General features: G+C 38.2%; 8 protein-coding genes and 1 pseudogene across 19 annotated transcripts in view; 5 read left to right on the forward strand and 4 right to left on the reverse strand.

The window, feature by feature from the left end:
• Window positions 1-10,508: 10,508 nt before the first annotated feature.
• LOC122016073 (heavy metal-associated isoprenylated plant protein 39-like) lies at window positions 10,509-11,742 on the reverse strand. 3 transcript variants are annotated; one of them, XM_042573244.1, is made up of 3 exons: window positions 11,489-11,742; window positions 11,300-11,375; window positions 10,509-11,226 (listed from the first exon to the last, which is right to left on the reverse strand). In XM_042573244.1, the coding sequence occupies exons 1-3, from the start codon at window positions 11,492-11,494 to the stop codon at window positions 10,775-10,777; spliced, it is 534 nt and encodes a 177-aa protein (XP_042429178.1). In that variant the 5' UTR covers window positions 11,495-11,742; the 3' UTR covers window positions 10,509-10,774. The 3 variants fall into 3 exon arrangements, with proteins under 3 accessions (XP_042429178.1, XP_042429177.1, XP_042429176.1); XM_042573243.1 differs by having other exon boundaries at window positions 11,471-11,742; XM_042573242.1 differs by having other exon boundaries at window positions 11,300-11,551.
• Window positions 11,743-11,928: 186 nt separating this feature from the next.
• On the reverse strand, window positions 11,929-20,164 carry LOC122016072. Of its 7 annotated transcripts, XM_042573239.1 has the most exons (7): window positions 19,717-20,157; window positions 19,001-19,071; window positions 18,650-18,720; window positions 14,296-14,820; window positions 14,127-14,217; window positions 12,576-12,684; window positions 11,957-12,403 (listed from the first exon to the last, which is right to left on the reverse strand). In XM_042573239.1, exons 1-6 carry the CDS (start codon window positions 19,859-19,861, stop codon window positions 12,613-12,615), a joined length of 975 nt encoding a protein of 324 aa, XP_042429173.1. In that variant the 5' UTR covers window positions 19,862-20,157; the 3' UTR covers window positions 11,957-12,403; window positions 12,576-12,612. The 7 variants fall into 7 exon arrangements, 4 of the variants coding, with proteins under 4 accessions (XP_042429173.1, XP_042429172.1, XP_042429174.1 ...); XR_006121038.1 differs by lacking the exon at window positions 12,576-12,684 and having other exon boundaries at window positions 11,929-12,403; window positions 14,321-14,820; window positions 19,717-20,163; XM_042573238.1 differs by lacking the exon at window positions 12,576-12,684 and having other exon boundaries at window positions 11,968-12,403; window positions 19,717-20,153.
• Window positions 20,165-56,632: 36,468 nt separating this feature from the next.
• LOC122014515 lies at window positions 56,633-58,896 on the reverse strand (annotated as a pseudogene).
• A 15,066-nt stretch (window positions 58,897-73,962) lies between these two features.
• LOC122017974 (40S ribosomal protein S17-like) lies at window positions 73,963-74,718 on the forward strand. The gene has a single exon (XM_042575705.1). The coding sequence runs from the start codon at window positions 74,072-74,074 to the stop codon at window positions 74,495-74,497; it is 426 nt and encodes a 141-aa protein (XP_042431639.1). The 5' UTR covers window positions 73,963-74,071; the 3' UTR covers window positions 74,498-74,718.
• A 1,330-nt stretch (window positions 74,719-76,048) lies between these two features.
• LOC122014409 lies at window positions 76,049-79,973 on the forward strand. The gene is made up of 2 exons (XM_042570637.1): window positions 76,049-79,157; window positions 79,239-79,973. The coding sequence occupies exons 1-2, from the start codon at window positions 78,890-78,892 to the stop codon at window positions 79,823-79,825; spliced, it is 855 nt and encodes a 284-aa protein (XP_042426571.1). The 5' UTR covers window positions 76,049-78,889; the 3' UTR covers window positions 79,826-79,973.
• Window positions 79,974-89,986: 10,013 nt separating this feature from the next.
• On the forward strand, window positions 89,987-91,588 carry LOC122017774 (60S ribosomal protein L9-like). The gene is made up of 3 exons (XM_042575465.1): window positions 89,987-90,409; window positions 90,938-91,060; window positions 91,283-91,588. The coding sequence occupies exons 1-3, from the start codon at window positions 90,047-90,049 to the stop codon at window positions 91,367-91,369; spliced, it is 573 nt and encodes a 190-aa protein (XP_042431399.1). The 5' UTR covers window positions 89,987-90,046; the 3' UTR covers window positions 91,370-91,588.
• A 597-nt stretch (window positions 91,589-92,185) lies between these two features.
• On the reverse strand, window positions 92,186-93,989 carry LOC122014393. 2 transcript variants are annotated; one of them, XM_042570622.1, is made up of 4 exons: window positions 93,730-93,989; window positions 93,530-93,663; window positions 92,526-93,459; window positions 92,186-92,445 (listed from the first exon to the last, which is right to left on the reverse strand). In XM_042570622.1, exons 1-4 carry the CDS (start codon window positions 93,814-93,816, stop codon window positions 92,368-92,370), a joined length of 1,233 nt encoding a protein of 410 aa, XP_042426556.1. In that variant the 5' UTR covers window positions 93,817-93,989; the 3' UTR covers window positions 92,186-92,367. The 2 variants fall into 2 exon arrangements, with proteins under 2 accessions (XP_042426556.1, XP_042426557.1); XM_042570623.1 differs by having other exon boundaries at window positions 92,186-92,455; window positions 93,730-93,987.
• A 36,699-nt stretch (window positions 93,990-130,688) lies between these two features.
• The window catches only part of LOC122016085 (CLIP-associated protein-like), a 20,043-nt gene continuing 6,552 nt past the window's right edge, over window positions 130,689-144,179 (forward strand). The window contains exons 1-7 of one of the 2 annotated variants that reach the window (XR_006121043.1): window positions 130,689-131,224; window positions 131,874-132,029; window positions 132,145-132,207; window positions 133,063-133,131; window positions 133,301-133,466; window positions 134,503-134,664; window positions 136,589-136,749. Coding sequence is in view for 1 of the 2 variants with exons in the window: in XM_042573271.1 (XP_042429205.1) it covers window positions 130,892-131,224; window positions 131,874-132,029; window positions 132,145-132,207; window positions 133,063-133,131; window positions 133,301-133,466; window positions 134,503-134,664 (949 nt within the window). In the remaining variant the exon portion in view is untranslated. The remainder of the gene's footprint in view (window positions 131,225-131,873; window positions 132,030-132,144; window positions 132,208-133,062; window positions 133,132-133,300; window positions 133,467-134,502; window positions 134,665-136,588; window positions 136,750-144,179) is intronic. The other variant, XM_042573271.1, reaches the window with a different exon arrangement.
• LOC122016084 lies at window positions 138,099-141,532 on the forward strand. Of its 2 annotated transcripts, XM_042573270.1 has the most exons (4): window positions 138,099-138,840; window positions 138,941-140,515; window positions 140,602-140,998; window positions 141,082-141,532. In XM_042573270.1, the coding sequence occupies exons 2-4, from the start codon at window positions 139,830-139,832 to the stop codon at window positions 141,427-141,429; spliced, it is 1,431 nt and encodes a 476-aa protein (XP_042429204.1). In that variant the 5' UTR covers window positions 138,099-138,840; window positions 138,941-139,829; the 3' UTR covers window positions 141,430-141,532. The 2 variants fall into 2 exon arrangements, with proteins under 2 accessions (XP_042429204.1, XP_042429202.1); XM_042573268.1 differs by having other exon boundaries at window positions 138,099-140,515.

The following is a 144,179-nucleotide window of genomic DNA, read 5'->3' on the forward strand; positions in this document are numbered from 1 at the left end:
TTTGACAATTAAGGAAACTTATTAAAAATAATATCAATAGCTTTCCTTAATATGAATTAATGAGGAATTAATAAAATAAAAACTCCCCATTAACTTCATATGGCCGGCCACAATTTAAAGAGAAGAAAAAAATTTCCAATCAACAAAAATTTCCTTATTTGTTCTTGTAAATTTAATTTCTCTTCAAAATCCCTTCATGGTTGATAAAAAGGAAATTTCTATAATTTTAATTTTATCAACATGTGGATAATATTTAAAGAGAAAATAAAACATCTCTCCAATCTACAAATAAGGAAAGAGATCTAATCTTTTTCTTTAATCTTTTGTAGATCTATTACAAGAAAGATATTTTAATTTTAATTCTCTTTAAATTATATCTTCCACATAAAAATTAAAATTAAATTTCTTTTTTAATTTAGTTTGGCCGGCCCTACTAGCTTGGGTTCAAGCTAGGGCCGGCCACCCAATTTTATACCTAGGCCGGCCCTAGCTTGTTCCCAAGCTAGCTTGGCCGACCCCTATTGGGTAGGTTTAGAAGGTGGGTATAGGTGGGTATAGAACTTTATAAATAAGAGGCTACGATAGGGACCGAGAGGAGGAATTGGTTTTGGTCTTCCGATAAAATTAAGCATCCCGTGTTCGCCCCGAACACACAACTTAATTTTATCAATGATAATTCATTCCACTAGAGAACTATCATTGAACTACCGCACCAATCCCAAATTACATTTTTGGGCTCCTTCTTATTATGAGTGTGTTAGTCTCCCTGTGTTTAAGATATCGAATGTCCACTAATTAAGTGAGTTACTGACAACTCATTTAATTAATATCTAAGTCCAAGAGTAGTACCACTCAACCTTATTATCATGTCGGACTAAGTCCACCTGCAGGGTTTAACATGACAATCTTTATGAGCTCCTCTTGAGGACATTATCAACCTAGTATCTCTAGGACACAGTTTCCTTCTATAATCAACAACACACACTATAAGTAATACCATTTCTCAACTTATCGGGTTTATTGATTCAACGAACTAAATCTCACTCATTGATAAATTAAAGAAATAAATATCAAATATATGTGCTTGTTATTATATTAGGATTAAGAGCACACACTTCCATAATAACCGAGGTCTTTGTTTCTTTATAAAGTCAGTATAAAAGAAACGACCTCAAATGGTCCTACTCAATACACTCTGAGTGTACTAGTGTAATTATATAGTCAAGATAAACTAATACCTATTTACACTACGACCTTCCAATGGTTTGTTCCTTTCCATCATGGTCGTGAGCTACTGTTTATAATTTATAAGGTACTGATAACATGATCTTCTGTGTGTGACACCACACACCATGTCATCTACAATATAAATTAATTTGAACAACTACATTTATCATAAATGTAGATATTTGACCAATGTGATTCTTATTTCTAGATAAATGTTTATACCAAAAGCTAGGCTTTTAGTATACACTCCAACATATTGCACCAACAATCTCCCCTTTTTTGATGTTTTACAATACTTTCTTTAAGTTAGGCTAGTCCCATAGCCTCAACCTTCTTCATGCCACTAGGTAATGAAAGCGTAAGTTAAACCCTACATTCTCCCCTTAAGAGGGCAAACTCCCTCTTAGATAATGAAGGCCTAACTTAAACCCTTCATTCTCTCCCTATTGGCACACATCAAAAAGAAACTCTCCTCCTGAAGAGTTACTCATCGTTGTTCACAACTTCACTCATTGTGCACAACACAATTTAAATAAAGGTCTCATACCCTTTATTTTTATCAAATGCTCATCCTTGAGCATATACTACTAAACAATGAAGATATCCACTCTCCATTATATTCTAATACCCAACCTTGAGCATTTTCACTAAAGAAGGTAAAACCACCTTCCAAGGTGTATGAAAATAATTTTTCATGTCCTTAAAGAGTAACTCCCCCTAAAGACATGCACGTAACTTCTGTCATTGCACCAACAATGACTTGGAATCCCTAAACCTTTAAGAAACCCAAAATTAGAAGTTTTGAGGTTCAACAATTCAATATTGAAACCAAACCTCAACCTAAACTTCTACTTAGTCTTCCCTAACCAATCCGTCCTTGTTTTCATCATGAAAACTCCCCCTAATTGTATATAAATGTGTTTTGAGGGGTTATGAATGGTTACCTAGACTAAAAATGGTCCAAGATGCTGAAATCAGCTTTACCAGTCAAAATCAGCATTCTCAATCGATTGGAGTTGGGTCCCAATCGATTGAACCTTCTTGAATCGATCCACTGATCGATTCAGGAGGGTTGGATCGATCGGTGGATCGATCCAGGAAGCTTCTGTTCGCGAGAAGCTTACTCTCAATCGATCGCCCGATCGATTGAGACCCTTCAATCGATCGCCCGATCGATTGAGACCCTTCAATCGATCGCCCGATCGATTGAGACCCCTCAATTGATTGAGTGATCGATTGAAGCTCTGAAAAGACTGAAATTCCATTTCAGTCAATTTCAAAAACCCCTAGAAAAATCTACAAAATTTTAAAAATCATAAAAATCGTTGTAGACACTATTTAGGGCATATAGTATCATGGAAAAATAGTTTTCTAAGAAAATACTTCATATTTTTAAAAATTGACACAAACTTGAAAACTTGTAAAAACTTTAGTGTTTTCTTCAAGTTTATGCTCAACTATTCAATGATGATTACTATCAAAAGATAGCCTTCACCAAGGTTTTCCAAAAGCATTTTAAAACCATTTTCAAAACCAATATCCAACCATGTTCCTTGGGCTCAATGCACATGACTTGTACATTAGCTTTCCCAATGATTGGAAAACACATAACTATGTGTTTTGATAAACTTAAAACTCACAAGAATGCACTAAATCAACATCTTGAGTTTTGTTCATCATCCTAATATCTCACTTGTATTTAATGTGTACAAAACCACATACAAGTCACCTTATAGTTCTTTTGTGAGATGAAAAGTTTGGTTTTTGTCCTAATCTAGGGATCATGCACATCTACCTCGACATTTTGAGGTTATGAACATCCACCAAGGATGTTATTTGTTAATAAATGGCATTTGTCCTTAAATTGCAAGGAATTAAATTAATGCATGATAATGTTATGGCATACATCAAAAAGAAATAATTTTCAAAAGAAAATATCCTATAACTACATGATGTATGTATGACATGACATGGTATTTTTGTGATTTTCATAATAAAATGTGAATGCAAAAATAAATATGATGTCATGACATATGATGGGCAAACAATCATGGCAAGTTTTAACATAAATAAAATACCTAGATTACCTATCTAAGTATCCTAAAACCTTAGCTCAATTAAAAATAAACCTAGATTGCCCACTATTTCCCAAGAAAATGCCAAAAACCAATTTTGACATTTCTTTTTCTTTTCCTAATTTTGTGTCAATTCAAATTAAGCATATTCCTCAAATTTTGGCACAAATTACTCTTTCAAAGAGTAACCATTAAAATAAGGCTTAGACTTGCCTTTAACTTCCCAATAAAATGCCAACATCCCAACTTAGCATTCCTTTAGACTTGATTTCTTGTGCCAATAAAAATTATATCCAAAAACTCAAATTTTTGGCACATCTTACTCTTTCCAAGTGTAATCTATTAATCCTTATCATTTTCAAAGGTTAACAATAACCTTGAAAATGCACTTAGAGTGCCAACTTTATCATGATTGGGTTAACTACCCTTTCAATTAGAGTTGACACTCTCTAACCCATCTATGGGGTAGAGAAAATGCTCCTAGGAACCCAAAACCTATTGGTGCTCCTTGGATGCTCTAGGTACTCACTAGGGATAACTTCCCTAGATACCTTCCTAGTGACCTTGTTAGGCTTCTTAGAAGTCTTGGTCACACTTTCTAGGTCAACCCTAGGGATTTCTTCCCTTGTGACCTTTTTAGTGACTTTCTTGGACTTCTTAGAAGTCTTAGTCACATTTGTTGTAAAAATACTCTTAGAGATGACTTCCCTAGTATTTTTGACTTGACCATTTGACGTAAGGTTGATTCCATAACTATATGGAACCCTGTGGTAAGAAATTATATCCTTCTTAGCCTTAGGTTTGTATCCCAAACCTCTATGACCATTGGATGGCTTTTGTACTCCTAGACCTAGGCTATGCTCATTTTCCCCTTTTAGGATATTTTCCATCCTTTTTAGGGTCTTTTCTAATTTATCAAGTCTTGATCTCAAGACTTGATTTTCCACCATTAAGTCCTTAGTTTTAGGTTTTTCAATGAATTCATGAACATTTTTATTTCTAGACCTATAACTAAAATTCTTAGTTTCCTTGTCTAGAACCTTCCTAAACCTAGGCGTGGTAGTTTTAGCATGTAGAGCCACATGTTTTCCTTTAAAGCTCTCATGCTTCCTATTTCTATGGTAAATAGCATTAAAATGATATAACTTAGAACTATCATGATTTTTACCATTATTCAAGGGAGTAGGCTCAATAAATGATACCTTCCTTTTTACCTTGGAGGCTCCCCCTTGAGTTGCGTTTTCTCCATGAGCCTTGACCGCTTTTTTTCCCTTGGGACATTGGCTCCTATAATGTCCCTTTTGATTGCAAGAGAAGCACACAATGTGCTCCTTGCTCTTCTTTGTTGTGGGGACGGTCTCCTTGGGCTTCTCCTTGCCCTTTGGTGCCATTTGGCTCTTTTTCTTGACCAATTTAGGGCATCTGCTCTTATAATGCTCATGCTCCCTACACTCAAAACATATGATATGATTTTTATTTTTAATTGAATTAGTTATACCTTCATGTGTAGGGATGACATCTTCTCCTTTTGATCCGGATGTAGAGGCTTCCTCTTGATCCGATAATGATGCTCCTCCAATAAATTCGACTTGACTTGTGGAGGTGGAAGCTTCTTCATACTCTTCTTCTCTTGACCCGGATGTGGAGACTTCTCCTTCTTCTTGATCCGGTGTCATCGAAGATTGCTCCCCCTCAATCCTAGAGGTGGAGGCTTCTTCATCTTTGTCTTGTGTATGGAACAAGGAGTATGCCCTCTCCTTGCCCTCTTCATTGCATTCCTTTGAAGATGAGGCTTCTTGGACTTCTTCTTCGTCGGAAGTTGAGCATCTCTCAACCTCGGAGTTCTCTTCCTCTTGGTCTTGATCCAATGAGTCACCCTCTTTGGATTCTTCTTGATCTTGTACAGTGGAGGAGATCTCATGAATCTTTGCCAACTTGCTCCATAGCTCTTGGACATCCTTGAATTCTCCAACTTGAGCCAAAATATTGCTTGGCAATAAATTAACCAAGAGCTTGGTCACTTTATCATTTGCTTTGCTCCTTTGAACTTGCTCTTGACTCCATTTGCTTTTCTTAAGAGGCTTGCCCTTGGAGTTTGTTGGAGCGTCAAAACCTTCCATAAGAGCAAACCATTGCTCTATCTCCATCATCAAGAAATTCTCAATCTTTGATTTTCAAAGATCGAAGCTTGTTGAAGTAAATGATGGAGGCACCCTTGTATCGAATCCAAGTCCGTCTTGGAATTCCATTGAAGTTGAGCTTGATAAAATCTTTGACTTGAAGAATTTTGCTCTAACTTCTTCACCCTCTAGCTCTTTTCCCTTTCCGGCGATGATTCCGGTGAAGAGCAACCTTGCTCTGATACCACTTGTTGGGACCGATTATGTAGCTAGAGGGGGGGGTGAATAGCTCGGTGCACTCGTCTTGCTCTTCCTTGCTTGTTTCTTCAAGATATGCAGTGGAAAATACAAAGAAACAAAATACACAACGCTAACAAGAGGATTTACTTGGTATCCACCTCACAAGAGGTGACTAATCCAAGGATCCACACACTCACGCACCCTCCACTATGAAAAACACTCTTTTATGGTAACTACCAAAGGCAGAGAAGCCCTACAATACTCTCAGCACAAGAAGAAGACAAGGGGAAAACAAATACAAGAATTCTTACAGGTTTGACAACTGAAAACCCTAACCCTAGTTTCTCCTTCTTGCTTCTGATCCTCCTCTTAACTTGGAAAGCTTCCAAGAGCCTTCAAGAACTGGCGATCTAAACTTCAGAGAGATATTGTGGAGTCATTGGTGAAGATCGAAGCTGAACAGTGTAAGGGTTGGCGAAGAAAGAGCTTGACAACGGCTTTAATCGACGCCAACGGTCGGATCCCGATCGATCGGATTGCTCCCAATCGATCGGGGAGGCTTTGGATCGATCGGTTGATCGATCCAGAGCGCCTCTGTGCTCTCGGGAATTGCATGGATCGATCCAGCCTTTATCGCACGAAATCACACCTCCCAATCGATCCACTGATCGATTAGGGGCTCTGGATCGATCAACCAATCGATTCAGCGCCGTTCTGTGCGATCGCGCACTTGTCCCAATTGATCCACTGATCGATTGGGAGGAGGCTTGTCGCGAAGACTCGCCCAATCGATCGGCCGATCGATTGGGCATGAGCCAATCGATCGGCTGATCGATCCAGCTCATGATTTCTCCTTAAACTCAAGTCTAAAGCCTCCTAAACCAACATCCGGTCACCTATGATATGTTGGTATATTATGCCTAGAATTCGGTCACCCTTGACCTGCTAGAACTCGCTCACCAAGTGTCCGGTCAACCTTGACCCACTTGGACTTATCTTCACCAGGTGTCCGATCAACCTTGATCCACCTGGATTTCCCGTGCCAAGTATTCGGTCAATCCCTTTGACCTACTTGGGCTTCCCAACACCAAATGTCTGATCATCCTTGATCCATCTGGATTTTCTTTGTGCCAAGTATCCGGTCAATCCCTTTGATCTACTTGGACTTCCCTTCTGCCTAGCTTCACTCACTAGGACTTCATGTCTGCCTGGCTTCACTCACCAGGACTTCATGTCTGCTGGCTTCACTCACCAGGACTTCCCTTCTGCCTAGCTTCACTCACTAGGTCTTTCACTTGGCTTCACTCACCAGGATTTCCCTTCTGCTTACTCACTAGGTCTTTCACCTGGCTTCACTCACCAGGATTTCTCTTCTGCCTAGCTTCACTCACTAGGTCTTTCACCTGGCTTCACTCACCAGGATTTATCTTCTGTCTAGCTTCACTCACTAGGACTTTCACCTGGCTTCACTCACCAGGATTTCCAGTCAAGTATCCAGTCAATCTTGACCTACTTGACTCTCTTTCACATATGAACAATTGCACCTGCAATCTTCATGTATTGACTACATGTATTGTCAAACATCGAAACCACAACATCAACACAACATCAAGACTCGAGCTTGACTCAATTCAAGCTCAGTCAACACGGTCAACCTTGACCTGGGGAATATTGCACCAACAATAAAGTCCAAACAGGTTTAGAGGACTAAATGTTTAGTAGGTGAGTGAGGTAAGTCACTAGAGGAGAGTGATCCAGTGAGAACGGGTCTTAATTAGAGACTTTAGGCGTTGATCCAACTTAGATCAATTTTGAAAGTTTAAACTGAGACCAAGACTAGCTAGATCATGGTCTGCAAGATAGGATCTAATTAATAATTACTTTATCTTAACTATGCTAACACTATTTTGTATGGTATATTTTATTTTATAGATTAACACTTTTTGCAGGGGTGAAATGCATTTTAAGCCACAGATGAACAGTTCTGTAGGCGCCCTCGCACGTTGGTTGAAGGCGCTCACACACGTTGGTTAAAGGTGCCCTTGTGAACGAGTTGGAGACTCCCTAGATCCAAAGGAGGCACCCTCGCGCGAATGAACTTTGAGAATAAAGTTCTCATGGCAGGGAGATGCCCTGGAGTGTGCTAGAAGAGCCTCAGAGTGCTTCGGAGGCACCTCAGAGCGCTTGGAAGGTGCCCTCGAGTTGATAGAAGTTGTGGTTCACACAACTTATTGCGATTGAAGTTTACGAGATCAGTTTTGAAGTTGGAGGCACCTCGGATGAGGATGGAGGTGCTCTCAACACTCAATAAAAGAGTTATTTGACCAGCAAAACATACACAACTTATACACATTCTACAACCTCGCATTGCTGCCGCATTCAAGTTTCAATGACGCAAGAATGACATGATGCCACTACATGCTCAAACAAGCCTAAACTTTGGTAACGTGTAGTTATTACGTAATATTTCAATCACCTTTTTCTTGCATATTAAATTCTAAGGTTGGTAGTTTTGTTACCAACCTAATTTGTTGTAAAGAAGTGATTTGATAGTGAATTACTCATCGATAGGTTCAATGAAACCTGGGTATTGGAGTATGAATCGCTAAAGGCTCCGAACCAAATAAAAACTAATTGAGTCTCCTATTCTACTTCTCGTGTTTTTGTTTCTTTCTTTCTGCTGCACTTTGTTTTAAATTATTAAAATTCTCTGGTTTTAAAAGACATGTGATTCACCCTTTCCCCTCATGTGCATCGATCCTACAATCACAGTCCAGTCAGTCAAATTACGCCTCTTTCGACTAAACTTGAAAGGGTAGACTTGTGATGCAACAAAGTTTTGCAGTCCTACGTGTCCAGTATGATAGAAAGTCATGTTGAACTATTAGTCAAAGTGAAGATGAAATAGATGCGCTTATGGAAGGTTAAACTCATCAGAGAAGGAACTCAAGCTGAGTCCAGTAAGCCCAATACCCTCATTCCAGAGATACAAAGTCAGCCAAGGGCAAATCAATTACCATGGCCCCGATCTCGGCTTAAATCTTGACACCCCTTTTGGCTCAATCTTAGGTCCTTGCCCCATCTCTCAGTCTTGACAATAAACTACCTCTCAGTCCCCGCTGACATCATCTCTATCTCATCTAGGGCTGTAAACAAGCCAAGCCGAGCCGAGCTTTGGGGTGTTCAAGCTTGTTTGATAAGATAACCGAGCCGAGCCGAGCCGAGCTTAAAATGAACCAAGCTTTTGAAATGAGTGTTCAAGCTTGGCTTGGTTTATTTTTTATGAGCTTGAGCTTGTTTAAAGCTTGGCTTGAGCTTGGTTCGTTTAGATGTTATCAAGCTCTCAATTCAAGCTTGGCTTGAGCTTGGTTCGAGCTTGGCTTGAGCTTGGTTTGAGCTTGGTTCGTTTAGATGTTATCAAGCTCTCAATTCAAGCTTGTTTGATTGTTTGAAACTTTTAATTGTTTGATTGGTTATTAAGATTGATCGTTTAAATTTATTTATTTATTTTATTATTTATTTAGCATATTGAAAAGAATTTTATTAATAAATATGGTTCGTGAACATTGTTCACGAACGCTGTTCACGAACATTGTTCACGAACGTTGTTCACGAACATTGTTCACGAACGTTAACGAGCTGAACACATATGTGTTCAAGCTTGTTTGTTTAGCTTAACGAGCTGTTCAAGCTTGTTTGTTTAATCAATCTTATGTATAATGAACGAACATAAACAAGCTCTTATCAAGCCGAACACCAAGCTTGTTCACGAACATTTGGTTCATTTACAGCCCTAATCTCATCCCCATTCATGGACGCCCTCTCTCTGCATTGTATCCCGACATTGTTTCAGTCTCAGTCTCGGTTTCATATCCTAATTTTGTCTATTCTTAAGGTCACTCCACATTGACCTCATATTTTTTCGTCCTCAAGACAGGCCTACGCCCCATACGGGCTCGTTGATAATAACTATAAACATAACAGGACGCATGCCATCCTGAGAATGAGGGAGTAGTTACGAGGTTGTCAGATCTGGTCTTCTTGATGTTCCCCTACAAACACATGGCGTTGGATGAACGGAGCGACAACTAATAGTTGTCGGATATGATCCCCTCATCGCTCCCACAATGATCATATTTCGGCTGACGTGAAGATGCTCTCCAGACAACCATTTATAGACTCACGAAGGTAATAATGAGATTTCGCCTTTTTTGCCACACCAAGGTAATGACGAGGGAGCCTCAATTGCTTGAAACCCTAGATAAAGTTCTACCCTTCTTCTCCATCTTCTTTTTCTCGCATATCACCTCAAGTAAGCCCTATCTTGAGTGTCAAAGTGGCATCGGGATTCGTCCCACGCCTAGTTTAACTCTTTTTTGAAGTGCATTTCAAGCACTTTCATCTCAGTCATCGACGAACGTCAGAGAAAGCGTGCATCAGCAAGTTCATTGACTGGTGGCTTGACAATCCATGGTATTTGACCGGAATACATATCATCATCACTTGAGATCCAACAATAAGGTCCTTAGTTGTAGACACAAACTCATGTAGACCTTCATCTTCTCTTGTTGGCTTTGATCACATGATGTTGCATAGACTCTAGACCTCTATGAGCACTTTCCGAGTTATCATAATGGTCGATGAAAAATTTTTATAGGGTAAGATCGATCACCTGTAGAATTAGTCGATTTGAAGAACGGGATACATAGATTAATAAAAAAAATTGAGACTAAAGATACAAAGACAGGTAATAAAACATTGCCCACACTTCATACAAACGAACTATCGACTTTTCCTACACTCCTCCCTCGACATCGGTAAAGAAAACAATCGATCACCTCTAACATTCTCCAACATTAAAAGTGATTTCCAAGGAGAAAGTCTCTCTACAACATAGTCGCGCATAAGGTCATAGTAGTCGTAAATCCCAAAACATCATCTAGGCTTCGGAAAGCAATTAACCATTTACAACTAAATTCAGAAATCTCACTGGGTCATTCACCAAAACAAGCTTGAATTTCTGTATGTCATCATCACTTGGGATCCAACAACATAGTCCTTAGTTTCAGACACAAATTCATGCAGAACTTCATCTTCTCTTGCTGGCTTTGATCACATGATGTTGCACAAGTTTGGATTCTCCTGAGCACTGGGCACATAGTAGTATTGTGTGGTTGTGTGAGGATTGTAGTAGTGCATTGGTGGATTGTAGTAGATTTTGTAAGGATTCACAGTCTCTGGTGCCATTTCTTCATGGTGTTCCTTCTTGGCGATCACCTTCTTGGGCTCCTCTTGCTTAGTCTCCTTGTTCCTTTCCTTTTGGGGTTTCTCCTTGGCCTCCTCTTTCTTCTCTTCCTTGGCTTCTTCCTTCTTTGTTTCCTCTTTCTTTGGTTCCTCCTGCTTTGGCTCTTCCTTCTTCTCCTCCTCCTCCTCCTTGGCTGGCCCAATTGAGACCACATCCGTGTGCCAAAATTTTCTCAGTTTGGTAACAACACTCACGGGATCGACCGATCCTATCACTGTCATTGTTTGCGCTTTCATATCGATTCCGATCGAATCGATTCCTGTTTAAAAAAATGTAACAAAATTACTAGAAAGTGATCAAAGAGGGGAAAGAAAGAGGGAGATGTGGAGTGCCTTGATGGATTGAAACAGCCTTCATGGCCTTCTGCTTATCCTTGATATCATTCAACTCCAATTTAAGCACCATTTTCTGCAAATAAAGATTAGAACTTGGCAGAAAATTTTTCATTTTAACTAAAGAGAAGTTAGTAATGTTCTAAAGCACCAAAAATAAAATAATCTTACAAAAAGAGCTACACCAACCTTCATCGCTTGAACGAGAGGAGTAAATAGAATGGAATCTGAATGAACGAAACCAATTATATAGAGAGGGTGTCGTTTTGCCCCAGTTTAGTGAGAAAAAGATGGTGGGTGTTTCGTCAATTTGGCAGTCATTTTGTCCACGAAAGAAGAAAACTGATACACTGTCCAAAGTACAGATTGGAGGTGTTTCCTTTTCATCGTCCTCTGAACTTTATTCGCTTCTGTGTATTTGTCCAATTTCTCTCACTGGGCACATCGCCGAGTCGTTTCAAGTATAAATCATTAATCAAATATGTTTGCAATTTTTCAGTTTGCGTGCCAGAGGGTTGTCCTTAGTGAAGTGCTTTTATAAAAATTTAATAACAATAAGAAACATCCAGATTCCACTCAGAGAAGAAAACTGGACATACAGAGAATATGAAATATCCAACGTTCACTGAAACACGTATTATGTATATGCAATTAGCTTGAATTAACTAGGAGAATTTTGGGCAAGTTTCCAACTCCAGCTCCTGCAATAGGGTTTATGAGCCAAGAAACTAAATTAGCTTCCACTATAAGTGTTCAAGTCACAGGTTATCTTCTGTCAGCACCGTTAAATTAGTTAAGCAACAGAAAACTAGATAAGCAAACCAATTTTGGTTATTGCAGAGTCGCGAGTCATGAGTGGCCATGCGGTATATAACCAGACATGTAGTTCATGAATACCATTTGACACAAACTGCTCTGATACAGGGAAGTGGACCAGGCAATATGATGCTTCAGTGGTATAGTTAGCAAAGTCCCCTTTATTTAAAAAGCCAGTACTGGATCAGAAGTATGTTAGAATCAAGCTCCATATTTAGGTGCTTTCCAAAGCTTAAACGCCACCTCATAGAGAAAGCGATCAGCAAGTATTGCGAGGTTACCACCATGCTGAATGGCAAAATGAAAGCAAATGTCAAGTTACACATCGTTTAGACGATAGATATTGCATAGAAAATCAAGGGATACAATGCAATTTGCAGCTTCTTTTTGCATGAACTAGAGACAGACTAAATCGCCCATAGATGACGTTCAGAACAAAGAAATTCATCTGGTTTATTACCTGAAATCAGTCTTGTACTCATGTTTGAAAGTAATAGTCACAGGCAAATGTGAAACATGCATTCCTCTTTCTGAATATCAAGCAGGCATCCTCTTTGATTGGGGGGCCTCTATTATTGCTTCCATTATTTTAAGCAAAATTAGAGTCAAATCATCTTAATTTTCAGTTGGAAGTTTAAGTTGATTTCAAATTCATCAAAAGTTTGCATATAACTTATACTTATCCTGCACAAATTTACTGTAAAGGTTTGTTTCCAAATAAGCAAGAATCACAAAATTAGATAGTTTCTCATTAATCATCAACCTTGGAAGTCCTGCTAAAATAATCACTTACCAAGTGGGCAAAGCTATTCATAGAATATATGTTATTTACTTATTTGGTATATTCTAACAATAAAAATTACAAGATTATAGTTACCAAAATAATTTTTAAATTTTTATTTAATTAAATAAGGATGCAGACTTGATGTTGATGTCAATATTTAGCGTACATAAAAAACAAGACGGGCATCCATTGATGATTTAGAGAGAGAAAAGGCACATAGATATTTTGCCAAAAAAACATATGAAATCATGCTAAAGTAATCACTCATCTGAAAGCAAATCAGAGAAAGATCTTCTACTTATATTGACTTTTTGAAATTCCTGATAATAAAAATTAAAAGTATTTGTTATTGCTAAACTTTTTTTTGTTCCTATTCACTGAATCCAAATGCAAAGTTCATGTTGATGTCATATGTTTATGACAATCTAAAATAAAAATTTATAAATATTTTCACTTTGTTTTTCAATTTGATATTTATGAAAAATAGGACATAATACTGGATTACTAATATTACTTGAAATCTTGAGCCTTGTTCAAAGGGCAACTCGATCCACAAAGCTCCCGCTAATACAGGTCCATCCTTGACCTCTAGATCCCACAGCCATAACTTTACAGTTATGTCAAGACTCCCCTTCGGCCCTTCTAAATCTTCAGTCTTGTTTGAAATAAATAAATCAAATTTTCATATTTTTACTTCAATATTATTTTTTTTTATAATATAGCATATTGGCATAGGTAAGTTAGTTTATCTAGCCAACCAAACAATCTTAAAGGGCTTCTACAGGTACCAAGGACTATAATTAAGAAACTCAGGAAGCTAATCTAAATTGTAGGAAAGCGTTGTAAGCCAAGAGAAAGGTCACTCCAGATGACCTACACGGGTTCATGCTTCAAGGATGTTTTTACTTATAGAAAAGGCTTAAAAGGATGACTGATATATGGCTTGAGCACTATATTCCACAAAGAACATATAGGTTTAGCCACCAAGAGAGCAAGCAATAAAATATGGTATCGATTACTTGATGCCTTATTTAAAAATTATAAAAGCGCAGAAATTTACTATTGGTTAAGAATAAAAAAATTCCTAGAAGGCTGACACATAAGGAAAACATTTTCTTCAACTTACCCCAAAATAATAAGCATGCATACAAAACTTGCAAGGATCAATAAACAAAGTATCAAATTAACTGAAACAAAACATTGTACTTAGTCAAAAGCATTTTATACCTCCCTAAAATCATCAAAACAAAATTTCATGGCTATATCCCGGCGGGTTACACCCTCCTGCCACTGGGCAATCAACATTGGATGGTGATGCCTGCGATTAAGTAATAGGTGATGAACAACATATTCCTAACCATATTTAAGCAAAGATCATAACAAAATTAACTTAAACCTGATGTCAGGCAATATGTTTCCACCTTTCATAGTGTAGCTTTGGTGAGGACAAAGTAATAATAGATCAGAGTTTGTTTCCGTAAATAAGTTCAGATTCAAGGAGCAACTCTGGTCACTACCAGAAACAGCACCATAACTTAACACAACAGAGAAGTGTAGACGAGAAGCCACCAGTGATCCAGGATGAGCAGCATTCACTACTCCACCAACTAACTTGTTGAAAAAATTAATATCGGTGTTGATGGCCTTCCCACTTTTCTCATCATTCAATTTATGATCTGGTGTGATGTGCAAAAACACTAAATCATAATCATAATCTTCAAGGACTTCTCCGCCTGAAAATCCTAGAAGCTTCAGCAATTCAAGCACAGTAGCATTGTTGTCAAAATTTTCATAGGGATTAACACCAGCATGAACCCTCTTAATCAACTCAGAAAGTTGTGAAACAGTAAATCCAAGTTTTGAAGCAAAAGATCCAACATCAATGCAATCAGTAAATATGGCAGCTCTGAGACCCATAAACCTGAATAAAAGTAAAGAAAATTAGCCGACTTTCACATCCAAAAATATGTGCTTTAAGATGTTGCAAAAATTGTCATCTATAAAAATATGTAGATATCAACAGCATAATTACAGATGATATTAATATTTAAGAATAAAACTTAGAAAATATCAACAAAGTATAAAATAAATCATCACAAAATTTATTACATAAGAGACAGCTAAAAGAAGAAAACCACCATCCAGACAAATTTGCTCTTCTTTTAACTGGCCCACTAGGCTGCCTATTAAAATTTGAAAAAGGATTATTAAATCAACTTGGTTGAACACAAGGTCAATACAATTATATAATGCATATTAGAGATCAAATAAAACAAAACCATTAAGAGCAACTATGGAGTAAGAGCAAAGCAACAATGGTGCATTACATATGTATGAACACAAGCAAGCATAAGAGCACAGAATGCAACTCAAGATGTGAGTTGTCTATAGAGAAACTTTGGCACTCCTTCGGAGCAGTGTATACATGTCACTACAAACTCAAAATTATCCTCATTCAGATTATAAAGCATGCAGTTGACAACTTGGACCTAAACAAAGGATCGCAACAGAAAATATACTGATAAGTTAATTTAAATAATATACTTATTATGTTGATTATTCTTGGCTAACAAATTTTGATTTATTTATTCTCTTAATTTCGCACTATTGCTACCAATTAATTTGGACTAATTTGCAAAAAAAAAAAAACTGATTGATGTAGCATGATTAACTATTTACATAATTATCATACTTATGCATTAGTTCTGTTAACTGGTTATTTTGGTTTTAATTTTAATCTACAATTGTTTTCCTGTATGAACAATTCTAGGAGTTGCGTAGAACTAATTAATTAATTGCATTTCACCTATGTTTGATTTTGATTAGAATCTTAGGCTCTGATTTAATTAGATTTCTGCTTCATTAAATGTTAGGTTTTTATTAATAAATGGTTAATTACGTTGGCATAAAATTTCTGATCAGTTAATCTAGAATACTTATGATTTGATTTAACTCTGTTTAATTCTGGACAAATCAATTAACCTTGATTAAATTCTGAATCATATAGATATGAACCAAGAACCTGAGACAAGATAAAATCAATCCAACTATTATAAAACGTTTCCATAGAGAAACAGAGCACGGTTTTTCCTTTCTAATTTCGATACATATATTCTAAACATCTATTGTAGCCTTATGTTAGTATATTTAGACACTTGTTTAGCCCTGTAATGCAGAACAATACTGATAATTTGTTTCATGTGGTTGTCCCCTAGTGGAATCCAAGTTTTAGGCAGGAGAAGGTTCACTATCCAATGAATGATAATGGTTGATGGTGCATTCTTGTACAGGTGCAAATACTGTTCCGAGGGTAGACCATTTGTGTCATGTGTTTGCATTCTATGCTCTTTTGCTTACTTGCATTCATGCTTCGTATATGATTCTAAAGGCAACTCGGTGCACGAAGCTCCCGCTATGTGGGGTTCCGAGAAAGGATCCATTGTACGCAGTCTTATCCTATTTTTTGCAAGAGGTTGTTTCTAGAATTCGAACCCGTGACCTTTTAGTCACAAAGCAACAATTTTACTATTGCGCCAAGGCTCCCCTTCAAAGGGCAACCTGGTGCATGAAACTCCCGTCATGTAGGGTCCCGGAGAAAGATCCATTGGACGCAGTCTTCCCCTGCTTTTTGCAAGAGGTTGTTTCTAGGATTCGAACTCATGACCTCTTGGTCACAAAGCAACAACTTTACCATTGCGCCAAGGCTCCCTTTCTTGTATATGATTCTATCATAAATATTTCACTCTTACTCCCTCATGCCTAGTTTTAGTTGTTTGTGTTGGTGCAATATCCCTCAGGTCAAGGCTGACCTGGTTGAAGCAAGCTTAAGTCTTGGTTTAGGTTTCGATGTTTGACAATACAAGACTTTGATGATATGGACAAGTGCAGGTGCAGTTGTTCATTTGGGGAGATTGTTTGGTGTAATTCCCCTCTGATCAGGGTCTGATCAGTTTGGTTGGAGAAGAGTCAAGTAGATCAAGGTTGACCAGATACTTGACTAGGAAGTCCTAACTGGGATGTTAGGCAGTAAGTGAAAATCCTGGTGAGTGAAGTCAGGTGAAAGACCTAGTGAGTGAAGATAGGCAGTGAGAAAATCCTAGTGAGTGAAGCTAGGTGAAAGACCTGGTGAGTAAAGCCAGGCAGAGGAAAATCCTGGTGAGTGAAGCCAGGTGAATATCCTAGTGAGTGAAGCTAGGTGAAAGTCCTGGTGAGTGAAACCAAGCAGAAGAGAAGTCCTAGTGAGTGAAGCTAGGCAGAATGGAAGTCCTGGTGAGTGAAGCCAGGCACGGGGGAAATCCAGATGGGTCAAGATTGACTAGACATCTGGTGAAAGTCCAAGTAGGTCAAAGGATTGACCGGATACTTGGCATGATGAAGAAAAGTCCAAGTGGGTCAAAGGGATTGACCGGACACTTGGTGAGGGAGTCCTAGCAGGTCAAGGGTGACCGAATGCTAGGCATGATGAACCAACAGGTCATGGATTGACCGGATGTTGGTTTGGGGGCTTGGGACTTAGTTTTGGGCAAAAACCAATGTCCGAATCGATCAGCCGATCGATTGGCTGATGCCCAATCGATTGGCCGATCGATTTAGAAGGTCCCCGCGACAAGCCTCGAGTGGGCAAGTCGCAGAGCGCACAGAACGCCTCTGGATCGATCAGCTGATCTATCCAGAGGTCCCAATCGATCAGTGGATCGATTGGGAAGCTGCGTTTTGTCGCGATAAGCCCTGGATCGATCGGCAGATTGATCCAGGCAAATTCCCAGAGCACAGAGGCGCTCTGGATCGATCCGTTGATCGATCCAAAGCCTCCCCGATCGATTGGAAGCATTCCAATCGATCGGGATCCGACCGTTGGCGTTGTATTTAGCTGCAGGCATTCGATTCCTTCGGGACTTCTTCCGAGCTCTTACACGATTCATCTCAGCAACTCCACAGCTTCTCCACAAAGTTCAGATCGCCAGTTCTTGAAGGTTCTTGGAGGTTTTCCAAGTCAAGAGGCGGATCTACAGCTGAAGAAGAAAGCTAGGATTAGGGTTTCCTTGTAAGCTTGTGCTGTATTTTGTTTCCCTTTCCTGTTCTTCTTGTAGTGTGAACTTGTAGGGCTTCTCCGCCTTTGGTAGTTACTATAAAGGAGTGTTATTCATAGTGGAGGGTGTGTGTGTGCGTGGATCCTTGGACTAGTCACCTCTTGTGAGGTGGATACCAAGTAAAATCCATTTGTTAGCGTTGTATGCTTTTGTTTCTTTGTATTTCCGCTGCACATCCTTGAAGAAACAAGCAACGCCGACCACAAGCATGCGACGAGCTATTCCCCCCCCCCCCCCCCCCTAGTTATTTTTCGGTCCCAACAGTTTGTATTTTCATTGATCTCTAACATTAATTATATCACTGTTTGGCCTTGACTTTAAGAAATCCTATTAGGCCATAGTGATAGTCAATTCCTTCAATAATTTTTTTTTCAAAATCTAGTGAGTGGCCTAGTGAGCTAGCTGCAAAGAAGAACAGGTTCATCAGTAGGCAGTTGTTCTCTTCTTTTAGCTTTGTCTTATGAATTGTAATGACGACTTGCTTTTAAAGTCTGCTAAGATTTTCTATGCGGTATGTTTTAGATGTTAATATTATGTTTGACTATGCTCTCAAGTCTACATATTTTATGTGAATGGAAATTGCTGAAACATCCTAAAGCACACATGACAAGGTGTAATGGGATGCAACGCTAACTGTGTCAGAAGACAAAAATGTTGAACCTTTGTGAGATTGTTGGAACTGACAAATCATCTTTATCCTTGCTGATATTCATTTCAGCATGATGTCCCTTCTGAAAGAAAAATAAAACCAGTAAAAAGTCTAAATAATGGTGCTTTATGTTTTTTTTGTCCTTTTTCCATTTTTCAATTGTTCTTGTTTCTAAGTTAGGCATTTTAATGTGAACATGATGTAATTATACATAGACAGCCACCTGCATCTCCATTAAAAGAATATATCATGTTTTCTATTTATGTAAAACAAAAATTACCAATAAAATCTCACCATTGCCATTAAAAGAATATATCATGTTTTCTATTTATGTAAAACAAAAATTACCAATAAAATCTCACCATTGCCGTATAAAAGTCATATACATCCAATAGCTGTGCTATCTCTCTAATTCTTCTGGCATTTTCTGATTCTGAGAATCATATACAAGTGAAATTAAGAAACAAATCAATTTAACCAGAAAATTTGAAATAACAAAGGCTTAGACTACTATGATCCATGTACTGGAAAGACTCATAAAGACAATGTGCCACTTCATATTCATCAAAGTGTGAGACTCGCTTCACTTTCCCCTCAAAAGGAGAATACAGTTTTATCAGACAACCAAAGTCCAACTGTCATCCAACAGTTATATTACATGAGATCGTACCTAATCACAGTCACACGTCTGCAATCACAAACTTCTTTTAAATTTGGAGATAACTTAGGATGTAAACGTAAATCAGATCAGAACCTGTATGACATCAGACATAGAACATCAAGAACAGTTCAAGTAGATGATAGTAGTATGACTGAGAGGAAAACAGACAGGAAGGCAATAGAGTATCGATCCCAGTTCAATTTCAACCCTAAGCGCTCTTCTACAGAAGATGATTTCCTAAAGGATCAGCTTATCCTCGTGTCCAAATACCAACATTGGAAATTATCTGCCCGCTCAAAACCACAAGCACGATCATCTTGAATCGCACAGATCCGTTATCGTCTGGAAAGACGCGAAGCATCGAGGATCGGTAACTGCCGCAGGAGGCGGAAAATAAAAGAAGAGAGACGGCATTACCCTGTGCGTCCGGGGGATCTCTGAGGGAGAGGAAGCCGCAGGAGGCGCGGGAGACGAAGGAGTGGAGATGGGAGTGCAGAGGGGAGACGAGATCGGCGAGGCCGTCGCCGTAGACTACCAGAGCTCGGCTCGCCTTGTCCGCCATCGCTTTCCTCCTCCTCTGATGCGAAACGCTGCTGATGGATGAGATCGGGTAAGAATGGGGTTAAACCGAGACCGAGTCAGGTTCGAAACGGTTCATTATTGTTTATTATTGTTCTCATTCCAAGTGTACGCTGGAAGTTTTGGTGATGGAAAGCTCTCGATCGTCTCGCCGCGGCACGGCGTGGCGAGGTGGAAGCGGGGGGGAACGCCGCGTAGCCCTCCGCCCCTTGTCGTCTGGTGCTGCTGCCACACCCAACCTCGTTCAATGCGTCGCCACCAGCACAGTCTTTCTTTTGTTCATACTTTGGATTTGGGAGCGTCAATACGGACAAACAATTAAATGTTTATATGACAATTGTCCATGATCTTCAATGCAACGGCCAAGCTGTTATGCCCTGTTTACTTTGAGTTGAGGAGGGAGAAAGGAAAGGAATTTCTATGGAAAAAAAATATCTTCAAACGAAGACAAAGGAAAGAACAATAAAAAAAGGGACAAGGACTTCCACAATGGTTAATTTTAAGGGATATTATAACTACTTTAAGATGTTAAAATCATTACTGGTGGGTGTTAAGCCACTGTGGCATTGAACGAGTTTAAGCAATAGAACACGTTAAACGCCTTTCTTTATAAAAAAAAATAATAAAAAATAAAATATTATTTATTAAAAAAATATCTCAGCACCTGTGCTGGTGCTGTACACACAAGGTGAGTTTATTTTAAAATTTTAAATTTTAAAATTAAAAATTTTAAAATTAACAAATGAAATTGTATATGACATGTAGACCCATACTTCTTATGAGGCCCACTAATATAGATACTCTCGGATGAACGTCCATCACCCCTCTCCCATCTTTTTTTTTTATTTTTTTTAAACAGTAATCATTTGATTTTTATATATACTTTTTATTATTTTATTTATTTATAATTTATTTTTATTTAATTCAAATTAAATTTTAAAAAATCAAAAATTTATAACGGCTAGTTCAAAATCTCATCTATAAATACTCATCAATATATACACATATTTAAAATATATTTATTTAATATGATATAATTTTAAGATGATTGAGTGGAGGACTCATAAATAATGAGTATTAATATTAAAAGAAATATGGGTGAAAAAGATATGTTATTATAATGAGTATGTGGCATTGGACCCCATGTTTTTTTTGATGAGATGACAGGTGTTATAATAGGAGTGGGTTGTAGATGCCCATGTTAAAAACATGCTATTTATTCACTAAAATTTTGTAAATAAAATTTAATTTAATTTAATCTTGAAAAAACTCTTACATCCTAAATTCACGGTCAACTCAAATCTACCCGATCTAAATTTAAACTAATAAAAAAAAACTCGGACCTAAAAAATCCCAACCCAAACTAATTTTTTTCGGATCGACTCAGATCAGATTTATTTTTGGCACCCATAAGGTTACCCTACGCAAGCAGCAGACTGTGTCACCCTATGTAAACGACTGTGTAGGCCACATGAGCAATTGGCCATGCGGGTTGCATGAGCAACCGATTGTCCCTTTGTGCGAGCGTCCATGTAGGTCGTGCCACCCTACATAAGTGGCTGGTCATGCCACCCTATGCAAGCGCCCTGTCATGTGCCCTACACGAGCAGTCATGAGCGGCCTACCATGCCACTGTCGTGTGCCCTACACGAGCAGTCGTGAGCGGCCTACCATGCCACCCTAAGCGAGCAGTCGGTCGTGCTGCCCTACGCGAGCGATCGGGAGCGGCCGACCATGTCACCCTACTCAAAGCAGTCGACTGTGCCACCTTACGCGAGCAGCCGACTGTGCAGGTCGTGCCACCCTATGTGAGCGGTCGGCCATGCAGGTTGCGTGAGCAATCGACCATGCAGGTTGCGTTAACAACCAGTCATGAAGGCCATGCAAGTGACATCATAGGGTTGGCCATCACTACAAGAAAATTGATTTTTAATGACGAAAACTTAATGAGGGTATGGAAAATGGTCATTAAAACCATAATTGTTGAAGTTTTTATGAGGGTAAAAATAAGCATGGTTAAAAAGTTAAATTATTAGTGACGAATTTTTAATTTCGTAACTATAGATAACAAATCCCGTCATTATGTGAATACAAAATAAATCCCCTCGTAATTGAGTATTATTTTTAGGCGCCAAGTTTTTCATCAAATTTTTCAACAAATAAAATTTTTATTAATATTATATTATATTATATTAAAAACATATATAAAACAATATGCTTGTACGTTATCTATAGTTCGATTATATATAACACAAACATATATATGTTTTGCAAACATGTATATTTGTAAAATAAATTAATTATGCTTGTGTTAATTTGTAACACATTATATATTTGTAACACAAAACATATATAATACATTATATTATATATTCGTAACTATATATGCTTGTGTTAATTTGTTTTCCACCGAATTTTTAAAAACTATTAAAAAATATTATTTTTTCCAAGTTAATTCGTGTTTTAATTGTAACGCTTTTTTTTTGCCCTAGGTGGTCGGGTTTGTAACGATCACCCTTCTTACTACTACTACTCTCTAAAGATGATCATTACTTAACTACTAACTCTACTTAACCGGTATGATTAAATATCACATGGAAACCCTACCAAAAAATTTCGGCAGAGTCTCCCCTGTACCGGTGACCAAATCTATAATACAAACATAGTATACGCAGCCACAGACGGCTGGAACATATTTTCCACAACCACACAGTAATAAAAATCACAATAAAAACAAAGAAACTACTCTAGCAATAGCAATGACTACATCACTCCACAAATAATAAAAGAGACTAGCTAGACATGCGGAAATAAACTCAACTATAATCCCAAATGTAATACAACATTAACAGAGGACTAAAAGAAAGTCTAGACAATTTTGCCAGCTACTTCTGGATCTCTCCACAGTCCAGACATCACACACCTTCATCACCACCACCATCATGTCGCCTTCCTTTCATATCTTAGCTTTTCCTTTATCTGCCGTAGGAGGAAAAAAAAAACAAAAGATCTATAAGCAAAAACGCTTAGTAAGTACTAATCTATCTCACAAAAACATCGGAGTGCATAAAAAGAATGCAACAATACTAAAACTGAAATGCTAAAAGCAAAGCTGCATGTACTCATGGTATACAGAAATAAAACTGAATACTAAACATGCTCACTAACTGACAGGAAAGTAATGAAACAACTACTGTAAGCTTAGAATTAAAGAACTAAACTTTTATTGATTCTAAGCATAAAACTTGTTTCATTTTCTTATATCTTTATACCAGAAATTAATCTTTTAATTTCTCTTTTACTTTCTTCTTCTTTTCTTTTCTTATGCTAGAAATTAATCTTTTAATTTCTCTTTCACTTTCTTCTTCTTGTTCTTCTTTCTTCTTTCTTTTTCTTTGGGCCCAGGCTAGTACCATCTTTGTTTTGCGCGCTCTCTAATAGTGACTGGGGTAGCGAGCCTCCAGCCCTATGAGGATAAAGACCTCGGTCTTACCAGGGCCAAGACCTCGGAATTGGTCACCTGGATTTGTTTAACGACAACCTCGGAAGTCGGGTACTAGCCTCTTACTTTAATTTACTTGTTATCTCTTTTTAACTAGACTTTAGTCTTTTTCTTTACTCATACTTCTCATACTCTTTTATTAGAGCTTATTAGAGTCCTGTAGAGGTATCTAACAGGTATAGGATTACAACTAACTAAGCATGCTATATAAAAATAACATAAGGGAAGCAGATCTGAACTCTCTAAGCATGTCATAAAACAAAGCAAAGGAAAGCAAATCTGAACTTACTAATCATGCTATAAAATAAAGCAAAAGAAAGCAACTTTGAACTTACTAATCATGCTATAAAATAGAGCAAAAGAAAGCTAATTCAAACTTGCTAGTCATGCTATAAAATAAAGCAAAAGAGAGCTAATTTGGACTTTCTACACATGCTGTAAAATAGAGCAAAATAAAACTAACTTGGACTTTCTGAACATGCTGTGAAATAGAGCAAAAGATAGCTAACTTGGACTTTCTAAACATGCTGTAAAATAGAGCAAATAAAAGCTACCTATGTTCCACTAATAGCATTGAAGGCTATACTCGGGCACATGGAATCAAATAGAAGCTACTGTGTTCAAATAATGACACTTAAAGGTTGTACACACACAGTAATAACAATTAAAAGCTGCTATTAAGGAACCACACACTAGAATTTGGCTACTATACTACTGTAAGCTAACATCTAGTACACAGAATCATAGATTATGAATACTACATCCTTAGCAAAGACCCGGATCATAAAGAAAAATGGCACTGCAGCCCTAATTGATCAAGCTCGGTACAACAAGCCTTAACACAGCAAGGAAAAACAAAAATCCAAAACTAAGGAACAAAGCTCGCTGAATTGAAACCTAATAAATCAAGCTTACTTATTATCAGAATTAAGAAGCCTAACTACTTGCCAAACCCATGGAAACCTATTCCAACCGAAACCCCTTCTTTCTTCTTTGATTCACAGCAGCAAACACAACCAACCGGCTGTACATTTAATCCGAAAGCAGAGAAAGCAAGGAAACTCATGCAAGCTTCGGAAACAAGAAGAACTACTTATCCAAGACTCACCGCAGAAATCATCCAATAGGGAAACTCACGGCAGATTCAAATCAAGGAGAACTTCAATCCGAAAACAAGAAAACGAAACCCTAATTTCGGAGCAACTCCTACCACAGGTGAGTAGTACTTACTCTTGCTTTTAGGACTTACAACCGGAAAGAAGGAAAGGAAGCTTCTAGGGTTCGGGTAGCTACTTTTCCCGGTGATCCCTTTGTGCTCCCAAGTTCTCCTCTGTCGAGACAACCACCCGCGGATGAAAACCAGCCGGAAGGAAGCTTCGTCGGCGCCGGAAATTGAACCCCAGCCTTTTCTTCGCCGTCGCCCGAGCAGGAGCAAATCGCCGCGCGTGGGAGGAGAGGAGATTCGGGAGAAAAAGAAAAATAACCTAATCCCTCCTAACTTAACCTTTTATAACTAGGTCTAACTTTGGGTTCTCATTATAACTCAACTATATTCGCTTCCCTTCTTAATCACAAAACCACCGCAGACCAGTTGGCTGGCTTGGTTTGGTTACAGTCGGGTTCGAGTCTCACCTTCAACAATTTTTTTTTGTCAAACTTCTTTCTTTTTGTAACCATACTAAACGACCTCCAAATATTACATAAAAATACTCTAAAAATTCCTAAAAATCTCTGGAATATTTTAAAAGCGTTTTCAAATATCTTTATGGACATTTGAAACTCAGAATAGGGAAAATTGGGTCGTTACAATCCCCCATACCTTATAAAAAGTTCGTCCTCGAACTTAGAATAGCTCTGGATACTTCTGTTTCATGCTGTCCTCCCGCTCCCAAGTGACTTCCTCATGCTTCTGGTTCTGCCAGACGACCTTCACTAGTGGTACTTCTTTGTTTCTCAATCTCTTGACTGCTCTGTCCACTATCTGTGTAGGTCTGCTCTCATAACTAAGATCCTCTTGGATCTGCACTGACTGAGGCTGAACCACTTGGCTCGGGTCGTGGAGACACTTCTTTAGCATGGAGACATGAAATACATTATGTATTGCTGACATGTCTTGTGGTAAGTCCAGCTTGTAAGCTACTTTCCCAATCCTTTCTGTGATCAGGTAAGGTCCTACATAACGAGGACTTAATTTGCCCTTCTTGCCAAATCTCATCACTCCCTTCATAGGAGCGACCTTGAGAAAGACTGAATCCCCTACTTGGAATTCAAGTGGCTTACGGCGTGTGTCAGCATAACTCTTCTGTCTACTCTGGCAATCTCAATTCTCTGTTTGATCTTCTAGATAGCCTGAGTAGTCTCATCTATCAGCTCTGTCTGTATGCCCAGTTCCACTTCCATCTCTCTTCTTTCACCTGCTTCTTGCCAACAAATGGGTGATCTACACTTCCTACCATACAACGCCTCATAAGGTGTCATCTTGATGGTGGCTTGATAGCTATCGTTGCAGACAAACTCAGCTAAGCATAGATACTTGCACCAACTTCCCTCGAAATCCAGCACTTCTAAAATCTGATTTACTCGCTCTGTCTGTCCCTCAGTCTGAGGATGGAAAGCTGTGCTGAACTTGAGTTTGGTGCCTAGTGCATTCTGAACGCACTCCCAAAAGTGTGAGGTGAAGCGCCCATCTCTATAAGAAACAATAGATTTAGGGACTCCATGAAGTCTGACTACCTCTTTAACATATAGCTGGGCCAACTGCTCTATAGAGTGGGACACCTTGATGGCTAGGAAATGAGCAGACTCGGTCAATCGGTCTACTATTACCCATATTGCGTCATATCCCTTTGTAGTTCTTGGAAGACCTGTTATGAAGTCCATGGATATATCTTCCCATTTCCATTCTGGTATTGGAAGAGGCTAAAGAACTCCTCCTGGTCTCTGGTGTTCTGCTTTGACTCTCTGGCATGTCAAGCAGCTACTGACATACTTAGCTACATCTCTTTTGAGTCCTGACCACCAAAACCTCTGTTTCACATCTTGGTACATCTTGGAAGAACCAGGATGCATGGAATATGGTGTACTGTGAGCTTCCTCTAAAATCTTCTTTCTCAGTTCCTCATCATTGGGCACGCAAATGCGACTCCCCTGATAAAGAATTCCGCTATCTGTTACTCTAAACTCTGAGTTGTCTTCTTTTTGTATCCCCTGCTTGATCTTCTGGATGTCCGGATCTTCACTTTGCTTTCTCTGTATCTCCACAAGCAATGTAGACTCTAAGGTCAATGCAGAGAGCTGTCCTTCGATAATTTCAAATCCGGAATCTAACAACTCCTTCTGCAGTGGCAGGGCTAATGATGACAGAGACATCAGGGATGCACTGGACTTTCTGCTTAGTGCATCTGCCACTTTATTAGCTTCGCCTGGGTGGTAGAGAATTTCACAGTCGTAATCTTTGACCAACTCCAGTCACCTGCGCTGTCTCATGTTTAAGTCTTTTTGAGTGAAGAAGTACTTAAGACTCTGATGCTCTGTGAAGATTCTACACTGAACTCCATACAAATAATGTCGACAGAGTTTAAGTGCAAAAACCACAGCTGCCAGCTCAAGATCATGAGTAGGGTAGTTCTTCTCATAATCTTTGAGTTGTCTGGAGGCATAAGCTATGACTTTTCCTTCTTGCATGAGTACAGCTCCTAAGCTCATCTTGGAAACATCACTGTAGATGTCGAAACTCTTGTCACTCTCTGGAACTGTCAAAATGGGAGCACTGGTCAGTCTCTTCTTCAACTCTTGGAAACTCTGCTCACATTTATCTGACCATTCAAACTTCTTGTTCTTTCTGGTGAGGGTTGTAAGTGGAGAGGCTATTCTGGAAAAGTCTTCCACGAATTTCCTGTAGTACCCAACTAAACCAAGGAAGCTTCTGATCTCCCTGGCATTCTTGGGTCTCTTCCAATTCTTGACCGCTTCTACTTTGGATGGATCCACTTGAATGCCTTCTCTAGAAACGATGTGACCTAGAAACGCCACCTGCTCCAACCAGAATTCGCACTTTGAGAATTTAGCATAAAGCTGCTTTTGTTAAAGGGTCTGCAGAACTATTCTCAAGTGCGTGTCATGCTCCTCTGGGATTCTAGAATAGACTAGAATGTCGTCGATGAACACAATGACAAATTTGTCATGGTATTCTCTGAACACTCTGTTCATCAGGTCCATGAAAACTGCAGGTGCATTAGTCACACCAAAAGGCATGACTACGAATTCGTAGTGGTACCCAGAGCGCAGGTCTATCTTTGAGAACACTGTTGCCCCTCTCGGCTGATCAAATAAGTCATCGATCCTGGGAAGGGGGTACTTGTTCTTGATGGTCACTTGATTCATAGCTCTGTAATCTATGCACATTCGCATAGATCCATCTTTCTTCTTGACAAACAACACAGGAGCTCCCCAAGGTGAGTGACTAGGGCGAATGAAGCCTTTGTCAAGTAACTCCTGTAGTTGTGCTTGTAACTCTTTCAGCTCTGCTGGAGACATGCGATACGAAGCTTTTGAAATTGGACCGGTACCAGAGACCAATTCAATCTCAAACTCCACTTCTTTGTTGGGAGGTAGTCCAGGTAGCCCTTCTGAAAATACCTTTGGATACTCACAGACTACCCGAACATCTTCCTGCTTGGGTCTTTCTTGTTATCTTTGTCCTTCCAGTTCTGATTACTTGACTGGGGTCTCTGTTTCCCCACTGTCTTGTCTTCTATCTTGACTGGCTTGTGTTGCGCTCGTTGTGCTTTGATGTTGTTCAGATAGTGCTCTCTCTAATACCCTGCTGACCAGCTCTTCACCAATCTATGGTCGGTGAGTTTCACTACTCACATTAGGTGCTATTTCTGGTCTCAGCATTAGGAGCATCAGTCTGACTCGTTCTTTCACTGTACTTACTAACTATAGGCAAAGGTGAGCTAGCCTGTTAAATCTTTTGATCGCCTCTTCTACCGGTAGGTCACCTGGTCTAAATTCTATAAACTCCTCATAATGTTTATTGGTGATCCGTTGACGGAAGAATTCTTCGTAAAACTCTATCTCGAAGTCAACCCAGCTCATCTGGTTGACTGCTCTCTTACTCTTAACTCGCTCCCACTACATACGAGCACCTCCAGATAGGCAGAAAGAGGCACACTTAACCTTCTCGACTTCTGGTCAGTCAAGAAGCTTCATTGTGCTCTCAAATGTCTTGAACCAAGCCTGGGCATCCCAGGGCTCAGTCGTGCCTGAGAATCTTTCTGGTTTCAGCTTCAGCCACTAGATGGGGTATGCTTCTTGTCTTCTAGGTGTTGTGGCGACTTCCAGGGCAACTGATAGAACTTCAGTGACCACTAGAGTTTCCACATTAATGGTTGGGGGGTGGGAGGAGCTGACTTCTGATTGACCATCAGATTGGCAATCACTTGTTACTGCTCTTCTACTTGTCTCTGAAGTTGAGCAACAACTTCAGAGAGATTAGGCTCAGTTGATCTAAGCTCTTCGTTCTCCTGATCTTGGTTCTCAGTACCAGCGGTACGAGGACGTCCTCTTCTTGACATCAAGTCAGGCAGAGGAAAAGAAAACTTAAAATTATCACTATACTTTCTAGGTATATCTTACTTATACATAATTCTTGACTTTCAACACCTATGAGTAGGTACTTCTAAACATTTCTCTATCCTTTCTAAACATACATAAATATGAATAAAGAAAAGGGAAACTAAATCTTTTATCTTACTTTAGTACTAAAAAAAAAAACAAGTACTCTATACTACAGTTAATAATAAGGAAAGCAGAATAAAGAAAGGATTTAAATACTTTCTTACTTGGAGACGGCAAGGATGATGCTGATGTGTGTGTGATGCTGGAGAATGGAAACTGCTCTGATACCAACTGTAACGATCACCCTTCATACTACTACTACTCTCTAAAGATGATCATTACTTAACTACTAACTCTACTTAACCGGTATGATTAAATATCACATGGAAACCCTACCGAAAAATTTCGGCAGAGTTTCCCCTGTATCGATGACCAAATCTATAATACAAACATAGTATACGCAGCCACAGACGGCTAGAACATATTTTCCACAACCACACAGTAATAAAAATCACAATAAAAACAAAGAAACTACTCTAGCAATAGCAATGACTACAACACTCCACAAATAATAAAAGAAACTAGCTAGATATGCCGAAATAAACTCAACTACAATCCCAAATGTAATACAACATTAACAGAGGACTAAAAGAAAGTCTAGACAATTTTGCCAGCTACTTCTGGATCTCTCCACAGTCTAGACATCACACACCTTCATCACCACCACCATCCTGTCGCCTTCCTTTCATATCTTAGCTTTTCCTTTATCTGCGGTAGGAGGAAAAAAAAACAAAAGATCTATAAGCGAAAACGCTTAGTAAGTACTAATCTATCTCACAAAAACATCGAAGTGCATAAAAAGAATGCAACAATACTAAAACTGAAATGCTAAAAGCAAAGCTGCATGTACTCATGGTATACAGAAATAAAACTGAATACTAAACATGCTCACTAACTGACAGGAAAGTAATGCAACAACTACTGTAAGCTTAGAATTAAAGAACTAAACTTTTATTGATTCTAAGCATAAAACTTGTTTCATCTTCTTATATCCTTATACTAGAACTTAATCTTTTAATTTCTCTTTTACTTTCTTCTTCTTTTTCTTCTTACTTTTCTTATACCAGAAATTAATCTTTTTATTTCTCTTTCACTTCCTTCTTCTTGTTCTTCTTTTCTTTTCTTCTTTGGGCCCAGGCTTAGTACCATCTTTGTTTTGCGCGCTCTCTAATAGTGACTGGGGTAGCGAGCCTCCAGCCCTATGAGGATAAAGACCTCGGTCTTACCAGGGCCAAGACCTCGGAATTGGTCACCTGGATCTGTTTAACGACAACCTCGGAAGTCGGGTACTAGCCTCTTACTTTAATTTACTTGTTATCTCTTTTTAACTAGACTTTAGTCTTTTTCTTTACTCATACTTCTCATACTCTTTTATTAGAGCTTATTAGAGTCCTGTAGAGGTATCTAACAGGTATAGGATTACAACTAACTAAGCATGCTATATAAAAATAACATAAGGGAAGCAGATCTGAACTCTCTAAGCATGTCATAAAACAAAGCAAAGGAAAGCAAATCTGAACTTACTAATCATGCTATAAAATAAAGCAAAAGAAAGCAACTTTGAGCTTACTAATCATGCTATAAAATAGAGCAAAAGAAAGCTAATTCAAACTTGCTAGTCATGCTATAAAATAAAGCAAAAGAGAGCTAATTTGGACTTTCTACACATGCTGTAAAATAGAGCAAAATAAAACTAACTTGGACTTTCTGAACATGCTGTGAAATAGAGCAAAAGATAGCTAACTTGGACTTTCTAAACATGCTGTAAAATAGAGCAAATAAAAGCTACCTATGTTCCACTAATAGCATTGAAGGCTATACTCGGGCACATGGAATCAAATAGAAGCTACTGTGTTCAAATAATGGCACTTAAAGGTTGTACACACACAGTAATAACAATTAAAAGCTGCTATTAAGGAACCACACACTAGAATTTGGCTACTATACTACTGTAAGCTAACATCTAGTACACAGAATCATAGATTATGAAATACTACATCCTTAGCAAAGACCCGGATCATAAAGAAAAATGGCACTGCAGCCCTAATTGATCAAGCTCGGTACAACAAGCCTTAACACAGCAAGGGAAAACAAAAATCCAAAACTAAGGAACAAAGCTCGCTGAATTGAAACCTAATAAATCAAGCTTACTTATTATCAGAATTAAGAAGCCTAACTACTTGCCAAACCCATGGAAACCTATTCCAACCGAAACCCCTTCTTTCTTCTTTGATTCACAGCAGCAAACACAACCAACCGGCTGTACATTTAATCCGAAAGCAGAGAAAGCAAGGAAACTCATGCAAGCTTCGGAAACAAGAAGAACTACTTATCCAAGACTCACCGCAGAAATCATCCAATAGGAAACTCACGGCAGATTCAAATCAAGGAGAACTTAATCCGAAAACAAGAAAACGAAACCCTAATTTTGAGCAACTCCTACCACAGGTGAGTAGTACTTACCTTGCTTTTAGGACTTACAACCGGAAAGAAGGAAAGGAAGCTTCTAGGGTTCGGGTAGCTACTTTTCCCGGTGATCCCTTTGTGCTCCCAAGTTCTCCTCTGTCGAGACAACCACCCGCGGATGAAAACCAGCCGGAAGGAAGCTTCGTCGGCGCCGGAAATTGAACCCCAGCCTTTTCTTCGCCGTCGCCCGAGCAGGAGCAAATCGCCGCGCGTGGGAGGAGAGGAGATTCGGGAGAAAAAGAAAAATAACCTAATCCCTCCTAACTTAACCTTTTATAACTAGGTCTAACTTTGGGTTCTCATTATAACTCAACTATATTCGCTTCCCTTCTTAATCACAAAACCACCGCAGACCAGTTGGCTGGCTTGGTTTGGTTACAGTCGGGTTCGAGTCTCACCTTCAACAATTTTTTTTTGTCAAACTTCTTTCTTTTTGTAACCATACTAAACGACCTCCAAATATTACATAAAAATACTCTAAAAATTCCTAAAAATCTCTGGAATATTTTAAAAGCGTTTTCAAATATCTTTATGGACATTTGAAACTCAGAATAGGGAAAATTGGGTCGTTACAATCCCCCATACCTTATAAAAAGTTCGTCCTTGAACTTAGAATAGCTCTGGATACTTCTGTTTCATGCTGTCCTCCCGCTCCCAAGTGACTTCCTCATGCTTCTGGTTCTGCCAGACGACCTTCACTAGTGGTACTTCTTTGTTTCTCAATCTCTTGACTGCTCTGTCCACTATCTGTGTAGGTCTGCTCTCATAACTAAGATCCTCTTGGATCTGCACTGACTGAGGCTGAACCACTTGGCTCGGGTCGTGGAGACACTTCTTTAGCATGGAGACATGAAATACATTATGTATTGCTGACATGTCTTGTGGTAAGTCCAGCTTGTAAGCTACTTTCCCAATCCTTTCTGTGATCAGGTAAGGTCCTACATAACGAGGACTTAATTTGCCCTTCTTGCCAAATCTCATCACTCCCTTCATAGGAGCGACCTTGAGAAAGACTGAATCCCCTACTTGGAATTCAAGTGGCTTACGGCGTGTGTCAGCATAACTCTTCTGTCTACTCTGGCAATCTCAATTCTCTGTTTGATCTTCTAGATAGCCTGAGTAGTCTCATCTATCAGCTCTGTCTGTATGCCCAGTTCCACTTCCATCTCTCTTCTTTCACCTACTTCTTGCCAGCAAATGGGTGATCTGCACTTCCTACCATACAACGCCTCATAAGGTGTCATCTTGATGGTGGCTTGATAGCTATCGTTGCAGACAAACTCAGCTAAGCATAGATACTTGCACCAACTTCCCTCGAAATCCAACACTTCTAAAATCTGATTTACTCGCTCTGTCTGTCCATCAGTCTGAGGATGGAAAGCTGTGCTGAACTTGAGTTTGGTGCCTAGTGCATTCTGAACGCACTCCCAAAAGTGTGAGGTGAAGCGCCCATCTCTATAAGAAACAATAGATTTAGGGACTCCATGAAGTCGACTACCTCTTTAACATATAGTGGGCCAACTGCTCTATAGAGTGGGACACCTTGATGGCTAGGAAATGAGCAGACTTGGTCAATCGGTCTACTATTACCCATATTGCGTCATATCCCTTTGTAGTTCTTGGAAGACCTGTTATGAAGTCCATGGATATATCTTCCCATTTCCATTCCGGTATTGGAAGAGGCTAAAGAACTCCTCTGGTCTCTGGTGTTCTGCTTTGACTCTCTGGCATGTCAAGCGTACTGACATACTTAGCTACATCTCTTTTGAGTCCGACCACCAAAACCTCTGTTTCACATCTTGGTACATCTTGGAAGAACCAGGATGCATGGAATATGGTGTCTTGTGAGCTTCCTCTAAAATCTTCTTTCTCAGTTCCTCATCATTGGGCACGCAAATCGACTCCCCGATAAAGAATTCCGCTATCTGTTACTCTAAACTCCGAGTTGTCTTCTTTTTGTATCCCCGCTTGATCTTCCGGATGTCCGGATCTTCACTTTGCTTTCTCTGTATCTCCACAAGCAATGTAGACTCTAAGGTCAATGCAGAGAGCTGTCCTTCGATAATTTCAAATCCGGAATCTAACAACTCCTTCTGCAGTGGCAGGGCTAATGATGACAGAGACATCAGGGATGCACTGGACTTTCTGCTTAGTGCATCTGCCACTTTATTAGCTTCGCCTGGGTGGTAGAGAATTTCACAGTCGTAATCTTTGACCAACTCCAGTCACCTGCGCTGTCTCATGTTTAAGTCTTTTTGAGTGAAGAAGTACTTAAGACTCTGATGCTCTGTGAAGATTCTACACTGAACTCCATACAAATAATGTCGACAGAGTTTAAGTGCAAAAACCACAGCTGCCAGCTCAAGATCATGAGTAGGGTAGTTCTTCTCATAATCTTTGAGTTGTCTGGAGGCATAAGCTATGACTTTTCCTTCTTGCATGAGTACAGCTCCTAAGCTCATCTTGGAAACATCACTGTAGATGTCGAAACTCTTGTCACTCTCTGGAACTGTCAAAATGGGAGCACTGGTCAGTCTCTTCTTCAACTCTTGGAAACTCTGCTCACATTTATCTGACCATTCAAACTTCTTGTTCTTTCTGGTGAGGGTTGTAAGTGGAGAGGCTATTCTGGAAAAGTCTTCCACGAATTTCCTGTAGTACCCAACTAAACCAAGGAAGCTTCTGATCTCCCTGGCATTCTTGGGTCTCTTCCAATTGCTGACCGCTTCTACTTTGACTGGATCCACTTGAATGCCTTCTCTAGAAACGATGTGACCTAGAAACGCCACCTGCTCCAACCAGAATTCGCACTTTGAGAATTTAGCATAAAGCTGCTTTTGTTAAAGGGTCTGCAGAACTATTCTCAAGTGCGTGTCATGCTCCTCTGGGATTCTAGAATAGACTAGAATGTCGTCGATGAACACAATGACAAATTTGTCATGGTATTCTCTGAACACTCTGTTCATCAGGTCCATGAAAACTGCAGGTGCATTAGTCACACCAAAAGGCATGACTACGAATTCGTAGTGGTACCCAGAGCGCAGGTCTATCTTTGAGAACACTGTTGCCCCTCTCGGCTGATCAAATAAGTCATCGATCCTGGGAAGGGGGTACTTGTTCTTGATGGTCACTTGATTCATAGCTCTGTAATCTATGCACATTCGCATAGATCCATCTTTCTTCTTGACAAACAACACAGGAGCTCCCCAAGGTGAGTGACTAGGGCGAATGAAGCCTTTGTCAAGTAACTCCTGTAGTTGTGCTTGTAACTCTTTCAGCTCTGCTGGAGACATGCGATACGAAGCTTTTGAAATTGGACCGGTACCAGAGACCAATTCAATCTCAAACTCCACTTCTTTGTTGGGAGGTAGTCCAGGTAGCCCTTCTGAAAATACCTTTGGATACTCACAGACTACCCGAACATCTTCCTGCTTGGGTCTTTCTTGTTATCTTTGTCCTTCCAGTTCTGATTACTTGACTGGGGTCTCTGTTTCCCCACTGTCTTGTCTTCTATCTTGACTGGCTTGTGTTGCGCTCGTTGTGCTTTGATGTTGTTCAGATAGTGCTCTCTCTAATACCCTGCTGACCAGCTCTTCACCAATCTATGGTCGGTGAGTTTCACTACTCACATTAGGTGCTATTTCTGGTCTCAGCATTAGGAGCATCAGTCTGACTCGTTCTTTCACTGTACTTACTAACTATAGGCAAAGGTGAGCTAGCCTGTTAAATCTTTTGATCGCCTCTTCTACCGGTAGGTCACCTGGTCTAAATTCTATAAACTCCTCATAATGTTTATTGGTGATCCGTTGACGGAAGAATTCTTCGTAAAACTCTATCTCGAAGTCAACCCAGCTCATCTGGTTGACTGCTCTCTTACTCTTAACTCGCTCCCACTACATACGAGCATCTTCGGATAGGCAGAAAGAGGCACACTTAACCTTCTCGACTTCTGGTCAGTCAAGAAGCTTCATTGTGCTCTCAAATGTCTTGAACCAAGCCTGGGCATCCCAGGGCTCAGTCGTGCCTGAGAATCTTTCTGGTTTCAGCTTCAGCCACTAGATGGGGTATGCTTCTTGTCTTCTAGGTGTTGTGGCGACTTCCAGGGCAACTGATAGAACTTCAGTGACCACTAGAGTTTCCACATTAATGGTTGGGGGGTGGGAGGAGCTGACTTCTGATTGACCATCAGATTGGCAATCACTTGTTACTGCTCTTCTACTTGTCTCTGAAGTTGAGCAACAACTTCAGAGAGATTAGGCTCAGTTGATCTAAGCTCTTCGTTCTCCTGATCTTGGTTCTCAGTACCAGCGGTACGAGGACGTCCTCTTCTTGACATCAAGTCAGGCAGAGGAAAAGAAAACTTAAAATTATCACTATACTTTCTAGGTATATCTTACTTATACATAATTCTTGACTTTCAACACCTATGAGTAGGTACTTCTAAACATTTCTCTATCCTTTCTAAACATACATAAATATGAATAAAGAAAAGGGAAACTAAATCTTTTATCTTACTTTAGTACTAAAAAAAAAAACAAGTACTCTATACTACAGTTAATAATAAGGAAAGCAGAATAAAGAAAGGATTTAAATACTTTCTTACTTGGAGACGGCAAGGATGATGCTGATGTGTGTGTGATGCTGGAGAATGGAAACTGCTCTGATACCAACTGTAACGATCACCCTTCATACTACTACTACTCTCTAAAGATGATCATTACTTAACTACTAACTCTACTTAACCGGTATGATTAAATATCACATGGAAACCCTACCGAAAAATTTCGGCAGAGTTTCCCCTGTACCGGTGACCAAATCTATAATACAAACATAGTATACGCAGCCACAGACGGCTGGAACATATTTTCCACAACCACACAGTTATAAAAATCACAATAAAAACAAAGAAACTACTCTAGCAATAGCAATGACTACAGCACTCCACAAATAATAAAAGAGACTAGCTAGACATGCGGAAATAAACTCAACTATAATCCCAAATGTAATACAACATTAACAGAGGACTAAAAGAAAGTCTAGACAATTTTGCCAGCTACTTCTGGATCTCTCCACAGTCCAGACATCACACACCTTCATCACCACCACCATCCTGTCGCCTTCCTTTCATATCTTAGCTTTTCCTTTATCTGCGGTAGGAGGAAAAAAAAAACAAAAGATCTATAAGCGAAAACGCTTAGTAAGTACTAATCTATCTCACAAAAACATCGGAGTGCATAAAAAGAATGCAACAATACTAAAACTGAAATGCTAAAAGCAAAGCTGCATGTACTCATGGTATACAGAAATAAAACTGAATACTAAACATGCTCACTAACTGACAGGAAAGTAATGAAACAACTACTGTAAGCTTAGAATTAAAGAACTAAACTTTTATTGATTCTAAGCATAAAACTTGTTTCATTTTCTTATATCTTTATACCAGAAATTAATCTTTTAATTTCTCTTTTACTTTCTTCTTCTTTTCTTTTTCTTTTCTTATGCTAGAAATTAATCTTTTAATTTCTCTTTCACTTTCTTCTTCTTGTTCTTCTTTCTTCTTTCTTTTTCTTTGGGCCCAGGCTAGTACCATCTTTGTTTTGCGCGCTCTCTAATAGTGACTGGGGTAGCGAGCCTCCAGCCCTATGAGGATAAAGACCTCGGTCTTACCAGGGCCAAGACCTCGGAATTGGTCACCTGGATTTGTTTAACGACAACCTCGGAAGTCGGGTACTAGCCTCTTACTTTAATTTACTTGTTATCTCTTTTTAACTAGACTTTAGTCTTTTTCTTTACTCATACTTCTCATACTCTTTTATTAGAGCTTATTAGAGTCCTGTAGAGGTATCTAACAGGTATAGGATTACAACTAACTAAGCATGCTATATAAAAATAACATAAGGGAAGCAGATCTGAACTCTCTAAGCATGTCATAAAACAAAGCAAAGGAAAGCAAATCTGAACTTACTAATCATGCTATAAAATAAAGCAAAAGAAAGCAACTTTGAGCTTACTAATCATGCTATAAAATAGAGCAAAAGAAAGCTAATTCAAACTTGCTAGTCATGCTATAAAATAAAGCAAAAGAGAGCTAATTTGGACTTTCTACACATGCTGTAAAATAGAGCAAAATAAAACTAACTTGGACTTTCTGAACATGCTGTGAAATAGAGCAAAAGATAGCTAACTTGGACTTTCTAAACATGCTGTAAAATAGAGCAAATAAAAGCTACCTATGTTCCACTAATAGCATTGAAGGCTATACTCGGGCACATGGAATCAAATAGAAGCTACTGTGTTCAAATAATGGCACTTAAAGGTTGTACACACACAGTAATAACAATTAAAAGCTGCTATTAAGGAACCACACACTAGAATTTGGCTACTATACTACTGTAAGCTAACATCTAGTACACAGAATCATAGATTATGAATACTACATCCTTAGCAAAGACCCGGATCATAAAGAAAAATGGCACTGCAGCCCTAATTGATCAAGCTCGGTACAACAAGCCTTAACACAGCAAGGAAAAACAAAAATCCAAAACTAAGGAACAAAGCTCGCTGAATTGAAACCTAATAAATCAAGCTTACTTATTATCAGAATTAAGAAGCCTAACTACTTGCCAAACCCATGGAAACCTATTCCAACCGAAACCCCTTCTTTCTTCTTTGATTCACAGCAGCAAACACAACCAACCGACGGTACATTTAATCCGAAAGCAGAGAAAGCAAGGAAACTCATGCAAGCTTCGGAAACAAGAAGAACTACTTATCCAAGACTCACCGCAGAAATCATCCAATAGGGAAACTCACGGCAGATTCAAATCAAGGAGAACTTCAATCCGAAAACAAGAAAACGAAACCCTAATTTCGGAGCAACTCCTACCACAGGTGAGTAGTACTTACTCTTGCTTTTAGGACTTACAACCGGAAAGAAGGAAAGGAAGCTTCTAGGGTTCGGGTAGCTACTTTTCCCGGTGATCCCTTTGTGCTCCCAAGTTCTCCTCTGTCGAGACAACCACCCGCGGATGAAAACCAGCCGGAAGGAAGCTTCGTCGGCGCCGGAAATTGAACCCCAGCCTTTTCTTCGCCGTCGCCCGAGCAGGAGCAAATCGCCGCGCGTGGGAGGAGAGGAGATTCGGGAGAAAAAGAAAAATAACCTAATCCCTCCTAACTTAACCTTTTATAACTAGGTCTAACTTTGGGTTCTCATTATAACTCAACTATATTCGCTTCCCTTCTTAATCACAAAACCACCGCAGACCAGTTGGCTGGCTTGGTTTGGTTACAGTCGGGTTCGAGTCTCACCTTCAACAATTTTTTTTTGTCAAACTTCTTTCTTTTTGTAACCATACTAAACGACCTCCAAATATTACATAAAAATACTCTAAAAATTCCTAAAAATCTCTGGAATATTTTAAAAGCGTTTTCAAATATCTTTATGGACATTTGAAACTCAGAATAGGGAAAATTGGGTCGTTACAGGGTTCGTGCGTCTCTTCTCCTGTTCGTGTGTCTCTTCTCCTCTGCACAGCGGACGAGCGACACGCGATGAGACACCTCTCCGCAAGTCAAAACAACGCCTTCCTTCCTTCTCTCAACAGCGCGCTTCCTTCTCCTCTCAGTAACGGCACATCCCTTGCTCGTTTCCTTCCCTTTCCTTGCTCATCTCCTTCCCTCTCAGCAACAACCAAGGAAGCTCAATCAAAGGTAAGCCTAAACCTATTTTTTTCCCGTTCCACAAAAAAAAAAACACTTTCATCTGGAAGCATTAGCAATGCGAACACCTTTGAACTATGCTGGCTTAAATCCTAATGCTTACTGTTCAGTTATATCAAGAAAACAATCTGACAACTAAGACTTGTGACCATAAGAAAGGAAGAAGTGAATTAAGAATAATCATACTAGTTTAATTGTTTCATTTGTATCATCTTTGAACTTTGAATGGTATCTTCAATTTCTGATGCTACACACTTTGTTACGGTTATGTTATAGAACATGCTGGAAGCATTAGCAATGTAAACACTTTCTAGTTTAATTGCTTCATTTGTATCACTTATTGTTCCCACTATTAGTTTGTTTAACATGCATATTTGTTAACTATTAGTAATTATTTTGTTATTCATAATTTCTTTTCCAAATTCTTGGAACTTCTAATATTCGCTCAAGAATTATCATTTTTTAGCATTACAAAACATACCTTTTATGTTGTGTTGCCTATCAATTTGTTGCAGATTTTTTTTTTTGAGCAAGAATTCATATTTGTAAAAGGGAAATGACACCTAGTAAGGAATGGATGAGTTTTTTCAATAATCGGTTCAATTAAAAATACAAGGTTGGAGTTGAACAATTTTTGAATTATGCTTTTAAGAAGACAAGTGAAGAGAATAGTATTCGGTGTCCATGTGTCAAGTGTAATAACACTGATTATGGATCTCGTGAAGTAGTTGAAATGCATCTAAATGTGAATGGAATAATGCCAAATTATACAACTTGGTATCACCATGGTGAAAGGTTTGGTGAGTCTTCATCTGATGACGAAGAATCGGAAGGAAGTGATTGTGATGAAATCTTAAGGGATTTATATCCTAACATGGATGGTTTTGATAGAAGTGGATTGGAAATTGGTTCATCAAAGAATAAGAATGGAGAGGAACCGAATGTCGAAGCAAAGACATTTTATAGATTGTTAAAGGACTCTGAGCAACCAACTTATCCAGGTTGTGACACCTCAAAACTATCTGTGCTTGCCAAGCTATTACACATTAAGAGTATTGGTCAGTGGAGTAATGAATCATTTGATATGTTGCTACAATTATTGAAACAAATACTCCCAATCGGTTCTAATTTGCTAGAATCCTATTATGATGCAAAAAAAATTATTAAAGATCTTGGTCTCTCTTATCAAAAAATAGATGTGTGTATCAATGATTGTATGTTGTATTGGAAGGAAGAAGAGGAGTCTAACATGTGCAAAATATGTGGTGCTTCTAGATGGAAAGCCAATAGTCATACTCGAGAAACCAAAGTTCGAGACAACGGAAAGAAATTAGCAGTGAAGACCATGCGTTACTTTCCTTTAAAACCAAGGCTTCAAAGGTTATTCATGTCTAAAAAGATTGCTTCTTTTATGAGATGGCATCATGAAAAAAGAGTGGATGATGGAATGATGAGACATCCAGCTGATTCTATGGCATGAAAGTCATTTGATGATCTGCATAAAGATTTTTCCATTGAACCTCGAAATGTACGACTTGGTCTTGCTAGTGATGGTTTCCAACCATTTACTCATTCAAAAAAATCATACAGCATTTGGCTAGTAATACTCATTCCATACAATTTGTCTCCATGGATGTGCATGAAAGAATCTAATTTTATTCTTTCAAGTCTCATACCAGGTCTTGAGGATCCGGGAGATGCTATCGATGTCTATCTTAAACCTTTGATAGAAGAGTTGAAGGAGTTGTGGGAACTAGGCGTCAAAACATTTGATGCTTCAACTCGCCAAAATTTTAAATTGCATGCATCTTTATTGTGGACAATCAATGATTTTCCTGCATATGGTAATCTATCTGGCTGGAGTACCAAAGGTAAGATGGCATGTCCTTGTTGTAACAAAGACACTTGTTCTATGAGGTTAGCTAATAGTAAAAAGCAATGTTATATGGGTCATCGACGTTATCTTCATAGCAACCACAAATGGAGAAAAAATAAAAGTTTGTTTGATTGAACTAAAGAGGTAAGACAACCGCCAGTTTCACTTTCAAGTGGTGACGTGCTTGCTCAAGTGAATGACCTTGAAGAAATCATCTTGACTAAAGATGTTAAAAGAAAGGTGAAAATATCACATGAAAAAAGAGGTGATAATTGGAATAAGAAAAGTATTTTCTTTGAACTTCCGTATTGGAGTTCTCTTTTGTTAAGACACAATCTAGATGTGATGCACATTGAAAATAACATATGTGAGAATATAATCAAGACAATTATGAATACGAAGGGGAAGACTAAGGACAATGCCCAAGCTCGTCTTGATTTGGAAGCTATGAAAATTAGGCCAGATTTGCATCTAATTCGTAAGGGGGATAAGCTTGAGATGTCCATTGCATCTACACTTTATCTACAGAGGAGAAGCACTTGTTTTGCTTATTTTTTAAGCAATTAAGAGTCTCAGATGGGTTTTCATCTAATATTTCTCAAAGTGTTAACATGAAAGAACACAAAATCTCAGGTTTGAAAAGTCATGATTTTCATGTCCTTTTACAACATCTACTTCCTCTTGGGATACGTGGCCTCCTCCCTAAAGCAGTGTGTGAATCACTCATTAAGTTGTCTTTGTTCTTTACTAGTTAGTGTTCTAAAACATTGAAGGCAGATGAGTTACAAAAAATTGAATCTCAAATTCCGATTACTCTTTGCAAGTTGGAACAAGTTTTTCTCCCTTCTTTTTTTGATGTGATGATGCATTTGTCTGTTCATTTGGCTAATGAGGCTAAAATTGGTGGACTTGTCCAATATCGATGGATGTACCCTATTGAGCGTATGTTGTATGAGTTAAAACAACTGATTCGCAACATGGCTCGTCCGGAAGGCTCAATAGCAGAGGGCTATATAGCAAAAGAGTGTATGACTCTTTGCTCAAGATATTTGAAAGACAATAAGACAAAATTTAATAAACTTGAGTGAAACTGTGACAATAACTTTCATAAATATGAAGGTGAAATATCCATATTTTCACATTGTGGGCGAGCATTAGGAGCTGGTACCAAGTTGTATTCTCGATGATGATGAGTGGAAGAAAGCTCATATATATATTTTAAATAATTGCGATGAAGTACAACCTTTCCTCGAGTAAGCTCAAATACCTCTAAACAGTCATTTCTCTTTTATTTATATATATGAATTTATCATTAATGTTGTAACGCAGAGAGTACTCTACAAGTCAGAAAAATGATACACAACTATCAGATGAAGACCGGAATAACAATTTTATTGGTTGGTTTAAAAAGAAAGTAAGTGATTCTATTGTTATAAATTAGTGTTGAACACGATAATTTGTTCATGTTATTTACTTTGTAATTTTTTTGTAGGTTGAAAAAATGAAAAAGCAAGACCAACACACTAAATATGACGAGATGTTATCTTTGTGTCGTGGTCCTTTAATGTATGTTACATGCTTCAGTGGTTATGTTGTCAATGGATATAGGTTTTGAATTGAAGCTCGTGACAACGGATGCAGAACACAAAATTCTGGGGTGTGTGTAATTGGTGATATAGGTAGTGAGAAGAATTATATTGACTATTATGGAGTGTTGACAGAGATTCTTGAACTGCAGTATCTTGATGGAAAATGAGTGGTTTTATTTCAATGTAAATGGTTTGATGTGCATGATAATGAGAAAGGAGCCAAAATAGATGAATATGGATTCACTAGCATTAATTGCCATCGTATTTTGAAAACAAACGAACCATTTATTATGGCCAATCAAGCTTCACAAGTGTTTTATGTCATTGATAACATCAATAAAGGTTGGCATGTTGTTGTTAAGACACAACCTTGAGATGTATATGAGATGCCATAACCAACAGAGGATGAAAGCAATAATGCCCGTGAATGAAATCTGTATGATGAAGATTGCATCTCATATATCCGTTTGAGATATATGTCCGTGGATGAAGTTCGTATGATGAAGATTGTTCTGTAGGTGGATTTACGTCGATTTGATGTATTTGTTGTGATTTTGTTGGTGGGTTGCATGTCTTCACAATCAAACAAATAAAAAAGTAGTGTGCAACTTATCATATTTGTTTTTTTTATGATATTCTCATTGGATAAATGTCTATTTTTTTATGTGTGAGTGGCTCATTTCATGTTTTTACTATTTGTACTAATATGTTCATGTTATCCATGGATTTGTACGTAGCAGGTGTTGACCCTGTGATTTGTCCGTGTGAAGCATTTGAATGTGATAGGCAAGTTGAACTTTTTGTAATTGTGAGTGCATAGATTGAATGTAAATTGTTTGTGCATGGATTGTGAGTGCACAATCTGTGGATTTGAATGTGAGTGCATGGATCTGTGGATTTGAATGTGAGTGCGTGGATTGAATGTGAACGGAGTAATGTGCATGGATTGTGAGTGCACAATCTGTGGATTTAAATGTGAATTGTTTATTTATAATCAATTTGAACCATATTCTCATATGATTTGTTTATTTGAAATCTGTGGAGTTGTTTATATGAAATATGTTCGTTTCATGTGCACAATCTGTTCATTTCATTTCATTTCAGATTTTATATGAAATCTGTTCATTTTATATGAAATCTGTGCACAATCCATTTTTTTAATGTGTGAGTTGTTTATTTATTCGGGCTCATTTCATTTTTTTTATTATTTGTACTAATATGCTACATTGCTTCTCTTAACAGATGAAACAAATGTAGGACCGATGCGGCCGGCTAGAAGGGGGGGTTGAATAGCCCTGAAAAATCAAACACAACCCTTTCTCGTACGATTAAGCTAACACATAAAAAATAGATTAAACAGAAAATAAAGCATAAAAACGAGGCACCGAATTTGACTTGGTTACAACCGGGGAGGTTGTTAATCCAAGGATGAAGATCGCACTAAGAGCTCCTTCAGGCGGAGAAGCCTCGTTTACAGTAGTGTAAGCACAGAAAGACAGAAGCTAATCTAAACAGTGGAAGCACACAAGTGTTGTTTACAATTTCTGAACTGATGAAGAGCTTCTGGACCAAGGCTATATTTATAGCCTTGGTAGGGGCGCCTGGAAGGGTTCCGGGCGCCCTGGGGGGGATAAAGTTTTATCCCCCAACGTTCAGATCACGTAAATCGCGATCTTGGTCAAAATCAGGGTCCGGGCGCCCGGAAGCATTCCGGCCGCCCCGGACAGCTCCCGGCGCCCGGATTGGTTCCGGGACCACTTCTCCGTTAAGTCCCCGTCTCGGTCCGGGTCTTCTGCTCCGGACCCGCTTGATTGGGTGATCTCTGACATCCGGAATAGGGCTCACCCGAACCCATCTTCCGGTCTTCTCGAGCGTGCTTCCCTCCGGCTTCTCGTCCCTCGGAATTGCCGCGTGTCCCTTCTCGTCCACCAGCGTACTCATCCGCAGACTTCGTCCCTCGATCGCACCCCGTGCCGACCTTCGCGCTAGCTGCGTTTCTTGCTCCCCGAGCAATCTTCCGCTCTGGCTTTCGTACCTCGGAACCATCGCGCGCACTTCCTTCTCGTCCGCCGGTGTACTCTTCCGCAGTGCCTCGTCCCTCGGACGCACCGCGTGCCGTCCTTCTCGCTAGCTGCGTCTTCCGCTCGAGTACCTGTGCTCCTAAGCTCCTGCACACTTAGACACAAGGTTATAAAACAACAGAACCTAACTTAACTTGTTGATCACACCAAAACCAACCTTGGGGTTCCAACAATCTCCCCCTTTTTGGTGTGATCAACCCAAGTTAAGCTAGGGTTAACTGGACAAAAAATAAACTAACTAAATTTACAATTTAGTGCACAAAGATAGAAAAAAAATAGTTTTAGGCTACCTCCCCCTATACTTATACTTATCCTTCTCCCCCTTTGATCACAAAAAAAATGGGGTTCCAAAAAAAAATCTAAGGGTTAAAGACTTAGAAAATTTTGAAAAGCTACCTTAAAAAAAAATTTCTAAGTCAAAAGATTCTAAGTTAGAAAAAGAATTTTGCAATCAATAAAACGTAATTAAATATTTTGAAAAATATTTTTGAATCAATAAAAGCAGAAAAAACTCTAAGTAAAATTTTGACTTAGGAAAAAATAATTTTTGAAAATTTTTCTAAACACTCTAAGTAAAAATTATTTTTGAAAATAGAATTTTTAAAAAAAAAATTATTTAAAAAAAAATTATGTCAAAATTTTGAAACATGTTTGAATAACTTTTTAAAGCATTAAATAATTCTAGTATTAATGCTTTATTAATTAAACATTTATTTCAATATTTGGCTTCCAGGCAGTGGCGAGGTACTAGGCCTTCTTGGTTATTGGAGCAACAACCACTTTCTAGTCAAAGCCCATAAAGAAATTTTTGTTTAATTTTCTCACTTAAAGCGCTAACTTTGATTTTAAAATTTACACTAAGCAAGATTTAGGAACCCAATAAAGGTTCCAACCTACTGGATTAACTAAAAATTTCTTAGGGACATATTTTCTAGAGATATTTTTAATTTGTCCCTGGTGATATCTATAATACCAATTCAAATTATTGAACCTTCTAAAATTGGTTTTAGATGAGCAAGCAGAGTTTTTCAAATTTTCTATTTGAATTTCTAATTTTAATTTTTCATTTTCTAAATTTGATTTATCTAGCATTTCTAACGGACAAGATGTAGCTAATATTGCTTTTAAATCTTTATTTTCATTTTCTAATTTGCAGCAATCTTTTGTTAAAATTTTAATGAATTTAAACATTTTATCAGGAGGAAGAGATCGTACCTCACTTACCTTGTCGATCTCGTTGTTGGTTTCTCCCCCTGAACTGCTGCTCTCTTCGGACGTGGCTCCCCCTTCATTGATGCTTTCGATGCTCATTTCGGATGACTCGCCATTAACGCGAGCCCGGAGAACTCCTCGACTTCTGATTCCGACGACGTATCATCCCACGTCGCTTTTAGGGCCTTGCGCTTTTCGATAGGCTTCTTACCCTTGTCCTTCCCGTTGTTCTTCAGTTTAGGGCAATTGTCCTTGACGTGCCCTTCTTCATCGCAATGGTAGCAGCGGATGGTTCTTTTCTTTCTTCCCTGCGGATGGTTAGATTTCCTAGATTTACAAATATTTTTAAATCGTCTTACCATCATTACCATTTCCTCGTCGTCGAGAGAAGATTCTGACTCAGGTTCGTCTCTCGAAGCTTTAAGGGCGACATTATTCTTGGGCTCCTTCAGACCTGCACATCTTGACTCATGCACTTCAAAAGTTGAAAAGAATTCGTCTAATGAAATTTTTTCTAGATCTTTTGAAATGTAAAAGGCATCTACTAATGATGCCCATTTTGAGTTTCTAGGAAAGGAATTTAGGGCATACCTTAGCGAATCTCGATTACTTACCTCTTCTCCGAGATTCGTAAGTCTGGTGATGAGTTCCTGAATCCTCGAGTGTAGATGTGCAATTGTTTCACCTTCTTCAAATCAGAGGTTTGTAAGCTGGTTACGAAGTAAATCCCGTCTTGCAAGTTTGGCTTCGGATGTTCCTTCGTGTAACTCAAGGAATTTCTCCCAAAGCTCCTTTGCCGAGTTGTAGGTACCGACTCGATTGACTTCTTATGTTGGAAGTACACTTAGCAGATGAAATTCTGCTTTCTTGTTTGCCACGTGGTCAGCCTGCTCCTTCTTTGACCATTGATTTCTTGCTTTGCCCTCTGGTGCTTCATAGCCAAATTCCATTGTTAGTAATAAATCATAATCTGTTTCAAGAAATACCTCCATTCGCTTTTCCATTAGCGAAGTCCCCTTTGAATTTTGGTGCGTGGATGTTGGATCAAGCCATCTTGTTGCTTGTGGTTAGTCCTCTGAGCGCCTCGGCTCTGATACCACTTGTAGGACCGATGCGGCTAGAAGGGGTTGAATAGCCCTGAAAATCAAACACAACCCTTTCTCGTCGATTAAGCTAACACATAAAAATAGATTAAGCAGAAAATAAAGCATAAAAGCGAGGCCGAATTTGACTTGGTTACAACCGGGAGGTTGTTAATTCAAGGATGAAGATCGCACTAAGAGCTCCTTGGCGGAGAAGCCTCGCACATGGTGTAGCATAGAAAGAAGCTAATCTAAGCGGTGGAAGCACACAAGTGTTGTTTACAATTTACGAGCGATGAAAAGCTTACGGACCAAGGCTATATTTATAGCCTTGGTGAAGCGCTGGAAGGGTTGCGACAGAGATAAAGTTTTATCCCCAGCGTTGAATCACGTAAATCGCGATCTTGGTCAAAATCGGTCCGGGCGCCGAAGCATTCCGGCGCCCGGACGACTCCAGCCGGATTGGTTCAGGCGCCGAGCAAAAAGTCAACTTCGGTTGACTTTTTTCGGGACCACTTCTCCGTTAAGTCCGTCTCGGTCCGGGTCTTACGCTCCGGACCCGCTTGATTGGGTGATCTCGACATCCGGAATAGGCTCACCGAACCCATCTTCCGGTCTTCTCGGCGTGCTTCCCTCCGGCTTCTCGTCCCTCGGAATTGTCGTGTGTCCCTTCTCGTCCACCAGCGTACTCATCCGCAGACTTCGTCCCTCGATCGCACCCCGTGCCGACCTTCACGCTAGCTGCGTCTCTTGCTCCCCGAGCAATCTTCCGCTCTGGCTTTCGTACCTCGGAACCATCGCGCGCACTTCCTTCTCGTCCGCCGGTGTACTCTTCCGCAGCGCCTCGTCCCTCGGACGCACCGCGTGCCGTCCTTCTCGCTAGCTGCGTCTTCCGCTCGAGTACCTGTGCTCCTAAGCTCCTGCACACTTAGACACAAAGTTAGAAAACAACAGAACCTAACTTAACTTGTTGATCACACCAAAACCAACCTTGGGGTTCCAACAACAAATGCTTACAAAAAGCAGTGTAGGTAACATTCAAAAGCCTATAAAATTTTTAGCACCTGGTAAGTTGGCCAAGGAGCGTGGATATAGGCATAGAACGAGGTATGTTGGAGATTCTATTGGTACTTTCAATTTTTCTAACTTGATATTTTAGATTTTTTTTTCTAGAGTTTTAATGATTGATATAATTATATTATTCTTTAATTATCCAAGAAATGCATCAGCCTACAAGAGTATATGGGGAAATGCATCCGCCTACAAAAGTATAGGGGGAATTCGAAGGCTACAAGTTGAAGAGCAAAAAGCACAATGCATCGGCAATCAAGGAAGAATTGGTAAACCTATAAACTTTATGTAGACATTGTAATTTATGACTCTTGCAATTTTTTAGGTCACATCCTCTAACTATTTTTTTGTACTTTTTCCTTCCAAAAGGTGGAATTTCAGCCCATACTCTTATTGTGCATTTTGAGGAAGATGAATGGAAAGGAAGAGATTTTACAGAAGATAGTTCTTTCTTGGAATCTTGAACATATATAAAAAGTTTATTGATATATATTCTGTTGGTTTTAAAGTCACAGATGCGGATGGTAAGCTATTGAGAAATGATAAAGATTTATTGGCTATGCTGAAAGCACATGAAGACGTGGAGAACATAGAGATTTATGTAGATGTGGATGAAACTGCCCAACCATTACACTTCAAAATGCCTCAAGACAATCCAACCTTTGGTAGCGATAATAAAGAGTTATTATTTTGAGTTCTTTTTGTGTTTCTTCTTATCAGTGATTTATTTTCTTTAAATTTGTACAGATTCTATCCCAAAAGTTCCAAAAGTGAGAGATGTCACAATATTGGGTGATTTTAAGACACATGAGAAAGTCAAAGTACGAGGGGATGTGGTAAACGGAACTGAACAAGCTAGTACAGTTCAATGGTTCATAACTGTTTCAAAGAACTTTGATATCGAGACTAGATTGCAAGCTATCAGTAAATGTACCATCAACAAGGCAAGTTGTTTGGCTATATAATAATTAAAGTATTCCATGAACCATCATTTATTATTGTAATTATATGATTTCTTTAATTAGGATTTTCAAATACCAATTGAGGTTGTTGGTCATTATCTTGTTGTTAAATTTATACCTATGACTGAAGATGGTGAAAGTGGTGAATCGAGGTTTGCTATTACATACAAATATGTTGATGGTAAGTATATTTGAAATGTAGTGAATTATGAGTTTTCTATTGATTTCAAATTGAACTCTTGATACAATTATTTATTACTTCAATTCATTGAATAAATTCGGCACCTAAAAAGGTGAGAAAAGTTAGAGGAAAAAATAAGAATAAGAAAATTGCAACTCTAAAAAGTGGAGAAAAGATGGAGATCGAATTCTACAACAATCGTGCAGTGGGAAAAAATCATAGTTATTGGTCGAGACACTTGGGGAAAATCGTGCGTGACAAGCATATTTGCCCTATACAAGTGAAAACATGGGAGAACTTGACTAAATTAGACAAGCGACACATGTGGGATGCGGTGAAGGTAGGTGAATTGCATTACTGTATTAGTAAACATGAATTACATTGCTACATTACTGCATGCCCATATATTTGTAAACGTGAATTACATTAATCATTGATTGGTAAACGTGCATTCCTTTTTTATTTCCTTTAATTTCTTTTTTTATTTATTGATTGGAAATCGTACATTAATACATTATTGCATGACCATAGATTAGTAACGTTATAGTAATGAAGTTTGAACTTTTTCTCTTGAATGAAGCTAAATATGGTGTATTATGAATGTGTTGCAGGAATGCTTTTTCAATAGTAGCATAGAATTATATCGTGAGCATACTTTGGAGCATATGAGTGCTTTGTGGATAGCATGGAGGTCATCCTTGAATGTAAATTATGTGAGACCTTGTATAACTAAAGCTGAAGTTTTAAAAAATGTGCCACAAGGGTTTAATGCTAAAGAATGGGAATGACTTGTCACTAATAAGTTCTTAACTAATGAGTTTCAAGTATAATAATGTTGATTCAAAGTGTTATAAGAAATATCTTCATATTGCAGTTAATTAAATTGTACTAATGGAAGTGTTGATTGCAATATTGGTTTGTGATTTATGTAGAAAACCAATAATCAGAATTCAAAGAATCGGGTAAATGGAGTAATGTCTTATCGAACTGGAAGCAAGCCACACAGACAACTGATATATGACATGGTCATAAATATTTATATTAATTTTTATGTTTATTATTTATGATGTTTTATTTAATTAACATATATAATTTACTTTCCTTTTATATATCTTTCAGGGAGGCAAGGATAATAATCCACCTGACATTGCAAAAATTTTCTATAAGACTTGACATAAAAATGGAAAGTTTGTTGAGCCAAAAGCGCAAGAAAAATATGTAACTATCACTATTTAACCTTTTAACCAAAATTTGCTATTTATCATTTATTTAAATAACGTTTGAGTGATGAGCCTTTGTAGGATGAGATTGTGAAGACTATTCAGTCTACTGCATCACTCTCACATATTGAGGTTGTTGAAAAGTGTTTTGGACCACAACGACATAGCCATGTCTTTGGTTTCGGAGGTGGAATGAAAAGAAAATATTTTAATTGTTCACAAGCTGCTTATAAAAGATCTTGAGGCTAAGCTCCATGAGAAGGAAGAAGAAAATAATAACCTTAAGAGATGCATGGATGGAATTGAAAGTAGATTAGCCAAAATCGAGAATGAAAACCAACCAACTTCAGATGAACCTGCAATAGATGGTGAAGGTGAGTTTAATACTTGTGATGTATTTTTGTATGACTAATGTTGATTAATAGATTATGTCATTTTTAGATGACTAGTATTGTAATTGTTATCTAATACTTGTATTTTTGGACTTGGACATTTAATTGTTTGACTATACATGCAGGCTGCCCACGAGTCACTACAAAAAAAATAGGTTTATCGACGGAATTTTCTGTCGTAATTCCATCGGTGTAGTCATTTAGTGACGAAATTATGACGGAAAATCAATTGTTGGGAGGTAATTTGTCGGAAATGGATATACCGACGAAATTTCAATTCTGTCGGTATATACCGACGGAATTTATATTTCCGTAGTAAATTTTACCGATGGAATTTATATTTTCATCGGTAAATCACGCCGGAAATAGTGCTTCCGATGGCAGTGGCTACCGACGGAATCATTTATTTCCGTTGGTATACACTGACAAAAATAGAGTTTCCGTCGGTAAACCATTACGATAATTACCAACGAAAATACGGAATATTTATTCCGTCGATAAAATTTAAAAAAAAATTATATGAAAAAAATTATATTCCTTTTTTACCCTGTTTACAATCCATATATACAATAAATCATCACAGACGATGATATTTCATATATACAAATACATACAAACAATCACATCCACACCTACAAACACATTTCATACATCCTAATAATTCATACAATCCATATAAACATAAATAAACTATGACATCCATATAAACAAACTAATATAAATAAAAAACAATCACAATAATCTAAAATAATAAAATCTAAACAAATCACAATAATAAAAACAGACTAAAATAACCAAATATCCATATCTAAATCTAAATTTATAGAATTAGATATTTAAATACATACCATGATAGAAAATACTCCAAATAATACATTCATATACAATAGAAAATCCTACATAAAGTAAAATAAATAGAATATGATCAAATTTATTAATACAATAAAATTTTGGTAGTGATTTATGTATAACTAATTTTGATACCTGGATAGAAATGAGCGGATGATGATGATAATGATCAATATGTCAATAGAAACTCTGAAACATACAATAATATAATATTTGGGTAGATTAAAATATCAAAACATAATAAATATAATTTTGTAGTACTATAATGAAATGATGAAATCTCAAAAAAAAAAATACTCAAACAAACCAAAAAGAAAAAAAATGAGAGCAATGCACTAAAAAAGTATAATGTGTAACTAATTTTACATATCAACAAAAAAAGATATCTATATCATATTTTGGATATCTACTGGTGATAACGAATTGTTCCTGAGAAAATGTAATATAATTAGAGGTGACCAGATTATAATTAATATAAAAATAGAATAAATATATTTTGCATGTTTTATAAGTGATAAACAAAAAGGGTAAGTTATAGTTGTACAAACCTAATTAGAGTCTCGTGGGTCTTGAGTCTCTTGTAGAAGAAGAACCAGCATGGGCCCTGCCTTTAGGATCTTCAGATGATTTAAAAGTCTTGAAAATTGATGAGTCTATTATAGTTAGCTATAAGTTGACACTCTCCTCTGGAACAATTTTAGATTTAAAAACCATCAGATTGCTCCATTGGGAGAAGGATAAGGTAAAGATATTCTTACAAAGAGATGAAGGTGGAATAAAGCGAAAGAGGTACAACATTGAATATGCAACAAATTTTACAGATGTGATAACAAAGGTCTTATTGTTGATAGCTTTTAAATCTAAAATTATTCCAGAGGATAGTGTCAACATATAACTAACTATATTGGAAACTATATATTTCATAATTTCAACATCTATTTTCATGGTTTTATTGAAACTTGATAATACCTAATGAATATTGAGATGTATAGTTTGTTAGATAATCAATATTAACAATCAAGAAATAAAATCTCAAACATCAAAAAAATAATCTTATATAATTAGACATATATTTATACTAATTAAACGGTAGTATCCTCACTCTTTCAGCTACATCAAGCCTATTTCCAGCACAGTCGTAGACCACTTGTAGCAGTCAACACAGCCACCGGCCAACATAGTCGCCGGCTAGCACAGTCGCGCGGTTGCTTGATAGCGATCGGTACAACCGCCGACCGCATGCTAGCGGCCGGCACAGCCGCCGGCTGCTTGCTAGCAACTGGCAGGCATAGCCGTTTGGCCAATTGTTAGCAGCCGATGTCTAGCGGCCAGCGGCCGACACAACCACCAGCATACGGCTAACGACTGACACAACCACTAGCATGAAGCTAGCGGTCGACAAAGGCACCAGTCGTGTGCTAGTGACCGGCGGAGAGGAGAGGAGAGAACTTACCTGAAGATCGCCGGAGAGGAGAGATCGAGCCAGAATCATCGGAGAGGAGAGAATGCGTCGGAATCGCCGGAGAGGAGAGATTGCGTCGGAATCGCAGGATAGGAGAAAACCGAGTGCGCGAGAGGAGAGGAGAAGGCCTAGCGGCCTAATTTTATTTTCGGGGTTACTAACGGAATCTAATTTCCATCGATAATTACCGACATAATCAAATTCCCGTCGAAGATTACCGATGGAAATTAGATTCCGTCGGTAATCCCGATATTTACCGACGGAATCTAATTTTCGTCGGTAATCTTCGATGGTAATTTTGATATTGTTTGTAATGTAAATTTATTTCGGGATTACTAACGGAATTTAATTTCTGTCGGTAATCTCCGAGTGAAATTATATTCCGTCGATAATCCTATTTTTTCCCGATAATAAATAGTTTTTATCATTTTATCGATGGAAATTTAATTCCGTCATAAAATATTACTGACTGAATTAAATCTCTGTTGTAAAATTCTGATTTTACTGATGGAAATTTAATTCCGTCGGTAATATTTTCTGACAAAATTAAATTTTCGTCGATAAAAATGGTGGAAACTATTAAATTTTCATCGGCGGTCGCCCCCCTTGCCGGCGGTGGAACTCTAATATTATGAGGTTCCACTGGTAAAGAACTGGTAGAGATAGAGGATATCGCCTTTTGTTACGCGTAAAAATCGATCCTCCATGCTTGAATTCCTGAATTCGCCACTAAGCCACACAAGAGACCGCATAAGGTCGGCCGTGCACGCCACATGAGCAGCTTGCCATGCAGGCCACGCAAGTGACCATGTAGGGCCGACCGTACGTACAGGCCGCATGAGCAATCGAGCGTCACGCAAGCGGCCGCATAGGGAAGGTCGTGCAGGCCGCGTGAGCAGTCGACAGTGCAACTATGCAAGCGACTGCGTAGGGCCACCCACGAGCGGAGTAGCCGGCCGTGCAAGCCATGAAAGCGACTGCATATGGCCGCTCGTGAGTGGAGCAGCAAGTCATCCCGCCTTGGCGAGCGGCGATGCAAGGAGGCTGATGGTGCCCATGGCTTGTGCAGGTGAAAGCAGACTTGTGATGAAAGAGGAAGGAATTCGTTTCTCTCCATTTTGGACGCATGAAAAACAGTTGAAATATCGATCCACATATGAATTTATAAATCTGTCCGTTTTTTATTTTATCTAGATAAATAATGAAAAGGATAAATAATCTATCCTATATGGCGAAATCAAATGGAGACAACTTTGCGGGGGATTTTTTTTTTTTCAATTTTTAAATTCATCCTCCTAAGTAAACGGCGTTAGTTGCCAGACTTCACCTATCTCTCATGAATGCAATGATGGCTATACACAGGCTAGGTCCTGGTAAAAAAATTAGGGATGCATCATTTATACATGATCGATCATGATCATAATTTAATCATAATTAATTATAATTTCTTCTTAAATTTATTATCTCTCGATTATAGTTTGAGTCAGGATAGACGATCGGAAGCCGTCCTCCTCAGCGCCAGGTTGTTTGGCCACTTGCTGCGTTCGAACAGTCTCCGGGTAACTTTCGATCACCCATCCTAACCTAAACTATAATTAAGAGATGATAAAACTAAGAAGAAATCATAACCAATTAAACTGAATTGTGATACACCGTAATTACAAATAATCTATTTCCTAATTCACTTTTTTATAGGCCATAAAATCTATCCTCCCTACACAGACATTAAATTATCTCTCAAATATTTATAATTTAATCTTCAATTATGAAATACTCCTGGACCGTCATCCGCATCTTTAGCAGATAATAAAAATTTTTTATAGGACAAGACGGATTGCCCAAGTTCGATTCAACATTTTAATGTGAGTTAACACTGACAATTTGTTGCCGTAGTTTTCTGCAAACTCGGTCGTGCAAATAAACTAATTCGAACACACTAAAAACATCTTTAACAATTAAAATTCTAAATGAGTTTGTTTTTTTAATTTTCATGTGTCACATAAATATCACATTAAAATTTCAAAATTTCAATCTTCTCTATTATTAAAAACTTTTCTATAATTTTTTTATTCACACATCTTTCTTTTAAATAGTGTCATCTTATTATTAATCTCAAGAAAAACATAAATTTAAAATTTCAATTCAAACCTTTTCGTTCAATTTTTATAGGGAAAAAATACTTTTAACCCTTCTATTTTTTAATCAAGTAATATTTTGCTCCATTATATTTTAAAAATAATATTTAACTCTCTTTGATCAAAGTGTGAAAAAAAAATCTAAAAGACAATTATATCCTTTTATATATATATATATATATAACAGAGAAAAAAGTATATTAAATTTATGTCCATTGTTTTTTTTTAATTATGTGAACTAATTCTAATAATTCAAGACCCTAATTAAAATAAATAAATTATATGTAACCTCCAATAATATATAAAGATTAATACTTAATTATATAAATAAATTAAAATTAAGTAGTTTAAAATATATATTTTTATCTCCTCACTGCGTAGCCTTCAAATACAATGTATAATAATTATTTTTCTTCATTTCCCCTAAATTTAAAATTTTAAATCCACGCCTTCCATGATTATATAAGGTTCTGAAGGTATAATTTTCTTTTCTTATGTGAAGATAAATTTTCTTTGTCTTTTTAGAGTTGTTGTATTTTCTCATGCACATATGCAAGTCTTACATCTCAGTTCATCATTGACTTAATCATCAAAGATCGAATAACACCAGCAATATCAATCCTTAGCTGACAAATTTTATTTTGCAGGACACCGAACACAGACGCACCGACAAATCAACATCAATCATATATATGAGCGAGTGACGAATAACACCATGACTGGAATCTTATATATTTTTTTATCCTTTTAAATATATTTTTCTCCCTATGAATAATACCGATCCAACTAATTAATAATTAAAAAATTGACTTTAAAAATATATAATTATTTTCCACATTAATTCAATATATTTTTTTTCTTCTAATTATTATAAAAAATATTAAAATATATATAATTATCTTTTATAAATTTTTTCAATGGTAAAAGAGGATTAAATATTATTTTATAAATACTAAGGGTAAAATGCTACTTGATATTTTCGAGGGTTAAAGTAAAGATGCCCTAACTCTGGATTAGAGATGATAATTTCATCAAACTGATAGAAAAATCAATATTCCATCGAAATAGAGAGGGAAAGGAATATCACTAACTATTTTTTATTTTTATTATTATTATTATTATGATATTAATTTTAATATATTAATAATAATGGGATTGCATGAAAAAAAATTATTAATATAAAAAACATTCATGCTATGAAGATGAATACCATGTACCGATGGATATTTATGCAACACACAACAAAAAAAGACAAACAGAAAGTAAAGGTTGCACAGATTCATCGTGATCAAAAAGTTGTTCGAATGCAACGACAAAATCATTAACGAGTCTCGCCGGATACTACGGAGAGCCAAGAATAATGTGCTGAGCTGACCCGTAGTCCAAGGAAACCCATTTCACACTTCTCAAGATCAATACTTCGCAGAAGAGTAGGCATCGCCCTCGCTCTTGGAGCATAGGCTTGAAGAAAACGGTCACTGACATCATTCGCCTCCGGAGAGGAGAAGCCGGAGGAGTTGTCACACGGCGGGCGTGCACATCAGCACCACCATGGCCAGTGCCAAATAGCACAGGCGAGATTGATGATGAACAAAGAATTTATAATTTTTACAACATCATCATAATCTAGCATGAATTTTAGCAGGGGACATTTCACCAAGCACCTCTGGCGCTTGGGCTAATGGAAACTAACCTCGCTGCTTGCTTATCTCACTGATCTCACCTTCTGTGCACGTCCCTACCTCCATCGCCATCCGCCGCCGCTTCTTCCCATCCTTCGCTGTCGACAATACCCCGCAGCAGTTCCTTCTCGGTGCCTGCCACAGTACGTTAATGGTGGTGAGCAATCAATTGCGCGAGGAGGGTTGGGCAATTAAGAGATGAGTTAATGGCGGTTTTTGAGTACTCTGTCCCATAGGCCAGGGTCGGGTTTCTTGTAGACGACGACGCGGTCTATGAGCGCCGACGGGTCGGCCAGCCGCCATCGGCACGTGGGGCGGGTCTCCCGGCGGAGCGCGTACTCCGTCACGGTGGTGCGGCTGGAGTTGTCATAGCGGGCGGAGGCGAGGTAGTAGACGTACGGCTTTTGGCACGGGTTGCGCGACACCGGCCGGGTGTTGAACGCGTAGGCTGTGTAGTCCGCCCGGCGGTACCAGTTGAGGAAAGTCCGCGTCGGCGTCTCCATTTCACGCGGCGACATCACCCCGCGGACCACCGTGACGACGAAGCCCCAGGAGACGGACACCGTCCAGAGACGCTCGGTGTCGTAGCAAATGGACTGCTGGATCACCCCGGCGGAGTCGAGGCGGACGGGGCCGTTGAAGAGGCGGCGGAGGGCGGCGGGCCGGGTTTCCCCGGGGAAGAGAGGTTGTACGACGTCGAGGTGGTGCAGGGAGAGGAGAGGGGTGACAGGGTGAGCGGCGAGGAGGCCGAGGAGGTCGCCGTAGACGTCGTACTGGTGGAAACCAGGATGCCGGGTGAGGGGGACCCCGAGCTCCGCCATGCAAGCTTGGATCCGGTCGTCGCTGCCGTAGAGAGACGGGTACCGACGGAGGCAGCGGTCCTGGACTCTGGCGAGAGAGGCAGCGAGAGGGGCGCTGATGGCGAACCCGCCGCCTCCGTAGGCCATGCTGTAGGAGAAGAAAATGTTCTGGAGATGGGACTCGGAAAGGGAGCCGATGTAATAGGGCTGCCGGTGGTCGAATCGAGAGAGGACGCGGGCCGCGGGCGAGATTGTCGGGGAGGAACACTGTATCATCATCCCCCATGACGAACCAGCGCACATTGGGGAGACCGAGGCGGAATGTCTCGGAGACGATGCGGGAGATGCGGATGGCGGAGCGGTCGCCCTTCCGATGCGTGTAAGGGAAGCGAGAGGTGTCGCCGGAGATCTTGAGATCCGGGAGAGTGGGATCCTTGGCTTTCATCTCCTTGACCGCCTTGTCGAGCCAGACAAAGCCGCGCATCCGCCGCGGCCGCCACCAGACCTTGATGTAGGCCTTGCGCTTCTCCCACAGCTTGGCGGAGGCGGCGATGCCGAACACAATGTGCTGCAGGTTCGTCGCAGTGGACTGGGGCCCAGACGCGGGCGGCGAAGGCGAGGATCTGGCGAAGGTACGGTCGGCAACGTCGGTGCTGAAGTTGGAGAGGCGGACGACGGCATCGTCGTCGCAGGAAGGCAAGGGGGAGGAGGAGAGGAGGCTGTAGGTGTAGAAGAAGTACAAAAGGAGAAGAAAGAGGAGGAAAACAAAGAGGCGGTGGAAGAGGAAGTATGGCTTGCAGTCTCTGGGGTACCGGCTGGATTGCGGGAGCGAGGTCTTACAATTGCGGCGATGGTGATGGCCACCGGCGCCGAAGACGCCGCAGAGAAGGGAAGAGGGAGATTTGACGGCGTCGGTGGGCGCCTTGTGGTTTCCGCCACCGCCGCAGTCCTTCATTAATGCTGATCCTGATCCATAGTCCTCGATCGGCCGGCGGGGGGAAAATATCCGCAGTAGCTAAACGAAAGAGCAGTAGGAAGAGATGGGAGGAGCAGGCCGTGGAGGGAGGAGAGAGAGAGAGAGAGAGAGAGCGAGAGAGGAGGGACGAATATATAGAGGAAGGAAGTAGAGGGACAGATATCTTACCATTAATAACTGTCTCATTTATTAACTAATCTTAATAAACTCAAAATAAAATTATGTTAATATTTTTTATTTATTAAAAATAATTTTAAAATTTATTAGTAATTTATATAAATATATTAATTAATAATCTATAATTCGAGACTATATTATTTTAAAAAAAAATCATTAATTAATTAGTAATTAGAATTCAAGATTCAACTATGACGTATTATTAAGAAATTTTCTTATTAATCAATTAGAAATTTAAAATTCCCTTTAATTTTATATCTTAGAATTTGTGACAGAACATAGAATCTTCTATAATTACCTTGGAACGACGATGTTAGAAAAAATATTTTTCTCAAGGTTTTAGCTAAGATCAAATATAATATTAAATTATTTTTTTATAAGTGGGAGCTCGTTATAGTAACTTGCAGTTGAGATTCTTGAGCGTCATGGGTCTAGCGCATATTTACCCAATTTATGGCCAATATAGAGAATTAAATTAATTTTTTATGAGGAAAGTTCGTTACCCGCATACGTTCATGTATTATATTACACATGCAATTAGAGGTGACCACCCCACATATAGCTTTGCTGGTGTAGTTGCTGCACCTCAATTTTTTTGTAAGTACATATAGAGGTGTATAAAATTATAAAAATATTAGAGTCTTAGTTCACTAAAAAAATAAAAGTAGGGGCAATACTTAAAATTTAAAATTATTTTTTATAGGTCACTTCTTCTTCCTTTAGATCTCTCCCCGGATTACCTCACTTGGTATAAGGGGTCTATTGGTGCAACATCCCTCAGGTCAAGGTTGACCTAGTTGACCAAGCTGAGTCTTGGTTTGAGTTTAGATGTTTGACAATAAGTTGTTAATTGAAGAAGAGTCAAGTAGGTCAAGGTGAGTGAAGCCTTGACTGGGAAGTCCTAACTGGGAGTTTAGGCAGAAGGAAAATCCTGGTGAGTGAAGCCAGGTGAAAGACCTAGTGAGTGAAGCTAGGCAGATGGAAAACCCTAGTGAGTGAAGCTAGGTGAAAATCCTGGTGAGTGAAGCCAGGTGAAAGACCTAGTGAGTGAAGCTAGGCAGATGGAAAACCCTAGTGAGTGAAGCTAGGTGAAAGTCCTGGTAAGTGAAGCCAGGTGAAAGACCTAGTGAGTGAAGCTAGGCAGATGGAAAACCCTAGTGAGTGAAGCTAGGTGAAAGTCCTGGTGAGTGAAGCCAGGCAAGGGAAAATCCAGATGGATCAAGGATGATCGGACATCTGGTGTTGGGAAGTCCAAGTAGGTCAAAGGATTGACTGGATACTTGGCACGAGGAAATACAGATAGGTCAAAGGGATTGACCAGATATCTGAATAGGAAAGTCCAAGTAGGTCAAGGGAGTGACCAGATACTTGGCATGACGAGAAAAGTCCAAGTGGGTCAAAGGAATTGACCAGACACTTGGTGGGAAGTCCTGGCAGGTCAAGGGAGTGACCAGATGCTAGGCATGATGTACCAACAGGTCAAGGATGACCGGATGTTGGTTTGGGAGTCTTGGAACTTGGTTTTGGGCAAAAGCGTCGGATCGATCGATGGATCGATCCGTGCTTTTCAATGAAGAAAGCTCGGATCGATCCGTGGATCATTCAGATATCCCAATCGATCGTGGATCGATTGGGACGCGGCCGCTTCGATAAGCGCCGGATCGATCCGTGGATCGATCCGGACGTTTTCCTAGAGGAACGGCCGGATCGATCCGTGGATCGATCCAAAGCCTCCCGATCGATTGGGAACATTTGAATCGATCGGGTTTAGCGTCGATTTAAGCCGCAGCCGTTCTTCAGCAGATCTTCACCGATTCACTCCGGATCTCTCGCCAACTCCTCCACGGCGCTCAAGATCAGATCGCCAGTTCTTGAAGGATCTTGGAAGCTTTCCAAGTCAAGAGGCGGATCAAAGGCAAGAAGAGAAGCTAGGGTTAGGGTTTTCTGTACTCATTGTAAGCTTTGCGCTTGTATTTTGTTTCCCTTTCCTTTCTTCTTGTACTGAGAGTCTTGTAGGGCTTCTCCGCCCTCGATAGTTACCGAAAAGGAGTGTTTTCATAGTGGAGGGTGCGTGCGTGGTGTGGATCCTTGGACTAGTCACCTCTTGTGAGGTGGATACCAAGTAAACCAACCTTGTTAGCGTTGTGTGATTTGTTTCTTTGTATTTTCCGCTGCACATCTTAGAAGAAACAAGCAACGCCGAGCAAAGGCAACGCGACGAGCTATTCACCCCCCCTCTAGCTACTTTTGGTCCTAACAAGTGGTATCAGAGCGAGGCCGCTCTTCACCGGAATCATCGCCGGAAGGGTCAAGCATATCAAGAAAAGCTAGAGGGTGAAGAAGTTAGAGCAAATTCTTCAAGTTCAAGACTTTATCAAGCTCAACTTCAAGATGCAATTCCAAGATGGGCTTGGATTTGACACAAGGGTGGCTCCACCGTACACTTCCACGAGCTTCGATTCTTGGAAATCAAGAATCGAAAACTTTCTTATGATGGAGATAGAGCAATGGTTTGCTCTAATGGAAGGATTTGAAGCTCCAACAAACTCCAAGGGCAAGCTTCTCAAGAAAAGCAAATGGAGCTCGGAGCAAGTCCAAAGGTGCGATGCAAATGACAAAGTGACCAAGCTTTTGGTCAATTTATTGCCAAGCACCATCCTTTGCAAAATTGGAGAATTTGAAGATGCAAAGGAATTATGGAGCAAATTGGCCAAGCTTCATGAAGAGATCCCCTCCACTGTACAAGAGCAAGAAGTATCCAGAGAGGGTGACTCTTTGGAGCAAGACCAAGAGGAGGACTCCGAGGTTGAGAGATGCTCAACCTCCGAAGAAGAGGAAATCCAAGAAGCTTCATCCTCAAAGGAATGCAACGAAGGGAACAAGGAGGGAGCATACTCCTTGTTTCATATTCAAGATGATGAAGCCTCCACCTCTAGGATTGAGGGGGAGCAATCCTTGGTGACGCCGGATCAAGAAGAAGGTGAAGCTTCTACATCCGGGTCAAGAGACGAAGAGGAGGAAGAAGATTCTACCTCCACAAGTCAAGAAAAATCAAATGGAGGAGAATCAAGGTCCGATCAAGAGGAAGCTTCTACCTCCGGATCCAAAGGAAAAGATGCCACCCCTACAAGCAAAGGTATAAATATTTCAATTAATAATAAAAATCATATTATATGCTTTGAGTGTAGGGAACATGGGCACTACAAGAGCAAGTGCCCTAAATTGGCCAAGAAGAAGGGCCAAGTGGCACAAAAAGGTAAGGTGAAGCCCAAGGAGACCATCCCCGGAACAAAGAAGAGCAAGGAGCACATTGTGTGTTTCTCTTGCAATCAAAAGGGGCATTATCGGAGTCAATGCCCTAAGGGGAAGAAGATGGTCAAGGCTCAAGGAGGAAGCTCAAGTCAAGGGGGAGCCTCTAAGGTAAAAAGGAAGGTAACTTTATCGAGCCTACCCCTTTACATTATGGTAAAAAGCATGATAGTTCTAACTTATATCATTTTAATGCTATTTACCATGAAAATAGAAAGCATGATAGCGTTAAAGAAAAACATATAGCTTTTCATGCTAAAACTACTACACCTAAGGCTAGGAATGTAGGTAAAAGTCTAGGCAAGAACTCTAAGGATTGTAGCTACAAGCCTAGAAACAAAAATGCTCATGAACTTAATGGAAAACCAAAAACTAAGGACTTAGTGATGGAAAATCAAGTCTTGAGGTCAAGACTTGATAAAATGGAAAAGACCCTAAAAAGGATGGAAAATATCCTATTAGGGCAAAATGAGCATAACCTAGGTTTAGGGGTACAAAAGCCATCAAATGGCCATAGAGGTTTGGGATACAAACCAAAGGCTAAGAAGGATGTGCCCTCTTACCATAGAGTTCCATATAGTTATGGAACAAACCCTAGGTCTAGTGGTCAAGTCAAAAATACTAGGGAAGTCATCCCTAAGAGTATTTTTGCAATAAATGTGACTAAGGCTTCTAAGAAGTCTAAGAAAGTCACAAACAAGGTCACAAGGGAGGCTATCCCTAGAGTTGACCTAGAAAGTGTGACCAAGGCCTCCAAGAAGCCAAACAAGGTCACTAGGAAGGTATCTAGGGAAGTTATCCCTAGTGAATACCTAGAGCATCCAAGGAGCACCAATAGGTGTTGGGTTCCTAGGAGCATCTTCTCTACCCCATAGATGGGTTAGAGAGTGTCAACTCCGATTAGAATGGTAGTTAACCCAACTTTGAGGAAATTGACACTCAAGGAGCATTTTCAAGGTTTTTGTTAACCTTTGAAAATGAAATGGAATCATTATTTACTCCTTGAAAGAGTAAAATGTGCCTAATGGTGGAAAATTGATTTTATCTTAAAAAGGCATAAATTGGGAAAACCTAGAGAAATACCAAGTTGGGATTTTGGTATGTTCTTAGGAAATTTAAGGCAATCCGGGCCTTAATTTAAAAGTGCTACTCTTGTGGAAAAATGAAATATGCCAACATTTGAGGATATGCTTACTTTCAATTGGCATACATTAATCAAGGGAATTAGAAATGTCAATTTAGGCTTTGACATTTTCTTTAAGCACTTTAGGGCAATCTAGGTTTAAGTTTTAGGATTAGCTAAGATTAACGATACTTAGATAGGTAATCTAGGTATATCTTATTTATGCTAAACCTTGCCATGATTGTTTGCTCATAATATGCCATGACATCATATTTTATCTTATGTGTATTTTGCATTCATGACTTATCATGAAAAATACAAAAATACCATGTCATGTCATACATACATCATGTAGTTATAGGAATCTTTCTTTTGAAAGCTATTTTATTTTGATGTATGCCATAACATTATCATGCATTATGTTTATTTCCTTAAAAATTAAGGACATATGGCATTAGTTAAACAAGTGGCATTTGTTTACAACAAGTGGAATAAACAAGTGACATTTGTTTAACAAGTAAATCAACAAGTAACATCCTTTGTGGATGTCTACCTCTCAAAATGCCTAGATAGATATGCATGATCCCTAGAATAGGGCAAAACCAAAATCTTACATCTCACAAAGACCTATAAGATGACTTGTATGTGTTTCAGTGCACATTAGATACAAGTGAGATGTTAGGATGATGAACAAAACTCAAGATGTTGATTTAGTGCATTCTTTTGAGTTTTAGGTTCATCAAAACACATAGTTATGTGTTTTCCCATCATTGGGAAAGCTAATGTACAAGTCATGTGCATTATGCCCAAGGAACATGATGGGATATTGGTTTTGAAAATATTTTTGGAAAACCTTGGTGAAGGCTATTTTTTTTTATAGTAATCACCATTGAATAGTTAGACACAAACTTGAAGAAAACACTAAAGTTTTTGCAAGTTTTCAAGTTTGTGTCAATCTTTGAAAATATGATGTATTTTCATAGAAAACTATTTTTCCATGATTAAGTATGCCCTAAATAATGTCTACACGAAATTTCATGATTTTTGGATTTTTGTAGAATTCTCTAGGGGTTTCTGAAGTTGACTGAAATGGAATTTCAGCAACTATCAGAGCTCCGATCGATCCATGGATCGATTGGAGTGCCTGAATCGATCCGTGGATCGATTCAGAAGGCAACTCTTGCGAACAGAAGCTCGCTGGATCGATCAGCCGATCGATCCACACATCCTGAATCGATCAGTGGATCGATTAAAATAGGTTGAATCGATTGGAACCCAACTCCAATCGATCCAGGATGCTGATTTTGGCTGGGAAGGTCTGATTTCAGCACTCTAAACCTAATTGAGTCTAGGTAACCATTCCAAACCCCTAAAAATACATTTGTATACATAAAACGGGTGTTTTCGTGTGAAAAACAAGGATGGATTGGTTGAGGAAGGCTAAGTTGAAGTTTAGGTTGAGGTTTGTTTCAAATTTTGAATATTTGAACCTCAAAACTTCTAAATTTGGGTTTCCTAAAGGTTTAGGGATTCCAAGTCATTGTTGGTGCAATGACAGAAGTTACCACCATGTCTTTAGGGGGAGGGACTCTTTAAAGACATAAAAAATTATTTTTCATGAACCTTGGAAGGTGGTTAACCTTCTTTAAAGAAAATGCTCTTGTATGAGTTTTTGAACTTGAAATGGGGAGTGGATATCCTCATTATTTCAAGTAGGAACTCACGTGGTTAGAAAATGCTCAAGGTTGAGTATTTGTCTACAATGAGGGAGAAGTTAAGGATAAATGAAGGGTATGGGACCTTCTTTATCGTGTTGATCACAACGAGTGATGTTGTGAACAACGATGAGCAACTCTTCAGGGGGAGAGTCTTTCAATAATGGATTTGTTGAAGTATACCCGAAATTGAGGCATGGGTTGATGTGTGCTCAAGGCTGGGTTGATGTGTGCCAATAGGGGGAGAATGAAAAGACTAGTGAAAGGGGTCAGTTAGGCTTTCATTATCTAAGAGGGAGTTTGCCCTCTTAGGGGGAGAATGAAGAGCTTAACTTATGCTTTCATTACCTAGTGGCATGAAGAATGAGGCTATGGGATTAGCCTAACTTACATGTGGTATTGTAAGTGTTATTGTGGTATTGTCAAACATCAAAAAGGGGGAGATTGTTGGTGCAACATCCCTCAGGTCAAGGTTGACCTGGTTGACCAAGCTGAGTCTTGGTTTGAGTTTAGATGTTTGACAATAAGATGTTAATTGAAGAAAAGTCAAGTAGGTCAAGGTGAGTGAAGCCTTGACTGGGAAGTCCTAACTGGGAGTTTAGGCAGAAGGAAAATCCTGGTGAGTGAAGCCAGGTGAAAGACCTAGTGAGTGAAGCTAGGCAGATGGAAAACCCTAGTGAGTGAAGCTAGGTGAAAATCTTGGTGAGTGAAGCCAGGTGAAAGACCTAGTGAGTGAAGCTAGGCAGATGGAAAACCCTAGTGAGTGAAGCTAGGTGAAAGTCCTGGTAAGTGAAGCCAGGTGAAAGACCTAGTGAGTGAAGCTAGGCAGATGGAAAACCCTAGTGAGTGAAGCTAGGTGAAAGTCCTGGTGAGTGAAGCCAGGCAAGGGAAAATCCAGATGGATCAAGGATGATCGGACATCTGGTGTTGGGAAGTCCAAGTAGGTCAAAGGATTGACTGGATACTTGGCACGAGGAAATACAGATAGGTCAAAGGGATTGACCAGACATCTGAATAGGAAAGTCCAAGTAGGTCAAGGGAGTGACCAGATACTTGGCATAACGAGAAAAGTCCAAGTGGGTCAAAGGAATTGATCGGACACTTGGTGGGAAGTCCTGGCAGGTCAAGGGAGTGACCAGATGCTAGACATGATGTACCAACAGGTCAAGGATGACCGGATGTTGGTTTGGGAGTCTTGGAACTTGGTTTTGGGCAAAAACCAAGTGCTGGATCGATCAGTGGATCGATCCAGGCTTTTCCCAGCGAACAGAAAGCCTCTGGATCGATCCGTGGATCGATCCAGATATCCCAATCGATCAGTGGATCGATTGGGACGCGGCTGCTTCGCGCGATAAGCGCTGGATCGATCCGTGGATCGATCCAGACGTTTTTCCTAGAGCACAGAGGCGCTCTGGATCGATCCGTGGATTGATCCAAAGCCTCCCCGATCGATTGGGAACATTTGAATCGATCGGGTTCCGACCGTTGGCGTCGATTTAAGCTGCAGGCGTGCGATGGCTGCGGCATATCTTCTCCGATTCACTCCAGATCTTTCGCCAACTTCTCCACAGCGCTCTCAAAGATCAGATCGCCAGTTCTTGAAGGATCTTGGAAGCTTTCCAAGTCAAGAGGCGGATCAAAGGCAAGAAGAGAAGCTAGGGTTAGGGTTTTCTGTACTCATTGTAAGCTTTGCGCTTGTATTTTGTTTCCCTTTCCTTTCTTCTTGTACTGAGAGTCTTGTAGGGCTTCTCCACCCTCGGTAGTTACCGAAAAGGAGTGTTTTCATAGTGGAGGGTGCGTGCGTGGTGTGGATCCTTGGACTAGTCACCTCTTGTGAGGTGGATACCAAGTAAACCAACCTTGTTAGCGTTGTGTGATTTGTTTCTTTGTATTTTCCGCTGCACATCTTAGAAGAAACAAGCAACGCCGAGCAAAGGCAACGCGACGAGCTATTCACCCCCCCCCCCTCTAGCTACTTTTGGTCCTAACAGGGTCTAGTTTGTAAGTACCCCAAGATAGTTTTGATATGATTAACTAAGTTAAGTTAGGTTCTGTTGGTATTTAACTCCTATGCCTAAGTGTACAAGAACATAGGAGCACAGGAAATCAAGCGAAAGACGCAACTAGCAAGAAGGACGACACAGAAGAGAGAGAGAGTCGACGAGCTCGGTGCATCCGAGGGACGAGGTGGACGAGAAGGAGGCGCGCGATGTTTCCGAGGGATGAGAAGTCGGAGCGCAAGATTATTCGAAGGTCGGAAGTTGGGTTCGGGTGAGCCCTATTCCAGATGGTCGAGATCACCCAAGCGAGCGGAACCAGAGCGGAAGACTCAGACCAATGCGAGCGGAAACGGAGCTGAAGACCGGGACCGAAAATCAACAAAAAGTTGATTTTTCGGTCCGGGGCGCCTGGACCTGTTCGGGGTGCTCGGACTTGATCCAAGCGCTCAGACTCGGGCGCCTAGACCGAAAAATTTAGCCAAATGTGACGTGACTCGTTGCGTTGCGACGGGGATAAAATTAATCCCCCTAGAGGCGCCTGAAATCCTTCTAGACGCCTTGACCAGGATTATAAATACAGTCTTGGTCCCAGAAGGTCAGAACAACATTTGTAATTCATTTCTTTTCAATATTGTTTTGTAACTGAGTGCTTCAACTGCTGTAAGAAGTTTCTCCGTCTGAAGGAGATATTAGTGCGCTTTTAATTTCATTGGATTAACAACTTTCCCAATTATAACCAAGTAAATTCTTTCGTGTCACTTTCTTCTTTATTTACTCTCTTATTTATCTTATACAAGTATTAATTATTATAAACCTATAAAATTTGAGAAAAAATCATTTTTTTATAAGATTATTCATCCTCTCCTAACTGACCGTCAAAAGTCCTACATAACTCAGTAGTTAATAAAATGAGATGAACATAGCGCTGAGAATAATGGAATATATTTAATGAATAAATCAAAAAAATTTAAACTAAATTTATAAAAAATGTAAAAATCAAATCGGTACAGGTATTTTTTTTTTTTACTAATTTACATAAATTTTTTATTCAAATGAAGGCGTAGAGGCAAAGAAGGCAGTGTGGGCGCAGCCGTGGCTGAGGCTGCGTTTTCTCTCATCTCGTCTAGTCTAATTAGTCTAAATAGAGATGTTAAGAGGACGGGTTGTCGAGTTTGATTAATCTTAAAATTTATTCTGTCAGAAAAGATTAGATTTAAATCTGGACTCGTTCCATCTAATTTTTCAACCCGTCTTTTCTCGATCCTGCTCAAAACCCGACGGAGCCCCGCTAAGCTCAGGATAGGTTCATTAAAATTCATAATCCGTCCCAAACTCATTTTTAAACCCAGTCAATAAATTTAGATCTGCTCCATAACGTATTTAATCGGATTTAAATGCACTCTAAATGAGAGTGATTTAATATAGGGCCGAGTTTAAATCCGATTCATCGTCATCCAAGTGTACTTTCAAATGCTATTTTAGTAGTGGTATCGGAGACATAATAATAAGCATCATATAAGACAAGACCAAAATAGCAGGTTTTGTCTGAGGCTCGCTTCAATAATGCACTGTTTACTTGGATGGACGAAAGAAGATTGATAGGATAATAATAATGAAAAAAAAATTATAGATCTGAATAAAGTTGAAAGTGAATTAAGTCGAGTTAAATTTTGTAATGTTTAAACTTATTTAATAATATAATCAGACCAACCAAAGTTAAAAATGTATCAAGTCATTAAGATTCTTATTCCAGTTTGATTTGAATTTTTTTTGCAAGAGTTTCATTCAATCTTTTATAAAAGATGATTATATTGCTCCCAAACATTTCTCACAACCTTTCCCAAGTTATACCAAGAAAAAAAATCATGGGAATAACTAGTTTTATTCAATCTTGACTTCAATTTAGTTCATATCTAAGCAGGGTGTATTTAATCTTAAACTACTAATTGCTTTCAATAATTTCTATGGATTTTAAAAGTTTAGATATATTTAATTTAAACTTTTATAAACTCCATAAAAAATTAGTGGTATCCAAATTAAATTTTTATAGAGTTTTAAAAAGTAATGTGATACTCAAAATTGATTTTTTAAAATTCTATGAAAATCTTTTGATATCCAAACTTTCAATATATTTTCATGTATTCTTTTATAATTTCCTGGGTACAAACTTTATAACACTTAGTATAACTTAATCGTCATATGGTTGAGTTAGGATCCTCTGTTCCCAAATTTTTCTGTCCTCGTGTCCCCTTGCTGATCCGACAAACCAGATTATATCTCAAGGATGTCTTGCACATCACGAGGATACTGCACACATCTTAAGGATGTCATGATGCCTTGAGATGTAATCTGGTCCGTCCGATCAGCAGGGGACACAGGAACAGAGAAATTTGGGGACAGAGGATCCGAACTGCATATGGTTAGCAAACAAATAAATCATCTACTCACCCTTGAGATTTCTATATACTTTTAATCATACACGTCTCTCTCTTGTTTTTGTTGGGTTCGGAGCGCAACGGAAGACATGTATTGAATCATGGATCTTTTGTGGTACATATAGTTTTGCACAAAATTATATAAAAACATACCTCGAGTCCTCGATAGGTGTGAATGATATCACAGACAGATAAATAGATAAGAGCCCCACGTGTGACTCCTCTAGCGGTATCCACGCGCACTAGATCACGAACTTGATACGATCCGTTAGGTGCTAGCCACTTGGATCGACAAAGTCTTGGAAGCACTACCGATCTCTTTCGGTGGAAGACGAAGTTGACGAAGGAGAAATGGAGAGAATGAAAATCCTTACCTTGATTCTTTCCGAGGATGGCTATTTATAGCTTCCAAGGAATACGAAGAGTTAAGCTTTCAATTAATTCATCATTTATGATCTTCATTAATAAGGAAGATGAAGAGTTATAGGCTCCATAAATTCTTCATTTATAACCTTCATTATGATAACTTTTCAAATTCTTCATTAATTATTATTATGATGACTTTTCGAATTCTCCATTAATCATCATGATTATGGCTATTCGAATTCTCTCTTCTTTGTATCAAATAAATCCATATTTGATCTTGATCTCGACTCGCTTCCGATACTCTTGTTCATGTCTACGTGCTATGCGTGCGACCCTCTAGGTTTTATACACGAAGGCAGTGTAAATCCATACACAGACTAAGGTAACCGTCTAGCAACAGTTTTTAGCCACCCAACGTGATAAAATTAATATCAGTCATAAACTGTAAACCACTATGAACCGATTACTGTGTAATTCAATCTCTTCATCTAAATCCTACATCCCAATTAATTCGATACATTATGCATCATTATCAAATTAATTGTTTTACTTGATTTCCAAGATATAATAGACTTCTCTTGAATGATAAATCATTCCTCCCATGGCCATGGATTTAGAGTCACTAATATCTCTATCAAGCGGCCAGGTTGTTAACTCCTAATCCAAGAGAGCGATGAATTCTCTATTGACTCAACACTATTCTCTCTACGCTTTGTCATACACCCAACTACCGTATTAATCACAATCCGATTAAAGACTGCTTTTAACGGCGTCAAAGCACATAACTCCACGCATAGAATAAATGAAGGTCTCAAGTCAAAAGATCAGTTACACTCGTTCATAAGAGGAATAACCAATGATACTTAATATGTGGTCTCCTCTTGAGCGGATCGTGTCCAGTGTACCTCTAAACTCAAGGCACCCCCAAGTACAACTTGGATATCCATCCCTCCGGTCTATCTCGACCTAGTCATACTCAGCGTTGATCTAGATATCCATGTCCCCTCTAGATATCTATCCGATCAAAGACTGCTTTCAGATTAATATACCCATTAATCTGCGGGACTTTATCATTAATCATATACGTACAGAAAAGTAAATAATTAATGATAAATTCTTGCCTTTATTAAATAATTATTATTTATCCACAAAATACATAAGTAGTGTCTTGGCACATAAGTGCATACACTAACAGTTTTCTTTACTCACCTCTTTGACGTTCTAACCCTCTCACATGCACACCCGCATCAAGACACTACCACCGCCCCTTCCTTGTAGCCGTCGTCGGTGAAGGCCGACGACGCCCTGCCATATCCTACCGGTTTCACTCTCTCTTTTCATCTTCCTCTCTTGATTCCCTTGGCATTCTCTCCATCTCTTGGTATTTTCCTCTCTTTCTCATCCTCTCGTGTCGTCGTTGCTCATCACGGCTGCCAATTTTCTTCCTCTCTTTCTTCTCCCACAAGACAAGATGTTCCTTTCTCTCCATAAAATTACACAATCGAGGGTTCTCACCGTCAACTTTTAGGTATGTTTTTTATGAAAAATTTGAAATCATTATGATAAAATAATCAAAGGATATGTGTGTCATATTTTTTTTTCTCTATGAGATGATGAAGAAATCATGTGGATAACAAGTGAAAAAATAATTAATGGATACAAGATCTTGAATGTTGACAGAAAATGTTTGATTAGAATGAGAAAAACTAACATCTTCATGTTTTATCATGCATAAAATATATAACAAAATATGTGTAATGATATGTGATTTTGAATGATACATGATTATAGGTTTGTTGCCTATTTTTCCAGATTCTCATGCTTATGTATTTATTTTCTATCTTACTTATATTTAAGTGATATTACCAATGAAAGATTAGCAAGTTAAATATAATGTATAGACAACTAGGAGATTTAACAAGCTAAATATAATGTATGGGCAATTGAAGAGAGCAATAAACTATTAAAACTTATTGATGCGGCGATATAAGGAGGTCCACTTGGCACGAGGTCAATTGTCAAGGTGGAGATTAAAGTCAAGGTGGTCAACGCCAGAGTGTCAAAGAGTCGAACGGAAGATAATTGTAACAGCCGGTGGGGGCAGTCAATACCCGACTAACAGGACACATGTCCGAGTGGACTACTTATCCAACTTGAGATAATATGGTAAGATAGCAGACACTCAGTATAGAGCAGCAGGATGCTAAAGGAGACGGAAGAGTTTGTCTGATCGGAAGGGATAAGCCACTACAACCAGCCACTGCAAGGAAGAGTGGCTGATGTCGACAAAGCGGAGAGGTCTCAGCCGAGTGGCTACTCCGCTCGGCCAAGCAACGGGACTAGTGTTGTATCTCTCAATATCCTTTTAGGAGTTAGTGCCGTTGACACGAGGCATGGTCAACAGGCGGATCGTACGACGAAAGCTTCTACTTTATTGTCAGGGATATGCATGCCCTACTAAGGTATGGTATCAGAGATACTTTCCTGATAAATCCCTTCATAGGATATATTGGAGAACGTGTCCATGCCTAGAGGAATATGCACGTCACCCACTAAGGCTTTATATAAAGGGAGGTCTATCACCGGCGGAGGTATGTGTGATTCATTGTTTGCGCTAGGATTACTATTGCTCTACTTTCTTCCACTATTCTGGTGACTAACTTGAGTGTCGGAGGGTCAATGCCGAGGACCCCTTTCTTAACTCGACACTGATGCTACTTATTTTGTAGAGCAGAGAGTTCAGCGAAACCACCATATCTCCAGCTTTCCACCTTCTCGCTTTCGGACAGGATCACTTGGTTGAGGCTGCCACTCAAGGATAACGTGATAGAAGTGAAATCTTTAACAAAAAAAAATTGTATAAACAAAAATACTGGCACCTCTAAATAAAAAACATGCAATCAAAAAATTTTCACACAATTTCAAAGTCGTTTAAAGTGGTTCAAACTGAGGTACATTAACTATTATAAGCATATACGTCATAACTCTGGTTTTAGATGAGATCCTGAGACGAAGAAATTCTTGGCTCTTGAAGAAATATGGAAGGATTATTTTAAGGTTAGTATTTCTATTTGAAATAATAAAATTTACATTTATGATTAGAATTATAGCTAGTTTTAATACTTGATATTTTTAATTCTTTGTAGTCTCACCCAAAATATGATCATTTTCGATCAAATACTTTTGAGAATTATGAAGATCTGAGAATTGCAATTTGAAATAGAACTACTACAGGAAAATACTCAATGAGACTAGAAGATGACACTTATTCAAGAACATTAGAGATGGAAGGCAATTGAAGTACTAATTTGTTAGAAGGTTATGTGTTTGATCATAATATTGGTGAATTCGTACAAAATGATAGACAAGAATCTTCATATGAGCCTTTATTTTTCGAGGAGTCTACTCCACCATTATCATCACAACCCATAAGTTCGAAAGTTCCTCCGACCACTAAAAAATGAGATAGGACCGAGTTTGAAGAAAAATCAAATACTTTCAAGAATACCGATACAGATGTTATGTCTAGACATTCTCGTACTCTTGAGAATGTGACTTCTAGAATAGAACCAATGGAATCAAGTATTTAAGTTATTTGATTATTTAAAATTTTAAATTTATTTAATTGAAGATTAAGTTTGATAATAAAAAATTATTTATTTTAAAAAATATTTTTTTATCTATCATATTATTAAGAATTTATTTATGAACATGATTCACACATTTTATTTGAAAATTATGAACATTATTTATAAATAATTCATAATTTATATTCATAAATATTAGTATTCAAACTTATTCATCTACTTTTAATGGATTATTAATATTTTATTTATTATTATTAATTAATTAATTCTAAAATACATTACCTGACATTTTTTAAAAGGAAAAAAAACTCTATCAAAGCCCATTTTCAGTTATTATTCCAAAGTCCAAACATAATTTTTATTTTTAAAATGAAAAAAATACAGGCTACGAATGCCCTAAATCTAATCCCGGGCTTACTATATAAGAATACGCTTCCGCCACAGAGCCGATCGATCGCACCGGCTCACCTCGAAGCTCATCTGAGGAAGCGTGCGCCGACACCCACCCAGGCAGCGAAAGAGAAGAGAGAGACGACGCCGAGATGGGCCGCGTTCGAACGAAGACGGTGAAGAAATCGTCCCGCCAGGTAATCGAGCGGTACTACTCGCGGATGACCCTCGACTTCCACACCAACAAGAAGATCCTGGAGGAGGTCGCCATCATCCCTTCGAAGCGTCTCCGTAACAAGATCGCTGGATTCTCCACCCATCTCATGCGCCGCATCCAGCGCGGCCCCGTCCGCGGCATCTCCCTCAAGCTGCAGGAGGAGGAGCGCGAGCGTCGCATGGACTTCGTTCCCGATGAGTCGGCTATCAAGGTCGACCAGATTGTGGTCGACAAGGAGACAATAGACATGCTTGCTTCACTCGGCATGGCTGACCTCCCTGGAGTCGAGAAGCAGGCAGATGCTCCGGCGGCCCAGGCATACCCGACCCGGCCCGGTGGGTACGGAGGCCGTAGGAACTAAGATGAGTTGCCTGATTTCTGTGCTGGATTACTTGCATATTGTCGTGACTCGTGCATGTATCGATCCGTGTTTTGAATTGGGGAAGCTAGTATTTTTCGTTAGTGTTTAGGTTATTTGGATGTTCTGCACTACTTCTTAACACTAGATCTGATCAGTTGCTATAATCTTATTGTCTGTGTATTTTTTGTTGATTATTCAATTCATCTCAGACTTAAGTCAAATTGTCTTTGTTGTGACTGTGATGATGAAGACCCATCGAACTGTCTCCCACATGTTGGTATCTGAATTCTTGTACAAAATTTGCCATCTCAGAATTCTATATCGTTAGAGAACTGCTTTAGATGGTTTCCCATTCAACAGCTTGCAGTTTGCGTAGAGTAATGGTCTATTTTTCTTTTAGAGTGAGATATTTACTGCTTGCAGTGTGGAAGACTTATAGAGATCAACTCGTTTACTCGAACTGTTTTCAATTGAACAATATCTGCAGTAATACTATTTTCAACCAAATGTAAATCCTGCTGCAATACTATTTTCTATCAAACATAACCCTCGTTGTGATACTCAACTACTGTATCATTGCACGTTGTATCTTTAGTTTCATTTTCCTACTGTTGTAAATTCTTTAGCTGTTGAATTTGACTGATCTGATGTAATTAGGAAAGCAAAACACGAAAAGAAAACTCTCACTTTCATTCTTTTGATCAATACAAACTGATTCTATTAAGTAATTCCTTGCCTTGGGGGTCATAAGACCTGTATCCATAGGTGCATTCTTTATACTGCTAATGTATCCTTGTGGAACGTCATGATTGACGCTTGACAATCTCGTTTTTCTCTCGTGTTAGTCTTTATTACATTCAAGCGCTTCCCTCGATAAATGGAAATTTCTTCTTACTTTGTCCCTGCTTGAATGCATTACATCTTGTGTTTTTATTCCTGTATAGGTGAGATTAGTCTACCTAAGTACTTTTTATCAAGTCCAGATATCGGTAATCAGATAATAATAATGGAATATTGTTTGACTAATCCTTCCTCTGTTTGTTTAAGACTGTTATGTCTCTTGTTTTTATATCTTCGATTCCACTTACTGATTGGTCATGCTTTACTAAGAAAGATTTTTTCCTTTCAATTAGTCTGACAAATTGATTCGTTATTGCTAAGTGTACCTTTGACAGTGATTTGGATTGAAAATGAATCAAATATTCATGTGCAAATTTTTTGTTCAGCTTGGTAAGAGTTTGATTATATTCATTCACTATACACTAGGTCAATTAAATGAACAAACAACTTATTAAACTAAATGAACAAATTTGAATGCATATGTTTAACTCGTTAATATTCATGAATAAAGATTTGAACACTCCCCCGGGCCATGGTGCAATTGCAAGGCGCTCACATAGTTTCCCAAGCACTTACGGTTTGAAGCCCAGCTACAACGCTCCAAGGCATTTTTCTCCATCGGGATGAAAATTCTAGGATGTTACTAGTTGGACTAAAAGTTCATAAACTTAAATTATATATAACAAAATAATAATAAAGATATGAGCCGATCGTAAACAATGTTAATGAACAATATCCATGAGCTCTCAAAACGAATAAACAAATTTGTAGTATCAAGGTTAGAACTAATCAAATAAGGTTAAAAATGTAAACGTTTCAAACATTCAAACAAGCTCAAATTGAGGGGTCGATAATATATAAATGAATCAAGCTTGAATCAAGTTTGTCAAAAAGAAACCAAATCAAACTTGAATAATGGTTTTAACAGCTTGGTTCATTTTAGGTTTGACTTGACTTGGTTTGGCTCGGTTAACTTATCAAATAAGCTTGAATAACATGAGGCTTGGCTTGGCTTGACTCGGCTCGTTTATATCTAGTAGTGATTGATAACTATGATTATGCATTTTTTCCTGTATTTAGTTGCTCGTCGAACTACTGTCAATTTTATTCACTTTTTGATTCTGTGGTTCTTTGATAGGCTGATAGTTTACCTTTTGTCCAATTTTGAAAATATTTCTACCCAATTCTTTTCTATTTCTCTTTTCTTGTACTTAAATTGTATCTGGCTGTTAATTGGACTCATGACTACTATTTCTAGCCATTTACCTTTGACAATACGTAATCTGTATTTCTTGGTCTGGGAAATAGAAGTGTACAAATCTGTTTTTTTGCTGGTCACTGTCTAAAAGAATTTTGATTGCGGTGTTTATTATTCATTTAAAACTGAATTGTGACACATTCTAGTTTTTGTTTCTGTTTGGCTTCTTCTGGAAAAGAGCTTCAGAGTTTTCTTCTTGGGTGGCTTCTACAGACTGCCAACTAAATCTAACTATAGGACTGAAATTGTATTATTCTTAATTATGTTTGTTAATCTAAATGGTTTATTGTCATTAACAGTCGATAGAAAAACTAATTAAGATTATATATTTGTTACTATCCAAACATAACCAAACTAAAGTAAATTAAGATATTATAACTTTCTTTAGTTCAGTTTCTATAATACTTTAGTTCAGTTCTTAAGATTAGAATTAAATATTTCAAGTTTCTTTGGTTTTTTGTTCCATTCAGATTAATTTTATAGAACACATACATATTGTTGCTTTGGGAATGTATATTGTCATAATAATTTGTCGTTCAATCCATCAGATGAAAATGGATCGGAGAGTGATTTCTCACTTGTCTCTGTTAACACATGTACTGATGCATTCTTATTTAGTCTTCAAAAAATTTGGTGTGGAAATTGTATAGGAGGATGACCTTGATGTATTATACCTACTCCAGATGTCTTTCGGCTTACTATAAGGTGCTTCCTAATATTATTACTTGTAGCATTCATCAGCAATATTGTTTGTCATAGTTCATTAAAGCTGATTATGCCTGTGCAAGTAACAAATAGTATGCATCAATGAAAAGTGCTGAAGATTATGCTTTGCTGAAATTGCATGCATGCCAAATTTGTTTCTGCAATCTACTTACAGGGTTGTCAATGACCTATTTTGGGTAGCTGGTTTCACTTTCTGAGAGTTCTACATTCGACAGCATGAGCAACTTTTTGCTTTGCATTCTGTCTTTTGCATGTGAACTTAGAGGTTGATGGACAAAAGGCGATGTTAACTTGTTGCATGTTCTCATATCCTTTGTTGGGAGCTTATTCTTCTTTTTTTCATTGTGGGCATTTCTAACTTCAACTAGCAATATTCTTTGCTACGATCCTACTAGTTTTAATCATACAGGGATATGATGGGAGCAAATGGACTTATTTTAATCAATTGTCAATTTGTAAAATTTCTCCTAATTAATTAGATAAATGATCCTTTTGGCTTCAGTTTACAAGTCATGCTTCAGTTTATAAAATTGTCGTGGCTGACATTTTGGATGCTGACCACACAGCTAATAGTTGAAAGTGATGCAAAAATATTCTTCTGTTTCTTCAGTTTAATGAAAAAGAGTTATGTGAGCATTAGTTGCAACCATTTAAGAATGAGTTTGCTGCAAGCGTATTAGAATTTTTTTTATGCTTAGGTTAGTACTTGAAACTTGTAAATAGATAGATGACAAGATGCTTCTTACATATAAAGTACACTTGGATGCTTCTTATGCACTAGAATATGATAGTTTAACCTTGTTTGTGTTCCTTGGTTGAGTCAGAAACGATCCAACTCATGTCTTCTGGTTGTACTGCTATTGGCATAAGCTGTTACTTGCCAAACCTGAAACAGAAGCTAAACCAGTCAGATAGCGTAGAGGTTGATGGCCAAAGTTATTGGTAGATCATCTGAATTTGACATCAATTATAAATGCATTACTTCCACTTGTCTCCTGTTTGTTTATTGTGCAAGCTTGGTGCAATTCCACTGCCTTTCCATTAACCTTTTCTCTGACTCAAAACTGGACAGTTACAGCAGAGTTGACTTTTAACTTTATAAAAATCTGCTGATGAACCACATAAAGGTCATACCTGGTGGAGCAAAAACCTCTTCTTTTAATTTGTTTGTTAAATTACCTCATGCCTCACCTGCTTTTGTATTTGCCAAGAGTAGCAATTAGGAACTTTCTCATGATGGATCATCACCAAACCTTGCAACTATGAGTTCTTATCCCTTCAAAACCAAGTCAAACAAGCTTCTCATCTCCCCTAACCCACCCACCGAAAAATAACTCTGGATCACTCATATCTTTGTATCTGTCACTCTAAGACTGCAGGTGGACCTTTTCATTAGGTTTTTGACACCTGAAGCTAAAGCTCCATTTCAACCAACATCAAGAGGTCCAAAGCAAGCTTCAACTGCTACAAAATCTTGAGGGTGGTGGAACTTGGAGGCGAGAAGAGGATAAAGCCTCAACAAAGGAAGAATGATTCAATGAACCGGTTCACTTTATGGAGTGCAAAGTATGAAGAAATTAGAGAAGCTGTTCTTCAAGTGCACAAGGTGGCAGGTTGAAGAAACCACGGATCTCATCAACTGCCCTTACCATTACTTCTGCGACAGCACTTACCAGGAAGACTACACTCCGGTCGTCGACTTTCTTGTGCTCCTCTTCATCCTTATGTCGTTCTTCTCTGCCACTGTCTTCACTCTTCTAGATTTCAGCCAGAGACCAACCTCGGCAGCTGATCTCGGTATTGGGAGATTGAAGAGAAGGTATCTGCTGCCTTCAGGTCCAATTGCACTCCCTCTTGTTGTCCTAATCTTGGCAAATGGACAGAGGATAAACACCATGTTCCCCCTCTCACGCATAGGACCAGCTCTCCTCCAACTCGTCTACATTTCAGCTCTGGCTTTCAGAAACAGAGATGAGAGCGACATGAAGTATTCGGTGCTCGAAGCATCAACAGTTTCTGGGATTCTGCATGCAAGTCTGCACCTGGACTCAATCCTGGTGGCTTACTACACAGGGCTGGCAGCTCTGAGGGAGTCCACCTTCTCCAGCCTCTGCGCCTCGTGTGTGTGCCGCAAGGATGCACTGGTCCTCGGCGGGAGCCTTTCAGGCTACCGGGGCTGGTCGAAGGCCACAGTGTTGACAGCCATTGCTATTTGTTCCAGAATGGTGTGCAGGGTCTTTGGGGAGGAAAGGTTGAGCTTGGCGATCAGGTTGGCAGTGGAAGGTGTCAGCTGGATGTTTGTTGCAGAGAACTCGATTGGCCTGTTGATGGGAGTTGCAGATTGGAGCTTGCTTGATTTGGTTGTGTATGGAGGGATCTGTACTTTGATCTTTCTCAATTTCCTTAGAATGGGCATCAATCTGCTTGCTTCCATGGCAGGGAAGAATGGCCATCAGGCTGAAAAGAAGGCTTTCTGGTGCCATGATGTGGAGATGCAACAATGATTGAGTTGGCAATTTTATTATGATAGGCAAACCAGAAGGGAAGATTATCTACCTTCAGGTTTAGAGATTCTTTTATAGATTTTTGGTGTGCATCAACTATAACCTTGCAATGCAAAAGATGGTGAAAAAGACAAAAATGGTATCATAACTCTTCACCTTTGGGATATTTAGGGTTGATCCAAGAGTAGAGATACACACCATGACTGAATAAAAAAGATTTTTGCTGGAAAATTTGGTTCAAATGAAGTTATTTTTTGACCACAAATCTACCTTAACGCTAAGGAGAGTTTTCTATTACACTTTGCTTGAGGAGTTCTTTATTGGGCAAAAATTAAAAGAATGCTCCTATTTTTTTGGAATCATCAAGGGATGTACTTTTTGATTTTTGATTTTTTTAATCAAAGGCACTCCACTTTACCTATTTCTCTTTAAAATAACACAGGTGTCCTTAGAGATGTAAATGAGTCGAATCGAGCCGAACAGTATTAGGCTCGAACTTGAACTCGGCTCGTTTAAGTTATATTCGAGCTCGAGCTCGAATCGAGCTTTTATCACAAGGTTCGAGCTCGGCTCGTTTTAGAATTATCAAGTTCGCGAACAGTTCGAACTCGGTTCGTTATTAGCTCGATTATCAAAGTTAACGAGCCTAACTCGTTAAACGAGCTCGGACTCATTTTCGGGCTCGTTTAGAGCTCGTTTTTGGCTAATTTTAGAGTTCATTTTTTTGCTCATTTTAAAGCTCGTTTTAAGGCTCGTTTTTTTAGCTCGCGAGTCTATAAATGAACATGTTCGCGAGCTCATGAGCCGAATATCCTTAAGCTTGAGCTCGGCTCGATAAAACTGTCGAGCTCGAAATCGTGCTCGAGCTCGACTCGATAAGATAAACGAACGAACTCGAACGAGTTTTTTTACCGAATCGAGCTCCGAATAGCTCGCAAATCGTTTGGTTCATTTACATCCCTAGGTGCCCTCAAGCTTTTGCCATATGTATTAAATCCTAAATCGATCGAGTATGTTGTAGCTGTTAGGATTTCGTAATTGTTATAACGTAAATATTAAAATAGGTTGAATCTATATGGTATTAGTTATAAACTATAATATGAATGGTAGATGAATAGAGTTGAATCTATAATATAATAGCTACGAAGTCTTACAATATGATTTTTTTAAAAAAAAGTTATTAAATTGTAAGGACTATAGCCCACCCGATTGATTCAGGATTTAATGTGTGTAGTGGAAGATAATAATATCGAATAATATACTTGAGGGCAGCTTTGCCATTTTAGGGTACCCTTTTGATAATTTTTTTTTAAAGGATGTCCTTTCGATGATTCTAAAAAATAAGAACGTGATTATTTCCCCTTTTTTATACTCAGTGAGGACTTGAAAGTTATTATCAAGGTGTTAAATTTAGTTCAGTGCATCTAGAAATGTTGGCATTCCAACCCGTAACTAAATAACTTCAGCAATTTACTAAACAACGCACCTAAAGTTTTAAATTTACTAAAAGACGTATGTTACTTTACTATTTACCAAAGGGAGCACATTTTCAAATGCAATTCCCATTTTACCCTCCTGACAATCTAACTTTTTCTACCGTTTTTCTTTTCTCTATCATTTTTCTTTCTCTTCTTTTTTTTTACAGGCATGCATAACATATGAATAATATTACATATATTTAGTCAATTTTTAATAACATTTTAATACATTTGAAGAAGTCAAAATAAATAATGGATAGCATATTTGAACTCCTTGCAATCTCAGAAATCCACTGGAATTGAAATGAGTGTAATCGGAGCTCTCTAAGTCTATCAGTGGGTTTCGGTCAAAACCTACTGATGGACCTAGAGAGCTCCGATTATACTCATTTCAGTTCCTATGGATTTCTGAGGTTTCAAGGAGTTCAAATATGGTATCCATTAGTTATTTCAATTTTTCAGAGTTGTTAATATGTAACAAGGAAGAATCATCAAAAAGGCCCACGTTAGGCCTGATATGGAATCATATCCCCTCTTGAAGAAGAAGGAAGAAAAGAAAAAGGAAGAGAAGAAGAAGACAAAAGAAAAAGAAAAGAAGGTTAAAAGTCTATTCGCAACATGGGATGATCCATCATCGGAGGAAGAAGAATACCATGTCTCTTATTTTTCATTAATGGGAGTTGATGATATAGCCTCCACCTCATCCAAAAAAGAAGAAGGAAGGAGCTCAAGTGAAGATGAAGAAGGGAGCTCAAGTGAAGGGGGAGGGCAAACATCGAATTTTCGGACGTCTCGGTAAGTGAGGTATACAATTTTCCTCCTCATGTTTTAATTAAAATTATTAAAAGTACAAATGAAGAGTTGTTTAAGGCTAAAAGGAAAAATAAGTCTTTGAAAAATGATATTATTTGCCTTGAAGAAAAATTAGAATCCATGTGTTCTAAGGATAATGATATGCATGCTTCTTCTACTATTTCAAATACATTATGTTTAAAAGGAGAAAATAAGGCTTTAAGGAAAAAGATAGAATACCTTAGAAAAGCCCTTGAAAATTTTGAAATTGGCTCTAAAACTCTAAACATGATTATTGGGAGCCAAAGGGCAAGCTTCAACAAAAAGGGTTTAGGGTTTAAGGAATCCAACAATGAAAAGTCCTATCATTGCTTAATTGCTAAGGGGCAATCCAAGACAAAGACCATAGATAGGAAATGAATTCCCAAAGAGTATTTGGTTAACCCAATTAACAAGAACTTCTATTGGAAACCAAAATCAATCCTCAAGGGTTAGAGGATTTTGGGATAAGTCAACCATGGAAGTCATAATTCCAATTTTTTCTATATGGTTGACTTTAGACCTAAAGGGGGGGGGACACTTAGCTTGGATAGAAATTCATGATAAAGAGGGCTAAGTAGAGGTTACCTCTGTTTCATCTCACAAGGACTTGAATCATATTTCTAAACATAGATGTGAGATGATAGGATGATACTCACAACTCACTTGTGCTTATAACATTTTGATGAATTATGAAATATGTCAAAATAGTTATCATAGGTCAACTATAGGGAAAACAAATATTTAATTAATGGACATCTTGCCTATAGATCATAGTTGGACATTTTAAATATTTTGAAAATAATTTTATGTCTTATTTACTGTGGTATAGTTATTTTGAAACATATGAATTCAAAACAAGGTTTCAAATTGATATACAATTGCATGTTTTTAAGGTTTTTGAAATTTGATCAAAATTTTAAAAATACTTTGATTTTCTATGAAAAAATATTTTTCCTTGATAGAGGACCTTAAAAGAAATATGTTTTCAAAATTTCATGATTTTTCAAATTTTCTGAAATTTTTTATGTATTTCTGAAGTTGACTTCAGAATGTTGAAATTTGAACTGTATGTGTACCAGTCGATTGCATCAGATACCAATCGACTGATACATATTTTCCAGCACTTTCAGAAGTTGGTCTTTGTTAGCTTAGACCAAAATTTGATGCCACAGATGTATGATTGTTAGTTATATTTTTTTTTATGGTGTCAAAGGGGGAGAAATGAGGAGGTTTAATTAAAAAACTTTTATGAAAGTTTTATTTCTCCATTTGGTGCAAAAACTTGAAATTTGAGTAATAGAGCATATGTTAAGGGAGAGCTTGGATTTTATGCTTCATGTTTATACTATACTTGTAATTTTCAAGTTGTTATTTGTGTCTAACTTAAACATATTTTCAAGTTATTACTTGTGTCCAACCATAAGCATAACCCATCAACCCAATGCTCTTTGGTTAACCTCCTATTAAGGAAAATTCATCTGTTAATTCACTGAATTTGAGACTCAATCCTTAGATGTCTGAGAAATTGAGAAGATACCCTACCATTGCATTATTACCCTTGGGGCAGTAATTGATTCATTATTATTATTATTTTATTAGCACCAAGTATCCATCTTACGCCAAATAATCCTGAGAGTGACCAACTCAGTCTCACGAAAATTTCCCACCAGCCACTAGGGTAAATCGGGAAGCGCTCAAAACGGACAGTCATCAGTTGGACGTTCTTAGGTTAACTATCCATTAAGGGAAAGTAATTGATTCATTATTGGAGTAAAACTTATGTAGATATCAACTACGTCTATCCATTCATTATTCTATGACAAAAGGTAAAATTGTCAACTTGACGATCTTGGGCAAACTCCCTAAGTCAACCTGGATGACTGATTTGCACTTCGTCTAGCAATACGAACACATGTAGAGGGGTGAGACAACCAGCAAGACATTCCATACCGACTGGGAATTGACCCTAGGCTTGTCAACCCATTCATTATTGGAGCAAAGGGTGATATCTCTCATCTCAAGCGTCCTAGTATCGTTGGCTCCACTGTAAGATACAGTCGATAAATCATGGGGGGTATTTTGCACTAGCACAATGACTTTTTGCTAGGGGTGTAATCGAGCCGAGCCGAACTCTTGAATGTTTGAATGACTCATTTATAATCGAGCTGAGCTCGATCTTTATTTAATGAATATATTCATAGCTCACGAGCTTATTCGAACTTATATCGAGCTTAATAAATATAAATTATAAATTTAAATATTCATTAAAAACTAAATTATATATTTAGAGAAAATTGTAATATTCTTATTAAAATTTATAATTTTATTCTTATAAATAAATTTAATATATTTATCTATATTTTTTATAAGTAGAATGTAAAATCTATAAATTCAATATCAAAACTATTATTTTTTTCTTTTAAAAGTTAATTCATGAGCTTACTAACGAACATATTTATGAGCTAACCAGCCGAGTACTGTTAAGTTTGAGCTTGGTTTGTTTATCTTAACGAGCCTCATTAAACGAACTCAAATGAGCTTTTATCGAATCGAGCTTCGAATAACTCATGAGCGGCTTGGTTCATTTACACCCCTACATTTTACATGGGGGAGGTCAAACATCTAACGAGATATTTTGCACCCACTAAGAATTGACCCTAAAACCTATTGGGTAACCACTCATCTAGGTAGCAACTACACCAACCAGTGGAGGCGGGCCATTCTTTTTTTAATTGACACCAGGTATCCAACTCTTCGAATTGACTATTCCTAGGGTAACCGGTCGGGTAAATCATGAAGTGCTTATAGAGGCTCATCCAAATGACTAACATTCTTTGGCCCGCTTTTCACTGAAGGGAAAATCCCTTGTAATACGTCGCAGTTGAGATTTGAACCTTAGTTCTCTTGGTTATCCGTTGAAGGGCCTAACTATTATGCTATTGCCCTAGGGCGACAACCCATTCATTATTTCTGTAAAGGTTATACGCTGACTCCGAATACCCCCACACGATTAATCTCACAACCATCTATAGAGAGATAAATTACGAAATCAAGCAAGTCACCCATCATTATTGTAGCACAAGGTAATTACACTTATCCAAACGTTCGTCATAGTCCATCTCCAGATTATGAGAAGTAAGGTAAATCATAAATCTAATTTATAGTCGATCATTAAATTAACTAAGAGATACGAGGAGTTTTTTTCCTAATACATGTATCTATAAAAATTAATTTTTTCTTTGACATCAAACGAATATATCAATTAGCAATTCCTCCACCCACCATTAATAACTTTTATCCTAATAAATAAATAAATATATATGTCACGCCCCGGAGGAGTCCCTGTCCGAGAAAATTTCGGCAGCATCTCCCCTGTACGGCGGACAATCTGAAACTTTTCTACATCCTCATATACCTCAGTCACATGCGGCTGGAATAATAACATGTAAATAAAACATCACCACGCAGTTTATATAAATATAAGTAAACCAAAGCAGTAATACCATGACTCAAAATCAACCCTACTCAACTACACTCGTAAGGCTTAAATCCGATGAACTCACCTCTTCTGCCGTCCAGGCAGACATGTAGTAGAATAAATCCAAATCATACCAAAAATCCATCAAACGATATGAATCCATACAATATCCATAAGTAAAACAATACAAGACTAAAAACAAAGTCTGATAACGAAACTAAGATAAAATAACACTCAAGGCTAGCAGAAGACTAGCACTACGTGCAGATTGGGACTAGCGACTGGAACTGCTCCGGACAGCCTCAACCTGAAAATATAACAACAATGGAGGCGGGGTGAGTCCAACACTCAGCAGGTACAATTGATATGCAAAGTAAGAAAATAACACCTAGCACTAATCATGCGTACAGTCTCCTGATGTAATAAAGATGAATACAAACTGAAGTAAACAGGAGAATACTGTACTAACCAGGACCTGGCATAAAGACAAGCAATCTGAGAGGTATAGAAATCCTGTATGTATGTCAAACATAGATATCCAAACAATGTGCAGCATATAAATGCAGCAAACACAAACACAAGCAATAAATGCATCATGCATATGATGTCAATGTCATGGTCACCCCTGACGCCAGTCAGCCAACTCACAACCAAAAGTGGGACTGAGTGGGTAGGGCTGTGACGACCGTGCACTCTGCATCACTACTCCTGATGAGTGACCGAGTGGACAGGATGCTGTCGGAGTACACACATACTCCTACCCCAAATCATAAATGGGGGAGCGCAATGCTCTCATCTCCCGGTACACGATGACGGGGAGGGGTCCCTAACGTGCTACACGCTGCGTCACACTACCCATGAGCGGACCAACGGAGCACCGGAAGAGCAAACTGACGTGCTACCACGCTGCGTCACGCTACCCCTGAGCGTCAACAACGGAGCACCGAACAGTGATGAAACTGGCGATGTGCTCGACAATAATGGATCAATATATCACACAGCATGCAGTCATGCGAATGGTGCATGACACTAAGCATGGTAATATACTAAACTAATCTATGGACATATAATGATGTGCACCATAGTGAACAATTCATATCAAAGTATACTGATCAAATAAGGTATCAAACCTAGGTCCTGAACATGGTGAAACATGGTTATATCACTACCCCTATGAGCATGTGTAATCAGGCATATAACAACACGAAATGCAAAACAAATAATCAATCAAGCAGGTAACAGGTAATCGGGTAGTGATTAACTGAAACAAATGAGGAACATAATTAATGCAACTTGTTAATTTCATTACTATGCATATCAAAGACAATAAGTCAAAAGTACCCGCCTCCGATAAAATGGTCCAAATCTGACTCCGAGATACTCGTCTCGCATCTAAATCCTGTAATATCACACATATATGGATTTAGCTAATTCCCTTGTATATTTATTTAGCTGACCAACCATTAATCCAAAGGCAACTAGGTTTAACCTAACCCATTTCATAATTACAATGGATTAGGTATCCCCAATTATCTACAATCAAACTGTATCATATAAATACATGAACTAATACCTAACCATGTAAATCCAAATTCTCTTCCGAATGTATCACGATCTAAAATAATCAAGTTACACTATGATCTACAACTAAGACCAAAAACCAGTACCTTACCTCAAGTTTCACCATTGCTGTTGCTGCTGGAACAAGGCTACTGGATAAGGTTACTGCTGGAAGTCAAGAAAAATCCACGGAATAACTCTTTCCGGCTGAAATCTTCACTGAACAGAACATGAGGAGATCAAGAATCTAACTAAATATAGTATCAGATCCCAAATTCAATCCAGCACTCCCTTACCTACAAGATCGCCGAAGATCAGAGAGTAAGACAAATAAGGATCGGCCACTGACACTAGGGCACAGAGGAAAATGGCATGGATGGTCTGCACGGTGTCCCTGTCAGCTGCACCTTGGCTGGCGTCGGCGACCTGGTGAATCCAATCTAGGGACGGGAGAGGGCAGATCAAGAGAAACCGGTGAGGAAATGCTCTGCCGTGATGTGTCTGTGCGGAGGTGACCGAGGAAAAGAGGGGAAATCGGGCGGAACCGTCGGGTGGAGAATGAAGGTGAAATCCGGCAACAAGGTGGCGATCGGCGTCGACGGCTGTGAACCCAATACTAGAGCACACGGCTGGAGGCTAGGGCTCGGGGTGGTCGGCGCTAGGCCTCGGTCGTCGATTGTGGCGGCGCTGTCACTTGGCGGAAATGGTGGAGCAATATGGCTAGGGCAGAGGAGGAGAGGGGTTCGGCTCGGAAGAGAAGAGAAGGAAAAGATGAAGAAGTGGCCGAGGGGTTTAAGGCTTCGGCGAGGAAGAAACCGCCGGGCCGGCGGTTAGGGCACGCTGGCGGCTCGGGTGCGCGAGGGAAGGAACAACGCACGGGGAGAAGAGGGCTCGGGCGCAAGGCTTTGACGAGGAGAATAAAAATGAAAGATAAAGGAAAATAAAAGAAAAAGGAAATGTAATTATAAATATTTCCTCACTTAAATGGGGTAGCCTAAACAGGCTTTTCTGGGCCCCATTTTTATCCCCGTTAACTTGTCCGTACGAGCTCCGAAAAATTTTCAAAAATTCCGAAAAATTCCCTTATTAATACTCTCCTATTTTCGGTATTTTACAATATATATATATATATATTTATCCTAATAAATATATATTTTCTTTTAAATAAATAATCATATTTTTTTTGTAAAACTTTAATTTATCAAAATTGTTTAATTTCTTCATTATAATAGTTCTAACAAATTATGTCAGCTTTTGTTGAGGAGAAGTTAAAGGTATTTTTCTACTTTCCTTCTAAATTTATTCTTTTTTCACATAGAAGTGGCTTGCCTTGAGAAGTATGCACGCGCGCTTTGGAGCTTTATATAAAGAGGGGTTTAAGTATCGACGGAGGTATGCAATATTCACTATTTGTGCTACAGTCTTCTTGTTGCTCTGCTTTCCACTTCATCGTCGGTAACTGACTTGAGCGTCGGAGGGCCAACGTCGGATACCCTTTCCTTGGCTCGGTACTGACGTATTTTGTGTTACAGGTTCGAGCGGAGTCTACAGGCGATTAGCGGGAGCGCCATATCCTCGGCTTTCCATCTCCTTCGACTTTCAGACAGGATTAATTCTTATTAAAATTTATAATTTTATTCTAATAAATAAATTTAATATATTTATCTATATTTTTCATAAGTAAAGTGTAAAATCTATAAATTCAATATCAAAACTATTATTTTTTTATTTACAAGTTAATTCATGAGCTAACGAGTAGAGTATTGTTTAGCTTGATCTTAGTTTGTTTATCTTAACGAGTCTCATTAAATGAGCTCAAACGAGTTTTTATCGAATCGAGATTCAAATAGCTCATGAGCAGCTTGGCTCATTTACACTCATACTTTTTGCATGGAGGAAGTCAAACATCTAACGAGACATTTTATACCCACTAAGAATTAACCCTAAGAACTATTGGGTAACCACTGAGCCAAGTAACAACTACACCAACCAGTGGGGGCGGCCCATTCTTTTTTTAATTGACACCATGTATCTAGCTCTTCGAACTGACTATTCCTAGGGTAACCGGTCGGGTAAATCATGAAGTGCTTATAGAGGCTCATCCAAATGACTAACATCCTTTGGCTCGCTTTTCATTGAAGGAAAAATCCCCTGTAATACGTCACAGCTGAGATTCAAACTTTAGTTCTTTTGGTTATCCGTTGAAGGACCTAACTATTGTGCTATTGCCTTAGGACGACAACCCATTCATTATTTCTGTAAAGGTTATATGCTGACTCCGAATATCCCCACACGATTAGTCTCACAACTATTTATAGAGAGATAAATTACGAAATCAAGTAAGTCACCCATCATTATTGTAACACAAGGTAATTACACTTATCTAAACGCTCCTCATAGTCCGTCTCCAGATTATGAGAAGTAAGGTAAATCATAGAGCTCGATATAACCGATCATTAAATTAACTAAGATGTACGAGTAGTTTTTTTTCCCAATACATGTATCTATAAAAATTAATTTTTTTTTTTGACATCAAACGCGAATATATCAATTAGTAATTTCTTTTTCCACCATTAATAACTTTTATCCTAATATATATATATATATATATATATTATCCTAATAAATATATATTTTCTTTTGAACAAATAATCAGAGAAGTTAAAGGTATTTTTCTACTTTCCTTCTAAATTTATTCTTTTTCCACATAGAATGCCATGAATTTTATTTATAATTATTTAAAATATGTGCGTGTTTTCCAAAAAGGATCCAAACCTATGTATAAATTGAAATCATGTGTCAACTATGTTAGGGTTTTGTTTCATTTTGCATTCGGGCGGCCGAAGGGGAGGAGCAGCCAGCGAGAGCGAGATGAAGACGATCCTTTCGTCGCAGACGATGGATATACCCGAGGGGATCACCGTGAAGGTGGACGCCAAGATCGTGGAGGTGGAAGGCCCCCGCGGAAAGCTCACCCGCAACTTCAAGCACCTCAACCTCGACTTCGCTCTCCTCGACGGCGGTAAGAAGCTGAAAGTGGAGGCGTGGTTTGGTTCGCGCAAGACCATGGCGGCCATTCGCACCGCCATCAGCCACATCCAAAACTTGATTACCGGTGTCACCAAGGGATACCGCTACAAGATGCGTCTCGTCTACGCTCATTTTCCCATCAACGCTTCCATCCCCAACAATTCCGACTCCATTGAGATCAGGAACTTCCTCGGGGAGAAAAAGGTCCGACCTTGCTTAATTACGCGCCCTGTGTTTTCTATCCGTTTCGTCCTTTACTTTTTCTGCTTTGTTTGGGTTGTCATGGAAAAGTTCTCAACTTGCCCGAAGTAATCATCATAAAATTCATTAGTTCTTGAAGAGCCAGCTCCGAATTCACATGCACTTAGAACTCGTTTCCCTTTTTGTCTCGCAAAGTTAGCATTTTTTATTGCGGATAAAGATTTTCTATAAGATATCATGCGGCAATAGTTTCTGACGTTTTCTAGTTATTTATCTCCTGGATCGGATTGGCAAAATGATGGTATTGTGCAAAATCTTGTTAACAGTTTAGAGTCTTTAACATGTTTTAACAGATTTGATTCTTAGAATCTGTAGTAGTGATGGAAATTGTTCTCAGTTCCCTTTTGGACTGTGGAGAGACATGATTTTGCAAATCAAGATGGAAATTTATCCAACTACCACTGCCAATTCAAAAAGGATTCGTGCCTTCCTGAATAGTGTGTTTCTGTTTTTGTCTTGCTGTTGTTGCAGGTGCGAAAAGTTGATATGCTTGAAGGTGTGAAGATTTCTCGGTCTGAAAAGGTGAAGGATGAGCTAATCCTCGATGGAAATGATGTCGAACTCGTCTCTCGCTCCGCAGCCTTGATCAACCAGGTCTGTTTATTGCTCTGGCAATGCAAACTTTAGGCCTCGGTAGTTAAACAACACAATTAACCTTTAAGTTTGTTTTGCAAGGGCAATCAACTAATAGTATGTCAACTTTTTTAAACAAACAATCCTCCATGATCAAGTCATACATACTAGCTTAGCATACTTATAATTTATCAGAGTTAATACATAATTGTTATGGTATTAACACTATTTCATACTTGACAGAAATGCCATGTGAAGAACAAGGATATAAGGAAGTTCTTGGACGGTATCTACGTTAGCGAGAAGGGAACGATTGCTGAAGAAGCTTAGTTGTTTTGAAGCAGCGAGAAAGCTAGTAGGAAGACTGTTAAATTTTATATTACAAAATTTGGTTGGTTTGGTTAGTTTGGTCTATATTGTGTTTCTATGGAACCCCATGGTTGCTCTGGCTTTTCTTCGAGTTCAAGATATTTAGCTGTGGAGACACTCATATTTTTTTGGCCCTCAGGTCTGATTCTATTGAATTAAATTTGCTGCATTTAAATGTAATTTGTTAGCTCATATCTCGAATGATTTGGTTCTTGGGGCGGAGAAAAGTTTGATTTAGGGTTTAGTGGATGTAAATGAATTAATTGTTCCGGAACACATTTAATGTTTGGTTTAGCCAGAGTTTCAAGTTTAAATAAAAAAAATAAGTGAAGTTTGAATTATGATTTTAATGACTAGTTCGACACAATTTGACTCAGATTACTTAATAGTTTAGTTTGAATGCCACAAATCTTATTATGTTATCAATGGCTTAGGGGTTGTTTGGTTGGTGAGTTTGGGAATGAGTAAATGGATAGTAAAAGATTGTATTTGAATTGTGGATTTAGGAATAATAATTTTGAAATGATTTTTAGATTTACGAGAATTAGTCAAATTCATATAATTAGATGAATCTCATTTTTATTTTTATTTTCATTTTATTTTACTATCAAACCTTACTCGTAATCATTCCAACCATTTAATCAAATATCATAATTTTTTTTAACGAATTTCCCATACGGGGCCGTGTTCTTTTAACAAACTTTTTTTTTAATGCCCCATCCACGACTTTTTTAAGGGTCTAATTATGTTATCAATTGGCTTTAAAAAACTATATAATTTTCAATAAAAAAGGATGCATAGATATGCTGGTAGATTACCATTGCCAAATGGAAATGAAAAATGATTACAGTTTACAAATTACAAATCAAGATCCACATTCAAATGGAGATGCACGCAAGAAAGTAGAAAGAAGAATGAATTTGGAAGAGAACACACATGAATTTTTAAGCTTAGCAAGCTCAAGCATCAGCGCCTTTCTGGAGAGCTCTCTCCAGACGCACTTCAAATGGAGTCGTGTGGCAGTTCACGGCCTTATCCTGAAATAACCTAACAGAAAACGTTGAATTTTAGCATGCATGTTATCGATCTGTAATTGATCTGTGTTTGGCGAACTTACCTCTCTGTATTTGCTGGTAGTGTTCGGAATCCCTTTGGCAAGTCTGCTTGAAGGAGGACGAGAAGAAGCGGTGTCTTCTCCTGGGTTCTCGCAGCTCCAGTACCTGCCGACTGTGCCCAGAATTGGAATCTCATCCGCCGGAGGGCTCTTGCACGGGGAAGATGTCATCGACGATTGCTTGATGTCTTTGATGGTTAATGCGCCTAAAATCGGTCGGTCCTCTCGGCTGAACGACGAGTTCGACAGGTGAGAATTGCTCGGCTGAGGCGTCTCCGCGGTCGAATTGCCCAGGGAGGAGGGTAGCCAGTTCGAGAGGCTGCCGTCCACCGAAACCTCCTGTTTAGGAACTTGAGGCTTCTTCTTCACCTTGATCTCTGGCTCGTTGCCGAGGTTTTGTTTGTCGGGATTCTTCGCCGGCGACGCGCGCACCTTGATTTCCTTCCACTGGGAGAGGTTCTCGATGGGGTTGAGCACTGAATGAACGAACTGGCTCCGGTCGCGCGTGCCGCCGCCGCCTCCGGCGGCGGGAATCGACTGCTTACCTAGGAGAGGTGCGGATGCAGAGTCGAGTTGACGACTACTGACCTCCTCGTGTAAACCTTGCGGATCCTTGTCGAGTGGTAGAGAAAAGAAGGAATCGTAGGACTCTTCCTCGTTTCCTTGGATCCCGATCTCGAAATCACTGTCAAATTCATCTTCATCTTCTCCAGATTCACAGCCGCGGTCATCGTCGCTGCTCTCACAGTTCTCGTACCTATGATTCGAGGGGAATGCTCCCGACTTTGGATAAGATTCGTCTTTGTTCCCTTTGGCCGGCTTCTCTTCCTCCTCATCGTCCTCATCGGAAGGAACGCGTTCATACGTCTTGACGTTTAAATCGAAGGTCACCTTCTTCCTGCCGCCGCCTCCGGCGTTCTCCTTCTCTACATTCTCCCTGCCAAACAATTCACGCCTAAATCGACGGCAATAGCACTGCAATACTCTCAAGAAAAGAACCACATTACTTTTTCTTCTTCTTCTCCACCGGAAGAGCGACCGCAACAGAAACCACTTCCTCCGGAGGGAAAAGCTCCGGCGCGCTGGGATTGGGGGAGATCTGCTTCGCCGAGGGGATCGGATGAAGGCAGCTTTCGCTCACCTGTAAGAAATCCCTCGTCACGAAAAAGCAACTGCAAAACCTAGGAAGCGATCAAGGAAAGCATACCCGGCGCTCACGGGACGGCGATCTCCTAGGCGATCGACGGCGCTTCCGATCCTTGGGGCCCTTGAAGCAGCGAAGAAAGCAACCCATGGGGAGCAGCGACCGAGATCTCTTTCTCTCTATACGGCGGCTCCGGAGAGGAGGAGCTTAAAGCTTCTCCATGGGAGCAGATCGAAGCCGAGAGGAGGAAGAGAGAAACAGGGTGAATCAAAGAGGAGGAATGAAAACGGGCAAGAAAAAGTGGGGATCGGGATCGCTGTGGTTTTGAATATGACCGTTAGAAAGAGAGGAGGGCCGCGATGGGGCAACCTAAGTTAATTTGTCTAAAACCCACTCGTTTTTTTTTTTTTTCATTTTACTATATACTTTTGTGGCAAGTTATTTTGTTCTATAGAAGGCCTTCATTCGTTTGAATCCAATTTGTGATGTATTGTAAGATTTTTTTATGGGATGATAATTCTAAAAATATTGATTGTTTGGATGAATTTTTATGAGTATTTTTTTAATTTACTTGGATGACGGATGAAAAATTTCAATAGAATTATATCAATTATCAATAATTAATTGATTCAAAAAATTAAATATTTAAATTATCAAATATTATCAGCTTGTATCATCCAATAATGTTATCTCCTGTATGGATTAACATAGAGGACACTGAAGCTATCTAGTGAGATCTTTTGATGGTTAAGTTATCAAGAGTTGGTGAAAAATTGCTTAAAATTCTCTCAAAAATATTGCTTAAAATTCTGTCAAAAAGAAATTTGAAAGAGCCTAAGAAGTTTCGTACCACGTTAACAATAACTTGGACCGTAACTCGGGGGTTCAATCGTGTTAAGAAGGAGAGAAGTTTGGATTTACAACGGGAAAAGAATATGAGAAAAAGAGAAAGACAGTTCAGGGGTGTCAGTGTCAATGTCGATGCTCATGGTCATAGTTCGGAATCAATCCAGATAGATCACTCGGACTGATTTTATCGTTGTCGTACCACTATATTTGCTAGAGAAATATATGGGAAGAACATGTCAACCTTTCTTGTGAAATTTGGAACCGTTCAACCGCTATAGCCGTCCATGTTATGTGTGTCTCCATGAGAATGCCCATTATCTAATATCGATCATCCATTATAGGTCAAGAATTTAAATATATAACGAAATAAGTTTTGAAAAATAATGAATCAAATAAATCAAATCGGGGTCGACTAGTTTGGTTCTATGAAAAATTTTTACTAGTCGTTAGAGTAAATTAGAAAATATTTACAATGGACGACGTAAAAATCCAATATTCTATGATTACGCATCCAAACAAAATTTTGAGACACTACTTAGGTAGTTATCTTTCACATCGTGAAAGAATTCAAGCATTTGAAGAATTAAGTGTAAAAAAAATAAAATAAAGGAATACATTTTTTTTAGATAATAATAATAATAATAATAATAATAATATCTTTTGCATTTGTTATTAAAACAACATCTCAGCACCTTTTTATTTTCAAAAATATTTTTATTCTTGATATTGGTACGGTAGTTATGAGATAACAACTGCTACAATATTAGTACTTTAATTCTGATAAACACTAATAATAAATAATATTAATACTTTAATTCTGGTAAACACTAATGATAAATAATTATAGTAGATATGACCCTATAATTTTTAATAATTATAGTAGTTATAATTTAATAACTACTATAACTATATATTTCATTTCCATAGCTACTACTCGTAGCAGCTACAGATCTGCTACCCCATACTACTTATTGATAAAAATAAACTATTTATGTTAAAATTTATTTATTTAGTTTTTTAAAAGAGAGAATATTGTTGCTATCTTATCCTCAATATTTATTTTAATAATGTAGGTATAATTTATTAATTTGGATGCAGATGGTCTTTCCTTCTTAGATTCGCCTATCAAGTAAATCTAGAGCTCAATTTATACCCAATCAAATCAAAAGTTAACTTCCAAATATTTGTCCTAGTTAAAATATAAATCCTCATCCTCTTATTACCTCGCTATAGAATGCAATAATTTGCCGGAGGAAAGTATGGTGTTCAGACGCTAGGATAGCCTCTTGCTCTGATAACCTCTGGGATGCCTCCGTAATAATTCAAGATGATTGAGGAGTCGGAAGACCTGAAAGGCTTGTTGATAATTTAAAATACATAAAAAATAATGAATTAAAATAATAAATATTTATAGCGATTTTTCGTAGATTTGTAATCAACGATGGCAATTCGTTATTGGAAGAACGATTACAAGATCGGAAAGCTCTCCATAATTCCACGAATCAAATCCCACCGCCTCAAATGTTCTTCTCTCTTTCCCACCGTCGTGTGAAAACTACTTCTCTCTTTCTTACCTCTTGCTTCTTGCCTCACGAATGAACCTTAGACGCACCCCTTATAAAAGGAAATAACCTAGGGGTATAATGGACTTTTCCATTAAGAGTAGTGGGGAACGTGGGCATGTTCCCAAGTTCTCATTTCCTACATCTCCCACTCGTCCAAGGTAAGTCACTAAGACTAGTTCATTCAGGTAAGTCACAAAAACTAGTTAGTCACAAAGACTTAATAAGTCACATAGACTATTTGAGAGTTTGATCACAAAGACTTAATAAGTCACATAAACTATTTGAGAGTTTGGTCACAAAGACCATATTAGAACATCCAATCTATACTTAGAGAAAATTATTTGTGCGATAGCAAGCACACTGAGCGATGTTGCTAAGAAGATTGTTATACCTTACATAGTCGCTCTCTGAGCAATCAATGCCTTTATCCATAATCCATCCAATCTCCCAGTGGCACATAGTCATTATCTTGGAGATATCCATGTCTTGCTATTTACCCAGATTAAATAATCTTCATTTACATCAATATGAACATCTCTAATCCATTATAATGACCATTATGTCAAGAGTATATTCCATATTCAATATTCACATTCATTTCTATACATAATAGAAATGGGTCGACCAGTGAATAACATCTAATGATGTAAATATATTTAATCTTCTTTTTAGCTAGAATTTATTCATACTAATCAGACGCTTTCCTAGTTATGTTCCATAGACCGAATCATACATAGCCATAGGATACATCCTAAAGTAGCAGACACTGATTAGAACTTCAAGTAAACAGCTAAATAGTCACTAAGATAAAAAACTGAGATTAACATATAATCTCAAAGGTCTCATATAGTAGAGAAACAAGGATTCATTCTCCTACTACCTTTATTGTTGCAATAACATATGTGGTATGAATCACATATTACGATATTATTCTCTTTACTAAAAAGAACGCATGTTTTACTCAAATTTAATATCATTCAGATTTTGATCTAGATATACCTAATGTCTAATCTTGAATTCAACATATGAATTCTAATCCGGCTTTCAACAGGTTCAGTAAATGATGGGTTCATTTACTTCGATCATTATTAACACATAAATGATCTCATCTTGACATAATTATCAAGACGACCTCAACTTATAGATATGTCTCTAATTTCAGCTATATAAGTTATTCCATAAGTAACGATCTTACCTCTATTTGTACTTAACAAACAGAGATGATTGTCCATGTGAGTGGACCAATCTCAACCTGCCAACATGCTCACCGAGATCTTATATGAGTGTAACAAATACAACATATACACTGAATAAATTATGGCAAATGACACAATCAAATCACAAAGTTTGATTATTATTTCAATATTATTACATTCTACAAAGTCCCAAAGACTTTACATGTTCTTTAAATGACTCTTTGGTCATTGGCTTAGTAAAAGGATATGCAAGCATAGCACGTGTAGGGACATACTCAAGAATTACTTTTCTTTTTGCCACAATATCTCTCACAAAATTATGTTTAATTTCTATATGCTTGTCTTTGCTGTGATATTTGAGATCCTTGGAAAAAGCTATTGCAGCTTGACTGTCATAGTAGATAGTTACTAGACTCCCACTATTCTCAACAATTTTCAGATGCTTCAGGAACCTTCTCAACTTGACTGCTTCTTACACAACTGTTGAACATGCCACATATTCAGCATCCATAGTCGACAAAGCTGCACAAGCCTGTTTCATGCTGTTCTAAAAGATGACGCCACCATTCAGCAAGAATGCATAACCTGATGTGAATTTTCTATCATCCAAGTCCCCAGCCCAATCTGCATCCGAATAACCTTTCAGACTCATATCTGATCCTTGAAAACAAAGACATTGATCTGTTATCGCCTTCAGATATCTGAATATCCTTTTTACCTCCTTCCAGTGTCTTGATCCTGGGTTTGACTGGAAGCAACTGACCAAACCCACAACATAGCTGATATCGGGACGTGTACACAACATAGTGTACATCAAACTACCAATAGCACTGGCATATGATTTTTTATTCATCTCAGCTATTTCCTCTGGAGTTTTAGGATACATACTTTTGCTCAAAACAGTACCTTTCACAATAAGTGTATGTTCTACGTTGCAATTTGACATGCTGAAATGATGTAATATCTTATTTATATAAGACTCTTATGACAGACCCAAAAGTCTTTTAGGGCGATCTCTTATAATCTTCACTCCTAAGATGTATTCAGCTTCTCCCATATCCGTTGTATCAAATTATGATGACAGCCACTTCTTGACTTCATTCACATATTCTATGTCATTTTTAGCTATCAGTATATCATCAACATATAATGATAAAATGACATACTTTCCTTTTTCCCTTTTTAGAAAAATACAATGATCCTCATTGATCATCTCAAAACCATAAGATAAAACGACTTCGTTAAATCTTATATTCTATTGTCTTAACGCTTGCTTTAGCCCATATATAGACTTTCTAAGCTTACATACTTTCTGCTCTTGGCCTTCAGCAATGAAACCTTCTGGCTGAACCATATAGATTTTTTCGTCAAGATCATCGTTAAGGAAAGCGGTTTTTACATTCATTTGATGTAATTCCAAGTCATAATGTGTCACAAAAGCCAAAATAACTCATATTAATATAAATTTTACTACAGGAGAAAATGTCTCTTTAAAGTGAATACCCTCCATTTGGATATATCCTTTTATAACTAAATGAGCTTTGTATATATTAATCGATCCATCATCTTTCCTCTTTATTTTGAGAATCCACTTATTCCTAATAGTCCTTCGGTCCGGAGGAAGATCGACTAAGTCCCAAACATGATTCTGAATCATGAACTTCATCTCTTCAACCATTGCAGCTTTTCATTTTTCTCTAACTCTACATCCCAATTCTTCCTCAATGAATTAAGGTTCATCGTCGTCAATTGGAAGTGTAATCAATGCCTCATTCTCAATATCAAAGGTTTAATCTTACAAACACTTCTTCGTAAGTTGGGTTGTTGAGAAGTCAACTCATGACTCGGCATATCACTCCCACTCGATTGACTAGACTCAGATATCCCTTTTGCTACCTCTCTTGTTGATAATATCTCATCCTCCTCAAATAGAGGAATATTTTTATCGACATCACCTCTGATTGGGAACTCTATTTCGAGAAAAGTCAAAGTCGCATCTCTCGAGTCTATTTCGGAGATGGTTCCATCTAGTTGCTCACCTATGAAAACATAACCTTTGGAGGTATCATGATATCTTATAAAGATACATTTCTTACCCCTAGGTCCCAATTTTCTATATTTGTGAGAACTATCATGAACATAAATAGCTGACCCCTAAGGTCTCAGATTACTTAAATCTTGTTTTCTGTCTGTCTAACATTTATATGGGATAGATGGAACTGACTTTGAAGACACTTTATCAAGTATATAGGCTGCAGTTAATAATGCATCTCCCCAATAGGAGATTGGCAAATTAGCCTACGCCTTCATAGACCTAATCATTTCAAGAAGAGTCATATTTCTTCTTTCAGCTACCCTATTTTGCCATGGAGTTCCAAGGATTGTCAGTTGTCTTATGATCCCTCTATCATTACATATTATCTTAAATATATCAGACAAATATTCCCCTCCACGGTCAGTGCATAAAGTCTTAACTTTACGTTCTGTTTGATTCTCAACTTCGTTCATATAATGAATGAAGCAATCTAATGTTTCAGATTTGTGAGAAATCAAATACACATGACCAAATCGAGAGAAATCATCAATAAATGTAATGAAATAAGAAGCTCTATGTCTAGCCTTCATATTCATTGGACCACAAATATCCGAATGAATTAACTGCAATGTTGATTCCGATCTAATAGCCTTACCAAATACTTTCATAGTTACTTTTCCAGCAAGACAATGCTCACATATAGACAATTGAATCTTAGCCTGAGTGTCCAATAGACCCTCTCTAACCAATCGATTCATACGTTCTTGTCCTATATGTCCTAATCTAGCATACCAAACCTCATCAGTTATATCTGCATCACTAGTTAGAGCAATGTTTAAAAAATAACCATCAATAGCATAATTGGCATCTGGTTCTACATTAAGAACCATAAACCTATTTGTTAAAAAATCATGTCCGATTGACACTGAGTCAATATTAAGTTCAACACATCGACTATAAAAATTAATGCAATACCTTAAATCAAGAAGACACATAATAGAAACAAGATTCCGTCGAATTTCAGAAGCATACAGGACATCATATGTAGAAACAAAACTCTACCACCACGGAAGTTGAGTTTACAAATACCAACTCCTTTGACTTCAACTCTTGCATTGTTTCCCACATAGATCCACTTGTTGCTAGCTGATACCTGACGGTACTCTACAAATGTAACTCGCTCTCGAGCTACACGGTTGGTTGCTCCCAAATCTATAATCCGCAAAGGATAAGAATCAGCTAACAATACTGAGCTAGCAACAAAATGCTCAGGAAAAGAAGACACACTAGGATTTACCTTTTTCGACTCAGTGCACTCCCGAGCGATATGACCCTTCTTACCATAGTTAAAACAAGTCAACTTATTTTTAGGTTTCTTTCTAGTCTTCTTTACTATATTCCTGATTGGGCCCTGTCCCACAGCAGCAGCTTCCCTCTTCTTTCCTTTCTCTTTCTTTAACCATTTCTTTTTTATAGATCCAGATGATCCAATAGAACTTACAACCACATAGCTTTGTCCAAAAATCCTTGCGGATTCAACTCTCTCCGCCTCCAATTCTACATGGCGTGAGATATCAGTGAAAGTCTTGATACTCTCACTGTGGGTTAGGGTCTGCTTCATGGTCTCCCGAGAATCTGGAAGTGAACGAATAATTGCTTGAACTGTTGTTCATCGGTCAACTCATGACCAATAGTTTTAAGCTCCCGAATCATGTTTGACATCTCCCTGAGGTGTTGAACCATTGATGCATTCAGAGGCTTCTTGTAGCTGCCAAACTTGATTGTTAGCTGTCGAAACTTGCTCAGACTTACTGCAATATATTTTTCTTTAAGGGCTACCCAGACTGCATGAGCTAAAAGATACAACTCATACTTAAAAGCTAGGTCATCTACCATTGAACTAATCAATATGCCCTTTGTAGTGGACTTCTTTTTCTTCCATGCCTTATAGGCATCAAGATCTAACAGTTAGGGTTAGGGTTTCCTAGTGTAAATCTTGTAAGATTTTACTTGTATCTGCTTCCCTTTCTTTCTTCTTATACTGAGAGTGTTGTAAGGCTTCTCCACCTTCTGTAGTTACCGTAAATGAGTGTTTTCATAGTGGAGAGTGCTCGCGTGTGTAGATCCTTGGATTAGTCACCTCTTCTTGAGGTGGATACCAAGTAAATCCTCGTGTTAGCATTGTAAGTGTGTTTCTTTTTATTTATTCCACTGCACATCATCGAAGAAGTACATCTATCAAGCGCGATGAGCTATTCACCCCCCCCCCCCCCCCATCTCTAGCACATTTTGACTCTAACACAGGGAGTTTGGGAATGTTATGGATGATGGCTTAACTTGGAGATGAAGAATTTTAGGAAGAGGTGAGACATTACGAAGGGATGAACATTAGGGTTGTTATGAGAAGACAGTCATTAATAGAGGTCGACAGCCATTGCAAGAGGAATATCACAATGCGAACCATTACTCGATGGAGGGGATAAAAGGAGACTAATAATCGGAGGGCATGATATGATTTTCTCGAATAATCTCTATTTTATTATTTGGAAAATCTTCATTTAAGCATCGGTAGAGCGAGCAGGAGGTGATAAGGATCATTTGACAACGAATATTTAAATTTCACCCTAACACGCTTCATTATCTAATCCTATCTGAAATTGGGGAAGATGGCGCGCTAGCTAGATGGCATCGAGGTCCACGATAAGATTCCGAGTAGGAGGGATTTGGTGTCGTGATTGAGCTTGCATGTCAAAGAGAAGAGCTAGAAGAAGACGTCAGTGATCGGGCCAGGGAAGGGTCCTGACAGAGGCACTCTGACGTTCAAGTTAGACAAAAGAAATGAATAATAGGGATGATGAGCAATTAACTCTGATAGAGAAGCTTACATGTGCATGTAGGTGGAGACCCCTTATATACTTCTATTTTCTCTCTGCATGAATATCAATGTATTTCTAAAATATGACCTATCAATCTGATACACAGCAGGCTTTCCTAAAATAGACCTACCATTTTTATGCTTTATAGGGTAGAAGTTGTTGCCGTACAGATTACTCAGGGTATATTTCCTTTATTAGATTGTGATCATGTCGTAGAGGGGTTAGAGATTCAACATAGTAAAAAAATAATGGATGGATAATTAGATTATTAGGTTGTTATAAAATATAGTGAAATTCATAAAGTTTGTCATGATAAATAGTCTAACATGATGTTTTATTTTAAAAAATTACCCTTTTTAATAAGTGTAGTTAAACATTATTTTTAATAAGTGTAGTTAAACATTATTTATAATGACATTTTAATGTCTTTATTTGCCACATGTAATAAGCAATATTTTGTGTTTTACCATGCCTTCCTCTATATTTTGACCATCTGCACTAATGGCTAGTAGTCATCCGTGATTTTCCTCCTCCGTGTTGGCCTAGGCACGAGTTGACGAAGGCACTGAGGGTGATCGAATCACCTTTTCCCACATGTAATAAGTCATATTTCTAGTAGTGAATACTAGTAAACTTAGTTCATTAATGTTCATTAATTTATGAATAAACCTATTTGTTAACTTAAATAAAATAAAATTATAAATTTATTTTTATATATTTTATTTAATAAATTTTATGAATTAGATAAATATTTCATTGATATATAAAGATAAAAATATTATTATAGTTTAATTCAATAAAAAAAACCTTTAATAAAATTTCTAATAATAAAGAAACTTGAACAAGTTCCATAAATAAATAAACTTTGTTTAGCTCGATTACACTCCCATTGTCAATGGTTACTTAGTCTGGTGATAATAAAGTTTAATGTACAAAAGTTTCAATCCATATAGCACATTATGGATTGAAAAAAGTTTATGTTTTTACTAAGTGAAGAAAGTACTTGGGGGTGAAAGCAAACAGAGTATGTTATCACCTTAATCACATATTAATCCGATCTGAGATCAGGTGATGGGCAAACTCTTTGTCATATTTGAGGTTGAGCTCGTCAGATGTGCGTCGAATCGGTTCCTCACAAGTCATCTTCTGTGGGGTGGCCCTTTATCAAGTCGACTTTGGTCAAGTCAGCTACTATCGGGTCAGTCTATATCGGGTGGGTTGTTATCGAGTCGGCCTTTGTCGGATCAACTACTATGTCGAGTAACATAAGGACTTGGGCGAATATCTCCAACACTGGCTACTCAAAAGACTAAAAGGAGGATAGAAGAAGGTCAATGCATATCTTAGTGTGACTCCTCTGATGCTCAAGTCAGACTATAAGAGAGAGAGTCGGAGAGGAAAGACAACGACAAATCACAAAGTGAAAAAGTAGTAAGCTTTGATATCTTATTTAACCTCCTCCATCCTTTGCCATCATCATTGCTTTAAATAGGGGTAAAGAGATGACTTAACCTCAAACGAATCTTAAAAGAGAAACCTCATTCCTCTCTCTCAGAAGGCGTGATCTGCTTGCATAACTGTTGTGCCTCTTAGAGTTGTTGACAGCCTGCATAACGATCATGTCCCTTTAGGCTACTAGTGATCTACTATAACTATCATGTCCTTTGGGTTGTTGATGGCCTGTATAATAGTTGCATCTCTTAGGGTTGCATACAACATGTTATAACTATCACATCCTTTGGGGCTACTGGCGACCTTCTATAACTATCGCGCCCCTTGGGGCTACTAACGGCTTGCATAATCGTTGTGTCCCTTAGGGCTATTGGCGGCTTGCATAATGGTCACATTCTTTGGGGTTGTTGGATACTTGCATAACTATCGTGTCCCTTGGAATTCTGACAGGTTAATTAGGCTTACTTAAATGTGACTCAGATTGAGCTGGGTCGGGCTCAGCCAAGAGTCGAATGACCCGGCCTGAGTTTAAGCATGAATTGACTAGCTTGATCTAAGTCCTATCCTAAATCAGAAGATTGAGGGTTATGCTGAGCAAGTCATGAAGTGGACTACATTAATTGAGTTATGGACCATGTCACGTGGTACAGTTTTCTATACCACATCACATATATTATTGGTAACAAAAAGGTGAAACCTTAACCTCAACGACCCCTCCAAGATGGCCCCCTTATTGTCAGGGAGAGAGGTAAATTACGAGGAGCTTCATCCTGTTGGAATGTATACTAAAAGCCTAGCTTTTTGTATAAATATTTACTTAGAAATAAGAATCATATTGGTCAAATATCTACATTTATAAGTTAAGTGTAGTTGTTCGATTAATTTATATTGTAGATAACATGGTGTGTGGTGTCACACACAGAAGATCACATTATCAATTCCTTGTAAATTATAAACAGTAGCTCACGACTGAGATGGAAAGTAACAAATCATTGGAATAGTCGTAGTGTAAATAGGTATTAGTTTATCTTGACTGATAAATTATACTAGTACACTCTGAGTGTATTGAGCATGACCATTTAAGGTAAGTTCTTTTTATACCGACTTAATAAAAGAACAAGACCTTAGTTATTATGGAAGTGTGTGCTCTTAATCCTAATATAATAACAAGCACATATATTTAGTATTTATTTCTTTGACTTATCAGATGGTGAGATTTAGCTCGATAAATCAATAGGCCCGATAAGTTGGGAAATGATATTACTTATAATGTGTGTTGTTGATTATAGAAGGAAACTGTGTCCTAGTAATCTAGGTTGATAATGCCCCCAAGAGGAGCTCATAAGGATTGTCATGTTAAACCCTGCAGGTGGACTTAGTTCGACACGACAATAAGGTTGAGTGGTACTACTCTTGGACTAAGATATTAATTAAAGTGAGTTGTCAGTAACTCAATTAATTAGTGAACATCCGACATCTTAAACACAGGGAGATTAACACACTCATGATAATAAGGAGCCCAAAATGTAATTTGGGATTGGTGCGGTAGTTCAATAATAATTCTTTAGTGGAATGAATTATTATTGATGAAATTAAGTTGGGTATTCGGGGCGAACAAGGGAAACTTAATTTCATCAGGAGACCAAAATCAATTCCTCCTCTCGATCTCTATCGTAGCCTCTTATTAATAAAGTATTATAACCACCTATACCCACCTTTATACCCATCCTAAGGTGGCCGACCAAGCAAGCTTGGAACCCAAGCTTGGGCCAGCCAAGCAAATAGGATGAGCCAAGTTGTGTGGCCGACCCTAGCTTGAATCCAAGCTTGGTGTGGCCGGCCACATTAAATCAAAATAGGATTTTATTTTTTAAATCTTTCTTATGTGGATACCATGGTTTTAAAAGAGAGTTTAAAATTTAAATCTTTCCTTTTATAGCTTTCTACAAAAGATTAAGTGAAAGGTTTGATATCTTTCCTTATTTGTAGTTAAAAGGAAGATTTTAATTTTTGATAAAACTTTCCTTTTATGAAACCATCCTCATGATTTTAAAAGAGAGTTTTAAAATTAAATCTTTTCTTTTATAGTTTCTACAAAAGATTAAGAAAAGATTTGATATCTTTCCTTATTTATAGATTGAAAGGAAGATTTTAATTTTTGATAAAACTTTCATTTTATGAAACCATGTTCATGATTTTAAAAGAGAGTTTTAAAATTAAATTTTTCCTATTGTAATTTCTACAAAAGATTAAGAAAAGATTTGCTATCTTTCCTTATTTGTAGATTGAGAGGAAGATTTTAATTTTAAAGATAACATTTCTTTTTGGAAATCATCCATATGTTTTAATAGAGAGATTTTAATTTATAAAATTTCCTTTTATAACCAACCATGAAGGGAAAAATTTATAGTGAAAATTTTATTTTAAAAATTTTTGGAAACAAATAAGGAAGTTTTAATTTTATGTTTAAAACTTGCCTAATTTGGAGTTCTTAAGGTGGCCGACCATAGAAGGGGTTAAAAGGAATTTTTATTAAATTTTCCTTATTAACCAAGGGCAAGGAAAATAGAGGGAATTTTAATTATAATTAAATTTCCTTATTTGCTATGACCAAGGATTATAAAAGAGAGGGAAGGGGTGCCTTCATGGGTGACAACTCTCTTCTATTTTTCCTCTCTCTTTTCTTCCTTGGTAGTGGCCGGCCATATGATCTCTCCATCTCCTCCTTTTCTTCCTCCTTAGTGGCCGAACCTCATCAACCTCTAGGAGCTTGTTTTGGTGGTCGGATCTAGCTTGGAGAAGAAGAAGGAGGAGGAGGTTTTGTTTCCTAGTTTTCCCTTGGAGCTTGGTTGGTGGCCGAGATTTATAATCTCTTGGAGAAGGTTGCTCGGCCGAATCTTGGTAGAAGGAAGAAGAAGGGCTTGGATGGTTCTCATCTCGGTAGATCATCGCCCACACGATGTCCAAGATAAGAAGAGGAATACGATAGAAGACCAAGAGGTTGTTGCTTACAAAAAAAGGTATAACTAGTAATTATATTCTGCATCATACTAGTTTTCTTTGTATAGATTTGAAATACCAAACACAAGAGGCTAGAGATTCTAGATTTTCGGATTTGTAATTCGAAGTTGTGTTTTTTTATTTTATTTATCGATCTTGTGATTCGATTATTCTTTTTGGTTAAACCTAAGGTTATATAAGGAAATTAAATATTGAATTTCATTAAGAGGCTTTGTCGAGGCAGTGGTGGATGTTCCCATATCCAAGAAGGTCATGCGCCTCGCCATGTTTGACCTGAGAGCTGATTTCAGAAATTAATATTTAATTAAATTTGTAACCTAGGTGGATTTGAATCTATAATATTAAGTATCGTTTGCAATCCAAGTCTAAACCACTAAGAACAGATAAGTTAAATTTGGAATCAATAATGTTAAGTTCCGTTTGCGATTCCGAATTTAATTTCTAAAGAATACAATAGGTTGTTAGGAAAGGTTCGACACTTGTACAAAATTTTATTCAGTGGAACCGATACGATCTTCCTATGACCAACCAACACATCCAGCAATAGCAGTAGGGCATTCCACACCCGCTGGGAATCAACTCTAGACCTGTTGACAACAACACCCTTACATAAACCAACTACGCCAGCCCATGGGGGCACACATCATATATATTATAATAATTGAATGCATGGTAACCTTAATTGTAATGAGTAAAACTTTAATAGCACTGATCTATTATGTCTATTATTGTTAGGATTAACCTTAGCGGTTGATGGAAAACTTCATTGAGGCGGGATTGATAGTCTTAATTTTGGTGTTACTTAGTTCATCATTTTTATTATGGTTATGATTAGTGTTTTGGTGCTTAGTGTTAGAGTATATACTAAAAGTCTAGCTCTTTGTAAAAATTTATTTTGAAATAAAGAATCACATTGGTCAAATGTCTACATTTATATGCTAAGTGTAGTTGTTCAATTAATTTATATTGTAGATAACATGGTGTGTGGTGTCACACACAGAAGATCATATTATCAGTTCCTTATAATTTATAAACAGTAGCTCACGACTAAGATGGATAGGAACAAACTATTGGAATAGTCGTAGTGTAATTTGATATTAGTTTATCTTGACTATAAAATTACACTAGTACACTCTAAGTGTATTGAGCAGGACCATTTAAGGTAAGTTCTTTTTATACTAACTGCATAAAAGAACAAGACCTTTGTTATTATGGAAGTGTGTGCTCTTAATCCTGATATAATAACAAAGCGCATATATTTAGTATTTATTTCTTTAATTTATCAAAGGTGTGATTTAGTTCAATAAATCAATAGACCCGATAAGTTGGGAAATAATATTAGTTATAGTGTGTGTTGTTGATTATAGAAGGAAACTGTATCCTAGGAATCTAGGTTGATGATGCCCCCAAGAGGAGCTCATAAGGATTGTCGTGTAAACCCTGCAGGTGGACTTAGTCCGATATGATGATGAAGTTGAGTGATACTACTCTTGGAGCTATATATTAATTAAGTGAGTTGTCAGTAACTCATTTAATTAGTGGGCATTCTATATCTTAAACACAGGGAGGCTATCACACTCATGATAAGAAGGAGCCCATATAGTAATATGGGATTGGTACGGTAGTTCAATAATAACTCTTTAGTAGAATGAGATATTATTGATGAACTCGAGTTGGGTTTTCGGGGCGAACACGGGAAGCTCAAGTTCATCGAGAGACAAAAATTAATTCCTCCTCTCGGTCCCTGTTGTAGCTTCTTATTTATAAAGTCTTATACCCACTTAAACCCACCTTCTTACCCATCTAAGGTGGTCGGCCAAGCGAAGCTTGGAGCCTAAGCAAGGGCTGACCAAGATAAAGCTTGGATGGGTTGAGGTGTGGTCGACCCTAGCATGGAGCCCAGGCTTAGGTGGCCGACCACAATAAAATTAAAAGGATTTTATTTTAAAATCTTTCCTAATGTGGAAGACATGATTTTGAAAGAGAGTTTTAAAATTAAATTTTACCTTTTATAGTTTCTACAAAGGATTAAGAGAATAGTTGGATATCTTTCCTTATCTGTAGATTGAAAGGAAGATTTTAATTTTGGAGAAAACTCTCCTTATTGTAATCATCCACATGTTTTAATAGAGAGATTTTAATTTCTAAAAGTTTTCTTTTTATAACCAACCATGAAGGGTATTTTAAAAGAGAAATTTTTATTTTAAAAATTTCCGGAAACAAATAAGGAAGTTTTAATTTTGTATTTAAAACTTTCCTTATTTGGAGGATTTGACATGGTCGGCCATTGAAAGAATTATAAGGAAGGTTTTATTAAATTTTCCTTCTTAGACATTGGCAAGGAAAATAAGGAAATTTTAATTATGTTTTAAAACTTTCCTTATTTGCCAAGACCAAGGAATATAAAAGAGAGGGTAGAGGTGCCTCACCTCACAACAATACATCTATTATTCCTCTCCTCTATTTCTTGGTGGTGGTCGGCCCTCATCTTCTTCCTCTTCTCCTTTTCTTCTTCTTTGGTGGCTGGCGAAATCAACTCTCAAGGAGATTTTAGTGGCCGTATTTAGCTTGGAGAAGAAGTAGAGAAAGGAGGCTTTATTTCTTAGCATCCCTTGGAGCTTAGTTGGTGGGCCGAAGTTCTTCATCTCTAGGAGATTGTTGGTGGCCGAAACTTGCAAGGAGAAGAAGGAGGCTTGGGTGGATTTTTATCTCGGTAGATCATCGCCCACACGACATCCGAAATAAGAAGAGGAATACGATAGAAGATCGTGAGGTTTATTAGCTACAAAGAAAGGTATAACTAGTTGTCTTATTCCGCATCATACTAGTTTTCTTTGTACGAATTTTGAAATACCAAACACAAGAGGCTAACGATTCTAGGTTTCAAATTTATGATTCAAGTTTGTGTTTCTTTTATTTTTTCGATCTTGTGATTCGATTGTTCTTAATGGTTAAACCTAGGGTTACTATAAGAAGATTGAATATTGAATTTCTTTAAAAGACTTTGTCTAGAAAGTGGTGGATGATCCCATACCCAAGAAGACCTAGTGCCTCGCCATGTTTAACTTGGAAGCCGATCTTTGAAATAAATATTTAATCAAATTTCTAACATGGGTGGATCTGGATTAATAATGTTAAGTATCGTTTGCGATCCAAGTCTAAACCTCTAAGAACAGATAAGTTGAATTTAGAATCAATAATGTTAAGTTCTGTTTGCGATTCCAAATTTAATTTCTAAAGAACACAATAGGTTGTTAGGAATTGTTCAGGACTTGTACAAAATATTTGTACAGGGGAACCAGTACGATATTCCGAGTACCAACCAACACTTAGGAGGTAGGGTGAATATCTGCATAAATGTTTTTGCTTTCTCAAGTGCAAGACCAAATAAATTTATAAGTCATTCACATCAAAATAAGCACAAATGAATAATAAACAAATATTAGACAACAAAAATCTTATATGCGATCTGTTAGGTGTTGGTGCAATATTCCCTAGGTCAAGGTTGACCTGGCTGACTAAGCTTGAGTAGGCTCAAGCTTGAGTCTTGATGTTTGGGTTTCGATGTTTGACAATACATTGATACAATATATGGAGACTGATAGGTCATGGAGATTGCAGGTGCAATCGTCCGTGTGGGAAGTCCTGGTGAGTGAAGCCAGGCAGATGAAAATCCTAGTGAGTGGAGCTAGGTGAAAGTCCCGGTGAGTGAAGTCGAGCAGTTGAGAAGTCCTAGTGAGTGAAGCAAGGTGAAAGTCCCGATGAGTAAAGCCAGACAGTTGAGAAAGTCCTGGTGAGTGAAGCCAGGCAGGTAGAAGTCCTGGTGAGTGAATCCAGGCAAGTGAAAGTCCCGGTGAGTGAAGCCAGGCAGGGGAAAGTCCCGGTGAGTGAAGCCGGACAATGGAAAGACCTGGTGAGTGAAGCCAAGCACGAGGAAATCCAGATGGGTCAAGGGTGACCGGACATCTGGTAGAAGGAAGTCCAAGTGGGTCATGGAGGACCGGACACTTGGCACGAGATGATAAGTCCAAGTGGGTCAAGGTTAACTGAACACTTGGCACAAGGAGAAAGTCTAGATGGGTCAAAAGTTGACCGAACTCTTAGCGGTCGTAAGTCTAATAGGGATTTGGCATGGAACTAGGAAGTTCGGACGTAGTGAGCTTCCGAAGGCCATAACTTTTGACTCGAGTATCGGAATGAACTTGTCAATTTCGTTCATGTTGTAGTTCATGACAAACTGACTGTAGCTCTCTGGTAAAGACTACAAGATCAGGTCAGTGGCCAGCTCTTGGCCAAGTGGGAATCCCAACCTCTGTAGATTCTCTATGTACCCAATCATCTTGAGTACATATGGACCTACGGGAGCCCCATCTGACATCTTACACTGAAATAGTGCCCTTGAGATCTCAAATCTCTCGTGTCGTGCTTGTCCTTGATATAGTTGACGAAGATGTTCAACCATATCATAAGCACCCATTAACTCATGTTGCTTCTGAAGCTCAGAGTTCATGGTCGCGAGCATTAGACATGATACATCTAATGCATCATCTTGATGCTTCTTGTAAGCATCTTTGTCTGCTCGCGTGGCATTGACAGGAGGAGCCTCCGGAATGGGCTGCTCTAGAACGTACAGTTTACATTCTTGGGTGAGAACTATTCTCAGATTCCTGTACCAGCCCAGGAAATTTGCTCAGTTGAGCTTGTCCTTGTCAAGGACAGAACGCAGAGAGAAGGTATTCGTGTTTGACATCATGGTAATCTACAACAGAAAAATGCAGAAAATAAATAAACATCATATTCTAGTAATCACTTAATTAGGCCTTTTAATTAAATGATGCTCCTACTGAATTCTATAATTCATGTGGGACAAGATCCACATCATACTACGCCTTGAGTTAGCTTTGGCTAAATCGCCTAAGACTTAGTATGATCGGTAGATAACTAATTACCAATTACATCTCTATGCAACTCTTATTTATAGGATCAAGATCCGCATTTATATTAAAACTCGAGTTAGCTTTGGCTAATACGCCCAAGAGTTAATATAAACGTGATTATGACCTATATACCAACCATTGGTAAATGCCTATAGTTAAACTCGATCCAATTGAGTTAACTAGTTACTCAATATAATTGAGTTGTACTCACCCATGTGTTGATAGGCGGGACCAAAATTGTCCCTCCGTACCCTACCAAGATAGTATGCGTTGCTCTGCTTTGGCAGATTCAACAACAACATACGATCGAGGTAGTGATAGGTATCACGGCATGGTAGACATTACGAGTTGACACGATTGAGATCTAATCTAATCGTCGAGGTGTATCATATACGCGATTTAGATCTAATCTAATCGTTAGGGTGCATCATGTACGCGATTTAGATCTAATCTAATCGTCAAGGTGCTAATTAATTACTATTCTAGCATGCATCACATATACACACACAAGCAATTAATTAAATATTTTGTGATTAGTCATGACCCTACTACGATCTTCACAAGCCAATGAGAAGATCGGATGGGTAACCTAAGGTCAACAGCTTCTCAAACTCCTTCCTTTGACCACCTTGTGTTGCTCGTGCCCTCCTCGTAACTCCGTCTCGAGTGGACCTTCCATCGCTCCATTTTGTACATTACAAAATTGAAACTCGAGTTACATTCGAGTCTAAACTAATTTACAACAGGAAATAAAAATAGGAAAGGCACGACGCGCAGGTCGTGTATCACATACAACACGCACATCACAGAAAATGGCACACAGACCATAATATGAATTACAACACAGAATTTCCAATCTAATTGGGTCTTTTGGGCCATGACCTTCACAAAATAATACATAATTCTAAATTATGTAATTTCTATAAATTTCTGTAATTTTCTTACAATTTTTTACAATTTTTATGAGTAAAAATTTCCGCCGGTCCCGTTTAGCAGTTTTCGGGCATAATCGCGGAACGAAGCCCGTTGCGGGGTCAGGGGCAGCGCCCCTACCCGCGATATAACCATCGCGAGTGTTCCTAAGCGATCCTACAGCGCCTTAGTCCGCTGTCCCAAAAGGATTTAGGGCGAAACCTTGTCGTTTCGGAAATATCTTCTCGGTAGTCGAAGCCTACAAGTGTCTAAACACTTGTGCTTCGCTTCTACGAGAAAATTACCCATAAAATCAATAAAAATCATAAAAATACAGAAACTTACAGATCTGTAGAATTTCATAAAATTCAAAATAAAACATGAATACGCTTCGCACGTGGCTCTGATACCACTGTTGGGTTTTTCGGGCCGCAAAAACCGCTTTTTGCGTTGCGGAAACCCCGAAATCCCCGCCACCGGATCTGTGCAAAGAATAAAATTTCATATACATATTTTCTACTCCTAGATCTACACTAGATCTACAAGATCAGAGGGTATACCTTTGAAGCGAAGCCCTTCGCATAATCCCGCTCGTCCTAGGTTCACCGGATCTCGAGAGTATCAAGGTAGATACTCCTCTATGCGTATCCACACGAACAAATCGATGGAGGAGAAACTTTAGAGTGTGCTAGCACTCTATGAAGTTTCGGCCAAGGGTGGAGGAGAGGGAGAGAAGAAAGAGCTTGAGGAAGAAGAAGATGGAGTTACCACACAAAATGAAACTCCTCACAAGCACTAAAATGGTCGGCCACTTTTCATGAGGAGTTATATATTCCATGAAATTTCAAGAGTCAAAAACTCTTGATCTCCCTCATGAGGTGGCACACACATGTGCTAGCCTTGATGATGTGGCACATCACCATTAGCCACTTAATGCCAACTCACCAATGAGGTGGCAAATGGTCAAGTCAAACTTGACCCTTCATCTTCCTCTCAAGTCAAGTCAAACTTGACCACTTCTCTCCCTTGGTTGATCTAATCTAACCATTGGTTCAAGTCAATTTTAATTTAATGAATTTATATTCATTGAATTAAATTAATTAAATGAGTCTAAGTCCAAATTAGACTCACTTAATACATGAACCAAATTGAGTCCAACTCAATTAGCACAATTTGAATTACTCTTAATCCAATTTGGTTCATCACATGAACCTAATCATTTAGGTTCATCAAATGAACTTAATCTCCATCTAATTGTCCTTTGTGTGTGACCCTATAGGTTCTTATAACGTTGGCAATACTCCTAAACTCATTTAGAAGCATAAGTAATGAGCAGTATCTAGCAACACATCATTACTACCCAAGTTATAAGAATGTTGAGATCCAACATCACCTTGTAACTACTAATTGTGACTCCTCACAATATATGACAAGTGTCCTTCTATGCTTGATATCTAGATTGATCAATGTGAGGCATAGACCGTGTCATCCTCTAATCAATCTAAATCTTGAATCCCAAGTAGACTCACTCAATCAAATGAGCTCAATATCTCATATTGACTCATTTGGGCATGACCATGCACTTAGTGATCTCACTCTATCAAGAATATCGATGTCACTCCCGTCATATAGGAGGGATAGATCACATCTACATCACTCACATCCCTCCGCATAATTTGTTACATACCCAGTAATCGCCTTTATAGTCCACCCAGTTACGGGTGACATTTGACAAAACCAAAGTACGTAACTCCTTATGTAGGGAACCATGGTGACTTCAGGTCCAAGGACTAGTAGTCATACTAATAGTCACATGAGAAAGTATATGACACTCATATAGCGATCCATGATACTTTCTCATGGCGGGTCATTCAGTATACATTCTCTAATGCATACGCATGTGTCAACTTGATATCTCCATATCCATGACTTGTGAGATCAAGTCATGGAGTTGACCTACATGCTAGTCTCGTCGCATTAACATTGTCCCTGAATGTTAATACTTGACTAGGAATGATTAAGAGTAGTGTTCCCTATATCATCTCACTATCGGTTCAACTAACCGATTGATATAGGTAAGAACCCTCTACTCAAGGATGCTATTATACTTAGTTATTTGACACCAATACAAGTAAGTATAATAACCAAAACAAATGTCTTTATTTATATACAAGAATATGATACAATGAGTCAATACAACAATCATCAAATGATTGGCTCTAGGGCTCTAACTAACAACTACAAGAGTAAGTGCCCCAAATTGACCAAGAAGAAGGGCCAAGTGGCACTAAAGGGCAAGGTGAAGCCCAAGGAGACCGTCCTCACGACAAAGAAGAGCAAGGAGCACATTGTGTGCTTCTCTTGCAATCAAAAAGGATATTACCGGAGCCAATGTCCTAAGGAGAAGAAAGCGGTCAAGGCTCAAGGAGGAAGCACAACTCTCGGGGGAGCCTCCAAGGTAAAACGAAAGGTATCATTTGTTGAGCCTATCCCGTTAAATATTGGTAACAAGCATGCTAATTCAAATTTATATCATTTTAATGTTATTTACCATAAGAATAGGAAGCATGATAACATTAAAGAAAAACATATGGCTCTCCATGCTAAGACTATCACACCTAGGGTTAGGAAGGTAGATAAAAATTTAGACAAGAATTCTAAAGATTTTAGTTACAAGCCTAAAAATAAAAATGCTCAAGGATTAAATGAAAAACTAAAAACTAAGGATTTAATGAGAGAAAATCAAGTCTTAAGGTCAAGACTTGATAAATTAGAAAAGACCCTAAAAAGGATGGAAAATATCCTAAAAGAGCAAAATAAGCAAAATCTCGGTTTAGGACAACAAGGGTCATCCAAAGGTAATAGAGGTTTGGGATACAAACCTAAAATCAAAAAGGATGTGCCTTCTTACCATAGGGTTCCGTATAGCTATGGAACTAACCCTAGGCCTAGTGGTCAAGTCAAAAATACAAGGAAAGTTATCCCTAAGAGTATTTTTACAACAAATGTGACTAAGACTTCTAAGAAGTCTAAGAAAGTCACTAAGAAGGTCATAAGGGAAGAAATTCCTAGAGTTGACCTAGAAAAGATGACCAAGGCTTCTAAGAAGCCAAATAAGGTCACTAGGAAGGTGTCTGGAAAAGTTATCCCTAGTGAGTACCTAGAGCATCCAAGGAGCGCCAATAGATTTTGGGTTCCTAGAAGCATTTTCTCTACCCTTTAGATGGGTTAGAGAGTGTCAACTCAAATTGGGAGGGTAGTTAACCCAACTTTGATGAAGTTGACACTCGGAGAGCATTTTTAAGGTTATTATCAACCTTTGAAAATGAAGTGGAGTTTCATTTACTCTTTGGAAGAGTAAAATGTGCTATAATTTGAAAGTTCAATTTTAAATTAAATCGGCACAATTGGGAAAATCATAAAGAACTACCAAGTTGGGATTTTGGTATGTTCTTAAGGAGTAAGGGCAAAAATTTAGAACTTGATCTCGATGATTACTCCTTGAAGGAGAAAATTGTGTCAAAATTTGAGGAATATGCTTAATTTGAATTGACACAAATTAAGAAAAGCAAAAGAAATGTCAAAATTAGACTTTGGCATTCTCTTAGGAAATAATGGGCAATCTAGGGTTCAAATTTGTTAAAGTTAGCTAAGGTTAAGGATACTTAGATAGGTAATCTAGGTATTGTATGTGTGATAATTTGTCATGTCTTGTTTGCCCTTCATATGTCATGACATCATATTTATTTATTTGTTTTTACATTCATGTTTTATTATGAAAAATATAAAAATACCATGTCACGTCATACATACATCATGTAGTTATAGGAATTTTTTTTTGAAAATTATTTATCTTTGATGTATGCCATAAAATTTTCATGCATTAGTTTATTTCTTGTAATTAAGGACTAATGACATTCACTAACAAGTAATATCCTGGGTGGATGTTCATAGTTTCAAAAATGCCTAGGTAGATATGTATGATCCCTAGTTTAGGGCAAAACCAAGATTTTACATCTCACCAAAGAACTATAAGGTGACTTGTATGTGGTTTCGTACACATTAAATACAAGTGAGATGTTAGGATGATGAACAAAACTCAAGATGTTGGTTTAGTGTATTCTTTTGAGTTTTAAGTTCATCAAAACACATAGTTATGTGTTTTCCAATCATTGAGAAAGCTAATGTACAAGTCATGTGCATTAAGCCCAAGGAACATAGTTGGATATTGGTTTTGAAAATGATTTTAAAATACTTTTGGAAAACCTTGGTGAAGGCTATCTTTTGATAATAATCATCATTGAATAGTTAGGCACAAACTTGAAAGAAAACACTAAAGTTTTTACAAGTTATCAAGTCTATGCCAATCTTTGAAAATATAAAGTATTTTCTTATAAAACTATTTTTCCATGATAATATATGCCCTAAATAATGTCTACAATGATTTTCATGATTTTTAGAATTTTGTAGAATTTTCTAGGGGTTTCTGAAGTTGACTGAAATGAACTTTCAGCAACTTCAGACCTTCAATCGATCGCTCTCAATCGATCGGGTGATCGATTGAGGGTGTGTTTCTCGCAAGCAGAAGTTTGCTGGATCGATCCATCGATCGATCCGCATGGTTTGAATCGATCCATTGATCGATTGAATCACTAATTTCAGCTGGGAAAGCTTGTTTTCAGTGATTTAAACCATTTGTGATCTAGGTAACCATTCCTAACCCCTTGGAACACATTTGCACTCATTTAGGGGGAGTTTTTTATGATGAAAACTAGGATGAATTGGTTGAGGAAGACTAAGTAGAGGTTTAAGTTGAGGTTGGTTTCAATATTGAATTTTTGAACCTCAAAACTTCTAAATTTGGGTTTCCTAAAGATTTAGGAGTTTCAAATCATTGTTGGCGCAATGACAGAAGTTACGGTCATGTCTTTAGGGGGAGTTACTCTTTAAGGACATGAAAATTTATTTTTCATACACCTTGGAAGGTGGTTAACCTTCTTTCACGGAAATGCTCAAGGTTGGACATTTGAATACAATGGAGAGTGGATATCTTCATTGTTCAAGTGGTATATGCTCAAGGATGAGCATTTGATGAAAATGAAGGGTATGAGACCTTTATTTGAATCGTGTGTGAACATACCAAGTGGTATATGCTCAAGGATGAGCATTAAGAATAATGAAGGGTATGGGACCTTCGTTATTGAGTTGTGAACATCGTTGGGTAACTCTTCAGGAGGAGAGTTTTTGATGTATGCCAATAGAGAGAGAATGTGTAGTTAAGTTAGGCCTTCATTACCTAAAGAGGAAGTTTGTGCCCTCTAGGAAAGGGGAAGAATGAAGAGAACCATCAATGTGTGGTTAAGTTAGTCCTTCATTACCTAAAGAGGAAGTTTGTGCCCTCTAGGAAAGGGGAAGAATGAAGGGAACCCTCATTCATACATTGGCATGAGATTAGCCTAACTTAAAGGTATTATCAAACATCAAAAATGGGGAGATTATTGGTGCAATATTCCCTAGGTCAAGGTTGACTTGGCTGACTAAGCTTGAGTTGACTCAAGCATAAGTCTTGATGTTTGGGTTTCGATGTTTGACAATACATTGAGACAATAAATGGAGACTAACAGGTCGTGGAGATTGCAGGTGCAATCGTCCGTGTGGGAAGTCCTGATGAGTGAAGTCAGGCAGATGAAAATCCAAGTGAGTGGAGCTAGGTGAAAGTCCCGGTGAGTGAACATTGAGACAATAAATGGAGACTGACAGGTGAGTGAATATTGAGACAATAAATGGAGACTGACAGGTCGTGGAGATTGCAGGTACAATCGTCCGTGTGGGAAGTCCTGATGAGTGAAGTCAGGCAGATGAAAATCCAAGTGAGTGGAGCTAGGTGAAAGTCCCGGTGAGTGAAGCCGGGCAGTTGAGAAGTCTTAGTGAGTGAAACAAGGTGAAAGTCCCGATGAGTAAAGTCGGGCAGTTGGGAAAGTCCTGGTGAGTGAAGCCAGGTAGGTAGAAGTCCTGGTGAGTGAATCCAGGCAAGTGAAAGTCCTGGTGAGTGAAGCCAGGCAGGGGAAAGTCTCGGTGAGTGAAGCCGGACAATGGAAAGACCTGGTGAGTGAAGCCAAGCACGAGGAAATCCAGATGGGTCAAGGGTGACCGGACATCTGGTAGAAGGAAGTCCAAGTGGGTCATGGAGGACCGGACACTTGGCACGAGATGATAAGTCCAAGTGGGTCAAGGTTGACCGAACACTTGGCACAAGGAGAAAGTCTAGATGGGTCAAAAGTTGACCGAACTCTTAGCGGTCGTAAGTCCAATAGGGAGTTGGCATGGAACTAGGAAGTTCGGACGTAGTGAGCTTCCGAAGGCCATAACTTTTGACTCGGATATCGGAATGAGGTGATCTCGAATGCGAAACGATGCTAATTTCAAGCTCTATCCAGTTTTCTACTTTCCAATCAATTGGCCAATCGATTGGGGGGTTCAATCGATTGGGTGACACAAATTCGTGCAGAAATGAACTAAATTGATTGGTTAATCGATTGAAACTTTCCCAATCAATCGGTCAATCGATTGGGAGAGTTTTTGAGCGAACAGTGAGCTTCTGAATCGATCAGTTGATCGATTGAAACCTCCAATCGATCGGTCGATCGATTGGAGCGCTGGAAATTGCTCGAGAAGCCTTGAATCGTTCGGGTAATCGATTTAGGACGATTCCAAAAGCACAGAGGCGCTCTGGATCGATTAACCGATCGATCCAAAGCCTCCCCAATCGATTGGGAGCAATCCAATCGATTGGGATTCGACCGTTGGCGCGGATAAAGCCGTTGGCGAGCATTTTTCTGCGTAGTTCTTCCTTAATTCTTCTCCAGCGACACAGCAGCTCTCTACAGTTTCTTCTCCACTCTACCGCCAGTTCTTGAGGGGTTCTTGGAGCAAGGTTTGCTGGTGATCCAAGATCAAGAGGCGGGCTACAACAAGAAGTTAGGGTTAGGGTTTTCAGTGTATATCTTGTAAGCTTTTGCTTGTATTTTATTTTCTCTTTCCTTACTTCTTGTATTGAGAGTATTGTAAGACTTCTCCGCCTTCGGTAGTTACCGTAAATGAGTGTTTTCATAGTGGAAGGTGTGTGAGTGTGTGGATCCTTGGATTAGTCACCTCTTGTTGAGGTGGATACCAAGTAAATCCTAGAGTTAGCGTTGTGTGTTTGTTTCTTTGTATTTTTCGCTGCATATCTTTGAAGAAACAAGCAACGACGAGTACAAGATCGCGCCGAGCTATTCACCCCCCCCCTCTAGCTACATTTTCGGTCCCAACATTAGGTTCATCATGTTCACAGTCCTACTATAAAAGTTTTTTTACATAAGGCAAGAAAATCTTGTTTGAGAGTATATCTTCTTTTGTAAAATGAGAAATTTAAATACAACTAGAAAATATTATTGAATTGGTAGAAAAAGCCTTCTAGCATCCTTTACTATTGATGCGAGAATATGGAACTAGGTGTGGCATAACCCAGTCAAAGGTTGGGGTCAATATGATTGTAAATGAACCAAATATTTATAAATAAACTTGGTATTTAGCTTAGTAAAAGCTTATTTATGTTCGTTCAATATATACAAGATTGATTAAAAAAACAAGTTTGAACAACTCATTAAACTAAACAAACAAGTTTGAACACGTGTTTAACTGATCAATATTCATGAACGTGTTCATGAACAACATTCGCGAATAATATTTATCAATAAAACTTCTATCAATATGCTAAATAAAGGAAAATAAAGTTTTAAAATGAATAAATAAGTTGGTATTATCAACCTCAATAACAAACCAAACAAGCTTAAAGTATAAAAGTTTCAAACAAACTTGAATTGAGAGTTCGATAACATCTAAATTAACCAAGATCAAGCCAAGCTTGAACTAAACTCAAGCTTAAGCTCATAAAACATGAACCGAGCTAAGCTTGAATAATCATTTCAATGGCTTGGTTCATTTTGAGCTCGGCTCGACTTGACTCAGTTATCTTATCAAACATGCTTGAATACCACAAAATTTGGCTTGGCTTGGCTCGTCTAGGTAAATAGTTATGTAAAGGTGGAAGTCAAAAGGATCGTCAATTCCTTTGGCACAGTCGCTCGACTCCTTCAGATTAACTGCTCGACTCCCTTGTCTCAGCCACTCGACTCTTCCGGCTCAGTCGCTTGACTCCTCCAGCTCAGTTGCTCGACTCCTCAGCTCAGCCACTCAATTCCTCTGGCTCAATCATTCGATTCTTCCAGCTCAGTTGCTTGACTCCTCTAGCTCATTTGGGATTTGTCTTTTGTGTGGTTTGTTGAGCCACCACTCTCAACAAACATGGACAATGTAGTTGTTCTCTCCTAAAGGACGAGGGCAATGTAGCCATTTATCTATTTCACCCGGGTAACATATGTTAGATCGTGAAAGATAAGAGATAAAGACAAAAGATAAGTCTTTTTTTACTTGGTTCGGAGCCCGACCAACTCCTACTCCAAGGCCTGTGATCTTTGATTGCTTTCACCGGATAATCTGTTGGGACTGATGTGCCCGCTAGAGGGGCGGTGAATAATATTTGTCACGTTTACGTCAGTTTGCTTCGTCTTGTTGTTTTGCAGCGGAATACTCGAAGACAAACACTCACAATGCTAACACTTAGGATTTACTTGGTATCCACCTCAAGAAGAGGTGACTAATCCAAGGATCCACACACGACACGCTATCTCCACTAAGAACAACTCCTTCTCGGTTGCAGCCGGAGGTAGAGAAGCCTCATACAAACTCACACTACAACACAACACAACACAACACAACACAAGAAGAAGAAAGACAAATACAAATGAATGCACTCTTCCTCTAGCTTACTTGTTGCTTGTAGTAGTCTCTTGAATCTTGGGGATGCAACCCAAGAGTCTTCAAGAACTAGCTATGAAGATCTAGAGAAATCACTGTGAAAATCAGAGAGGAATCGTAGGAAAGAACGCAAAGTTCTGGCGAAGAAAACGCTCCGCCCATACTTTAAACAGTGCTCCCAATCGATCGAATTCATCCCCAATCGATTGCCACGTCAGCACCGCTCCATCACAGTCGTCCATCACCTGGATCCTGCGCAACGGTCACTTCCCAATCGATCGACCGATCGATTGGGACTTCCTGAATCGATCACCTGATCGATTCAGAACCTTTCTGTGCTCTCGCATCCGCGTGAGAGCTTTTGCTGCCCAATTGATCGACCGATCAATTGACAGGTCCCAATCGATCGCCCGATCGATTAGGAAAGCCTTTGTGCTCACGATTTCATATCCCAATCAATCGGCCGATCGATTGGGCCTTCCCACAATCGCAGCACGGTCCAATCGCTCAACTGATCGATTGGACCCTAGTTCAATCGATTGCCCAGCCTGGACTTGACTCAATCTCAAGTCCAAAGTCTCCAACCCAACTCCCAGTCAACTATGACATGTTGGGTCTCCATGCCTAGTATTTGGCCACACCCGACCAACCTCGAACTAACCTTCTAGCCTTCTCCATCAGCCTTGCGTCCCTCGGATATCTCCCTATCCTTCACGCCTTGCCTTCAAGAGCTTCCTTCTGCCTTATCCTAGTTGTCGGGTCTTCTTTGCCAAGTCATACCAAGACTTACCTTGCCAAGACCACATGCTTGAACTTTCTAATTGCCTGGCTCCTCACCAGGACTTTCTTCTTTGCTAAGATCACACTTGGACTTTCCAACTGCCTGACTTCTCACCAGGACTTTCTCCTGCCTAGCTCCTCACTAGGACTTTCCCGTTGTCTGACTCCTTACAAGGACTTTCAAATGCTTAACATCCAGTTATGACTTTCTTGTTGGTTAGTCCTAGGAAAACGTATCGGTTCCACTGTACAAAATTTTTTGTACAAGTGTCGAACCTTTACTTAAATAACCTATTGTGTTCTTTAGAAGTTAAATTAGGAATCGCAGATGGAACTTAACATCATTGATTCCAAATTTAACTTATCCGTTCTTAATGATTTAGATTTGAATCGCAAGCGGAACTTAACACTATTGATTCAAATCCACCTATGTTATTAATTCCATTAAATATTAATTTCCAAAATTGGCTTACAGGACTGCATGGCGAGGCACATGACCTTCTTGGATATGGGAGCAACCACCACCGCCTAGTCAAAGCCTTTTAAGGAAAGCTAATATTTAATTTCCTTAAATAACTCTAAGTTAACCAAAAAGAACAATCGAATCACAAATTCGAAAAAGAAGAAAACACAAACTAGAAAAATAAATTCGATAAACTAGATTTAATTGCCTCTTGTATTTAGAATTCTTACAAAGAAAATAACTAGTATGATGTGGAAGAAAACTATTAGTTATACATTCTCTTTGTAAGTTAATGACCTTAAGATCTTCTGCCGTATTCCTCGCCTCGCCTTGGACGTCGTGTGGGCGACGATCCTCCAAGATGAACACCACCCAAAAGCTTCTTCCTCTTCTTCTAAAATCCGGCCACCACCACCACCAAGGAGAAGAGAGCAAAAGGGAAAAGAGAAGGGAGAGGGAGAGGGTCGGCCACTTGAGGTTCTCCAAGCATGAGAATAAGAATTGTTTCTCATGAAGCCTCCTCACCCCTTCTTTTATATTACTTGCCCAAGGCAAATAAGGAAATTTTTTTTACAAAAAATAAAATCATCCTCTAGTTTTTCCTTTTTCCTTTTCTTTCCTCTTGATTGAATCAATCACCAATTTTAATTTTGTGATGATTTTTTAATTTTAATTATGGCCGGCCCCTTGCTTGGGCACCAAGCAAGGTGGCTGGCCACCTCATCAACAGAAAAAAAGAAAATATATTTTTTAAAATTTTACAAGAAGAAATCATCTTATAAAATTTACAAGCTCTCTTTCCTAAAGTAGGAGTTAAAAAAGGAAAGTTCTAAAAATTAAAATCATGTTTTAAAATTTAAAACTTTTCTTATAAAATTTTCTTTTTTAACATGATGATAGAAAATTTTAATTTTAAAACTTATCTTCCTTTTTTTTTCTAAACCATGAGGATGGTTAAAAAAGGAAAGTTTTAAAACTTTTAAAACTCTCTATTAAAACATGTGGCCAAATTCAAATAAGGAAAGTTTTTAAAATTAAAATCTCTTTTTTAAAACTTATAGTTTTTTAAAAAGAGAAGATTTTAAAAATTCAAAAACAACCCTCCTTGTTTGAATATTGTGGCCGGCCCCTTCATGCTTGGTCACCAAGCAAAGGGCCGACCCCTATAGAAGAGGATGTGGCCAACCCTTGCTTGGTCACCAAGCATTGGACCAGCCCACTTCTTGGACACCAAGAAGAGCCTTACATTTGGATGGACTTGAGGCTATAATGAGGCTACGACAGGGACCTAGAGGAGAAATTGGTTTTGGCCTTCCGATGAGCTTGAGTATCCCGTGTTCGCCCCAAACACACAACTCAAGTTCATCGATAATAACTCATTCCACTAGAGAGTTATTACCACACTACCGCACCAATCCCAAATTACATTATGGGCTCCTTCTTATCATGAGTGTGTTAGTCTCCCTGTGTTTAAGATTACGAATGCCCACTAATTAAGTAAGTTACTGACAACTCACTTAATTAATATCTAGCTTCAAGAGTAGTACCACTCAACTTCATTGTCATGTCGGACTAAGTCCACCTGTAGGGTTTAACATGACAATCATTATGAGCTCCTCTTGGGGACATTCTCAACCTAGATAACTAGGACACAGATTCCTTCTATAATCAACAACACACACTATAAGTAATATTATTTTCCAACTTATCGGACATATTGATTTATCGAGCTAAACCTCGCCCTTTGATAAGTCAAAGAAATAAATATTAAATATATGTACTTGTTATTATATTAGGATTAAGAGCACATACTTCCATAATAACTAAGGTCTAGTTCTTTTATTAAGTCAGTACAAAAAGAACTTACCCAAATGATCCTACTCAATACACTTAGAGTGTACCAGTGTAATTTATTAATCAAGATAAACTAATACTTAATTACACTACGACTATTCCGATGGTTTGTTCCTTTCCATCTTAGTCGTGATCAACTGTTTATTATTTATAAAGAATCGATAACATGATCTTCTGAGTGTGACACCACACTCCATGTTATCTACTATATAAATTAATTGAACAATTACATTTAACAAATAAATGTAGATATTGACCAAATATGATTCTTTTATTTCAAAATAAATATTTACAAAAGCTAGGCTTTTAGTATACATTCCAACATTTCTCAGTCAAGTCTCCTGTCAACCTTGACCTACTTAACTTGTCTTCTTATCAATCTGGTCAACCCTTTGACCATCTCCATAACCGGACGATTGCTCCAACAATCTCCTTATATTGTCAAACATCAAAACTCAAATCCTGACTCAAGCTTGACTCAACTCAAGCTTAATCAAACTGGTCAAACTTGACCTAGGGAAATTGCCACAACATAATCCACTAAATAATGAAATAGTACAAGTATGAATATAATGTGCAAACAAAGTAAAAATAGCAACAACAATTAATAAAAGATGTAGCACAGTTGTTGGAGAACTTCTCGGATCAGAATTGTCAAAGCTTGCATGAGCAGCCGTAGTAGGAGTAGAATAGAGCGGAGAAAGAGTTGTTCTTGGCTCGAATCCCAAGACCTTCTTTTATAGGTATCATTCGATCGTTTGAAAAATCGTCTGATCGATTAAACCTATCATTCCACAGAACCTCCTATTGATTGACTGAACTTTGCACCCTTCTTTGTTTGCCTCGATCCGATCCATTTGATCCTGTAAATCATGTTGTTCGGTCAACTAATCCAACTGATCGGTCGATCGAATCTGAATCTTGCCACTTCTGTGTCGATTCGATATGATCGCTGCTGTTTACCAAAATTGGATCGATTGACTGAACTGCCTATTTAATCAACCTATAAGTCTATGTCTCCAAGTTTACAGAACCTGATCGTATTTGTGTCACGCTGGCTGGATCAATCGACTGAACCTTCTATTCAATCGATCGAATCCTCAGTCAACTCAAACTTTATTAAATCTACAAAACAAAGTTAGTGTAATAATATAATAATAATAGTCCTACAAAACATAGTTAGATAAATATATAAGTACATGAATGAGACAGTTAGAGCTGTCTTGATCTTAACTTAGAAATCTCCGTTAGTTTTTTCAGTTGGATAGTGCTTAAGGTTTGTCCTTATTGGGACATAACCTCACCGTACTACCTCCAGTAGCTTGCCTTAACTTACCTGCCAAATATCGGGTCCTCCAGACTTGTTTAAACTTTCTCTACTCAGTGTCTAATCGTCTGATCCACTAAGACTTTTATTGTAATATTAAATTAGCACAACAATAATAATAGTAATGTTAAATAGTGTTGGTAAAACTATATGATCCGGTGGTAAGGACGGGGGACCCTCATGGGCGGAGGGTCAAAGACACGTGGAGGTCAACCCCAAGTTCGCGCCGAACGGAAGCATGCCGGGCCGAACGGAAGGATGCTGGGCCGAACTGACATTCGGCCAGGAGCTTCCCGGGCCGGACAGAAGGCAACCCGACCATGGGCGGGTTTCCGACGCTCATAGTGAAAAGGGTCACCGGGTCGAGCGGATAGCCCGCTTGGCCAAAGCATAAAGCATCGTTGCTGTGGAACACTCTCAGCTGAGCACCCGGTCAGACCGATACTTACGCCCGGTCGGACCTATGCCTGCCGAGCGGATGAATGCTTGGCGTCAGGAAAAAGGAGACAAAGGCAAGGGGACATTAGGGAACATCATTTTCTGACAGCAGGCATGTTCGACGACCAGGCCATACATAAAATCGTACGACGGAAGGACCTGCTGTCCCATCAAAGAGGTGATCAGACTGTATAGTATGGTGTCAGGCATGTTCCTCTGACAAACCCATGCTAAGGTATGGTACCAGGACACGTGTACGCCTCGATAGGTGTGTCCGAGCCTCCCCACAGCTCTATATAAGAACCTTCATACTTTGCCGGAGGTATGCATTCTTAGATATTCGAAGCCACCTCTTTGTTGCCCACTTGCCTGACTTGAGCGTCGGAGGGTCGTCACCGGGAACCCCTTCCCGGCCCGACTTCTTTGCAGGTTCGCCGGAGCGCCGTCCGACCGACCGAATATCTACGTCAGCGACAAGGAGAGCGCCACGTGCCCAGCGTCCATTGATTCAGCGATTCGGACAGGATCACTATACTTAGGTTTACTAAAATCTGTTGGTTCGATCGACTGTGCACTGTCGACCGGAAACCATCTGGTCACACATGCTTGAAGTTCACTCCTCCAAGACTTCTCACTACCTAAGGTTATCTCCCCCTATAGTTCCATTGTCTGGTTTTATTCATCATAACTTTCACCACCTTGCTTTACTTACTATGAAATAACTTCATTCACTAGGACTTTTACTTTGCTTAGAGTTTACTTCTCTAAGACTTTTCATTACCTAGGGTTACATCCCACTAGGTATATAGGGGTACATCTCCCTAGAATTTTCCTCTTTACTTAGGGATACCTCCCCCTAGATATCTAGGGTTAACTCCCCCTAGGGTTTTCCTCTTGCCAATCATCAGGTCACCTTGATCTGTATGAACTTAATAGTCACTCGGTAGACTACTATCATTTGCTAGTCATCTGGTCAACTTTGACCTGACTAGACGCTCAATTGACTATGTCAACCTTGATCAAACTTCATTAAACATATTGTCAAATAAATATCAAAATCCTAGAGGTCGATTGCACAAACAATATAAGCAACATGTGTGTTCATCCTGGAGCACGGGAGAAATGTTAAGATATGGCTACAACTCTATAAAGGAGGCCCGCCCTCGCTGGCATAGGTATGCATACATAACCTTCGATAGTTCTCTACTATTTTCATTCCTTGCTCCTCCATAGCTTATGTGCTAACTTGATCGTCAGAGTAGTTACGTCAAATTCACCCTCATCACCAATTCTAACCTTTTTCTCAGTGTTTATAGGAATCTCGTGGATTTTCCTCATTATCCCCACTACTTTCCCCAAGATAATTTTTTTTCCCACTGATTCATCAAAGCACGATCTCAGACATGGACCATTGTGTTTATTTTAATTTGCTACAAATTAGGTATACATTTTGTGCAGTATTTCTAAAACAAAAAAAATGTTCATTACTTATATAAAGAGACCTCTTACAAACCTCTAACAGTTAGACAACATACTATTTTTTTTAAAAACAATGACCATCATCTCATACAAATTTAAACCTTGTTCAACATGTATTAATAAAATTGGTAAAACATAAAATTTATGAGTTTTGAAATAGAAGTGATAATCGAGCTTGCTCATTGGACTTATAAATTATATCGTGCTCGATCCCATTAATCTATGTTTTTTTTTGTCACTTCTATTCTATTATGCTGTTGTAAGCGACAATTTACCCATGATATAACCGAGTTAGTTATTATATAGTAAATTTATAGAATTGAGTAAGAATTGAATCTTGATAATGATCGAGGAATTATCTTTCTATATAATGACTAATTTTAATTTCCTGATTTATTTCCTTACAATGATGATGAATTTCACCTTTTGTAAAAATATTATAAGTAACAATTTGCCCTTGACACAATCGAGTTGGCTACTACGACATATATTGCTATACTAGATAAGAATCAAATCTTGATAAAGTAGAAAAAAATATTTTCTCATAATAATTAATTATAATTTTCGATTTATCTTCTACTATAAATTTGACCATGTAAAATGGTTAGAGTAACCAATTTCACCTTTACTGACACTGTTATAAGCACCAATTTAATTAACTAAATTATTCTTGGAATTTTTGTTGCTTATCCTTCAAGATATATAACAACTTCGAGATAAAGAAACGGTTGGTGAGTCGACTCAATCATCAATTCAACTCGTGTCTAAGTTGTTTAAGTTTTCAAATATCAAAAACATATTTGTTTTTAAAATATTGACACCTTAAAGATAAAATTTAGTTTTTAAAAACAAAAATTGCCTGATTTTATTTACAAATATAAATGGAAACTCATGGGCTCGAAAATTAATTAAATATACGCATCGTGGGAAAAAAAAATCATTGCAACTTCCAGTAAAAGATGATATTAATTTTTGGAGATAATTAATTCCAATATGAATTGATTTAAAAGTCCATTCAATTATATTGCATAAGGCCCCACGACCACCTCGATGAGTAGACCTCCTCACCAACCAAACTTGATGCTTGCGTCGCAACGAACCCAATTCTTGGCTGTTATGTGGTGTAAAACGAGTTGAGCCACCTATGATTTGATAATGTGACAAGATTTGAATCGTGTCTAATATAGTCTAGAATTACCTGGATTGTATCGAGTTGGCTCGGAATATCCTCGAGTGTCAAATGTGGTTCACATACGCACTTGGTCAAGTGTACATGATTTATTTACTTATTTAATTTTTTGAGATATTTTTATTGGTATGGTTAACACTAACGATCTAACTCAAGTTTTGATGAATAACAAAGTAGGTTAAGTTAGTTTCATATTGATCTAACACTTTGACGAAGTATGCAAGAGAAGTCCAGCTAAGTTAACGAGTCGACCTGATAGCTGGCACGAAGCTCAGACTGGTCAACGGGCTGATCGGATGTCTGGCACGAAGTCCAGTTAGGTCAACGGGTCGACCTGATAGCTGGCACGAAGCCTAGACTGGTAGACGGAATGTCTGGTACGAAATACAGCTAGGTCGACGGGCTAACTTGATAGCTGACACGAAGTCCAGATGGGTCGAAGGGCTGACCGGACGTTTGACAGGTAAGTTAAGGTAAGTTACTGGAGGGGAGTAACTGTGAGGACGCGTTCTTGGGAAGGGAACATTAGATGTCGACCCAACTTAGATCTATTTCAGAAATCTAAGTTGAGATCGTGACTAGATTCCGGTCTCGAGGAGATGAAATATAATTATTACTTTTATTACTATTATAACTTAAATGTGCTAACACTTTATTTTGTAGGGTAGTTTTGCATTTTGCTTTGGACTAATATTTTTTGCAGGTTGCTAAAAAAACAAAGGTCCGAGCGTTCGGAATGCAAAGTTTATCCTCGTCGCCGCTTTGCCACGTGGAACTTCATGGTTGACTGGATTACGTCACACTTCAGGTGCCCGGAAGGGATCTAGGCGCCCGGAGCCTCCTAAATAAGGAGGATGCACCATGGAGCAAAGAATAATTTACAACAAAATCTTCTAACGCTTGCTCTGTCGTGCCGTGCTCCAACGACGCTGCGAAGCTTCTCCGACAATGCGCTTCTTTTTCATTCCTTATTGTTGTCGGTATTTTTCCTTTAAAGCAATTATAATTTCACTTATAATATTTCGAATTACTAGTGGATTGCCTAACGAAAGCACTCAACGAGTACAGACCTTGGAGTATGAGTCGACGAAAGCTCCGAATAAATAAATTAGTTTTGTATTAGCATTGTTGTGTTCTTATTTTTCAGCTGCGTACTTACTAAATTTTTTAAATCGCTATTCACCCCTAACGAATTTCTCGATCCAACAATTTCATTATGCTATTAACAAAAATTAAAATAGCTTTTATAAAGTTTTTTTTTAAAAATCTTATTAATTTTAAAATTCTTTTATTTTTAATTGTTATTTATGTTATTTAAATTATCAGTTAAAAAATAATTTAACACTAAAGAGCGTTTTGCCATTATTAAAATCTCATGTCATTTAAAATAATTAAATAAAGAATTTATCTTTTTAAAACTTAGTTTGATGTCCTTTTTTTAAAAAAAATAATCTACCTCATCTTTATTATAGTTACTCATTAAATTAAATACACATGCATCCACATAATGCCAAATATCATATTTTATTTATCTATATGTGTACTTTTTATATTAGTAATTTACAGAATGTTGGTATTATAAAGAACGACATTCTATATTTCTATTGCCATTTTTTTATATTTTTAAAATTAGAAAAATAAAAATATATTAAATTTAAGAAAATAAATATCTAGAGATTCTGCAACTTTTGAAAATATATTTAAGTGATTTTATGGCCGTTAGATTTAAACAGATATATGAGGAATAAATCGTGAGGCCAAGATTAATTTTGCCCGGATATAGCAATTATAAAAGTGATCTTCGCTGGAAAGGCTCTGCGTACTAAAACACTGAAGCACCAAACGTCGCCTTTTTCTTTTTGTTCACCGACTCGCTTTTCATCGCTCGCTCCGGAACGGTCGGCCGGTACGGTGGGAAAAGGTTTTGACCCGAGATTTCACCAGATCCGGCCGCCGTGTCGCTCGAGATCTGCATCCTTCTCGACGGGGTTCGATGGAGGAGGCGCTGGAGATGGTGCGGGTCAAGGACACCAAGGAGCGGATGGCCGGGGTGGAGCGGCTCCGCCAGGTCCTGGAGGCTACAACCAGGAGCCTCTCCGCGGCCGAGGTCACTGCGCTCGTCGATGCCTGCATGGATCTCCTCAAGGACAGCAACTTCCGTGTTTCGCAGGGCGCGCTCCAGGCGCTGTCCGCCGCCGCCGTGCTGTCTGGAGAGAATTTGAAGCTTCATTTCAATGGACTTGTTCCGGCTGTCGTGGAGAGGCTAGGAGATGGAAAACAGCCCGTGCGTGACGCGGCCAGACAGCTTTTGATTACTCTTATGGAGGTTGGGATTCTTTGTACAACCCTTCTTTTTATTGCGTTGGAAGCTTCCTTTTCTTCTTTGGTTGCTATATGGTATCAACTGCCGGGAAGTGTTGGTTGTATTGGCTTGTGCAATGTATCGGCATGTACATGCTTATGGTGTTTGAATAGTTGAAAGTGTGTTAAATTTATGATTGAATCTATTTGTTCTCCACATGAATAGCAAGTTAATACTTTTACAGCTATTTTAGTCTGATCATTGAATATTCTTCTTCTTTGGAGAGAATTAGTTTCTTTTGTTTATGCATTGATGGCATAGGGTTTGTGGCTTTTAGCCATGATTTTGATGCTGCCTCTTAAAGGAGCTCATTTTTTGTTTGAACTTCAAAGATGTTGAATCCGTTTTAGTACATTTTACTTGATGGACTAGAATATTCAATTCTCTATTTTCATTCTGATTTTGCTTGGCGCATCTTCTTGTATATGTCAGATAACCCTTTTTTTTTATTGTTATATCCTGTTCCTTGTTATATCAAAAAAAAAAAAACCTGTTAGTTTTTTCTTAGTATAAATAATATTGTTGATCCAAAACTGTTAATGCTGCTTCTGCTGCTTCCCATTTCTTGTTTGGGATGAAATGACTAACATGGTTAAATTCACATGCAAGTTAGGTATCATCACCAACTATCATAGTTGAAAGAGCTGGTAGTTATGCCTGGACACACAGAAGTTGGAGAGTGAGGGAAGAATTTGCATGGACTGTCACTGCAGCCATTGGACTTTTTGCTTCAACTGAGCTACCCCTTCAGCGAGTTCTTCTACCTCACGTATGAGTTATTTTTTATTTTGAAAGGCATTCTCTATTGTCAGTGCTTGTATCTTCACATTGGATCTCAGAGGTTAATTAATTTAACAAACCGATTGTTTCCTGTCCGTTTGCAGGTTTTGCAGTTGTTAACTGATTCTAACCAAGGTGTAAGAGAAGCTGCTACTTCATGTATCGAGGTTAGGCACTGCTGTTAACCACTTTATAATCTATAATCTAATATGAGACAAAAACACAGTGTCGGTTTTTGTCACTTAAATTTGTGGCTGATTATGATATGAAATATAGTAATAGCAAGAAGGCAACAAGCTTATTTGCAAAAGAAGAACAAACTCGTTGCCAATCTTAGAACATTTGATGGCCTTGCGGTAGCATCTGCCAAAATATTGCCTTGTTTGCAGTATGTCTGCATTGCAGAATGCATATACTCACTGATTCACTTTTACTGGTTACATCTCTCTATCCTTGTACTAAGCTAACAAGCAGGATTGATAACTTTTGGCACCCTGAATGAAGTCAAGTAGAAAAGGGTAGATGTAGAGGGAATATGAAAAAAAAAAGTAAGTTAAATGAGGTGGCTTGGAGTATATACAGTGAAACCAACATGAAAATGGGAAAAATATCTACATAATCATTAAATATCATTGATTATGTTTAGCAATTAAAAGTTAGTGCAGCTTGGTACAGGCAATATACCAATACCTATGATATATTGCACATACTCCACAAACTCCCTAATGTGCACGTACAAAGGTAGAGTACCATAAGTAGGGTGGTTACACTATCAATTCATGTCTGGTAAATACCAACTATAATGGTGGTATTGTATAGTTTTATAAACCATGGGATAACTGTGTGCTTATGTTCTTATTACACTGGACAAGTAATGCTTGGCGATTAGTAAATTTTTGATGAGAAAAGGGTTGTAATAAATTATTGTGACATCACCTGAAATTTACACTCTTCCTAAGTGTAGGTATGATCACATACAATTTATGATATGAACATCTGATGTTGTGGTGGCTTGCTTGTAGGAGATGTATGCCCAAGTTGGACCTCAATTTTGTGATGAATTACACCGTCACCATCTTCCTTCCTCAATGGTAATTTTCAAAGGCTTTGAACACAATTTAAGCTTGATTTCTTGATCGGAATGAAGTTTTCTGAGTTTCGTGTTTACAATTTAAGGTCATGAGGGTTAACTTGTGAGAGGATTTTTTATGCTATTAGATTTGAAGGAGCTTCTTTCAAAACATTTGTTTATTCTTGCAGATAAAGGAAATCAATGCCAGGTTAGAAAAAATACAACCAAAGCCTCAGCTGTCAGATGGAGTTGGAATTTCTTATATTTCAGCTGAAATGAGGCCATCATTTGCAAACCATAAGAAGAACAGTCCAAAGGTGAAGATAGCTCAAAGAGAAACCTCATTTTCTAGTGGTTAGTGTTGATCTTCACCTTAAATCATCCATTTGTTTTCCAAATATTATATATATACCTGTTAAGATTTTGTTTGTTTTCATGGGAAGGAATAGCCAACAATTATGTTTTTAGAATTGATTTTTTTTTGGAAAAAATGGATCAATTTAAAGAACCCTTTGATTGCCCATCAATTTAGAGCCAATTTATCTTCTTTCTTGAATAAGTTACTTCTTTTATTTCCTCTAGAGAAAAATCTAATTCCGTGTAGACAAAATGTATTGGATTCCATTACGTTTTCACTCTATGATATAAGTAATGAAACAATATCATTTGATGTTTGGAGGTCGATCCTCTTGAGAACATCCTCTTTTTATTTATTTCATGGGAATGATCACTCTTAGGCAATCAACCTATAAATTCCAAATGGTATTCATTAATTTGATTGATACGAAAGGCTCATATGGTAATAATTTATCAGAGTATAGAAGGTGTTTTGTCAATGAGGAAGTTGATTTATTTTAGAAAAAATAGAGGAAAGAATTAATTCTAAAGGGAGTGACTTATTCTAATGGAGATAAAAGTAACTAATTTTCAATTGAATGTGCAATTGGAGCAGTCTTTTAATTGGTCCTCTTTTTTAGGGTCATATCACCCAAGTGGCAGTACAAAAATAATAAATGCTCAATAACAGGTTCTAGTGAATAAGTAGACTTTCTTTGTGATTCTTCCTTTTTTTTTTCTTCCTGTACTTTGCACTGTTTTCAGAGCAAGCAATAGCACAACTCCAATATTCATTTTCAACCTGGTTGACCACACACTTAAGCAATTGCCCCTATTCCAACATTGACATGACGGTACTTGTTTGGTATGCTTAATGTAATTGCTTGCCCTTGCTTGCATCATATTATTGATTGTAGAAAAAAATCAGGATACATTGTTAATGTTTCTACCAGTATGAATGAAATGTGAGTTTGCACATTTGAATATGCACCTAAGAGTTTATTGTCCATTAGTTTTGGTTCTTATTAACCATTAATCTTGAATGAATTTTTAGGTGACAATGAGTCTGCTGAAAAGCCTCCGGTTCCTATTAACGTGTTTTCAGAGAAGGAACTCATTAAGGAATTTGAAAATATTGCATCTATGCTTGTTCCAGAGAAAGATTGGTCACTTCGCATTGCTGCCATGCAAAGAGTTGAAGGCCTTATCTTCGGAGGTTCATGTGCTATTTATTATGTTATGATCTAATTACACCCATACTTCGTTTCCTGTCACCCATACTTAGTTTCTTATCAAAATTGTTGCTATTTCTTTTACTAGGGTACTTTTGTGCGATTGTATGGTCAAATGGAACGACTCTTGGTCAAATCTAACCAAATTTTGTATAGCTTAAACCATTCTGTAAACTTAACTTAACCTCGTGCCTTTGAATATTTTTTAGAAGTTCTAATCTCATATGGGCCAGGAATAGGATCTTAGGCTTAATAAGGCTCAATGAAATGCTTAGCCTTCACCTCATGGCCACATATCTTATTGATAGACAGTCTCTTGTGTGACTCACATGGTTTAAGTTCTTGTTCAAAAATGTTCTTGTCAGATGGTGTTAATTGTGGGAACATCTAGGATTTTTTTTAATTTCCCTTTAGAACTCTGATGAGGAGGGTTCTATTCCTGCATTGACAAACTAATAAGATATTCCTATCCCCTAAAGGCGAATTTCAAGGAAGGGCAAAGTCAATAGGGCCTTGTTTTCAAGAGGGATAATCCCTTGATGGCCTATAGGTCAAGCCAATGTGCAAAAAATACCCTCATCATTTTAGTAATTGTTGATCTAACTATTTTTTTTTTGCATAAATTTAGACTTTGTGTATGAATTATCTGACAATATATGGCTTGAAATTATCACGTGATCTAATTAGTAATGAGTAATGACTTATTTTGACTAATGGATGCATATTTTCTTTTAATCACATCTTGCCCTTCATCTTTGTTCACCCAGGCATTTTTATCCATTTTTCTCTTGACAGTACTCCCATCAAGGTTCTAAAATTTGCTAGGCGTCAGAACCTCACCTAGTGCGTAGGTCGCCTAGGTGGGGACTAAGTGTCGCTAGGCGGATTCCACAATATCAACATAAATTACATAATAAATCACATACTATAACTCTAACACAACATCAAATTTAAATAAGTTCAAAATTATACAACTAATAAAATATCACATATTTATTTTACTTTTTCTCCATAATTTTCAACAACTTGTTTTTCATCGGACAAAAACTCAATATCATCATTATGATCCTGCTCTTTTTCTTCGAATGCAAAATCATCCTTGTGAAGTTCTCTCACTCTAGAGCTTCTTCGGGCTATAGATTTTCATATGCTTCACTTGCTTCATCAACCATTTGCCAAGTGAGCTCGGAACCTAGTTCAACTTCATCATCTTCCCTACTATCCACAATCCAACCTTGTGCATTTGAAGCATCTTTTGCAAGGACATCGACATTCCTTTCTTTTTCTCTTTTTTGTTTGTTCAACAATCTAGCATTAAATTGGACAAATACTAGATTGTTCAACTTGTTGACATCCAACCTATTTTTTTCTTTGTATCAATCTAAAAAAAATATTATAGTTAATAACATGAATATAAACTTTAAAAATTAATACTTTACTTTAATTAAAGACTTAAAGTTTAAAGCTTAGTTTAAAGCTTACTCATTCAAATGCATTTCAATTTCTTTCACACCCAGATGAACTTGTAGTTAATGAAAGTATTCTCAATGCCACTCTTAGCAAGTTGGGTGTGTGAGTACCGTATGCACTCCACCATGCACATGGATCAAATGTATCATCATTTTTTTCTAGCCAATGTTTTTCCAAATAACTAGTCTTGTCTCTATATTTTGCAAATTCCTTGTTAATAACCGTATCTTGTAGATCAAATTTATTGACATGTAAAATTTTCATGCATTCAAAAATCCCCGTCGTGACCTCCTAATAAAGAACAATAGAACTATCTTTATAGTAAAAATATGAATTCAATAAAAAGACAGTGGTATGCAATGATGTATCAAGTCTATCCTTCATTTTTGACTCAATAATTAATATAATGGGCTGATAATTTGATTCCACATTGTTCAGGGCCAACTTGATATCTTCTCTAGCTTGAAGAAGCTCCCCATATAGAAGCCCCAAGGATGACTTTCTATCTCCATCTACCATCGAAGAACTCTTACCAAAGGAGCAAATATTTTCAAACAAAGTGTCACACCATTTCAAAAACTCATGCTTATAACAGTAGAGTAAGCCAATTCCCTTTGTTTGGTTTTTGACCATTTACATTTCTTTCGCGTATCACTTGTAAACATGACCCTTAAACTAGATTTTTTTTCAATCAAACTTTGTAATGTGAGGAAATTTGATGCAAACCTGGTAACTCGTGGCCAGACTATATGTCTCTTCTCATCAATGACACGGTGAGCATAAATGAAAATGGTAAAAGACTTAGCATGCTCAATTACCTTTTAATATCGTGGAAGCTTGCCAATACTTTCAAGCATGAGATTAATAGTGTGAGTTGCACATGAACTCTAAAAGATCTTAGGTCACTTTTCTCTCATCAATTTAGCTTACTCTACAAAGGGAATTGGCTTACTCTACTGTTAGAAGCACGAGTTTTTGAAATGGTGTGATATTTTGTTTGAAAATATTTGCTCCTTTGGTAAAAGTTCGATTGGTAGATGGAGATAGAAAGTCATCCTTGGGGCTTCTATATGGGGAGCTTCTTCAACCTAAAGAAGCTATCAAACTGGCCCTGGACAATGTGGAATCAAATTATCAACTTATTATATTGATTATTGAGTCAAAAATGAAGGATATGCTTGATACATCATTGCATACCACTGTCTTTTTATTGAATCCTTCTTTTTATTATAAAGATAGTTCTATTGCTCTTTATGAGGAGGTCGCGACGGGGATTTTTGAATGCATAAAAATTTTGCATGCCAATAAGTTTGATCTACAAGATACAATTATTAACAATGAATTTGCAAAATATAGAGATAAGACTGTTATTTGGAAAAATATTGGCTAGAAAAAATGATGATACATTTGATCCGTGTACATGGTGGAGTACATACAGTGCTTACACACTCAACATGCTAAGAGTGACATTGAGAATACTTTCATTAACTACGAGTTCATCTGAGTGTGAAAGAAATTGAAGTGCATTTGAAGGAGTAAGCTTTAAACTTTAAAGTAAAGTATTAATTTTTAAAGTTTATATTCATGTTATTAACTATAATATTTATTTATTTAGATTGATACAAAGAAAAGAAGTATGTTGGATGTCAACAGGTTGAACAATATAGTATTTGTCCAATTTAATGCTAGATTGTTGAACAAATAAAAAAGAGAAAAAGAAAGGAATGTCGATGTCCTTCTTGCAAAAGATGTTTCAAATGCATAAGATTGGATTGTGGATGGTGGGGGAAGATGATGAAGTTAAACTAGGTTCTGAGCTCACTTGGCAAATGGTTGATGAAGCAAGTGGAGCAGATGAAAATCTACAATTCCGAAGAAGCTCTAGAGTGAGAGAACTTCACGAATATGATTTTGCATCCAAAGAAGAAGAGGAGGATCACAATGATGATATTGAGTTTGTGTCCGATGAAGAATAAGTTATTGAAAATTATGGAGAAGTAGAATAAATGTGATATTTTATTAGTTGTATAATTTTGAACTCATTTTAAATTTGATATTATTGTGTTGGAGTTATAGTATGTGATTTATTCTGTAATTTATGTTGATACCATGGAATCCGTCTAGCGGCGCCTAATCCCCGCTTAGATGGCCTTGGCACTAGGCGCTAGTCTAACTCCCGACTAGCACCTAACAAATTTTAGAACTTGCCAACATTATTGACTCTGTTGGGAAAAAATAGAAATAAACTAAAGTATGGATCTGGTGCATTATCTCATCGACATGAAGGCGTAGAGCAATGTTGTCAAAATCGCGAGTCGGAACGTAGAATCGCACGATTCTACGCGTTTTTGGTGGCCTTCTGCGTTGCGTGCCCAGGCGGAAGCGGAATCGGGTGGAATCATGCAGAATCGCGTGGAAGCGTAGCGGAAATCGTAGACTCGTAAGAGTCCAGCGATTCTACGCGAAATGTCCGCTGGTTTTCCAAGACCGGAAGGTCGATCGCAGCGATCGATCAAACACGGGTCCAAGAAACCCTAACTTTCCTAAGTCGCGTCACGAGCCATCGTCGCCGCAACTGCTGTGCTTCGTTCTTCTTCAGCAACCATCGTCTCCTTCACGTACGCGTCTGTCTCCTCCTCCCTGTGCGTCCGATGTGCGTTGACCGGCACTGTGACTGACTTCGATTAAAGGTACGCCACCATCCGCCTCTGTCCCTTCTCCATCTATCTCATCTGTGGGTCTCTGTTCTTTACTTCTTTGGCCGTCTCTGTCCCGTCTGCATCTCTGAAGGCTGTTGGCCACGTCTGTGGTTCGCGAGCTGCTGTTGCAGAGTTGCAGTGTCGTTGGTGAAGCTGAAGCTGCGTGGTGGTGTTCTTGTTCTTCTTTAATTTCACGAAAATGAGTACAGAAGCTAGTGTTGGTGGGTCTGGTGAAGCAAACTCCAATAGTGGTGCAGCCACTCCAAGCGTAGCTTCCACAACTAGTGGAACTTCAGATTCCAAAAGATTGGCAGTGAATGCTCCTGGAAATAGATCTGATCCAGGTTGGAAACATGGAATTGCAGTTGATGAAAATCCAAAGAAAGTGCAATGCAAATACTGTCAAAAGGTGATAAATGGAGGGATTTATAGACTCAAGCATCATTTGGCAGGAACACAAAAGGATGTTGGAGCATGCAAGGCTGTTAGTGATGATGTAAGGAAGGAAATGTGGAAAATTGTATCCTCATTGCAAGAAAATTTAATAAAGAGGGCAAAGGAGATTGAAGGAAGATCAAGTGATTCAAGTCCTCTTGGCTAATATGAAGATGAGGAGGTGGAGGGTGCAAAAAGACAAAGGCGAGAAATTGCAAAGAATCCTGCTGATCTATTCAAGAAAAGGGGTGTGAGTAGTCAAACTACCATCAATGGCATTTTCAAGAAGAATTTGAGGGAGGAAGCTTGCCAAGGGATTGCCTCTTTTTTCTACAATAATGCTATACCTTTTCATGTGGCAAAAAGTGATGAATTCAAGAAGATGCTAGACTTGGTTGCAAGACATGGTATTGGCTTTAAGCCTCCATCCTACCATGAGATTAGAGTCAAGTATTTGAAACAACAAGTTGATTGCACCAAAGAAGTTATAGAGCAGCACAGATAAGAGGAGGAGGACTATATTAAACTTCTTGGTTAATAGTCCTATGGGAACCATTTTTTTGAAGTCAATTGATGCATCTGATATATCTAAAACAGCTGACAAGATTTTCAAGTTGATGGATGAAATTGTTGAAGAAGTTGGTGAAGAGAATGTAGTGCAAATTGTCACAGACAATGCAGCAAACTACAAAGCAGCCGAGGAGATGTTGATGGGGAAGAGAAAGAGGCTATATTGGACGCCTTGTGCAGCTCATTGCATCGATTTAATGTTGGAGGATTTTGAAAAAAAGATACCAATACATAAAGAGACAATTGCACGAGGTAAAAAGATCACAACTTACATCTATTCAAGGACTGCGCTTATTTCTCTAGTGCATCATTTTACCAAAGAAAAGGATTTGATTAGACCAGCCACTACCCGTTTTGCCACATCTTACTTGACTTTGGGTTGCTTGAATGACAATAAGGGAGCATTGATTAGAATGTTTACATCCAAAGAATGGAAATCTAGTCAATTTGCAAAGACTAAAGATGGAAAGGTTATTGAAAATGTGGTAATGGATAAGGACTTCTGGAAAAGCATTATTACATGCTTGAGGAGTGCTTATCCTTTGATTAAAGTCCTTCGTTTGGTAGACTCAGATGAGAAGCCTGCCATGGGGTTCATTTATGAGGAAATGGACCGGGCCAAAGAAAAGATACAAGCTGCCTTTAATGGTATTAAGAAAAGGTAACCTAATTTATTACTAATTATTAAATACTCGTATAAATTTATAATTTCTTGGAAACTGATTCAAATTTTTTCTCACTCTTTAGTTACTTGCCTCTATGGGAAATTATAGATGCAAGATGGGATAATCAACTGCATCGGCCTTTGCATGCTGCGGGCTATTACCTTAACCCTCAATTTCATTACAGTCCTAATTTTAAAGCTGACTTTGAAGTGAAAAGAGGAATATATGATTGTCTACAAAGGATGGTTGAAAGTATGGAAGAAGTAAAGAAGATTGATGCTCAACTGGAAGACTTCAAATATCCAAAGAAATTCTTTGGTAGTGCAGTAGCCACTTGTGGAATTGAAACCAAAACTCCAGCACAATGGTGGGAATCATATGGTTATGAACATCCTGAGTTGCAAAAGTTTGCTATTCGTGTTTTGAGCTTGACATGCAGCTCATCTGGCTGTGAGAGGAATTGGAGTGCATTTGAGATGGTATTGCATTTCATTCTTGAATGAAATTACCTAGTTGTATGTGATTATATGAGTATGTGTTAATTGATTTTGTTATTATTTAGGTCCACACTAAGAGAAGAAATCGTTTGAAGGCAAAAACGATGAATGACGTAGTCTTTGTGATGGCTAATTCAAAATTAGCCAAGAAGAAGGAATTGAGGAAAGTCAATGACTATAGCATTGATGACCTAGCTTCTTATGATGATTGGATTGTGGATGATAGTGAAAATTTAGATTTGGATGCTTCAAATGAAGATTTGGTTCCAGTTGAAGAAGACCTAGTAGTGGAGCACCTCATGATGATTTGGAACTGCCTAGTTATGATGATGATGATGAAGTTGAAGAAGGTGGAGATGCCATGGAGGATGCTGGAGATGAAGAACACATGGAGGATGATTATGAATTCATGAATTTATGAAGCTTAGAACTTGACTATTATTTTTCATGTTGTAGACTTATATGTTATCTAAAATTTGTGACTTATGACTTTTTTTATGTGTGGATTGTAGAAGATCTTATAAATGTTTAGTTTAATCAAATGTTTAATGTGTTTTTGAGGTTGTTAATCTTATCTATGTTATTTTCTATGAGTATATATATGTTTATATATAATTTTACATTTTGGTAGAAACTTACGATTCGTGTTACGATACTACGAGTTTACGATTCTACAACTCCCTTCCGTTGATTTTGACAACCTTGGCGTAGAGCAAACATATTGACTGCTTCATTCGTCTTGCAACTTGTTATCAATCGTACTTATTTCATTTTTTGGGTTAAAAGAACTTATTTCACTTGCAAAATATGTTAATTTACTATTTGAAGGAACAATCTTGCCATTTAAATGCAAAATTCAAAATAGTTACTGCCAAAGTTTATTGTACGCAGATGTATTTTGGTTCCTTGTTTCTTCACATCCAGCATGAGAGATTTCAAGTGCTGGACTACTGCCAAGAGGAAGCAGAATACACAGAACTCTTACTAATCCAGTTGTTGGGAGTCTTTCCAATGCTGATTACATTGTCGTTGTCCTTACTCTGTTCAAAGCTTTGCATATGCTTTTGCCTACCTATTAGCATGATGTAGACATATAAAGTCAGAGAGCTAAATTTTTGGGCAAAGATGAATGGATCATGACATGCTTTTGTCTTGCATGTGAGTGGTTCACGAACAGCAAGACTCTTAAGACATCTTGTTGAATTGCTGTCAACTATTGCCCGTGTTGTCAACTCACATCACCTTTGGGATCCCTGTTAGTAGGGAGCGAGATAAGGTGCTTGAGAGAGTGACAGTGACGATGGTGATGAACAGCTCAGTGACGCACACTTGAGGCAATGTATCAAGGTGGAGGATTGGAGGCAATAAGTCTTGGCAAATTTATGTTAAATATAAACTTGTTGTTGACTTGGTCGACCTCGAAGGAGGTCCCATTGCCAAGCAATGCATCTAAAGTAGTGGGTAGAGAGTGTTGATGTGATTCTTCCAAGGGTGCTATATGCTAATAAATGTTGTCTTGGGGAATTTCAATTTGGTGTTAGTTGAAGTCCTTGACTGTGGAGCTTGGTGTAGTAGCCATGGCTGTCAAAGCGATATGTTCATTAATGAGCTTGATACAAGATGTTGTTGGAGGAATCTTGAGTGCCATATGATGGTGGCGGGCGTTGTTATTGTTTGTACTGGTAGGTTCGTTGTTGAATGTATTGTTGGAGAATAAAGAGGAAATTGGAGATCCTATGTTGTTTGTGCGGATTGAGCAATGAAGAGAGTAGGTAATAAATAGGTAATACTAAATCGACTTTGCCCTCAACATCCACACCACAGTTTGCCTTTTATTTAGTCAAGTAATTGAGAGGAGGCATTTTGATGATAGATTGGAAACTTTGGGAGGGTGTTTTTACAATTCCAAGTTGTAGGGTATTTTGAAAAAAAAAACCAACGTCAAGTAATTGAGAGGAGCCATTTTGATGATAGTTTGGAAACTTTGGGAGGGTGTTTTTATAAATCTAAATTGTATTTCCTTAATAGTATTTTAACTGCATAAATTATTTGCTATTTTATCAATTGAATGTATAAAATTTCAAGTCGTGCTAAAATTTCAATCTTTGACTACAACAATACTATTTTGATATTGTGTTGACATTTCAATGTATTGTACTAGCGGTGAATTGTAGATGAAAGGAGGAAAGAGATCAGTATTGTAAATGGCGGTAGGCGGTGGCAGGGCGGTAGTATCGCCTAACGCCTCGGCTGCCTAAGCGGTGCCTAGGTAGTGCTTAGGTGGTTGAATATTTTTTATTTTTTTATACATAATATTATAAATAATCATTATTTTCTATAATATTTACTTTTATCAAATATATTAATTAAAATTAAATATTTAATCTAAATATTTAAAAATTAAAAAATATTATATATATATATATATAAAATTAATAGGATAATTTTATTAGGTTTTAATTAAGTCTATTTAAATTATTCCAATCATAGTTAGGAGTTGATTAAAATTATTAACACAGTAATTTAATTAAACCTTAACTTACAACTTAATCGCGTACTTTGTTTCAGTCGGGCGACAAGTTTGACACATTGCCGAGACCGCGCGATGAGTTTGGATGCGTTACTAGGCTTGAGCAACTTGTCGAGGCCTTTCGTCGGGTCCAGGCGACGCCTCTGAGCCCGTCGTCAAGCTCGGGTGACGCGTCTAGTCTTGCGCGATGCGTTCGGGCTTGTGCGATGCCTCTAGACTCATCACAGGGTTCGAACATCGTGTTCGAGCTCGCGCGACGCATCCGAACTCGTCGTCGGGCCCAAGCCATGCATCCGGGCGTGTTGCGGTGGTGAAACGGCAGTAGCGGCAACTCTAGGCGCGGTGGTGGCGGAAGATGGTGAGTTACTACCTAAAAGCCTCAGCTTGAGGCGGTGCGGTTGATGCCCGCCTCTCGCCTAGGCAGTCGCCTCGACTGTCATTTAGAACATTAAAAGAGATAAAGAAGAATAAAAAGAAGATAGCAACATTATCTTAATTCATTTTGACTTGTGTTGTAATATGCTAAGAGGCATTGAGTGTTGGCATGACATGATCAACACGATTGATATAACGACATAAAAGACTTTATCTGTGCTGAGTAGTATCGAGCTTTGGTAATTTATCAGAACAATA

This window comes from Zingiber officinale, chromosome 8B (genome assembly GCF_018446385.1).
Source record: "Zingiber officinale cultivar Zhangliang chromosome 8B, Zo_v1.1, whole genome shotgun sequence".
Lineage (NCBI taxonomy): Eukaryota > Viridiplantae > Streptophyta > Magnoliopsida > Zingiberales > Zingiberaceae > Zingiber > Zingiber officinale.

Bases quoted from the DNA above. Each gene is read 5' to 3' on its own strand.
- LOC122016073 (XM_042573242.1), bottom strand. From the start codon at position 11,414: ATGAAAAATTTTCTGCCAAGTTCTAATCTTTATTTGCAGAAAATGGTG. The intron at 11,227-11,299 runs GCACTCCACATC...TTTTTTAAACAG, and splicing joins GGCTGTTTCAATCCATCAAG to GAATCGATTCGATCGGAATC.
- LOC122016072 (XM_042573238.1), bottom strand. From the start codon at position 19,861: ATGGCGGACAAGGCGAGCCGAGCTCTGGTAGTCTACGGCGACGGCCTC. The intron at 19,072-19,716 runs GTAATGCCGTCT...TATGATTCTCAG, and splicing joins AGATCCCCCGGACGCACAGG to AATCAGAAAATGCCAGAAGA. The intron at 14,821-18,649 runs GTTCAACATTTT...ACTTTTATTCAG, and splicing joins GTTCCAACAATCTCACAAAG to GTTTATGGGTCTCAGAGCTG.
- LOC122017974 (XM_042575705.1), top strand. From the start codon at position 74,072: ATGGGCCGCGTTCGAACGAAGACGGTGAAGAAATCGTCCCGCCAGGTA.
- LOC122014409 (XM_042570637.1), top strand. From the start codon at position 78,890: ATGAAGAAATTAGAGAAGCTGTTCTTCAAGTGCACAAGGTGGCAGGTT. The intron at 79,158-79,238 runs GTCCAATTGCAC...TCTCACGCATAG, and splicing joins AAGGTATCTGCTGCCTTCAG to GACCAGCTCTCCTCCAACTC.
- LOC122017774 (XM_042575465.1), top strand. From the start codon at position 90,047: ATGAAGACGATCCTTTCGTCGCAGACGATGGATATACCCGAGGGGATC. The intron at 90,410-90,937 runs GTCCGACCTTGC...CTGTTGTTGCAG, and splicing joins ACTTCCTCGGGGAGAAAAAG to GTGCGAAAAGTTGATATGCT. The intron at 91,061-91,282 runs GTCTGTTTATTG...CATACTTGACAG, and splicing joins CCGCAGCCTTGATCAACCAG to AAATGCCATGTGAAGAACAA.
- LOC122014393 (XM_042570622.1), bottom strand. From the start codon at position 93,816: ATGGGTTGCTTTCTTCGCTGCTTCAAGGGCCCCAAGGATCGGAAGCGC. The intron at 93,664-93,729 runs GTATGCTTTCCT...GATTTCTTACAG, and splicing joins CGCCGTCCCGTGAGCGCCGG to GTGAGCGAAAGCTGCCTTCA. The intron at 92,446-92,525 runs GTAAGTTCGCCA...AGGTTATTTCAG, and splicing joins CTACCAGCAAATACAGAGAG to GATAAGGCCGTGAACTGCCA.
- LOC122016084 (XM_042573268.1), top strand. From the start codon at position 139,830: ATGGGAACCATTTTTTTGAAGTCAATTGATGCATCTGATATATCTAAA. The intron at 140,516-140,601 runs GTAACCTAATTT...CTCACTCTTTAG, and splicing joins TTTAATGGTATTAAGAAAAG to TTACTTGCCTCTATGGGAAA. The intron at 140,999-141,081 runs GTATTGCATTTC...GTTATTATTTAG, and splicing joins ATTGGAGTGCATTTGAGATG to GTCCACACTAAGAGAAGAAA.